Raw genomic sequence first — 123,335 nt, 5'->3', positions numbered from 1 at the left:
TAATTGAGTATCCTTTGGTCACAGGTGGCAAAAGCCCTAGGGCTTCATGTTCCTACTGAGGCAAGATAGAGAGGCCAGGAAAATCTTGGCCACATGAGAAAGGGAAAAGCATTCTCTCATCTTAGAACCTGGTTGAAGCATCTTGCCAGGAGAGAAGCAAGAATTCCTGCACACCGGCATATATATCACATATGTCCATACATACACATGCATATACACTGATAAAATATTTAAGGTTTTTCTGGGGGGGGGCGGTTTCAAGAAAGGGTTTCTCTGTGTAATCGCCCTGGCTGTCCGGGACTCGCTTTGTAGATCAGACTGGCCGCAAACTCACAGAGATCTGCCTGCCTCTGCCTCCCCAGTTCTGGGATCAAAGGCGTGTGCCACCATGCCCTGCAAAGATATTTTTAAAAAGAACGCTGGCATAGTTAACAACTGCTTAAGGCCTTTCTCCCTTCCCAGCTTTATTTTTATTTTTATTTTTATTTTATTTTTCCTTCCCAGCTTTAAATAGGTAGTTTTCTAAGATTCTCACTGGAACATCTATTTTCAGGAAAAACACATGTACTAAACCCTGTCTGAACACTTGTAGCTTCTGGTTTTAGTTTGTCATATTATAATCCCGTCCTAGGTCTGCCCTGTAATTCCATCCATAAAAGAGAATAGATGAGGGGTGCTTCTTAGTAACCTTTAGAAAAAAAGATTTAATTTAATTTTTATTTATGTGTGCTTGTGTCTGAGTGTATGCACACCTGAGGACAAGCATGCACAGAGGACAGAAGACGGTACTGGATCCTTTAGAAATGGAGTTACAGGAGTGAGGCTTGGTGGCGCACATCTGTTACCCCAGCACTCGGGAGGCAGAGGCAGGTGGATCTCTGTGAGTTTGAGGCCAGCCTAGTCTACAAAGCGAGTCCAGGACAGCCAATGCTACACAGAGAAACCCTGTCTCAAAAAAAAAAAAATAAAAATAAAAAAAAGAGGCTAAGTTTTGTTGGACAGTGGTGGTGTATGCCTTTAATCCCAGCATTTGGGAGGCAGAGGGCAGCCTGGTCTACAAAGCTAGTTCAAGATGGCCAGGGCCACACAAAGAAACCCTGTCTCAGGAAAAAAGAAAAGAAAAGGAGTTACAGGCAGTTGTGAGCAGGAATCCTGGGAAACAAACTCAGGTCCTCCGGAAGAGCAGCAAGGAAGTGCTCTTAGCAGTCAACTTGTTTCTCCAGCTCCTATGAGCAATCTTTTGCGATGAGAACCAGCAAAACAGTAGATACAGCTAATGCTCAGACAATGAATTGCTTACTCTCCCATGAGGCATCCATACCCACGCTTGCTTATACCCTACTTCCTATGGCTCTCCCTTAGAAAGCACATGCCCCCATTCAGATATTCATTTTTCTTCTCCTTCTTCTTCTTCTTCTAAGCATCTTTCTTTCTCTTGACCCTCCAGATGAAGCCTATATTAAAATATCTTTAACAAGGTGCCGGAGAGATGGCTCAGTGGTTAAGAGCATTGGCTGCTCTTCCAGAGGACGCAGGTTCAATTCCCAGCACCCACATGGTGGCTCACAACTGTCTGTAACTCCAGTTCCAGGGGGATCCCACATCCTCAAACAAACATATATACAGGCAAAACACCAATGCCATAAACACACACACACACACACACACACACACACCTTTAACAAAATCTCCAACTCAGGATAGCAAGACAGAACAGTGGGCAAAGGTTCCTATGGCTGAGTCTGACAACTAAATTCAATCTGCATGGCAGAAGGAAAGAAATTACTCCTTTCAAGTTATGGGGTCTTGCTGTGGTATCTCACCAGTCTGAAGAAACTGTTTGTCTGTTTTTGTTGTTGTTGTTTTCTGAGACAGAATTTCTCTGTGTAACAGCTCTGATTGTTCTGGACTCTCTTTGTGGACCAGGCTGGCTTTGAACTCACAGCGATCCACCTGCCTTTGCCTCCCCGCCTCCTCAGTGCTGGGATTAAAGGTGAGCGCCACCATGCCCGGGTCCTTCTACTTTTACATGCTGTCTTTTTTTTTTTTTTTTTTTTTTTTTTAAGATTTATTTATTATATATATATTGTTTCACTAGCATGTGCACCTGCCGGCCAGAAGAGGGCACCAGATCTCATTATAGATGGTTGTGAGCCACCATGGGAGTTGAATACAGTACCTTTGGAAGAGCAGCCAGTGCTCTTAACCTCTGAGCCATCTCTCCAGCCCCTACACGCTGTCTTAAATACCCCGCAACTCAAAGTCCCTTCTACTCTTTACTCCCTGTCAATTGGTTTCTTGCTCCTCCTCCTAGGGTTAACTTTATTAAATCCTGTGTAGAGAAAGCTTTTGCCTTGAAGGTGTGTGCTAGGGCTCAACTGTATCAAACCAAAAGACAGGTTTTTACAGTTCATAATCTCAGGGATCACAATGGGATCAAATGTCCCCCAACAGGAAATGAGGAGCAGAGGGCATATGGTGTGGTTCTAAATCCTCTGGTAAGTCGCAGGGGTCAAAATGGCTCCAGGCCTTCATGCTCACTCTGCCAGGGCAGCTTGACTTGTCAGACCTCAGCACACCAAGTCACCCCATTGAAACTCACCAGAGACATTGAGAGGACAAGCTGCTGGGATATTGATTTACTATAGTGGAAAGTTCATCACACGGAGGAAAACAAAACAGAAAACTCTCAGCTCAGCCTTAACCTGTAAACCAAAGGCCTGTGGAACAGGGACCCAAGCAGAGAAGGAAGGATGGCATCTTGGTGGCTTTCAAAAAGACAGTCTCGCACTGGGTACAGGGGCATGTCTGCTATTCTAGCACTGAGGAAGCTGAGGCAGGAGGATTGAGAATTGAAGGCCAACCTGGGCCACATGCTGGATCTTCTGTAAATTGGCTCAGCAGTGAGGAGTGTTCACTGATCTTTTAGAGGACCGCGGTTTGGTTAGCGGCATCTATCTTGAGCGGCTCACAGCCAGTAGCGACTCCAGCTCCAAACAGCCAACACTTTTTCTGGCTTCCACAAGCATCTGCACTTATGAGAATCTCTGTGTACGTACACTTCACTGCCCGTGCCTAAAGAGGCCAGAAGAGAGTGCCATATTTCCTGGCGCTGGAGTTACAGTTGCTTATAAGTCACTCAACTCAACGCGATGATTGGGAACTGAACTCGGCACCTCTGCAAGAGCAGCGAATGGTCCTAAGCGCTGCACCATCTCTGCAGTTGGTTGTCTCGGGTGTTTGTTACAGAGATGCAAAGCTGGGTGGCGAGCATTTTGTCACTTCTCATCCTCCCGCCATCCCGCCTTTTTATGCCGCACCAACCCTTTTTCCGATGCTCTGTAACTTATTTTATTTTTATATGTAAAAAATATTTTGTCCTCACATGTACCACTTGTGTGCCCAGTGCCCACATAGGATAGAAGAGGGCATTGGATCGCCTGGAACTGGAGTTACAGACAGTTGTAAGATGCTATGTGGCTGTGGGGTGAGTCGAACCTGACTCATCTGCCGCAACTCCACCTAAGCCCACTAGCGAACCAATGAGTTTATTTGACTTATTTACAGAGCAAGGCTGAGGGGTTACTTACAGGAGAGTGGATGACCCCCCGGGCCCCAAACAACTCCCACTGTTGGATGATGACTTCATGGAAGCTGCATCAGTCAACCTTCCAATTTCTATATATTCTAGAATATATATCCCAAGATCACTCGCAGCTGGGGATGTGCAGGAGCGAGAGGGTCTTGTAACCCTGCCTATCCATTAACATTACCACAAACCTATCTGTGGTAGTGGCAATCGCTGCGTTGTTCTTTCTGATTGCCAAGGCTACAAGGCCTCTGTAGTTTCTACTCCAAGGCAGCATCGGGGTAAACATGTTATGCCCCAAAGGGAAAGAACAAACTGCCTCACAGCATTTCACCTACCAAGTCCTGTTGTTACAGGCCACAGTAAGCTTGGGGTGAAACCCCCAGGCCTTCCTACGTGCTCTACGGCCATTCTACCTCCTGAGAGCAATACGCGATGTTTCAGATGAGCAAGACTTGGTGGCCTTGAGGGAAGGCGATTGCAAACAGGCAGATGAACTTTAAAGGACCTAAGACAGGAACCGTGTGGGTGGATGTCAGGCAGAGCAAGGCCCTGGAAGCTGAAAGGTGATCTGGCAGGGTTGTGTGACAAGGCAGACAGGCGGGGGGGGGGGGGGGGGGGGGGCAAGAAGCTATGGAGGAACTGCAAAGTCTTCAGTCTTCGTAGGATTCTTAGCAGGGAGACTTGAATCTAATTTACCTAATAGGGATGGGGTTGACCCTGTTCCTAACCTAACCTGGGCTTCAGGAGGCAAACAAGCAAACTCCTAACAGCGTGAGTGAGCCTCTGGCACCCGGCCCTGTGCAAGTCACAGGACAACTCTGTGGAGTCAGTTCTCTTCAGTAGTACTTAGTTTCTATCCCGCCCCACCTGCCCTCCGTGCCCCCCACCCCCAACAGTAATGGGGTAAACATGTTAAGCCTGGAGGGAAGTAACTGCGTTGGAACACATCATCTACCAAGTATTGAGATTATAGGCAGGAGCCAGTTCGGAGTGAAACCCAGGCCTTCCTATGTGCTAGACAGCAATCTACCCTCTGAACTACAAACCAGCCAGTGATCAATCTATTTAAGACCTCACCGGGCCTACCTTCTTTTTCTTCCAAATGTTACAAACAGCTCTCAGTGTTAGGATTCCGGTTCAGTCTGCCCACCTGTGATGTCACTACCTACCAGCCAGGGGGGCACATGGCCCTGCCCAGTATATAAAAGGACAGACCCACTCACCTGGCGTCTCTTAACTTTTTACTTCCCTTTCTCTCTCACCTCTCTCCCTCCTCCTCTCTCCCTTCCTCTCTTCTTCTGTCTCTGTCTCTCTCTGGGGTACCCCTCCTTCCTCTCCTTCTCTCCCCAAACTCATTTAATAATCATCTCCATATTTAATATTTGTTGACTGACTTCTTCTTCTTCTTCTTCTTCTTCTTCTTCTTCTTCTTCTTCTTCTTCTTCTTCTTCTTCTTATTGTTGTTTTTCAAGACAGGGTTTCTCTGTCTAACAGCTCTGGGTGTCCTGGAACTTGCTCTGTAGACCAGGCTGGCCTCAGACTCATGGAGATCCACTTGCCTCTGCCTCCCAAGTGCTGGGATTAAAGGCTTGCACCACCACCGCCCAGCTTTTTTTTTTTTTTTTTTTAAATTATAAAACCCAGGGCATTGATTTGATCCCTGTTTTAAGTCTTTCTCAGATTTTGGGGCTGCCACTTTTGGAGGTTCTGATAGTTGGGGGTTAGACTTTTATTTGTAAACAGACAATTTTTTTTTTCAGGAGGGAGAAAAAAGAAGTCATTAAAACATTCCAAGGTTTCAGCTACAGCTAGATCTTTTTTTTTTTTTTTTTTTTTTTTGGTTTTTCGAGACAGGGTTTCTCTGTGTAGCCTTGGCATCCTGGACTCACTTTGTAGACCAGGCTGGCCTCGAACTCACAGCGATCCGCCTGCCTCTGCCTCCCGAGTGCTGGGATTAAAGACGTGCGCCACCACGCCCGGTTTTTCCAGCTAGATCTTTTGTGGCAACAATAAACCAGTACAGGAGCATGTTTTCTTTGTTTCTTTCTTCCTTTCTTATTTATTTATTTTTGTTATTTTGAGATAGGGTTTCTCTGTGTATCTTTGGCTGTCCTAGACTTGCTATGTAGACCAAGCTGACCTCGAACTCACAGCGATCCTCCTACCTCGGCCTCCCGAGTGCTGAGACTAAAGGCACGCGCCGCGCCCAGCCCAGGAGCATGTTTTCAAAGGTCCATCTTTCCTCTGGTGTTCCATCACAGGCACAGCAAGATTTGTTTATTGCCAAGTGCGAAAATGTATCAATTTAGGATCAGAGCACGGCCTGGTGGTTCCAGGTCGTGTCCCCCCCTCCCCCCTCCGCCCCCAAGTAGGAACAGGAAGTTGCAGGATGTAAATTTAAGGAGACTAGAGGTAGTGGGGGTTTAGGCCATCATTTACCGTGTTGCTCATCAAAACCCGTAACTATGGTTACTGAGCTTGCCTCTCTGTTAGCGGCTGTCACAGAACCCAGTCGGAATTGATAGTTCTTGTCCCTTGCGAAGAAAGGCCTCTTGGTCCAGCTTGTGCTGTCTCGTCTGGGTATCACAGAATTCATTTCCCCTACTCCCCACAATATTTCTTTATTGTTCTGGCCTGGCTCCTTCTAATTTTGTCTTGGATGGAGGGCATCAGCTACAAGCAGGAAACTAGCTACACAGCACAGGAGCTTTCCTTTAAGCTAACAGGGAGTCAGTCTATCTGCCACTTTCCCCAAACCTTTCCTTGTCTTTTCCTACTTGCACGAACTACGACTCTCAAGCAGCTGAGACTATAGATCAACAGTAGAGCGCCGGCCTAGAGAACGTGGGGCCCTAAGTTCAACACCCAGCATTGCAGAAAGAGGAAAAAGGAAAAAAAAAAAAGAAGAAAAAAAAATCTCTCGGAAGGGAAGTCCAGCCCTGACGGCCACACACACACACACACACACACACACACACACACACACACACACACACATTCAGTCTAACTATGTGGACCAACTGCAGAGTTATTTCGGCTGTCCATCACCCTTCAGTTCGGCTCCTGAGAGGAAAAAGGACATAGGGGGAATCAGGAATTTTGAAGCTGCAGCAGCCCCCAGCCCCCATAGGCCTCGATGCTCAGCAGCTAGGTCACCCCAGGCGATGATTTAAAAGGACAAGGCGCCCACCCAGGCGGCTGACTGCCCCTCCCTGTCCCGCCGCCCGCTCAGGCCGCACCCACTTGGGGGCGGTGCGCCGGGGCTTAGTTCTCGGTGGGCGGACGCCGCGGCTTTAAGTAGGGGCGGGACTGAGTGCGGAGCAGCGGCGGCGTCGGTGGCGAGAGTTCTTGGGGACTCGGGGCCCGGATTCAGGAGGCTAGCTGGCAGGTCTCGGTAAGCGCGGGGAGAGCGGGCGAACGGCCCCGGGAAGATGCACGCGCGCGCCTATTGCGTGTAGGTCGGTGCAGCGAGACGGCTTCATGGAGAAGCGGAAAGGGCTGTCCAGGCTTGGCCGAGGTTCCTCAGCCTTTACGGGAGTCCTTCCTGGCTAGATGAGCCTTGCTGCAGCGTCTGGTCCTCCGCGGCGCCAGGCTGCACTGGAGCAGACGGTGGGACGCGCAGCGCTAGCGGCCGCGGGGATTGGCCTTCGGCGCTCGCCGTAGTTCAGCGGCCTGTTCGGGAGGGGGTGGGGTGGGGAGAGAGCTGTCGCTGAGAGTCCCGGGAAGGACCGGCGACAAAAGGAGGGAGCCCGAAGGCCGTTTGCGACGGGAAAGGATAGAGTGAGGAGTTGCGGGGGCTACGGCGCCCCACCAAAGCCATCCTGGCATCTGCGGGCCTCCACGCAGGCACCTGGCTCTCGGGGCCAGACGCTGAGAGTGAAGGTAGCGCTGGCTACAGCGCCCCCTGGCGACCTGGAGGCGCGGTGTCCAGCCAGCCGAGCGTCGTGGGCGGGGCGGACCCCACGGAGGACGGCGGGTTGTGGGGGCCGTTTGCCTTTTCCTTACCTGGGTGGGGGACAGCGTGCGCTCGCGGGCATCCAGGCCTGATTCCCCGTATCCTCCCGAAAGGCTCAGAACCTCCTTCCACACTCCACAGGCTGAATAGGGTCTTTTCCTGCTGTCAGGGTCATGGCCCAGGGAGAAGCGAGGCCAGGCCGCTGAGAGGTTTGGGTGGGGAGCTTGGAAGTGGCGTATTTAATGAGTGGCATCTACAAAGGAGATTAAGCGTCGCAAAAGTTTGCGCAGATATTTGGACTATAGCTCAGAGGGTAGAGCGGCCTCCTAGCACACCAAAAAAACCCCTGGGTTCGATTCCCCAGAACCTCCTAAACTTGGGGTGATGGTACACAGCCTTGTCAGGGATCGGGGGTGCGGGGGGGGGGCTGGAGGTTTAAGAATCAAAGCCATCTCTTCCTCAGCCCGCTCCTCCCTACACGAGCGACATAATACTACCTCTACAGCAAAGTTCGATTAAAAAAAAAAGTTTGGTCAAAGATTAGGGCTTCTGTGATGGCCGTGACCCTGATTCTTGTTATTTTAGCAGGCTGTATGAGGGGCCTCCAGTGTTTGGAGGAGGAACTGTGTGATAGGAAAAGGCAAGAGTTTGCCAAGTCACGGTAGCAAGGCTGATAGTATCCTTAGCTTTGGACTCTTTTTTTTTTTTTTTTTCTCCCTGCAAACAGGCTGTCTGGTACTATGTAGGCCTGGCTGTTGTGGAGCTCACAGAGATACCCCTCAGAGTTCCGGGATTAAAGGTGTGCATCACCACACTCAGATTTTTATTTTTATTTTACTTTTAGCATTGCTTTGTTGTTTGTGTGTGTGTGTGTGTGTGTGTGTGTGTGTGTGTGTGTGTGTGTGTGTGTGTGTGTGCGCGCGCGCACGTGTGTGTGCTGGGCATGCAGGTGGAGTTAAGAGGACAGCTTGTGTGGAGTCAGTTTTCTCCTTTCACCCTGTGGGCATAGGTACCAGGTCAGGCCTCCGGGATCGGCAGCAAGCACTTTCTATATGGTTTTGAGCTAGGGAGGGGGTCAACATCCTGTTTTCCAACTCACTGAGGTGCTTTTAAAGCAGGCTTTGGGGCCAGGTCCCCGTGTTGTTGGGTAAAAGTGCTTGCTGCTCAGCTAGGTGACCTGAGTTCAATCCCTGAGACCCCAAATGGTGGGCGGAAGGGATGGACTCCCCACAAGTTGGCCCCCCGACCTCCCCATGTGCACGCAGTATGGCACACACCTTCCTCCACCCCGATAAGTAAATGTATTCATAAAACTGAAGTGTTCTTTGAGTGTGTTCTGTGCCTCAACTGTCGATAAAATCCACAGCTTCCTGCTTTCTTTACAGTCTTTGAGCTAATGCTTAGGAGAATGGTTTACTTATTATGTACATAGTCTTGGGATAAAAACCCAGGACAGCCGGGCGTGGTGGCGCACGTCTTTAATCCCAGCACTCGGGAGGCAGAGGCAGGCGGATCGCTGTGAGTTCGAGGCCAGCCTGGTCTACAAAGTGAGTCCAGGATGGCCAAGGCTGCACAGAGAAACCCTGTCTCGAAAAACCAAAACAACAACAACAACAACAAAAAACCCCAGGACAAAGGCTCTACTACCACAGTGTGTCTGTATCTCTCTCTCTCTCTTTCATTCTTTTTTTTTTTTTTTTTGAGACGGGGTTTCTCTGGAACTCCCTTTGTACAACACCAGTCTGGCCTTGAACTCCGAGAGCTCCGCCTGCCCATGCTCCTGCATGCTGACAATAAAGGTGTTCACCACTGCACCCAACTCCTGCGTATTTTCTTTTGAGACAAGATCCCTGGCTGGCCTAGAACTTACTTTGTAGATCAGGCTGGCCTCTTGCCTTTGTGTGTGTGTGTGTGTGTGTGTGTGTTGTTGCAGTTTGAGACAGGGTTTCTCTGTGTATCCTTGGCTGTCCTGGACTCTCTCTTTGGAGACCAGGCTGGCCTCCAACTCCCAGAGATCTGCCTGCCTCTGCTTCCTGAGTGCTGGGATTAAGGGCGTTTGGCACCACTTTGCCGGCCTGGCCTCTGGCCTCTTGAGTGCTGGGGTTAAAAGTGTTTAATCACCATACTTAGCTGTTTTGATATTTTCTTAAAGTGGGGGAGGGGGAGGGGTATTGAAGAAGAATAGTGTTTCCTGATGAGTGCAAATTATCCAAAATTCATATTCAAGCATTCATGATTTTTTTTTTTTAAACACAGCTGCCGTTACTCATTTATAGATTTGTGACCCTTTTCTGACTACGGGAGAACTGGGCCACTATGGTAGACATTGCACAGCTACAAAGACTAAAATTATTACTGTCTGGCTCCCTACCCCACCCCTACACGCCTGCCATTCAGGCTTTTCTCTGTACTTCTCAAGTGCTGGCATTACAACCTGCTTTATGCAGTGTTGGGGATCAAACTCAGGGCCAGCCCTCTCTCCCTTGAGATACAGCCCCGGCTCTCCCTGCATGCTCAACAGCTCTTTTACAAAGTGTTTGCCACGTCCTGGCTTGTTGAAAGAAGGATATATAATGGGGAAAAAAACCTTCCCATGTTGAAATATGATTTTTAAAAAGAGATTTATTTGTTATTATGTATACAGTGTTCTGTCTGCATGTATACCTGCAGGTCAGAAGGGGGCATTAGATTACATTGTAGATGGTTGTGAGCCACCATGTGGTTGCTGGGACTTGAACTCAGGACCTTTGGAAGAGCAGGCGGTGCTCGAAATACAATGTTTAAACAATGGGTCTGGGTAAGCTTTATGCTGAAACATTATGTCCAAAACAAAAACAACCCACAAAGAACAGTGTTATGACCTGGATCCCTACAGAGTCATTTAGGGGATGGGCAGTAAGATGGCTCAGCAGGTAAAGGTTCCTGGCGCCAACCCTGAAGACCTGAGTTCGATTCCCTTGACTTCTGTGCAGTTCCTCTGACCTCCACCCATCTGTTGAGGCAGACACAGGGTTCTCTCCCCACGGGATGAATACACGGATGTAATTTTAGTAGGTACTTGGGTAAAATCTTTCCCAGGTTACCAGCCTGTATCCTTGAAAGCTGCTAATGGGATGTATCTTTTCACAGGCTGGGTGAACCCATGGACTTGGTACTTCAGTGTTGAGGAGGAAACAAACTCAGAAGAAAGATGGCGTTCGTCGCAACCCAGGGGGCCACGGTGGTTGACCAAACCACTCTGATGAAGAAGTACCTTCAGTTTGTGGCGGCTCTCACAGATGTAAATACACGTGAGTTGATCTTTTTTTTTTTTTTTTCTTTCTGCACATTGGGATAAATAGCGACTTTAATGTTTGTCCTTGTCTCCTCCCCACCACCCCCATTTGGGGAGAAGCAGAATGATGAGCAATACTGCTGGAGCCCCAAAGCGGCACAGGTGTGTGTGTGCGGGCGCCTGCGTGTGAGTGTGTACCCTTGTCCGTGCGTGCACATGGGAGGATGGGTGCGTGTGACTGGTGGTAGGGACCTAGCCATGTGCCATCTTCTGGGCGGTGACAGTCAAAACTGATAAGATCTGATTGCTTCTCTTCAACTCTAAATCCAGTGATTTGTGAAGCCTCCTTAAGGCGGTTTCAGTGTCCTGACCAGTCTGTTTGGCCTTTTACAGCTGACGAGACGAAGTTGAAAATGATGCAGGAAGTTAGTGAGAACTTTGAGGTATGAGTTTCATGCTTTGCTGCTTCTTTTTTTTTTTTTTTTTTTTTTTTTTTGTTTAAGTCACACTTACTTTGTGTGTGTGTCACGGTGCCGTATGCCTGTCACAGGACAGTCTGAGGGAGTGTGCTCTTTCCTTTCATGATGTGGGCCTGGGGGTTGAACGCTGAACATTTCGATGGATATATCTTTCTATCTATCTGTCTGTCTGTCTACAGATCTATCTATCTATCTATCTATCTATCTATCTATCTATCTCTCTATCTATGTTACACACACACACACACACACACACACACACACACATTTTTTGTTGTCGTTATCCGTGCTTTCTACTATTTTCACTCTGTCAATATTTTAAAACTTTTATTAATTATTATTGTGTATAAGATGTGTGTGGGAAGGGCGGTGTACATGCCACCACAGTGTTTACATGGAGCTCAGGGCAGCCTTGTGGAGTGGTTCTCTGCTGCCTTTACATGGGTTTTGGGTATTGAACTCAGGTTGTCAGGTGACCTGCCGAGTCATCTTGTCATCATTATTACACATTGATGTGCTGGGAAACGGGGAGTATGGACGCACTGTGGTGTCACATGAAGGTCGGAGCACAGCTTTGGGAATTGCCTTTCCCTTCCCCCTTCACCTCTACCCGGGCTCTAGTTTGTTTTCTGTTTTTTTGAGACAGGGTTTCTCTGTGTAGCCTTGAGTATCCTGGATTCACTTTGTAGACCAGGCTGGCCTTGAACTCACAGTGATCCGCCTGCCTCTGCCTCCTGAGTGCAGGGATTAAAGGCGTGTACCACCACCGCCCTGCTGGCTCTAGGTTTTGAACTCTAGGTCTTCAGGCTCCTGTGGCAAACACTTCTGCTGCCGAGCCGTCTCTCCAGCCCTGTCAGGTCCCCTCTTCCTTTTGGTTGCTGACTGGGTGGTAACTGCTGATGAAGGCCGCCCTGGCCTGGCCTACCCCTAATTCCAGCAGTAGGAAACCTGAAGCAGGAAGGTTACTGGGTTGTAGTACAGCGCGACCCAAGCCCGGGATAGAGGGATCAAATGTTTTGAAAGGGGACTTTGTTTTGTTATTATTTTTTTTTTTTCTGTATATTCACTTATTTTGTGTGTTTGTCTGTTTGGCACATGCGTGCCGTGAGGTGCAAGTAGCACTCAGTGAACAATATACCTTCCCCAGTGTGGGCTCTTCTCAGGTTTGGTGACAAGCAGTCTTTACTCTCTGAGCCAGTTACCACGCCCCATAGAGTCAGAACAGCTAATTGTATTGCAAATAAGAATTTTCAAGATGTCCTACAGAGTATTGCTCATCATCCTAGGGGTAGTTCCCAACATTGTGTTTAGGAATGTTGGCTTTTTTTTTTTTTGATTGCTATGGCATTTTGGTTTTTAAAAGGCGATCTCTCTTACCTGTTTTCTCTTGAATGCATTCAAATTTCTGTTGTGATTTCTTTTCTTCAAGTGGTAGCTCATCTGGCAATGGGTTGCCTGCCCTTTCTGGTTTTGGTACTTAAGGTATCAGTGACCTTGATAAAGCAGTTGCTCCCTTCTGAGTTTCTACTATTTCTGTGATTTTATATTATCCCTCAGACTCTGTCTGTAAATGGTCTTTGATTTGTTTTTAAACTGGAAAATAATTGATTGTTGAAAGGGAAAAAAAAAAGAATTTTCATCCTTATGTGTGTGCCTCCAAATGCCTGAGTGTGTGACCCTCCAAATGCCTGAGTGTGTGACCCTCCAAATGCCTGAGTGTGTGACCCTCCAAATGCCTGAGTGTGTGACTGTGCGGCACATGCATGCAGTGTGGAGAGCGGGTCAGCCCCCTGAAGGAAGTGGAGGTAAAGGTTGTGAGAAGCCATGTAGGTGCAGGGAAGTCGGGCCCGGTCTCCTGCAAGAATAGTAAGCCTTCCTACCCACTGCGCCATCTCCCGCTCTGTGGGAGGATCTATCTTTAGGGGTTCTAGTATCTCCAAACTTTTTTTTTCTTTCAGTATACTTCTCTATATGTTTTTAAAGTTACTTTTAGTTCTAGATTTTCCATTGGTTCTTTGAATTTCATTTCTCTGCCCATTCCTTATCTGTTCACACATTGTGTGTGTGTGTGTGTGTGTGTGTTTAATGAACAACCATGCATTTAACAATAGGGATACATTCTGAAAATTGTGTGTCGTTTGGCAGTTCTGTTATTTGGATAACAGTGAGTATACTTACACAGATATAGGTGGCCTAGGTCAGTTCGTCAACATCGGCTCTTAAAAAAATTTACAGTTTAGCCAGGCACGGTGGCGCACACCTGTAATCCCAGTACTCTGGGAGGCAGAGGCAGGCAGATTGCTGTGATTTTGAGGCCAGCCTGGTCTACAAAGTAAATTCAGGACAGCTAAGGCTACACAGGGAAACAAAGTAAAACAAAACAAAATTTACACTTTGCTTATGTGTGTGCATGCCAAAGTGTGTGCATGCCAAAGTGTGTGCATGCCAAAGTGTGTGCATGCCAAAGTGTGTGCATGCCAAAGTGTGTGCAGAGGCTAGAGGAGGATGCCAAGGAGTCGGTTCTTTTAGCGTGTGGGTCCCTGGGAGCTGCTGCTCAGTGGCTGGGACCTCTGCCTGCTGAGGCGTCTCACTAGCCTGCTCTTCATATAGTCAAGTTGTAGTGAACACAAAATGTTTGAGGCGACTGCCAGTGTGTAACACAGCAAACTATTTGACAGTAAGTGGCATTTAAGTATGTTTACACTCAAATAATAATGACAGGCCTGGTGACATGCGCCCATTTACCCCAGTGGGGCAACATTATCAGACTCTGTCTCACAAAGTTGAAAAACTCTGCAGTCATTTAAGCAGAAAGTCCCTTTCCTGGTGTGGATGTGGAGTGCAAGGGCTGCAAACGGCCACCTCCTTGAGTATAAGCAGCCTGTGGCTTATATGGGTCACCCTGAGGGACTCTGAAGACAGTTTTCTTGCAGATAACCCTGTCTCCGGTTCATTGCTGTCTCCAGCCCCGTCTCCAGGAAGGTGTGCAGCGTGCCTTTGGGAAGCCCCGGGGCACAGTGGCCAGAGTTGATGCTGGCCAGGGTCGGTTTATCTGCACCCAGCTGCCGAGTAAGGAATGTATGAAGGAGGCCTGCTGGGGAGGCAGGCTCCAGTGCTCTGGCCAGCAGAAAAAAAGTGGGCCTTCACCCTGCTTACTTCAGAGGAACTTGGTGACAGGGTGGCTGGGAAGTGGTGTGTCCCTTGGCCGCTGGCTCAGATACGTCCATAAGTGTCGCCTGGCCAATGGCAGGCCCTGCATTTCTGAGGGCATCCTCTCTCCTGAGTTCTGCACCCCACCAAAGCATGTGTACTAATGCATCTCATACCCATTGTTCCTTTAAAAAGAAAGTGCTAGAAAAGCATAGTGGAACTAGTACAGAGACCGTAAGGCGGCTGCCTGCTCTTGGATTTTAAACCCTGAACACAGAGGCGTGTGCAATACTTTTATCTGGGAGGCAGCATGGACGTGTTGACATCCTACCTGCACAGAGACAGTGCACACTGTACCTGATGCTGGGGCGTCACCAGGTGATAGATAGGACTCTTTGGCTCCTTTAGGATTTTTCAGGACCACTGTCACATGTGGTCCAATAGTATGTGGTATGTACTGACTTACTAATGGCTGCTTTCAAATCTTTCTTTTGAGACTGTAGCCCTGGTTGGTCTATAACTCAGTTTATAGCGGAGGCTGGCCTGAAACTCAGAGATGTACTTGCCTCTGCCTCCTCTGTGCTGGGACTGGAACATTGTACCACTGCTCCTGGCTAATACTTCAGGGTTTAGAAAAGATGAGTTCATGTTATGTGTATGAGCCTTTCTTCTAAGTGAACGCCTAAGTGATTCTTTTCCCCCCCCTTTTTGAGACAACGTCTGGCTTTGTAGCAAAGAGTGGACTCTAACTCATGGTCCTCCCACCTCGTCCTCCTCCGGTTCCATGCATACGTCACAGCACTCTGTGGAATGGCTCTTTGGAGGTCAGCCTTGAATGTTCGGTAGCTTACAGGATAATTTGCAGGAGTGACTTCTCCTACCATGTGGGTCCCAGGGATTGAACTTGGCTCCTTAACCCATTAGACCATCTTGCCAACCCTAAATGCATTTTTAAATGATGGACATATAGGGTGATGTGCCAGGTAGTATTCTGATCCATGTGCACATTGTACAGTGTTTATGTCAGGTTAAACATATCTTCTCAAAACACTTTTCTTATGGAGAAAATATTTAGAATCCTTCTAGCTCCTTTATTTACATATATAATATTATATGTATAATAAATTATATTATGTGTATATTTTTTGAGACAAGATTGCTCTATATAGCCCTAACTGTTCTGGAACTCACTACGTAGACTAGGCTGGCCTCATTACTTACAGAAATCCATTTGCCTCTGCCACCCAAGTGCTGAGATTAAAGGCCACGCTCTTTCAGAGGTACAGAGTGTTGTTGAGTCACCCCACCCTGTAGCAGTGTACCTTCAGAACTTGTCGTCTGCACTGAGCAGCCTTTCTCTATCCCCCACATTCTCCCCAGCCTCGGACATAATTTTTGGGTTTAACTTGTATGAGGTCAGCCTTTAAGGGTACCCATGAGTCCCTGTCTCAAAAAACAAAAGAAAACAAAAACAAAAACAAAAACAAAAACACCCAAAAAACCAAAAGAGTACCCATGAGTGAGGCTGTGGAGCTTAGCTTTCTCTGTGGCTCATTTCACTGAATGCCGTGATGATCCTTTTCCAGAGGACAGGACAGGGTCCCATTCTTTCTAATGGTTGAGGGTAGTATCCCACTGTGCTTATGTACCACATTTTGTTGAACCAATCATTTGGCGGACACTTGTGTTACTTCTGTGTCTTGGCTCTTGTGAATGGTTCTGTGTTGAACATGGGAGGAATGCAAGCAACTGTGTGTGTGTGTGTGTGTGTGTGTGTGTGTGTGTGTGTTGTCCTGGGAATCAAACCCAGAACCTCAGGCCTGCTAAGCAAATGTTTGATCACTGAGTTGTGTATCTAGCTTGCAATTTCCTCTCTCTCTCTGTGTGTGTGTGTGTGTGTGTGTGTGTGTGTGTATTTCCCATGTGTATGTGGATACCCATGGATTCCAGAAGAGGATATTGAATCCCCCTGAGCTGGAGTTACAGGGAGTTGTGAGCCACCTGTGTGGGTGCTAGGCTGGGGCCCAAAGGAAGAGATAGGCAGAAAGCTTAACTCTGTTACCCCTGCCATAGCCGATTTAAACAGTAAATTTTAGTACATGATTCTCTTTATTAGATTTCAAATTTTTTTTATTTTTTTTATTTTTAGTATTTAATTTTAATGTGCCTTAGTATGAGAGTGTCAGATCTTGGAGTTATCAACAGTTGTGAGCTGCTATGTGGTTGCTGAGAATTGAACCTGGGTCCTTTGGAAGAGCGGGGCAGCGCTCTTAACCACTGAGCCATCTCTCCAGCCCCTAGATTTCAAATCTTAATTTACTTAATCCTGTTAACTCAGAAACATCTGAAAGGATTGAGAATTACTGTCAGCTCTGGAAATGTTGAGATGCCATTATGAGTGTTGCCAGCCCTTATAGAGGACCTGGTTCCAGCTCACAGTGGCTTACAACTCCAGTCCCAAGGGATCCCATGCCTCCTCGGAAACTTGCATGCATGTGGCACACATAAAAACTCATGTAGGTGCCAGGTGTGGTGTAACCCCAGCACTCAGGAGGCAGAGGCAGGTGGATCTCTTGAATTTGAGGCCAGCCTGGTCTACAGAGTAAGTTCCAGGACAGCCAGGGCTACACAGAGAAATCCTCTCTTGAGGGAAAACATACACAAACAAAAACATGCAGGCAGATACAAGCACAAAATGAAAATAAAAACAAAACCCTTATTTTGTGGTTTCCTTTGAGATTGTTAGGTGAATTGTTTGTTTGCTTGTATTTCAAGGCAAGGTTTCCCTGTGTAGCCTTGGCTGTCTTGGGCTCACTTTGTAGACCAGGCTGGCCTTGAACTGACAATATATGAATTTAGAATGAAAATATGCCTATGACTTATTGTGCCTTTTCTTTTTTTAAATTGCCAACTAGAATGTCACGTCATCTCCTCAGTATTCTACGTTCCTGGAACACATCATCCCCCGATTTCTTACATTTCTTCAAGATGGAGAAGTCCAGTTTCTTCAGGAAAAGCCAGCCCAGGTAATGTGTTAACAGCAGCGGCGAAAAATAATGCCACAGTGGTGAACAGATAAATCAGAGCCATGTAATACAACCAAGGAATGAAAAAGGTGCTGCCAGTGAGGTAACCATCCAGGCCCATCGGCTCGTTGGCTTCATTCATCTTTTCTGTGTTATGTTGCTTGCATCTGCCAACCAGGGGTGTCTGTATCTGTGGACTAGTTCAACTGGGCGCAAAAGAGGGCTGGTGAGATGGCTCAGCAGGCAAAGGTGCACCTGAGGCCTGAGTTCTGGTGAGGCTCACATGCTAGAAGGCGAGCATTGACTCTACACCTGCTCCATGATACACATGTGCACACATGTAAAAAAATCAATTTAAAAAATTCATATTCAGTTGTACACAAAAGAGAATAGATAGTTTGACATAGTACTTCTAGTCACCTGAACATTATTTATCTCAGTTTTTTCCATTTCTGGCCAGTTTTGATTTTTCTCTCTATGTACTCCACACATCCTCTTTTCTATCTTGAATATTTTAAGGGAGATTCACTATCCTATTGTTTTCTCTCTGTCAGCTTTTCTTTCTTTCTTTCTTTCTTTCTTTCTTTCTTTCTTTCTTTCTTTCTTTCTTTCTTTTCTTTCTTCTTCTTTCTTTCTTTCTTTCTTTCTTTCTGGTTTTTCGAGATGGTTTCTCTGTGTGTCCTTGGCTGTCCTGGACTTACTTTGTAGATAGACCAGGTTGGCCTTGAACTCCCAGTGATCCGCCTGCCTCTGCCTCCCAAGTGCTGGGATTAAAGGCGTGCACCACCACTGGCAGCTTTTATTTCTTAAAAGAATTTGAAAAAAATTGTTGTAGTGCTGGTGAGATTTGTTGCTCCCTGGAGCATTTTTCGGTTGTACCATTTTTGTGAGCTTAAGTATGTGACCAGCCTCCTAGTTCTGAGCTGCCCTGCAGGATCATAGAGGCTTAGTGCATCTTGGCGGAGATGAGGAGTGTCAGGGGAGACTGCAAGTTAGTTATTTTGTATTTTCTGCTTTCTCCCCCATCCCCCACCCCCTTTCTCTTTTGAGACAAGGTTTCTCTGTCTTGCAACTTTCTTTGTATACCAGGCTGACCTTGAACTCAGGTCTGCCTACCTCTAACTCCAGGTGCTGGGATTAAAGGTGTGTGCTGCCACCACCAGGCTTCTCTTTTCTCTTTTAAGGATTTCCCCCCCATCCCCCCCCCCCCCAGTTAAAACTTAAAAAGAAAATTGTGTGTATCTGTGTTTTGCCTGATGGTGAATTTATATATGTTTCAAGCATGCCTGGTCCTTGCGGAGGCCGGAAGAGGGTGCTGGGTTCTCTGGCACTGGAGTTATAAATGGTCGTGAGCCACAGTGTGTCCTGGGAATAGAATCCAGGCACTCTGGAAGAGCAGCCGGTTTTCTTAACCATTAAGCAGTTTCTTTAGCCAAATGGTGTATTTAGTTTGTTTCTGAAGATTTTTTTATTTTATGTCTATGAGTATGCTATCTTCATATACACCAGAAGAGGGCACCAGATCCTGTTACAGATGGCTGTGAGCCACCATGTGGGTGCTGGGAATTGAACTCAGAACCCCTGGAAAAGCAGTCAGTGCTCTTAACTGCTGAGCCATCTCTTCAGCCTGATGTATTTTATTATGAATTATATGTCTCTGTGTGCATGTGCATAAGCACATGTGAGTTCAGGGTCCCTTGGAGGTCAGAAGAGAGTGTTGGATCCTTTGGAGCTAGAGTTGAAGGTGGCTGTGAGTCACATGACAAGGCTCACAAAGTTGTAAAAAGTGCTGGAGTTTATTTGTTAACTTGGTTTTGGGGATACTGAAGATTTGTGCACATGCTGTGGGTTACATGTAAATAATTGGCAGGTGTTCTTCTAAGGTCTTGTCAGATGGTGGTTGCTGACGCTGGATACAGGCATCCATGTGATGTGAGTGTAAGGTTAAGCAGTGAGATCTGAACTTTGGTGTCTTACTTTTACATTTGTCTTTCTCTGCCAGCAACTACGGAAGCTAGTACTTGAAATACTCCACAGGATACCAACCAATGAGCATCTTCGTCCCCATACGAAAAATGTTCTCTCTGTGATGTTTCGATTTTTAGAGGTAATCTTTGCGAATTCTCTTAAGAGCTGTATTTAAAACATCTTGTGATTTTTCTTATGATAATTATCCAGTAGCAGTCCATGCTCCACCAAAGATCTGCTTAAATGAGTGAACATTTTCTTAATGTTTTTTTTCTCTCCCATCTTTGTTTAATTCAGAAAGACTACTTAAGTGAAGATTTTTTTTTGTTTTGTTCTATTTCTCTCCTTTTCTTTAAAGTATTATTTATTTATTTTTATGTGCATTTGGTCTTTGGCCTACATGAATGTGTGAGGGAGTCAGATCCATTAGAACGTGAGTTACAGACAGCTGTGAACTGCCACATGGGTGCTGGGAATTGAACATTATAAAAAAACTTCACATTTAGGCTCCTCTGGAAGGGCAGCCAAATGCTCTGAACTGCTGAGCCATCTCTCCAGCCCCTTTTTTTTCTTTCTTTTTTTTCAGACAGGGTTTCACAGTGTAGCCCATGCTGGCCTGGAACTCCCTACGTAGACCAAATTGGCCTTCAGTTCACAGAGCTTCCCCAGCCTCTGCCTCCGGAGTACTGGGATTTAAAATTTTAAATGTATGCCCACCCACCTGGCTCTCTTTTTCTTTTGAGGCAAGGTCTGACTTTGTGACCCTGACTTGTCTGGAAGTTTCTGTGTAGACCAGCTTAGCCTGCCTCTGCCTCTCGAGTAGTGGGATTAAAGGTGTGTGCTCTGATGCCCATCAAGGCCTTAGCTTCATAGGTGATTGCATTTGTTAATCTTTTTGCTCTCTCCTGTCTTGACGTGCTCAGAATCCCACTGAGCCTCGGGCTCTTGGGAAGATAAGGGCGTTAGAGGATAGACTTGGGTTCTTACCTCAGCTCTGCTGTTCCTGGCTGACCGCATTAGCTGCGTCAGGTGTCTGAGGCTCCGTGCCCCTGAGAGTAGGATGCGTCTGGTCCATCCTCAAAGAGCATAGCGCGGGCTTAAACTTAGCACCCCATCCCGGCCACAGCAGGTGCCCAGTAGCTGCTGTGTCATTGTTGGCCTTTTGTCAACATGGCTTGAGCACCTCTTACCCCACATAACTCTTTGTTGTTGTTGTGTTCCAGACAGGGTCTCTCGGTGTAGCCTTGGCTGTCCTGGACTTTGTAGACCAGGCTGGCCTGTCTCTGCCTCCCCAAGTGCTGTGATTTCAGGTGTGCACCACCATGCCCGGCTTACCCCACATAACTGGGGAATGAGAGTGTTTGGAATTTTTATTTTATTTTGAGTTTTGGAATGTTTGCATATACATACTGGTGCTTTAGGGATATAGTCTGAGCCTAAATGTGAAGTATTTTAATAATGTCATTGGCACCTTCTGCAGATAGCCCGAAGGTCATTTTATGCAGTGTTTTTACCTTGTCTGTCTGTTTCGGCTTTCAGCCATTACGTGAAGTCAGGCGTAGACTTTGCAGGTGCTCACAAGGTTTAGGATTTTAGAGCAGTTCAGATTGTGGGCTTTTTGGATCAGGACTGGGCAGCCTGTATTTCTGAGCCTGAACTGTGTTCTTCTGTTGTTTGCTTCAGGTAGGATGCCATTTGGCCACCAAAGCATCAATTCAGGGTGTCATGGTGCACCTCTCTAATACCAACACTTGGGCGAAGGAGTTAGGCAGCTCTCAGTTTGAGGCCAGCCAGGATTACACAGTGAGACCCTGTTAAAGCTAAAACATTAGTTCAGGACTGGGGATGTATCTCAGCTGGTAGAGTGCTTTCCTAGCATGCCTGAAATCCTGGGTCTCCCATTCTGGGTACCACATAAGCCAGGCTAGGTGAAGCGCGCCTCTTACCGCACCAGCATGCAGGAGTTGAAGGTCGTCCTCAGACAAGTAGTGGGTTCCAGGCCAGGCCTGGGCTACATGACACGGTCTGTGAGAAGGAGGGAAGAGGCAGTGTAGTTCATGGCATGACTGTCCTCTGCCAACTGCCGTTCACCTGTCGGAGTTATTCTAACATGTTGGGATGCTGTTCACATGGTCTACAAAGACCTCGGCTCTTTCTGTCTAGACAGCTGTATCTTGCAACTGTGGTTTTCAGCTATTCAAATGTAAGCTGGTTGATGCAGGTGTGTGGAAGAGAAACTTGCAGAAAGTGTGTAGACTATTTGTTTTTTGAGATGGGGTCTCACTGTGTATTCTGCGTTGGCCCGGAGCTCACTGAACATAGGCTAACCTCAAACTTAAGGAAGCTGCCTGCCTCTGCCTCCCAAGCACGCCATTATGCTCATTGGCACTTTGTCTTTACCCTTGAGACTAAAATGTCTTCAGAAATATAACTTGATTTTTTTGTTTTGTTTTGTTTTTTTTAAAGACGGAAAATGAAGAAAATGTTCTTATTTGTCTAAGAATAATTATTGAACTGCACAAACAGTTCAGGCCACCAATCACGCAAGAAGTAAGTTGTTCATTACATTTATTTATTTGTTTGGTTTTTTGTTTGTGTGTGCACACATGTGACATGGCATATGCATGGTAGAGAAAAACTTGGCGGGGGGCATGTTGTTCTCTCCTTCTGTCATCTGGGTCCTAGGAATCAAATTCGGACTGTTAGGCTTGGTGGCAAGCACTGTCCCTTTCTGAGCCCTCTCTCTGGCCCTCACCCTTATTTGGGTTGAATGAACAAGTCCTGTGTGGAGAATAGAGCCTGAGGTGGGAGGAACTCTGTCTGCACTCATCCCTGCTCCTGTGCAGAGTTCTGTGAGGGCATTTTCGTGAAGTAGGTAACGCGCCTTGAGCACATTCCTGCTCTGCTCCACTGCTCTCCCTCTTCGAGCTGTCATGATGATTTGTGTTCGGATGAGTGCACAAAGGGCTTCCTGAATTTTCTCAGTAGTTGGAGGGCAGTCATTGACCAGGGTTGTGGGTCAGCACAAAGTCTGTGATGGACTGGAAGTTGCAGCCATTTTCTTTGGGATTAAAGGGAGTTCTGAAGTTGGAGCTAGGTTTGGATCTCAGTAGCCTAGTAGCAGAGCAACACTGGGTGAGCTGTAGGTTTTGGGAGCCGCATTGTAGCCGGCATATGTGTATGTAGGTCTCCATGCCACATCCCTTGGAGGTGGAGTTACAGATGGTTGTAAGCCAACCCACTGTGGGTGCTAGAAACTGATCCTCTGATAGAGCAAGAACTGCTCCTAATCCCTGAGCCACCTCTCCAGCCTGTGTGTGTGTGTGTGTGTGTGTGTGTGTGTGTGTGTGTGTGTGTGTATTTATTTTTTTAATGAGTATTTTTCTGGATACTTAAAATTTTATAAGCTTTTTTTCTTTTTTTCCCCTTGTTTTTGTTTTTGATTTTGTTTTTCAAGACAGGGTCTTTCTGTATAGTCCTGGCTGTTCTGGAACTCTGTAGACCAGGCTGGCCTTGAACTCACATAGCCTGCCTCTGCCTCCTGAGTGCTGGGATTAAAGGCATGTGCCACCATGCCCAGCTTCAATTTTTTTTTCCTTAATGGCTATTGCCAAGTATTTCTTGTATATGATTCAGGTTATTTAATTAACTGGGCTTGCAGAAGCCGAGCTCCTGAGTCAAAGTGCCGTTTCACTGCTTCACATAGGTGTCCCCAGGCTGGCTTCTGTAAAGGCTTGTTGCTTTGACTTCCTTGGTTGTATAAGAATCTATTCTTGCAGCATCTCAAGCTTTATGTGTTTTTTAATTTTATTTTTAAAATATGTGTGTGTCTTCTTGCCTGTATATGTTGTGTGTGTGTGTGTGTGTGTTTGTGTGCGCGTCATCTGAACTCAGATAAGGGTGCTGGATTTCCCAGAACTGGAGTTCCAGAAGGCAGCTCTGAGCTACCAGATATGCAGGTCCTGGGAATCTGATTTGGTCCTCCACAAGAGCAGCTGGTGCTCTCAATTGCAGGGCCATCTCTCCAACCCTCAATTCACTGTCTTCTGAAGAGCATAAAGGACTTTTCCTTAGCTTTCATCCTTTGCCTATTTCTTTTTCTCTTTTTAAAAATTTTAATTTATTATAATTTATCCAGATTACATCCTGATTGTTATCCCCTTGAAAGAAAACTCAGACTAAACAGTGAGGTCCCACTGAGAATTGAAGTTGGATCGCTGGATTCAGAGTCCAGAGTGCTAACCATTATACCATGGAACCTACTCCTTTGGCTGTTTCTAAAATAGAAAATTGGTTTCTGTTTGTCATGTCAGTGTCTGTCTTTTTTTCTTCTTCTTCTCCTCCTCCTTCTCTTCCTTCTCCTCCTCTTTCCCTCCTCCTCTTCCCTCCTCCTCCTCTTCCTCTTCTTCTTCCTTCTCCTCCTCCTCTGTGCCCACTGCTCATTTGTATTGTGCCTGATAGTTCCTTTTTAATATTCTTTAAAGAAATATTTAGGGGGTGGGGTGGGGGTGGTGAGTATGCCTAAGCTCATGTGTGGAGGTCAGAGTGCATCTCTGGCACATCTTCAGGGCTCAGTGAGGTTATCAGCCTTGAGTTGTCTTTACCAGCTGAACCGCACTGGTCCTATAAGTGTGTTCTTACACTCAAGTGTTTCTGTCTTGTTATTTTTTTAGATTCATCACTTTTTGGATTTTGTGAAGCAGATTTACAAAGAGCTTCCAAAAGTAGTGGTATGTTTTTGTTTGCGTTTGGGTTTGCTGCTTATATTTATTTGTTTACCACTTTTCCATAAGGGAATTTGGAGCAGTTTAGTTGACAAGTGATGGGGTGGCGTTCCTGGCTTTAGGATGGGAAATATAAACACCACAAGAGGCACTGTTTGCCATTGGTGTGTTCTTTCTGCGTAGAACCGATACTTTGAGAACCCCCAGGGCATCCCTGAGAACACAGTGCCTCCACCGGAAATGGTCGGCATGATCACGACACTTGCCGTGAAGGTCAATCCTGAACGCGAGGACAGCGAGACCCGGACGGTGGGTGTTCCTCCCCGCTTCCTGCTGACCGCTGCATCGAGCTTTGGGTTCTTCTTTCCCCAAATCTGTGGCTCCTCTATTTGGTAGAGAAGAAAATGAGATAACTTAGACCATTTGGGGTTTTTTTTTCTCCACTTTTCTTTTCTTTACCTGGAGGCCTAAGCCTAGGGGGTGAAGGTGAGCCGTCAGGGACAGGTGTTGCCAGGGACAGGTGTTGCCTGGCTGTAAAGACCATCCTGCTGAGGAAACCGGGGCCTCCGGCTGGCAAGAGCAGCAGCAGGCAAGGCACAGGGCGGAGAGGTTCTGCTCTGCTGGAAGTCCTTTGAAGCTGTAGGTAAAACTGAGGCTCTCTGGGCCAGAGTGAACTAATATGATGCTCCAGCATCACTCTGGTTTCCTGACTCTGTAAAAGTTCACGAATCTTCACCCTTACCTTGTTTTTCCTATTATTACCTGGAAATCAGGGACTTGTGCTTTGCAAAGGTAATGCAAGTGTTGCCTGTCACGTAGGGGATAAGTGGTGACTTTTTACCATGACTCACTCTTGGGGCTTAATTAAGGAAACAATGTTTTACTGGGGCTAGGGGCCTGTGTTCATTGGGAGAATGTTTGCCTGCATATAGAAAGACCCTGGGTTCTATCCGCAGCACTGGGTGGGCTGAGCGCTGTCTGTGGTCCATTCCTAATCCCAGCATGCGGGAGCTGTGGGATCAGTTGAAGGCTGCCTCAGCTACACAGCACAGTAGATGCCTGCTTGGGCTCCATGGGGCCCTCTTACCAGCCTAAAGGAAGAAACGGTAGCATTTGTACTTATCTGAGACAAGGCTTCAGCTTATGCTGAAGAGAACCAAACTGAATTTTAAGCAAAGCTTGCACCCTATGCTCTCTTTACTGTTTGCTTATCTTTTCAGTCCATTGCTTGCTGGTGGTTTGCACCTTCCCTCTTTCATCTTTTCGGAGCCCTTAATAACTCACTCAGCTCTCCTGTGTATAAATATTAAATAAAACCACTGGGCTGCATTGGACTCCGACGTTTTTCTTGTCCTTTTACATCACACAGTGGCTTAAAAGCTGGGTAGGGTGCTAGGCTGGGTGGCACACGCCTTTATTCCCAGCGCTCTCGAGGCAGAGGCACATGAGTTTCTCTGAGTTTCAAGTCATCCTGTCTTGAAAGAAAGAAGAAAAGAAAGAAAGAAAAGCCAGCTAGTTAGATGTTGTATTACATGGCTGAGGCAGGAGGATTGCTGTGAGTTACAAGTTCACCTTGGCTAAATAGTGATTTCAGAGCCAGCCTAGGTTACGCAGTGAGATAACTGGGCCTAGTGGTGCATGTTCCCAGCATTTGGGGTGCAGAGGCAGGAGGATCACTGCAAGTTTGAGGTCATCCAAGCATATATAGGGAGACCCTCTTGTTTCCAAACCAGGGTTCTTACCCTCACCAGAATATCCACAAACCCCAGATTTCTTAGGTGATGAATATTGGGTTTCCTCCCAAGATTTTTGTCTCCAAGTGTGTACTTAGTTTGAGCCCTCCACAGATACTTGTAAGGAACCAGTGTCTCTTCATTGTGGTACTCGGTGGGACTGGCTGGAAGCTTGTACCACAGAGCTGATGGCTGCCTCTTCTCTCTGCATCTCACAGCATTCCATCATCCCACGAGGATCTCTTTCACTGAAAGTCCTAGCTGAGCTGCCCATCATTGTTGTACTAATGTACCAGGTGCGTGTACCCCTTAATAATTTTTGTTTTTTTTTTATGTAAAAGTTTGTAACTGGTCTTTGCTACTTTATGGGTTCTTCTTTTTTCCACCCTTTATCCCCTCAGTTTCATCCCCTGTTGTTAGATAGGAGAGAAAGAAGGATTTCGGGTGTGGCGGGGGAGATCTTTCTTGTTTCTTCTTTGAGTATAACTATTAACAAACTACAATGAATGACCACCAACCCCTTCCTATTGGACCCTAATGTTTACATACCTATTAAAAAGTTCCCAGAGTTCCAAGTGTGACACATTCCCAGAAACTCTTTGCAGCTGTCAAAACCATGCCTCTGCCAGAGCACCAGGCAAATCATAGGCAGCTGCTGTGGGTAGTCCAAAGCAGCCCCACATCCCACACCTGGAATTAAAATAGAAAGTATATTCTTGTAATACTTCTGTGTTTTTTAGAGAGACCAAAATTCCAGAAGTGTCAGTACAGAAGTTCATGTCTATTTTCCTTCAGCGCTTAAGGTGTAGAGGAACCCCACCTGCTCTTGGGTGCAGAGCATGCTGCTGTCTCTGTGGTAGATGACTGTAAAAGCACTAATGTCTGTTTCTCTTCAGCTGTACAAACTGAACATCCACAATGTCGTTGCTGAGTTTGTGCCCTTGATCATGAATACCATCGCAATTCAGGTGTCTGCACAGGCCAGGTGAGCTTTCCTCAGAGCGACTGAGCGGATGGCACAGTGATGTGGTAATTGCTTATTACCCCCATTTTTGAGATGTGAGAATTACGCGTGTTACAACGCGTGCACGTTTTGGCTTCTTTTAAACTCCTGCTGAAGCAGTGGTGGCTATGATGACTCTAGTTCCTTTATACATTTCCTGTTAAGTTATATCCATTCTGTATGACTGCAGATGTGCATGTGCGTGGAGGTCAGAGGACAGCTTACAGGAGTCAGTTCTCGCCTTCTTGCTTGTGGGTCCTGGGGACTGAACTCAGGCTGTCAGTCTTGGCAGCAGCTGCCCTTGTCTGCTGAGCCATGTCATGGGCCTCTTAGTTCCATAGTTGAAAAGGTGCTGCAGCCATTCCCAGAGCTTGTATTAAGTGCTCAGGTGCTCTGAGGAATGCAGATCATGCAGCATGGGGAATAGGGGGTCCACACTGGGAACCTGTGGTATGGTTTGGTTTGGGCCTTTTAGAACTTTGATGCTATGTGATTTTATTTCATCTTTAAAAATTATGTGTACGTGTGCCTGTCTATGTGTGGGGATGTGTACATGAGTACAGTGCCCATGGAGGCCAAAAGATGGCTCCCGATTCCCCTGGAGCTGTTGTTCTGGAGGTTGTGAGCTGTCCACCATGGATTCTGGGAACTGAACCTGTGTCCTCTGTAAACAGGAAGTGCTCTTAATCAGGTCCTCTGAGCCTCTCCAGTCCTCTTTCATGTGATTTGAAACTGCTTTGCAGTAGATGCTTTTATGTTTCCATGGTGCTTCTGGTCTGTGTGTAAATGAGAGAACTTCAATGCTTAGTAGTTGTTGTAGGTGTTTAATTCCAAGTCACCTAAAGGACTAATATCGGGCTTATATTCACTTCCTGCCCAGGCAACATAAGCTTTACAACAAGGAGCTGTATGCTGATTTTATTGCTGCTCAGATCAAAACGTTATCATTTTTAGCCTATATCATCAGAATTTACCAGGTAAGTTTCCTGGCTTGTTTAGCGTCTTTTCCCCTGGGTGTGTGTGTGTGTGTGTGTGTGTGTGTTGTATTTGTGCTTATAAATGAATGCACATGTGTGCAGGTGTGTGTGCAGAGGCCAGAGGTTGATGTAGGGACTCTTCCTCCATCACTCCCCACCTCTTTTGTTTTGAGGCAGGGTATCTTAAGGTAAACCCAGAGCTCACTGCTGTGCTCAGTCTTGTCAGCAGCCTGCCCGGGATCCTGTCTGCCTTCCTAGGGTGCAGTTACTGCAGCCATGGCCACCCAGAGTTTATGTAGGTTCTGGAGATCTGGTCTCTGATTCTCTTACTTGCATGGCAAGCATCTTAGCCTGTGAGTTTATTTCCCCACCTTGTTTTTGCTATATTTTACATACAATAAAATCCATTTTCTATAAATGTGTCCTTGAATTGACCATTGCTTCCAGTCAGTCCATTAACATATAGAAGGTTTCTGTGTCCCATACCCCCACCCCCTCCCCTTAGCAAAGTTTCATGGCCATTTATAGTCTGTTTTGTCCTGGCCTTTCCAGGCCTTTTTTTTTTTTTTTTTTTTTTTTTTTGCTTTTTTGAGACAGGGTTTCTCTGTGTATCCCTGGCTCTCCTGGACTCACTTTGTAGACCAGGCTGGCCTGGAACTCACAGCGATCCACCTGCCTCTGCTTCCCCAGTGCTGGGATTAAAGGTGTGCGCCACCAGCCACCACTGCCCGGCCTCTCCAGGCCTTTTCTGTTTTGTAAGCGGAGTCCCCTGTGTCTCCCGTGTGGTGTCTGTAGCCCATGTCTGCTGCCTTTCACTAGGCAGGAGTGTGAAGACGTCAGCTGCGTTTCATCATTACTGAGCTACTTCTCTTAAATCAGAAGGAAAGGCAAAGGGGCCTCAGCTCCTGTCATTTAGGCTACATGTTTGTTTTTCTTTTAAACATTTTATTCTGTGTAGTTGGTTCTCTGCTTCCTCCTTTTTGGGGTTCTGGGGCTCTAATGCAGGTTGCTGGGGGGCTCCCTCCCCCACATCCCAGGGATCCTTGGCCACTGGTCCTGGAGGGCAAGAGGAGCAGAGGTTGGGGGGTGAGGAGGGGGCAGGGGGCAGGGGGCAGGGCTCAGACGTCTGTGAGTATGCCGGAAATGACCTTCCAGCATCAGCTTCAGCAAGATTGCTCCACTTTAGTCAGCTGCATAGTTCTTGGGGAGTGGGAGGAGGGTTCCTCGGGTAGGTGCACACGATTGGCTGGAGATAGCAGTGCCAGGATGCTTTCTTTGCATTTGGCGGTATGGTTCAGACAGATGAACGGGAACACAGTACCTAATTATCCTGTAGGCGCAGGGGAGAGTGCTAACAGGGAACTGGGCCAAAGGTCATATTCCACATATGCTTAGAGGTATCTGTGCCTAAGGACACTCTCCAGATGAGGTCAGACAGAGAACAAGAGGGCCTGCTGGCGCCATGCTCAGAGAGGCTTTCCGGACTTGGTGGACTGCAGCCTCAAACCACAGGGTCTCAACAGCAGGTCACCAGGCTTGCATGGCAGGTGCTGTTACCTACTGAGCTGTCTTACTGATGGACCCCATCCTTTTCTTTGCTTGGTGTGGTCTCACTACGGCCTGGTTGCCATGATTCACTATGGTAACTGGGCTGGTCTCCAGTGTGCAGTGATCCTCGGCTTCAACCACTCAACAACTGGAATTGCAGGCTTTTAGCATCAATACCTAGCTTGAGCTATGTAATTTTTAAATAAATTCTCATGTAAGCAGTTAAGGATTGTCCTAAATCGTGGAGTGAATATAATTCTCTGTAACTTTGTAAGAGTCTAACAGTTGTTTTAAAAATAAAAACCATTTTTGATTTTGTAAACATGTTTTATGAGACACAGTCTCATTATGTAGCCCAGGCTGGCCCTTAGCCCACGATCTTCAGTCTTCAGAGTGCTGGGCTATGGGCGTTTACCATCATGACCAGATAAATGGAGGGTCAGGAAGAGACTGTTCAGAGCTGTTAGAATTGTCAGAGTTAATCTCTGTTGTTACTCAACTCATGTTACTGGAATGACTAAGTAGAATATTAATTAATTAATTAACTAATTTATTCAGATTACAACTCAGTTGTTATCCCATCACTGTATCCTCCCATTCTTCCCTCCCTCCCACTTTCACCCTATTCCCCTCCCCCAGGTCTATGACCGAGGGCGACCTCCTCTCCCACTATATGGTCATAGGCTATCAAGTCTCATCTTGGTAGCCTGCTTATTCTTTCTTGAGTGCCACCAGGACTGTCACTATGCAGCCTTGGCTGGCCTGGAACTTGTCAGGTAGGCCAGGGTGGCCTCACAGACGTCTGTCTGCCTCTGTCTCCTGAGTGCTGGAATTAAAGGCGTGAGCTATCATGCCTAGCATTTACTTATTTTAAAAAGGTGTGTGTGCACTCACGCACATGAAAGCCAGAAGAGGGCATTGGGTCCTCTGGAGCTGGACGAACTGTCATGGGTGCTAGGAACTGAATGGGGGTCCTCTGGAAAAGCATCAAGTACCCTTAATGGCCAAGCTGTCTTTCTAGCCCAGAGTATTGTTTATTTTTATTTTATTTCATTTTTTTGGTTTTTCGAGACAGGGTTTCTCTTTGTAACTGCCCTGGCTATCCTGGACTCACTTTGTACAAGCAGGCTGCCCTCAAACTTGCAGAGATCCGCCTGCCTTTGCCTCTGGAGTGCTGCTGGGATTAAAGGTGTGAGCCACCACGCCCGGCTCTATTTTCACTTTTTAAATGAATCTAACTGCTAATTAAATAAAGATTTGAGTGTCCTGGACTCACTTTATAAACCAGGCTGATCTTGAACTCACAGCGATCCTCCTGCCTCTGCCTCCTCAAGTGCTGGGATTAATGGTGTGTGCCACCACGCCCAGCCAGAGTATTTTTAAAAACAGGCTTTTACTTCTTCTCTAACTAGGAAGTAATGCATATTCACTATTTAAATTTGTAAAACAATAAAACAATACAAATACTGCATCCTCTCTTATGCCACATGGAAGACCATCTGCTTATGTTGTGGTACTTTTCCCTCAGAATGACACTGGCTGCATGGTTGTGGGTACACACACACACTAAAACCTTTTGGGTGGTACGTTCTTGGCTTGACGCTTTGTGGTAGCACTTGGGTGTCTGTGAAGCCTCCCTCCCACAGTATGACTGTTGTCTTCTTTGCTGTGACAGGAGCTAGTGACCAAGTACGCTCAGCAGATGGTGAAAGGCATGCTGCAGTTGCTTTCCAATTGCCCAGCGGAGACCGCACACCTCAGGAAGGAGCTTCTCATCGCGGCCAAGCACATCCTCACCACAGAGCTGAGAAACCGTAAGGCTAGCTTTTCTTTCAAGGCCTGTGTAGCCTCTGCCATCTCTAGAGCAAGGCTTGCTGACTTCCTGGAGGTTCTACCTGGTCTTCGCATGTTCTTTCTTTATTGCTGTCCTGGGTCTTTAATTTTTTTTTTTTTTTTAATACTTACCTTTTTACTTTTATGTGCATGGATGTATGGGTGTTTCACTTGCATCTTTGTATGTCTATGCACTACAACTGTGTCTGTTGTCTGCAGAGACCAGAAGAGGGCTTCAGATCCCCTCAGACTGGAGTTCCAGGCAGTTTTGAGCTGCCATGTGGGTGCTAGGAATCATCTTCTACTGAACAAACTATCTAGTTCTCTTTTCTCTCTTCCCTTACGTTCTACCTTCCCTTCCCTCCCCTCCCTTCCCCTCCCCTCCCTTCCCCTCCCCTCCCCCTCCCTTCCCCTCCCCTCCCCTCCTCCTCCTCCTTCTTTCAAGTTTTTTTGAAACAGGGTTTCACTGTGTAGCTCTGGCTCAGACCATGATCTGTAGACCAGGCTGGTCTCGAATTCAGAGATCCACCCGCCTCTGTAAGTGCTGGTATTAAAGGTGTGTGTGTGTGTGTGTGTGTGTGTGTGTGTGTGTATTACCATGCCTGGTTAGCTCTCTTCTTACTAAAGATTTATTAATTGTTTCTGTGCATGCTAGGGTGGTGGGCTGTACATATGAGTGCAGGTGCCCGCAGGAGGCCTGAGGCATGAAATGTACTTAACTTTAGAACTAAGCTGGCTGTGTGCCAGGCTGTTCAGAGTCTAAATGTCCTGTGGGCTTGTCATTCGTATTCTTAAGAGATCAATTCTCTTATCTCTTTCGTCCGACTGCGCCATCTCTCCAGCTTGCCTTGGTCAGAACGACTGAGCCATCTCTCCAGCCTGTCAGCGTCTCACCATACAGGGCCTTTCTGGCCTTTTCTGTGCCCTTTTCTTTGCACAGGCCTCAGGCTGACCACTGTAGAAGGTTTGCGAAGTCTTTAATGTTCTCATGTGTTTCCTAGAGTTCATCCCCTGCATGGACAAGCTGTTTGATGAATCCATCCTGATTGGCTCTGGGTACACAGCACGGGAGACACTCAGGTACAGCATTATTAGACCCAGGGTATAGGCCTGCTGGGTGTGATTGCTAGGGACAGGATCACCTGCACTTAGCATTGGTAGGGCCTTAAGCAATGCAGGCCACTGTGCTCTACTCACCTATTGGCTTTAGAATGGGAGCAAGTATGGATGACCTTAGGTTGTTAAAAAACTCCTTTTAAAAACATTTTTGGGGGCTGAAGAATGGCTCAGTGGTTAAGAGCACCATCTGTTCTTCTAGAGGTCCTGAGTTCAATTCCAAGCAACCACATGGTGGCTCACAACCATCTGTAATGTGATATGATGCCCTCTTCTGACATGCAGACAGAGCATTTGTATATATAAAATAAATTTAAGAAAAATTTTTTTGGAATTTATTTGGTATGTGTGTGCACCTCATGCATTCATGCCAAGGTGTAGAGGTCAGTGAACAACCTGATTTAATAACCCAGTAATATTGCTGCATATGCATATAGTGGTCGTAACATACAGTGCATTAAAATATAGGGCATTAACCTGTTAACTAGGTAACATTTGGAGCCAGTCTCTCTTTGTAGCTGTGGCTGGCCTAGAACTCACAGAGATCCACCTGCCTCTGTCTCCTGAGTGCTGGGATTAAAGGTGTTCACCACCATGCCTGGCACATTGTTCATTTTTGAGCAGCAAACCCCACTCAGTGCTCGAACAAGCTGGTGATCATTTGCACTCTGGTTGGCATATCTGCCAGGATCTATTAGGTATTTTCTTGGTTAGTTATTATTGTTGGCTTGACATAATCTAGAGCAGTGCTTCTCAACCCCAAAGGGGGTCACAACCCACAGGCTGAGAACTGCTACTTTAAAGAACCCATTCTTGCCAAGAAGCCAACAACTGCCATAGCTGACAAGAAGGAACCTCACTGAAGAACTGTGAGACTGGCCTATGGCCATGTCTGTGGGGCATATTCTTTCTTGCTAATTAGCGGGAGAGCCTAGCCCACCATGGGTGGCACCATCCCTAGGTGGGTGATCTTGGGCAGTAGAAAATGGCTAGCTGAGTGAGCCAGTAGGCGGCGTTCCCCTATTGTTGCTGCTTCAAGCTCTTACTTGAATTCCTTCCCTGAGTTCCTGCAGTGATGGATGGAGGCCTGAACATGTAAGCCAAGTACACCTTCCCTCCCTTAACTTTCTTGGGTTGGAGTTCTATCACAGTAACAGAAAAGCCAGCAAGGACAGGAACTTTATGACATGCATGAATGTTAGCTTTTCATCGTGGGAAGTAAAGACTGGAGCATGATAAGAAAGGCCAGGCCTTTCAGGTGGCAGCTGGGAGAGCACCCAGGGTTACCTTAAGGCCATGCTGGACTCTGCCCGGTTAGTCCCAGCAGTGGCAGCAGAGAACACACTACTGGCATCTCTTCCTGCAGGCCCCTCGCCTACAGCACACTGGCCGACCTTGTGCATCACGTTCGCCAGCACCTGCCCCTCAGCGATCTTTCCCTCGCCGTCCAGCTCTTTGCCAAGAACATCGATGATGAGTCCCTGCCCAGCAGCATCCAAACCATGTCCTGCAAGCTCCTGCTGAACCTGGTGGACTGCATCCGCTCCAAGAGTGAGCAGGAGAGCGGCAACGGCAGGGATGTCTTGATGCGGATGCTGGAGGTACTGGCTGCTGTGACTTACCTTAAGCGTTGCGAAATGTAGGGGAGTGAAGTGGCCACATAAGAGTTAGGCTTCCAGAGTTGTTAGACCACGTTGTTCAAAGCCTGCCTCCTCCTGCTGCTGGCAGCCGTGAGTGGGAGCTGCTTATTTCTGTATGTTTCTTTGCAGTCTTCGGTCAGCATCAGAGCAGCTCCTTATGGCTCTCTGTGTACTTCCTGGTGACAGTTGGAAGAGCTCCCTTCTGGGCAGCTGTAGTCAAGGCATTTCTGTGTGCTGCAGGGACAGAAGGTTTCCCAAGACACTGGAGGGCCACTGGAGGGCAGTCCTGAGTCAAAGCTCACCAAGCTCAGAAAACAGCAGCTGTTGACCTTTGTGCACATGAGTGTGGGGCCACAATAGGGCCATCCACCTTAGGTTTTGGTTTTTCTAAAGATTCAAGTTTTAATGATGTATGTGTGTGTTGTGCATATGCTCATGTGTGCTGTCCCACGTGAGTGGTGGGAGTGGAAGAAAAGTATGAGCTCTCTTTAGCTGAGCATCTGTTCAGCATATATTTGTTTTATGAGACAGGGTTTCTCTGTGTATGTAGCTGTCCTAGAACTCACAGAGATCTGGCTGCCTCCGCCTCCCAAGTGCTGGGATTACAGGGGTGCACCACCATTGCCTGGCATATTTTTTATTTTTACAACACGGTCTTGTTGACCTGTAGTTCACCCTGTAGGCTCTGCTGGCTGGTTAGCCCGCCCCAGGGATCCCTGCTGGGTCTGCCTCCCCAGAGCTGGGATGACAAGAGCATGCTGCCTTTCCCTGCTCTTCTGTATGGGTTCTGTGAGCTGCACACAGAGCCTCATGCTTACAAGGCCAGCACTTTCCAGACTCAGCCTTTTGGCTTCGGGTGGTTTCAGATGTCTGGCTGGTAACTTTGGTCTCCTTCCCTCAACCCCGATTTCTTTTGCCATTAGGTTTTTGTTCTCAAGTTCCACACCATCGCCCGGTACCAACTCTCAGCCATTTTTAAAAAATGCAAGCCTCAATCTGAACTGGGAGCTGCAGAAGCTGCACTGCCCGGGGTGCCCACAGCTCCTGCTGCCCCTGGCCCAGCACCTTCCCCGGCCCCTGTGCCTGCCCCTGCTCCCCCTCCACCCCCAGCCCCCACACCAGCCACCCCGGTGACCCCCGCCCCGGTGCCCCCATTTGAGAAACAAGGAGAAAAGGACAAGGAGGATAAGCAGACGTTCCAGGTCACAGACTGCCGGAGTTTGGTGAAAACGTTGGTCTGCGGCGTCAAGACCATCACGTGGGGCATAACGTCATGTAAAGCACCTGGTGGTAATTACTCTCTTACACCGTCTACACTGGCATCGCTTTGAGCTGGTGTCTTTGCCAGGTTTTAATGTGTTCTGTCTCTTCTAGAAGCTCAGTTTATTCCTAACAAGCAGTTACAACCCAAAGAAACTCAGATTTACATTAAACTCGTGAAGTATGCGATGCAGGCCTTGGATATTTATCAGGTATGAAATGTCCACAGACCATACTGGATTGTGTGGAATGTGCCTTGAGAGCCAGCGGAGTGCTGGTGGCAGAGCAAGCCTTCAGCGCCCAGTGCCGTTTGCATGGCCCAGCTTTGAGTTTTGCTGGGATAACAAACACACGTCTTCATGCCAGTTTATGTGCTGCTGGAGATCAAGCCCAGGCTTCCTGTGTGTTGCTGTCTTAGCTCCCTTTCCTGTTACGGTAAAATAGTCATACAGAAGCAGTTTATGGGACAGGGGCTTGTCATTACCCTCTGAGCCTGCTCTTGGGCCTCCTAAGTTTACTTACTTTTTTTTTATTTTTCGTGTGAGCATCTAGTTTTTTGCAAGAACAGAGAGTTTAGAAGGAGGATAGCCTTCATTGAGTTTGGCACCCTGTTTTAAGTATATAACTTGTGATTTTGTTAAGAAATGTTCAGTAGAAGGTACTGCATTCTGATGGCCTGCTGGTTCCCATCCTAGGTCCAGATTGCAGGAAACGGACAGACATACATTCGAGTGGCCAATTGCCAGACTGTGAGGATGAAGGAAGAAAAGGAGGTGCTGGAGCACTTTGCGGGTGTCTTCACCATGATGAACCCCCTAACGTTCAAAGAGATCTTCCAGACTACAGTCCCCTATATGGTAGAAAGGATCTCAAAAAATTATGCTCTTCAGGTATAAAATCACTTTTTATAGTTAAAGAAGGTAGGGGTGTAGTAAGTGTGGGTATGGGTTGGGGGTCACAGGACAATTTGTGGGGTTCTCTCCTTCCACCACATGGGGTTAGGGGATTGAACTCAGGTCTTATGGTATGTGCCAGTCCTTTTTATATTCTTTCAATATTGACTTAAATCGGGTGTTTTATATTTACTCATCTACTTTGAGGATGCTGCCCCTCAGCTTGCTTGTAGAGAAATAACGCACGATATGTTCGAAAAAAATTTCAACCCCTCAGATACCTTGGGCCAGCTCCTTTAAAGAGTAGAAGCTAACGAGTGTTAAATGCAGGCTGTCAGGGAATGGCCAGTCAAGTGCACGTCCTCTGGTAGTGGCCTGCAGCTTGTTTGGTGGTCTTCTAAGCATGTTCGTAGCCAGTGGGTTTTGTCTGAGAAGCTCTACTTTGCTTTTTACAGCTGCTTTGAGGAAGGGGATTATTTTTGTCATGGACATTTCTTTAAAAACATTTCTCCCCTCTCCGGAGCTGAGGCTGGAACCCAGGGCCTTGTGTGTGCTAGGCAGTCCCTCTACCACTGAGCTGATCCCCAGCTCGTCACAGGCGTTTCTTGTTTTGACAGATTGTTGCCAACTCTTTCTTGGCAAATCCTACTACCTCTGCTCTGTTTGCCACAATCCTGGTGGAGTACCTTCTGGACCGGCTGCCAGAAATGGGCTCCAACGTGGAACTCTCCAACTTGTACCTCAAACTGTTCAAGTTGGTCTTTGGCTCAGTGTCCCTGTTTGCAGCTGAAAATGAGCAGATGCTGAAGGTAACGTGCACTGCGAGCTGAGGGCCACCAGGGGGTGTTTACTGTTTCCATTTTTGAATAGAAAGTACAGTGACTCCGTATTATGTGTGTAAAACACTCCTTAGGTTTGTTGGGCCACAAGTAAGGGCCCACGTGCTAACAACAATTCAGATGCTACTGTGTAATGCTTAATTGCTCTGCCAGGTGGCAGTAGGTGATTGCGAATCACGGCCTCGTCTGCAGGCTTGCAATCCTACCTCTTGAGAGGTCAGGCAGTAGGATCAAGGCAGCCACAGCCACTTAGCAAATTTGAGGCCAGCTTGGTCTATGTGAGCCCCCATCTCAAAAGCTTTAAAAAACATGCCACCCTCAGGGAACTGCATACTAACCTGGGAACCAACTCAGAACACGTTTCATAGCCAGAGGGCAGAAGCCTCTGTACACCCACTTGCTGCAGTTTTTTGTTTCCTTTTGATGGAGTAACCCTCTTCCTGCCTGCCGCTCATGGCAGGGTTGGGGCGCCTGTGAGCTCCAGCCTGGACGGCGTGGCCACTCCTCGCCAGTGCTCACCCTACATGTCTGCCTCCCCTCTGCCCAGCCTCACCTGCACAAGATCGTGAACAGCTCCATGGAGCTGGCGCAGACTGCCAAGGAGCCTTACAACTACTTTCTTCTGCTGCGTGCCCTCTTCCGCTCCATAGGAGGCGGCAGCCATGACCTCCTGTATCAGGAGTTTCTGCCTCTCCTCCCGAACCTCCTCCAAGGTAAGCGCGTGCATGCTTCCGTCACAGAGCTCATGGGAGGTGGGTGGGTGCTGGGAAACCCCTCTTCCCCAAACTTAGTTAGAAAGTAACTATTAGTTTCTATAATCAAACCACACAGGACTTTTTCACTTAAAGGTCTTATCTGTGTTTGCTGCAGCTTTACCTCCATACAAATGGTGTGGAGTGTAAAAATACTTTGGATTTCCCACAGTATGCCCTTGTCCCCGCTCAGCCTCGCGCCCAGTCCTTGCTCTGGTGTCAGTTCTGTTCTTAGGCTGATTTCCTCCTTCTGCCAGGTCTGCCTCCTTCCTCTTTCCCTGGCTTTTGCAGCTGATACTTAGATACATCACAAAAAGCATAACATGATATTTGTAAAAACCTAGGGTTTTTATACATGCAGGAACTGCCCACAGCTTGTGTTGTCATTGTGAAAGGGGCTGTAATTGCAGTTGCTTAACAGTGGTGAGCAGTGGCCTGTGGCTTTTCCAGCTTACTGCCATGCACCAGGGAAGTAACACGCCCCTCCAACCCTGTTTCTAGGACTGAACATGTTGCAGAGCGGCCTGCATAAGCAGCACATGAAGGACCTCTTTGTAGAGCTGTGTCTCACGGTGCCAGTGCGGCTGAGCTCTCTCCTACCCTATCTGCCCATGTTGATGGATCCCTTGGTGTCCGCCCTCAATGGGTCTCAGACGTTGGTCAGCCAAGGCCTGAGGACCTTGGAGTTGTGTGTGGACAATTTGCAACCGGATTTCCTCTATGACCACATTCAGCCTGTGCGCGCAGAGCTCATGCAGGTACATGCACTTTCACCTCTGCACCAGCAGGGGGCATCAGCTCTTCATGCCTCCGGTTTGTCCTAAGGATTCACTGTAGCCAATCAGAGGCAGACTGGGTCGTGCTTGCTTGCCGAGCCTTGGGATGTACTAAACACATTTAGCACTGCTGTAGGGGGTGAGCAGCTGCATGGCAGTGTTGCGTCTTGTTTAGAACTTTCCCAAGCATCCTAGTCTCCCTAAGCCAGTGTGAAGGCAAATGTTACAGTTGCTGTATAGATGCTGGTGCTTCCAGGAAAAAACTTTCTGTATCCACAGAGACTTTCTGCTTTATAGTAAAAAGATGCAACTCTTCCCTGAAGCTTATGGGCACCTTGCCTGCCCCAGCTCACTCCAAGAGAAAAGAACAGATAATAAAAGGTTGTTTTGAAGCCTTAGGTTTTTTTGTTTTTTGTTTTGTTTTGTTCATTAGAAATCAGGCATTATAAGTATCCCCTTTTCACTGTGCTTTGTGCTGTGATTAAGAATGGATTGGTAGTCATTGGGGGTAGGGAGGCTCTTTAGTCCTCTGCCTCTTTAGCATAGCCCCCTGTGGAGGCTCAGCAGCTCTACGTTGGATTAGAGGGCTGCTCCGTGCCCTCTTCCACTCGTGGGAGACGGCAGCCATGACCTCTTGTAACAGGAGTTTCTGTCTCTCCTCCCGAACCTCCTCCAAGGTAAGAGCATGCATGCTTCTGTGTGACTTGGACTGACCACAGGACGAACAGACCTTTCCTGCCTATCCTGAAATTATTTCTTGGTCTCTGTCCTGGAAGAAGATGGCATGGGGTCCACTTGTCACTGGAAGCCTGCAGAGCCTGCCTTGAGAGCCACACTGTCAGTTCTAGACAGCAGAGCTTGTCTAGTGTGGATGGGGCAGCACAGGGGGAGTAGGGCAAGGGTGGCTGCTGGGGCTGAGGCAGTGTTGGGCCCCAGTTTGCTTTAGCACGAAAACCTTCAGGGATACAGGTTAAAGGTCCCTTTTGGTTTCTGGAGGCCAGGAACCCCCCAAGACAGAATGGCAGTATTGGTCTCTCCTGATCTACCCACTGAGCCTCAGGGCTGCCCTCACATGGTTAAGAGGCAGACCTCTTCCTAAAGGAGAAGAGGATGTTGAGGCAGAGAAGAGTCTTACAGGGCATCCTCAGTGGTTAAGACCTGCAAGAACATGAGAGAAACGGGTTTTTCTTGGTGGGGGGAAGTGACCCAGGATTTATGTTAAGCTTGAGTATTGTTGGAATCTAATATTGAGTATTGTGATGCAAGAAAGTAGGCTTAAAACAAGGATAGCAGTAATTTTGAGATGTAGTTAATTCAGGTGAGGGAACACATGGGCAGTGGATGTGGCAGGTGGTACAGGTGTTTGCCATGCGGGGCATAGCCGGGCTTAGCTAATCCTGCAGTCCTGCCTCAAGTGCTGTCATGAACAAAGAGACAGCATACTGAGGCTTCAAAGCAGCGAGTGCTGAGCACAGCAAAGCTGGACTTTTATGTGACCTTGCTTGGTTGTCTCCCACATGTGCTAACATTTTATTGGTTGTTAAAACCCAGAGATAGGGTTCTAAAGATGGCCCAGATGTGGAGGAAGGGTCACTCTGGAGATGTTATTGCAAGGTCTCACCTAAGTATTTTGGAGACTAAACCAACCCCATGGAGGCCTCCCTGTTTGTATGGAAGGTTTACTGAACAAGGAGGGGTTGCAGGAGGCTTATGTATATTCAAGGACATTGCTTGGTCCTTGTGGTTATTTTCTGCTTTTCTTTTTCCTTACTCTCCTTTAATGGGGATTTAAAATACATGAAGTCATTTATTTGTCATGTTTCTAAGTAGAAGAAAAAAGTCCAGGATAAGACTGTCCAGCCAGTCAGCCTGTGCCTCATCCCACTTCATGCCTGAGGATTGTAGCTTTTCACTCAGCTCTTGAAGCCTTTTATTTATTTAAAGAAGTATGTACTTTAGTGTATGGATGCTTGCATGTGTGTATATACATCACATCTGTGCAGCACCTGAAGAGGTCAAAGGAGGGACTGGAGTTACAGAGTAAGGAGCCACCTGTAAGTGCTGGGGACTAAACCCGGGAACCCCGGAAGAGCAGCCGCTGAGCCAGCGCTCCAGCCCCAACCCTTGGCTTTTTATTCTGCCCCGCCTTTTGTATAAAAGACAACCAAAGTGTTTATTTATTTGTTTGCTTAATAAAGACAGTGAACTTCCTTGGGGGAGGAGAAGCAAGACTATTAACATTGTTTCTTTGTTTGTTTGTTTTTCCCCCAAAAGGGGAAACTATGTTTAGGGGAACTGAAGCAGGAGGCAGAGTCCTCACATCTAACAGATTGGAATTGTGGTCATAGACTGTGTGCACTTGTTGCCTGGCCAAGCCTTCAATGAAAGCTTGTGTCCTCCCCCCCCCCCCCCCCCCCCCCAAGGTGTAGCCTTGGCTGTCTTGGACTAGATCAGGCTGGCCTCCAACTCACAGCGACCCACCTGCCTCTGCCTCCCATTGATTTTTTTTTTTTTTTAATTAGGCTTTATGGCGCACGCTTCGCAACCCCGCAGACAGCATCTCCCATGTGGCCTACCGTGTGCTTGGGAAGTTTGGCGGCAGCAACAGGAAGATGCTGAAGGAGTCGCAGAAGCTGCACTATGTCGTAACTGAAGTTCAAGGCCCCAGCATTACGGTGGAGTTCTCTGACTGCAAAGCTTCTCTCCAGCTTCCAATGGAGAAGGTAAAGTCGGGAGCTCCCGGGGAGACCCTGTATGTGAGTCAACTTTGAGGAAAGGACTCTCACTCAGCACGGGAGTTAATGGCGATCTGCTTGGCTGGGGAGCTGGCTTGCATACCGCTTGTAGGCCAGTGGGAGGGTGTCTGTCATTCAGGAGTTTAGGGCTCTTGAAAGTAAGAGTCCTTCCTTCCCAGTGACCAGCTCACCTGAACTCGTCCTGGTCTGTTATGATCTTGCCAGATCTTATTTCCTGGAGTGTGGAGAGTGGAGGTGGAGCTGTAATTGCCTCCGGCTCCTGGGATGCCAGGAGCTAGCTTTCTCCCCCCCTTTTTTTTTTTTTTTCATTCTAACCCTCCTGTTCTCTCTCCCTTCTGGCTCTGCCTCTTTGGAAATGAATTAGTATAAAATTGTTCCTCTGTGTTTCTCTCTGTATCTGTCTTGTTTTCTGTGTGTACATATGTACGCAAACAGATGTGCAGGTTTGGGGGAGCTTTCAAAGAGATGTAAATCTTAAAGCTAGAGTTAATGTGCACTGTTAATTTTACCTGGAGCCATGCAGCTCACTTTCCTCGCTGTTTCCATTTTCAGAACTCTTGCTTGTGGGTGCCTGTTAGACTGTTGCCCTGCTTGGGTTTCACCAGCAAACACAAAGACTGTGTGTGTGTGTGTATGTATGTACGTGTGTATGCGTGTATGTGTGTGTGTGTGTGTTTGTATGACTGCGGGGGGCTGCCATTCATTGCACACTGTACATTCTGTGCTTTTTGTCCTAGGCCATTGAGACCGCCCTGGACTGTCTGAAAAGTGCCAACACGGAGCCCTACTACCGGAGGCAGGCTTGGGAGGTGATCAGGTGCTTCCTGGTGGCCATGATGAGCCTGGAGGACAATAAGCATGCACTCTACCAGCTGCTGGCACACCCCAAGTACGTGTTTGGCCTATTCTTTGGGACCGGTGCAGCTTGCTGAGAAATTAGGAACATAAGTGACTCCCCAGGAGTCTGTTAGGAGTGTGCCCCTTCAAGTGGCCCAGGTAGTGTGCAACTTAACAGCAAGAGCTCTTATGCTGTGGGTCGTGACCCCTTTGGGAGCAAATGACTCTTTTGTAGGGGTCTCCTAAGACCATCGAAAACACATTACATTACAACTCATAACAGTAGCAAAATTACAGTTATGAAGTATCAATGAAATGATTTTTGTGGTTGGGGTCACCATAACATCAGGAACTATATTAAAGGGCCACAGCATTAGGAAGATGGAGAGAAAACATGGGCGCCCACAGTAGGAGTTGGTCTCGGATTCAGGCCACTATATGCCTTGCCAGCAAGGTCATGTTTCTGTGTTTGGCATTTTTTTTTTCTTTTCTTGTCTTTTTTAAAAATTTATTTATTATTATGTATACAGAGCTCTGCCTGCCTGCATGTACACCCACAGGCCAGAACAGGGCATCAGATCACATTATAGATGGTTGTGAGCCACCATGTGGTTGCTGGGAATTGAACTCAGGACCTCTGGAAGAGCAGGCAATGAGTGCTCTTAGCCACTGAGCCATCTCTCCAGCCCTGTGTTAGGCATTTTTAACATTTAAACATTGCTTCTTTTTTAGCTTAGAGATAGGGTCTCATGTACCCCAGGCTGGCCCCAAACTCAGTGTGTAGCTGAGGATTGCTTGAACTTTGGGCCCTCCTGCCTCTACCTCATGGATGCTCAGAGACAGGTCTCTGCTGACAGAGCCATGTCTCAGACTGTGACAGCCCTATTCTCATTCTCACTTCATCAGCGATTTAATTCTTACAGTTTGGCTTTATTTTGGAGACAGGGTTTCTCTGCGTGTCCCTGATAGACCAGGAGCTTGTTATGTAGGCCTCTGCCTCCACAGTGCTGAGATTAAGGTGTGTGCCACCATTCCTGCTCACTCCCATGCACACGAGCTTTAAGCTTTATTTTTTAAAAATTGATACTCTTTTTCCTACTTGTATGTGCAAGTCAGTGGCTGTCTATTCAGGGAGGCCAGAGGACTTTTGATGTGTGGCTGGCAACCAACAAGCCCTAGTGTCCTCTTGCATTGCCCCTCCTACCTCGTGCTGCTGTGATAGGCGCATGTGGGTCCGTGCCTCTCTGAGTTCTAGATTGAACACGATGTCCTCTTGGTTTCTAAACAAACATTCTTAGCCACTGCTGAGCCGTCCTTCCAGCCACCTATACTTTTTTTAGCCCATGATTTTAAAATTTGTTCATTAGACTCTTGGATGACATCTTGCCCTGAGATCTTTGCTGTCATCTTTAACCGCTGTACAACTGCAACCAGCCACTTCATAGAGTTTCTCCTTTAAAAACAACAACAGATTTATTATTTACACAGTATTCTGCCTGCATGAGTGCCTGTAGGCCAGAAGAAGGCACCAGATCTCATTATTGATGGTTGTGTGGCTGCTGGGAATTGAACTCAGGACTTCTGGAAGAGCAGCCAGTGCTCTTAACCTCTGAGCCGTCCCTCCAGCCCTGGCTTTCTCCTTCTGATCAGCGCTGTGCAACCTCTCTAGCCCTCTGATTCTTGTTGTAATCATTACAAAGGGCCTCCTCGAGTTTAGCATATACAGGCTCATCACAGTTGGATGCAAGCACACAAAGATGGGCCTGGGCTTAAGGCTCAGGAAGCTTTGGAAATTTCACATGCCAGGTCTTGGAGGGCGAAGGTGGTCTCGAGCACCTCTGTGAAGCAACACTGCTATCCATTATACCCGCAGTAGCCGTGCTTTCCTCAGATGTGACAGTGACGGTACCCGAAGCATGCACATTGTAGCAGCAGAGAAAAGCAAACAAACAAAAACTCCTTTATTTCTCTTTTTAAAAATAATTTTTAAAAACAATTTTTATTTTGTGTGTATGCATTCTTGTCTGTGTGCATGTGTGTGCTCCATGGGCATGCCTGGTGCCCTCAGAGGCCAGAAGAGCCATAAGATTCCCTGGGACTAGAGTTTTTGGGTGGTTGTAAGCTGCCAAGTGGATGCTAGGAATTGAACTCAGATCCTTTGCTGAAATATGGCTCAGTGGCTGAGAGCACGTGCTGCCCTTACTGCAGACCTGGGTACCGCTTTTGGAATCCACATAGCGGCTCACAGTGTCTTATGACTCCAGTTCTAAGGATCCGCTGCCCTCTTCTAAAATACACTGGCAACAGACATGTGCATGGTGCACTTTCATACATACATGTAGGCAAAACATAAGAACACTCAGCCATTACAGTAAATGTAGAAAACAGTGACAAAATACCGACTACCACCATTTCTTAATTTACTTCTAAGTCTGTGTTTGTGTTAGGCAGAATATAATTTGCTATCTTGAAACACTGTTGAAAAATGAAGTCCGTGTCTGGTACCAAATGCTGCTGGAATTGGAGCAGAGGTGAACTCAGGCCACTGTACGTGAGAGCTTGTTGTGACTCCAGACTCTGCTTAGACTCTGAGTGTGGTGACAGCTGTAATTTTATCTTCCAGCTTTACTGAAAAGACCATTCCCAATGTCATCATTTCACACCGCTACAAAGCCCAGGACACTCCAGCCCGGAAGACATTTGAGCAGGCTCTGACTGGGGCGTTCATGTCGGCAGTCATTAAAGACCTGCGACCCAGTGCCCTGCCCTTTGTAGCCAGCTTGATCCGTCACTACACCATGGTAGCGGTGGCCCAGCAGTGTGGTGAGTTTGGGGCCTGTGGGAGCAAAGCCTGTCAGGACAAGTTGTCATTTGAGAGAAGCTGAGGCAGAGGTTTTTTCTTTAATGGTCTTCATCAATAAAGTGTTATTTTGGGTGGTGAGCACTGTTGAAGTTACTACCAAGTTTTATCTTGTGAGAAGTGGGTCTGGGTATACTGGGCAAATGGTAAGTAAAACAGAAAGAGATGGGCTGGCGAGACGGCTCAGTGGCAAAGGTACTACTGGTCACAGAGCCTGAATTCAGTCCCCAGGGGCCCAGATGATAGGAGACAACTGACTCCCACTGCCCTCTGACCTCTATATGTAGGCATCCATGTGTATACCCTCACACGTGCGTGTGTGCACACACGCAAAAGAAAGAAACATAGTTCAAGTTAAAACAGGATGGTTTCTGAACTTCCCCTCTCTAGTAGGTTACCCAAGGCTAGCCTTCTGACTGTTTTGCCCACTCTGCCCCTCCGCCAGCTCCTTACATCCTTTTGCAATGTTCCTGTTTGCTCCCTGGCTGTTACCCATACTGTTTTTGTGCTCCCCCACCCCCAAACCGTGCTTCTGTAGAACACAGTAGCAATGCCCTTGGCCCTGACAGTTACCCCTGACTTTCTAAAAAGTTACCCTCAGATTTTTGTGTCTAATTCCAGAAGCAGTAATAATTGTAGAGGACACTTGACCAGTACTTACCTGCTTGGTTCACCTCAGAGCCAGAAAGCCCTGTGCTCATCAGCAATGTTGATGAACTCTGACCCCTCTACGTTCTCCTTGGCTGGCCCAGTCAGAACTGGACAGCTGAACACAAGTTGTTTCCTAGTGTTTATTTGTGGTAACCTTAAAGTTAATCTTGGTAACTTCTATATGGTCTCTGGCTAGGGACCCAAGAGATACTTCTTTGAAGTAGCTGTGCCCAACTGTCCTGTGACCACCTGTGTTCTGGGGTAGAGCTGTCCCTTGTGTTTTTTGTTACTGTTTGGCTGGATTAAGTCCCATCATTATAGCTGATCAGTGGTATTTGGTGTTCTCACTTTAACCTAGCACATCTTTGAGCTATTAAACATTTATTAGTTCTGTGTGTATGTGTGGATGAGTGCAAGCATGTTAGTGCCACAGCAAGCTTGTAGAGGTCAGAGGTCAGTTCTGTCTTTCCACCGAGCCCTGGGGACTGAATTCAAGTCAGAAAGCTTGTGTGGTTGGTGCTTCTACCTGCACAGCCATCTAACCTGCCCACACCCCTTTTTTCTCCGTTAAAAGAACTAACACATGATTTTAGCCATGTGTAGCTTTGAACTTCTCATTCTCCTACTTCTGGGCATACAGATGTGTATCGCCAAGTCTGGCTTCTCAGTGTGAGGGCTCTGTGTGTGCTGTACATGCTCCTAAGTTAGCTATGTGCCCGGCTTCAGATTTGAATTTCAATTGGAATAATTGGAATACAACATGTTGTTGGAAACAGTCAGAAAAATGGCCTTAATGTGAATTAGACTACTTGGTTTTCAAACAACTGCAGTTGTTGTTGTTTTGTTTTTTGTTTTTTAATCAATTGCAGTTTTTTTTTTAAAGACTATTTATTATGTATACAGTATGCATCAGATCACATTATAGGTGGTTGTGAGCCACCATGTGGTTGCTGGGAATTGAACTCAGGACCTCTGGAAGCACAGTCAGTGCCCTTAACCTCTGAGCTGTCTCTCCAGCGCCAATTGCAGTTTAATGGAGGCTGGTTTGGAGTACTGTCTCTGGGGCTAGTAAGATGGCTCAGCTACTAAGGATGCTTGTAGATAAGCTTGGGGCTCCGAGTTCAATCCTTAGATCCACACAGTGGAAGAAAGAACCAACTCTTACAATTTGTCCTCTCACCTCTGCACGTGTGCCGAGGTCCATGGACCATGCCATAGACATGGGCACGTACAATCTATACATGGAGAGAATAGTAAACTCTAATTAGAATATTAGTGCTGGCTTCTGAGTTATTAACCCCAGGGGAAAATTAAGCAGATTTGTAGTTGGAGGTCATGTGTGTCCCCTCGAATGAACACGGTTTTGTGTGCCTGCTCCCTTTCTTTCCAGGTCCTTTCTTGCTACCTTGCTACCAGGTGGGCAGCCAGCCCAGCACAGCCATGTTCCACAGTGAAGAAAACGGGTCCAAAGGGATGGATCCCTTGGTCCTTATTGATGCAATAGCTATCTGTATGGCTTATGAAGAAAAGGAACTGTGCAAAATCGGGGAGGTGGCCCTAGCTGTGATATTTGATGTGGCAAGCATCATCTTGGGCTCAAAGGAGAGGGTGAGGCCATCTGGACGATTGGAAGGGTCTTTCTTGGTCTAGAAGCTGGTGGCCCCAGAAGGGTAGCACTGCCTTATCCTTGGCTTGTGTCTCTGCAGGCGTGCCAGCTGCCCCTCTTCTCCTACATTGTGGAGCGCCTGTGTGCCTGCTGCTACGAGCAGGCCTGGTACGCAAAGCTGGGGGGCGTGGTGTCCATCAAGTTTCTCATGGAGCGGCTTCCACTCACATGGGTTCTCCAGAACCAGCAGACTTTCCTCAAAGCTCTGCTCTTTGTTATGATGGACCTGACTGGAGAGGTAGGTCATGGGTGGCCCTGAGACTCAATAATGACACTGCTTGTGAAGCGCTGATCAGCCTGCAGAGCTCTTGGTCTCACACACTCTTCCCAGCTAAGGAGCTTTGATACTTGCTTTCCGGGGTAGCATCTTTAATACAGGGACAGCTCCTAACCCCACATGTTATCTCCAGGTGCCTTCCCTGTTACCTTGGTTCAGAGTGGCTCTGAAGGGAGTGCTGCTTTCTGGGAACTGCAGAGGTCCCTGCAAGCGTGACATTGTTTTTCTTGTTTCTTAGTTTTTGCTTACCTACTTTCTTGGATTGGGACCTGCCATAAGTGTGGAGGGCAGAGGTCAGCGTGTGGGAGTTAGCTCTGTACCACGTGGGAGCGGTCAGCATGGGCAGCAGATCCTTTGCCCTCTGAGCCGTGTGGCCAGCCCCAGGCTTGTCATTATTTATGAACCCATGTGCAGCTCTGACTCATCCTGGTAGAATCTGGTGGGCTTACCAGGGTCTCTGGTTAATGCTAAGGTCATGTCTAGATGACCTTTTCTGAAGAGCAAACAGGAAATACCTTACTGTGCCGAATGGATGCTGTGTAGTAGTCTTTCTCCTTGAAGCTGGCACGGTAGCCACGAGCTCCCGCCTCCCTGAACATACAGAGACTTGGGAGGCTGGTGGGTGTCAACAACCTGCATTTCTTCTAAGGCTTCCCCCAACCACTAGGTTTCTAATGGGGCAGTCGCCATGGCGAAGACCACCCTGGAACAGCTCCTGATGAGGTGTGCGACACCCCTGAAAGATGAGGAGCGAGCTGAAGAGATTGTGGTGGCTCAGGAGAAGTCTTTTCACCACGTGACCCATGATTTGGTTCGTGAAGTCACCTCTCCAAACTCGACTGTGAGAAAGCAAGCCATGCATTCGCTGCAGGTCTTGGCCCAGGTCACCGGAAAAAGTGTGACAGTGATTATGGAGCCACACAAAGAGGTAAGATTCTGAAATGGACAGCCGGGCTCCGTGCGCTTCAAATCTGAGGTACCAGTACTACTCAATTCACGAGTCTGTGTCAGAAGGGCAGCCTTCACTGTACCGATAGCAGTGCGTGTCCACAGCTGTTCACAAAACTAGAACGAAGGCTGGTCTCCTGGGTGTGTATCGGCGAGTTGGACTTTTGTGGTGGTGGTTTGTGAGGTCACTTTGAAGTGCTAGGAGCTAAGTGTATCTGATATGGTCTACAGGGCGTCCTAACATGTGATATGTCCTCCTCCTAATGAAAGCTTAGGCCTCTGTAATGACTTCATGTCACATTTTTCAATTTGGCTCCTGTGGAATATGGTGAGGTCATTGCTTTTTGTGGGTCATCTGATGGGTAGCACCCCTCCTTGTTTTTTTCCAGGTCCTTCAGGACATGGTCCCACCGAAGAAGCACCTGCTGCGTCACCAGCCTGCCAATGCACAGATCGGTCTGATGGAGGGCAACACGTTCTGTACCACGCTGCAGCCTCGGCTCTTCACAATGGATCTCAATGTGGTGGAGCACAAGGTGTTCTACACAGAGGTATAGTGTGTGAGGGTGTGGGTGTTGATGGCTGCTAGAGTGTGCTTGAGGTCAGGCAGCTTTTGGAACAGGCTTGGGCAGCTGCAGAGATAACCAGCTGTTGCCTGGCACGGCACTTGGAGCAGGCATGCCCCTCCTGGGATCCAAGGAGACGTGGGACCCAGAGTTAGCAACGCAGTGTTGCCTTGCTCTGGTTTAGCACCTGCAGGTTATATTCCAGTGTGCTTTTAAATAGATTTTATGTACTTGCTGTTGTGTATATGTGCATGCATGCCACATGGCAGCTCACAAGTGTCTGTAACTCTACCTTCAGGGGATGATACAGCTCTGTATTAGTCTCCTCAGGCACCAGGCAAAAACACATACATGTGGAAAAGTAGAAATAAGTAAATCTTTAAAAGAAATGATAAAGCTTAAAAGCTTGCCCTAGATTTCCAAGCTGTGAGTAGGGAGGAGGGGAAGTGTTAGCAGAAAAGCGTGTGGTGTTTTAGGAGCTGGACATACAGGTGCCTGTGTGCCACTGTGTGCACTTGTGGCTGGTGCCTCCCGGTGGCCATCAGTGTCCCTTGTTATCCTTTCCTGTAGTGTTGTTGTGATTAAAGTAACACTGGCAAAAAGATAGCGTAAGGGGAAAAGGGTTTCTGCTCACAGATCCAGGCTGTCATTTGTCACTGCAAGGGGGTCAGGGCAGGAGGTTAGAACAGAGAGAAGCAAGCACCCCGAGAATGGTGCTGACTCGTTGAGGCAGCTTCTCACATTAATTAACACAGTCAAGCGATGCCCCAAAGACATACACACAGCCTGCCTGATCTAGACTGTGCCCCACTGAGACTCCGTCCAAGTTGATAATTAAAACTAATCGTCACAGGACTACGTGGGATGTGGCCTGTCTGCCCGTTCATCCCGGGGGAAGCTCTGAACAGAGCAGAGCACACTGGCTAGTATGGGATTGTCAGAAAACTTGCTATCACAGCGAGTCGGGTAAAATCTTGGGTTTACTTCACCCCTAAGGCTTTAACTGAGCTTCACTTTAGGATGAGGAAGCAGGGGCTCAGTTGATGGTTGGCGTTCTTTAGGCTTTGAGTTGAGTTGCTGGATTAATTTTGTTGCACTGTTTGTGACAAACAGATGTGGTGTGGAACGTGTAATCTTTCTGTTCCCCCAGGAGAAGTGGGATATACTTAAACCTTCATTTTTTTTTCTCTCCCCAGCTCCTGAATTTGTGTGAGGCTGAGGATTCGGCTCTGACCAAGCTGCCCTGCTATAAAAGCCTTCCCTCGCTTGTGCCTTTACGGATCGCAGCATTAAGTAAGTACATGCCAGTGTGAATCCAGCCGTAGAGCACAGGATGGTCATACAAAGGAGGTGGTGGGCCTTCGTGCTAGTTAGTCTAAAATGTCTAGTTTTGAATGGTCTTTTAAAGGTAGACTCAGAAACTGTCTTGGTTGTCAAGTTGTACTGGCACTGGTAGGATTTAAGTAGTTTGGTCTTCATGCTGTACACTTCTTCAATCAGATGCTCTGGTTTCAGAGAACTGCCATAGCCTGACATGGTGGCGCACGCCTTTAATCCCAGCACTCTGGGAGGCAGAGGCAGGCGGGTCTCTGTGAGTTCGAGGCCAGCCTGGCCTACAGAGGAGTCCTGTCTCAGATTCAGAGGCTCCCCCTTATTTATTTTAGTTTTTTGAAACAAGGATTCTCTGTGTAGCTCCGTCTGTCTTAGGACTGGCTCTGTTGATCAGGCTGGTCTTGAACTCAGAGAGTGCTGGGGTTAAAGGTGTGTGCTCTTTTTGTCTTTCTTGAGGCAGCTAACAGGAGGGCAGCTTAGTGGTTTGTGATTGGAAAAGGATCCTTTAAAGAAGAAAATTACTATGGTGTTTCTCTGGGGAATAGTAAAAACTGTACTCCTTTTTCTCTCCAAAGATGCCCTCGCTGCCTGCAATTACCTACCTCAGTCCAGGGAGAAAATCATTGCTGCTCTCTTCAAAGCCCTCAACTCCACCAACAGTGAGCTGCAGGAGGCTGGAGAAGCCTGCATGAGGAAGGTGAGCCCTGCACCTGGGATCCTTGGGCTTGTCTGGTCAGGACTCACAGACCTGCAGGGACGCTGTCTGTGTCCTACCGAGTCTTGAAACTCTGTCAGGCTGAGCTCCAAACTCAACAGCACTTTCTGGGAACCCTGAAGTCAAATGCCTTCCCCAGGCAGGCTGACAGTGGAGTTGATTGTGAGCTGTTGCTTTGTCTGCTGCCTGCTTCTCTGGGTAACTCGCCCTTCTCACTAGTTTTTGGAAGGTGCCACCATAGAAGTAGATCAGATTCATACGCACATGCGGCCTTTGCTGATGATGCTGGGAGATTACCGGAGCTTGACCCTGAATGTCGTGAATCGGCTGACCTCCGTTACTCGCCTCTTCCCAAATTCCTTCAATGACAAGTTTTGCGATCAGATGATGGTAAGCTAAGTGGGTTTAAACTTACTCCGTAATGCAATGAACAAATGAGAGGGCTTTAGAAATAAACAACATTTATACCGTTTAAATGCAAGAGGTGGCCAGGCGTGGTGGTGCACGCCTTTAATCCCAGCACTTGGGAGGCAGAGGCCGGCAGATCTCTGTGAGTTCAAGGCCAGCCTGGACTACAAAGTGAGTCCAGGACAGCTGAGGCTACACAGAGAAACCCTGTCTCGAAAAAACAAAAACAAAAACAACAAAAAAGAAAACAAACAAATAAAACAAAATAACAATAAATGTAAAAGGTGGCTGGGTGCACTCCTTGTTGGTGCACTCCTTTATTTACTCCCTACTCTTGGGAGACAGAGGCAGGTAGATTGCTGTGAGCTTGAGGCCAGCCTGGTCTATACATGGAGTTGCAGGCCAGCCTGGGCTACATACAATAAAACAACAACAACAAATTGTAAAAGGTGCAAAAGTAGTTAGTTTCCTTCCCGTCCCTGGTCCCCCTTCCTGAAGGCAGCCTGTGTGCCCTTCCGGATCTTATGCCTTTATTACAGGGCATGTGACTTGTTTCAAAGGAACACAGCAGTCCTTGTCTGCATGCTTGGCCTGTTAGCACACCGTCGCTCCCTGTGGTTGGTGAGAGGCTTCTGCGTGGTACTGGGCTTCATGACCCCTCCCACACGGAGCAAAAGGAATCAGTGTTGCTCTCCCCAGCCCTAGCCCTCTCCTCTCGGTTCCCTTCAGGCACAGGAGCTGGGCTCTTCTTCCGAGAGCACACTGGGCCCTTCTCCTTCCAGTCCCTTCTTAGACATCCCAGTTTCTGCAAGAGCGCTTCATCCCATCTGCCACTCGCCACTCCTCATAAATGCGCTTTGTCTTATGCATAGCATGCACCTTGGGGTTCACTTGGTTTCCTCTCTGGCCCGGAAGCGCCTGGCCCAGATGGAGTCTCTGTTCACCTTCCTGTTTCTGCCACAGTAGCCAGAGAACAGTGATGGTAACTGGAAAGGAAGATTCTGGGCCTGGAGCTGTGCTGCCTCGTACTTCAGGTGTTTATTAAAAATGAAACTGTGAGCCAGGCTCTGTGATGCACGCCTTTCATCCCAGCACTTGGGAGGCAGAGGCAGGTGGATCTCTGTGAGTTCAAGGCCAGCCTGGTCTACAAAGCGAGTCCAGGGCAGCCAAGGCTACACAGAGAAACCCTGTCTCAAAAAAAGGATAATAAAATTGTGTTGCCTCCTGCTGAAGCCTGGCCTTTTTGTTCATAACACCAGATACCACACCTGCCACTCATCGCTTGCTGGATGATTGGACAGTTTTACTGTAATAGGAACGCTGGTCCCATCACGTACAAGGGAAACCAAATGATTGCAGATTTCTGTCTGCCGAAGGGCAGTGTTTCTCATGGAGTTATGTCTGAGGATGTATTGTTGTTTTTTCCTTTTTCAACAGCAACATCTGCGCAAGTGGATGGAAGTGGTGGTCATTACCCACAAAGGCGGCCAGAGGAGTGACGGAAACGTGAGTGACTAGCTTGGTTCTGGGAGGGTGCCCGTGCTGCACAGCGGCTACTGACAGCCAACTGTGGTGCACGCCGGTAGCAGAGATCACAGTTTATGTGCCGTGTGCTTTATTGCTCCTAATGGCTGACCAGTCCTCTTTATGTTTCCTTACAAGCTCCCTTTTGCTCACCTTAATGTGACTTTTCTGTTGATAGCATTCCAGAAGTATGTGATGTGTTTCCATCTTACTAGTCTTTTTTTTTTTTTAAGCGGCGTATCTTTTGTGGTGGTGTTTACGTGGTGGTGCTCCCTTCCGTCTCACAGCTTTTCTTCACTCAGTGCTTGGTAACCACTTTCGTGTCTAACCAATTACAAGCGCCCAGTAAAACCAAGAGATTTGTTGGGACTTTAAAAAGCATCCCATAAATACCAGCATTGCTGTGGCCGAGGGACAGTCTCCTCCTCGCACCTCTGTTGTTTATTAAAAATTAAATGGCTGGCATATGCAGCAACTTTACATCGTTTTTTAGGGGAACCGAATATAACTTCAGTCTCCTGAAGTATCTGATGTCTGTCCTTAAAGCCTCTTGTCTCTTTAAAAATGCAAGCTTCTTGCTGTTTGACTCTAAAATCGCACATGCTAATTTTTACAATGTTTTCTGTAAGTTTGATACCTGGTGGGACCTTTTATAGTGGCGACCCCCTTCAGGAACCCCACATAGCGTGCCTCTTGCCCCTTGTGCCTCCCTGTTGGATGCTTTGCCCCATTCCAACTTGGAATCCTTTTCTGGCTTTACTGTGTCATTTGTTTTGGACATCCTGTCTTCAAGGTGTTTTGTTTCTGTGTCCTGTTTCTTCTGCTTCTAAAGTGCCAGCTAAGCAGATGTCAACAAGGACTTTAAACCTCTTTCTTGTAAGGCCCGTTGGAAGGTTTCTCACTTGTATGTTAGAGGGCAGCCAGCCCTCTGCCTGTTCTCCCATCTCCTCTCTTAGATGCCCACACACACCTTGAAAAAATAAAATAGGTCTTTAAAACACACAGTTGGTTCGAGAATCGAGAATAAACATTTAAATGAACTCTTAAACAATTAGAGGGCCTATGAGATGGTTCAGCCTTTCAGTGGCTGCATTCAGTCCCTGGTACCCACATAATGGAAAGAGAGGACTAATGGCCTGGAAGTTGTCCTCTCACACCCCCCAGTGTGCTCTGCCACGTGCCTGCATCCAGTAAATCAATGTACTAAGAAAAGTGTTTTAAGAACAACAAAAGCCAGAAATCTAGTGTAAGTAAATGACTTCTATTAAATTAAAACAATACTGTGAGCTTTTATAGAATGTGATTTGGAGGTGTGGGTTGAGAAGGCGTGAGTGCAGGTGTGTCCCCAAGCACGAGACATTGTCCTTGTGCGGTGAGTGCCCCACTGAACAACAGGGCAGAGCAGGCTCTGCTTTGATGGCCACGTCTGAAGTTCAGGCCACGACATTGGGTTTCATAGCAGAGCGGGTAGCCTGACTTTATCATTTTCACCCAGGGCCAAGGCCACTGCTCAGCTCTTGAGCTCTTAGTTGAGACCCCATATTTGAATGCATACTAAGTAGTTAATTGAAAGAGAAACACAGACTCCTCTGTAATTTGATTTCTCTGGGCATTGAGCTTTGGGCAGACTCCATGTCTGGGCAGCCTTTTCTTTTTGATGATGAGAGCTTATACAGAATTGTGTGTGACACCTGTACACACTGCACAATGCTGGTTGTGCAGAGACTGCTTAACCACATAGCGTAAGGTACTCTGGGGACATTCTAGTTGTCTCTGTTGCTGTGATAAGACACTTTGAACTAAAGCAGGTCAGAGAGGAAAGAGTTATTTAGTTTACAGGCTACAGAGCATCACCGAGGGCAGTTGGCAGGGACTTGAAGCAGAAACCCAGAAACTGCGGAGGAACACTGCTTGCTGCCTCTTTCCCAGACTTGTGCCTAGAAATGCTACCACCCACCCTGAGCTGGGCCTGCCTTCATCAGTTAATCAAAGCAATCCCCACAGATACGCCCACAGGCCAGGCTGATGTGGGCAGTCCCTCAGTTGAGACACTGATAGGTACCACTGGCTGGGGTGGGGGTCGTTGCACTAACAGCCAAGTGCTCTTCATGGGTTGGGGGGCTTGCACATGCCTAGTGAGTGAGGCTGTTCCATCTGGCCCTCTCCTGACTAACTGGAGAAGAGTTTTGTCCTTGTTTTAAAAACCATTTCAGCACTTGACATAAAATTGTGAATTATTCACTCTGAGAAGAAGTCTTTTCGAAGCGCGTTTTGCGTTCAACAAAGTCTTACCGTTTCTCTCCTTGCACAAGAATTGTGAAACTGATTTGAACATTTGACCTAGGAAAGAAGCCCAGTCTGTTAGACCCCGTACGAGGGCCGTTGACATGTGAGCGTGGAAGGCGTGCTTTCTGCTGCAGAGTGTCTAACTACCGTGTGCTTTCTGATTTCGTGCCTGTCCTGTCTTGTTAACCCCAATAACCTTGCCTGTGTTGGAGTGTGTGGGAAGTTTCTCTGTCAATGACGTCAATAGACAAAGACGATTTTCCTCCCCATCCTCAGGAGAGCATTTCAGAGTGCGGGAGGTGCTCCTTGTCTCCATTCTGTCAGTTTGAGGTGAGAGCAACCTTCTCGAAGTCACTTATGGCTTGCAATGTGAAGAACACTTTTGATTTTTTTCCTTTGTCTTTCTTTTCTCCGTACCGTTTGGTTGCCCGTTTTTTCACGCTGTGACTTTTGTTTTGGTTCAGCCTGCCATGGAAGGGGTAGAGGTGAGAACTGCAGTGCAGCTGCCGGACGGGGTCGTTGTCGCATTTGGTTTTGCTGTGACTTCGTTAGCTGTGTTGTGATTCTGTAGTGGACAGAGTGCCTTGTGCCCTTGAGTGCGGTGACCTGTACTGTCTTGTCTGTGGCGGAGCTGTCGTAGTATCATTGCTGTGACCTGTCGGGATGCCAAGCATGTTCTTCTCTATTGGGACGTCTAAGCCAGATCCTAAGTTCTTGTGTTTCCTGTGTGTGAGAATTGCAGTCTCTCAGTGCTAGCTAAGGCTGAACCGACTCCCCTGGCCTAGCATTCATGATAAGCGCAAGCCTCCGGCAGTGTCCTGAGAAAGAAGTCCACCCAGGATAGCCATGCCTGCTACAAGCTGGGAGTGATTGCATCCTCTGTCACACTGACTCACCAATCCCCTCAACCTAGATAGAGCCTGTCTGCCCTGCACGTGTGTGCGCACGCGCACACACACACTCCTCTACCCCTTGTGTTCTCATGAATAATGCCCGCACACACTGACTGATGCAGGTAGAGCACCGTGTCTTTGGACAGCCGAGCGGAGGTCTCCCTCTGTAAAATGGGGATGATGACATTTTCCGGCACTCCTTACAGAAAACAAAGGAGACTGTTTTCACTATTTCTGCTTTGAAAAAGAATCTGTAGCATAAATTACCATTGTGCTCTCTGTAAAGACTTAAATGTGAAGCTGGGTGAGGTGATTCTGAGCAGTTTGTTGGCTGACAGCTGAGTTCCTGCTTTGGTGTTTGAGCACCGTCTCATCCTGGGGTCAGGCTCCTGCTGGCCAGTGTCTGTCATCCCCATTTTACCTCCAGAGCCACAGACACAGTTCACACACGGTGGAGGGTAGCACCTCTGGGCTCTTCTTTCCCAGGAGCCAGGGAGAGAGGCCCCTTAGCAGCAGCAGAAGACTGACCAGAGAACGGGGTGTTGGGATGACCCTTTTACTGGAGCCGCCCAGCACCAAGCACAGTGCCATGCTCAGGTGTCCCCACACTAACAGGACCCAACACAGCCATGTCAGCTTTACCTCCAGCCTGGCTGACACCTTCTTAGCACCGTTCCCAGTCATTGCTCACACTGGTATGTGAACTTTTTTTTTGAGGGCAGAAAGATTCTGTCCTCTCAGAACTTGATGTCTTAGACATTCACGTGATGCACTGGCCTCACTCTCACCTCAGGTGTGACTGATGGTCGCTGCCTGTATGGAGAAGGCTAGCGTAGGTGACACAGGGTCCAGAGGGCATAGTAAACACGTCAGGCACACTGAGCCCTGTCCCCCAGAGACTGATGAATGAAGGGTAAGAGCAGAGAGTTTCCTCAGGACAAGATAGAATTGTGCAGTAAGTCCGGTAAGTGGCTTTTCCGTGTTAACTCTGCTTCGGTGGCCAACCTTGTGAATGTAGCTAGGCAGTAGTGAGGTCTGTAGTGATTACTCCCCATTCACAAAGCTCATTGACCTATTTACGGCTTCTGGTTCTCTTTACCAGGAAATGAAGATTTGCTCGGCAATTATAAACCTTTTCCATCTGATCCCAGCTGCACCTCAAACTCTAGTCAAACCTTTGTTGGAGGTTGTAATGAAGACAGAGCGTGCCATGCTGATTGAGGTATGGCCAGACTAAGGGTTAATTCTGATGTGCCTTCCATCTATTGCTTGGGATATTTTTAAAATGTGTTCACTTGACAATTTTATACACCTATATAGTACATTCTGATGATATGTATCCCATCCTGTCTCCTCCAGTTTTCGTGTGTGTGTGTGTGTGTGTGTGTGTGTGTCTGTCTGTCTGTGTGTGTGTGTCTGTGTGTGTGTTGTTTTGTGACTCATTAAATTTGACCAGGGCCACTTTCCTAAACTTGTTAACATCTTCCTGTTTGAACTTGGGAATGTTTCCACTAGAGCATGGGCAAACACACCAGTGGCCATGCTGCCGAAAACTATGTTATCTAGTTTTGGTGTTTGCCTATTTAGTTTTTTTCTTTAGTTTATCTTTGTTAGTATTTGACAACTTCATACATGCATGTGCAGTGCATTATGATTAATTTCACCCGCATCTGTCAATCCTTCCTCATACCTATAGTCCCTTTTCTGTGTGTGCGTTTTGTGTGTGTGTATGTGTCTGTGTGTGTTGTTTTGTGACCCAATGAGTTTTACTAGGAACAATCTAACGACCATAGGCATATAATGACCCAGTGGAGCCTCTTAGGCTCACCAGTCATTTCAGACATCCACTTCTCCCAGAATCCATCAGAGAGGGGTGGGGCCTCCACCAGCTACAGCTGCATCCCTGACTGGCGGTGACAGGCCCAGGCTTAGTGCAGGCAGCCGTGGCTGCTGGGAGATCCCTTCATTGACCATGCCACATCCATCTCCCTGTTTGTGGCTTTTAGGTTCTTTTTCTCGTTCCTTCTTTCAACAGAGAGGGTGGTGGAAATGTCCTAGTTAGGACTGAGCCCTCTCATAGTCTTATTCTTCAGCATCTGTAGCAGCCTAAGTCTCTACATCTACTGTTGTTAATTACCAAGAGAAGCTTCTCTGATTAAGGCTGAGAGTAGCATGCAAATGGCATTGTGGTCAACATGGGATCTTTACCAAAACGAAACAAAACAATTACTGGAAAGCATCACTTTCCCCCCTTGCCTGTTTGTGTGTTGTGTGAGCACACACATGCTAACAGTGCACTGTGGAAGTCAGAGGGCAGCCTGTAGATCTTGCTAAGCATCCCAGGCTGGTCTTAAACATGTAGCCATCTTCTGCATTTCGCCTCCCAAACGCTGGCCCCACAGGAGTGTTCCGCTGTGCCTGGTTCACTTTGTTAAAACGCTTTAAATGAGAACATCTGACAGTATAAGGATGTTGGTATTAATACTTGACTATGGAGCAGGTGGAGGAGGTTGCCCTGGTATCCTGGTGGCAGCTGGCAGGCCTTTGAGAAGGATGGTGTGGGCTGCATCTCTGCCTAATGTTTTGTAGGCTGGCAGTCCATTCCGAGAGCCTCTTATCAAGTTCCTCACGCGCCATCCCTCGCAGACAGTGGAGCTGTTCATGATGGAGGCAACGCTGAACGACCCCCAGTGGAGCCGGATGTTCATGGTAGGAGCCTGTGTGACTGTAGTGGGCCCTTGCCAGGCGCTGCCAGCCAGTGTGCTCGGCCTGGGACAAACCCACGCTTCACCACTGAGTGTCCTGGCTCCTGTTTCTCAGAGGTCTGCAGGTCAGGAACGTCATTGCTGTTTGGTCATGTTTGGCAAAGCTACAGCCCAAGAGTTAGCTGGGAGCATTTTGGTGGATATAGCAGATGAATACAATTAGGATTATAAATTCACAAGCAAAAAATTTTTTTCATTTTTTTCATACTATACTTGTTTGTGTGTGCGGGTGTGCATGTGCCACAGTGCATGTGTAGAGGTCAGAAGGCAGCTTTCAGGAATTGGCTATCTCCATCCACCACGTGGGTCGCAGGAATCTAACTCAGGACTTTGGGCTCACTGGCAGCATCTTTACCCACTGAGTTGACTTGTTGGTCCTGAAAGATTTATTGATGTGCGTTTTTATGTGTATGGGAGTTTTGTCTGCATGTACATCTGCACACTAGAAGAGGGCCTTGGATCTCATGGGATTGTAGTTGTGAGCCACCCTTGTGGGTGCTAGGATTTAAACTCAGGACCTCTGGAAGAGCAGCATTGCTTTTAGCTGCTGAGCCATCTTTCCAGCCTGGCATCTTTATTTTTTAACTTTTTGGAGGAGGAGTTCTCTGTGGAACCCTGGCTGGCCTGGGACTAGCTGCTCTCTGCCTCCCGAGTGCTGGGATGAAAGGCAAGCGCCACCATTCCCAGGCAGCTACAGCTTTTTTAGGTGGTTGCCATTTTGTTTTTTATTTGTTGTTGATTTTGCTTGTTTGCCACCCTTAAGAAATGACCAGGAATCTTAGGAATTGTGTCTTCCCATCTTTGCGAGTTTGATCTGATCCAAGCAGCCTTCTTCATTCTTTTGCTTTCAGAGTTTCTTAAAACACAAAGACGCCAGACCTCTGAGGGATGTGTTGGCAGCAAACCCCAACAGGTTCATCACCCTGCTACTTCCCGGTGGTGCACAGACAGCGGTCCGCCCCGGCTCACCCAGCACCAGCAACATGCGCCTGGACCTCCAGTTCCAGGCCATCAAGGTAGCACATCTTCATTAGAACCCAAAACCCCTGTGGTCAGGCTGAGCTGCAGGTCCCTGATGCATGCCTCTTTTCTTACAGATCATAAGCATCATAGTTAAAAATGACGACGCCTGGCTGGCCAATCAGCACTCTTTGGTGAGCCAGCTGAGGCGGGTGTGGGTAAGCGAGACCTTTCAAGAAAGACACCGCAAAGAGAACATGGCCGCCACCAACTGGAAGGAGCCCAAGCTTCTGGCCTTCTGTCTGCTGAACTATTGCAAGTGGGTGCATTGGCTTCATCCGTGTAAAACCTAGATTGTGGGCTTGTTCCTCATGTGCCTAATTTTCAGGTCCTTGGATATTTGTGGTCAGATTTGTTATAGAGGGTGGATGGTAACTCAGGTCTTCAAAATGAGTCAGGGGTCTGAGGAGGTGATTCGATGCTTTGCACCCATGAAGACCTGAGTTAGGATCCCCAGAAACCCACAGAAATGGCAGGAGGGTGTAGCAGTCGGCCTGTAATTTCAGCCTTAGAAGGCAGAGATGGGGTTCCCCAGGGAAAGCTGGCTAGCAAAACTATCCCTTATCAGTGAGTTTTGTGTTTGATTAAGAGAGACTTCTCTCCATCAATAAAGTGAAAGAGCAACTTAAGATGATTCCAGACATCAGCCTTGGGCCTCCCACACATATGCAAAATCACACATGTGAATACACAGATAAAAATGGAAAAAGAAAGAAAGAAGGAACAAGTCTGGATTTTCTATTGTTAAACAATCTGCCTTAAGCTAACCAACCTCTCCCTCGTTCTGGCCCTTCAGAAGGAACTATGGCGACATAGAGCTGCTGTTCCAGCTACTCCGCGCCTTCACCGGTCGCTTCCTGTGTAACATGACCTTCTTGAAAGAGTACATGGAAGAAGAGATCCCCAAAAATTACAGCATCGCTCAAAAGCGTGCACTCTTTTTCCGCTTTGTAGAGTTTAATGACCCCAACTTTGGAGATGAACTGAAAGCAAAGGTGAGTCCTGTTGTTAGCAGGAGGTGGCAGTGGGTGCTGGGGCCGTTTCCTAGGGAACCTGAGTTCTAATCCTGATGAGCCGCATCTCTGTGGATGCTTATGCAGCGGGCCTGACCGTGAGTGGTCTTAACACAGGGCAGATCACGCTGTGAACCAGTGTAAGGGAGGGCAGAAAGCCAGGCTGAGGTTGGAGCTCTCTTCCTGAAGTTTTTGGCTGCCTCTGGCAGTTGCCATTTGGCTGGAAGTGAAGATGAGCAGTTGCTCTCTTGGTCAAGTCCGACCTTGATGGTGTAGGATGTGAAAAGGCCTTACATTTCTGCCTTACTCCCCACATGTGTGATCTTTCCCCAGGTTCTGCAGCACATCCTGAATCCTGCCTTCTTGTACAGCTTTGAGAAGGGGGAGGGAGAACAGCTCCTAGGGCCACCGAATCCAGAAGGGGACAACCCAGAGAGCATCACCAGTGTGTTCATAACCAAGGTGGTGTCCCCAGAAGCACTTCTACATGGCGAGCCCTTTCAGATGGGTGAATGTGTATGCTTGTGGTCTGGGTTTGTAGAAATAAGACTTTCCTTTGGGCTCCCCCACGGTTTGTGTGTGTCTGTGTCTGTGTGTGTGTGTGTCTGTGTCTTTGTGTGTGTCTGTGTTTGTGTGTATCTGTGTGGTTTATGGGAATTAAACCCAGGTTGTAAGCCTTGGTAGCTTGGGGTGGTCTTTATCCACCGAGCCGTCTCCTCAGCTCCCAAAAGCATGTTTTTAAGGGTCAGACTTACGTGATAATGAAAATCCAAAGTGAGTTCGTGTTCCTTTCAGGTCCTGGACCCTGAGAAACAAGCAGACATGCTGGATTCCCTGCGGATCTACCTCCTGCAGTATGCCACATTGCTGGTCGAGCATGCCCCCCACCACATCCATGACAACAACAAGAACCGCAACAGCAAGCTGCGCCGTCTGATGACCTTCGCATGGCCCTGTCTGCTCTCCAAGGCTTGTGTGGATCCTGCGTGCAAGTACAGTGGACACCTGCTGCTGGCGCACATCATTGCCAAGTTTGCCATACATAAGAAAATCGTCCTCCAGGTGCCTCCTAGGGCTCCCTCCTTCTCCCGTGTTCTTACCTGTTCCCCCAAGGGTACTCCTTGCTCTCTGGACAACCTCATCTGCTCTCTCATCTTTCCTCAAAGTCACTAGAAAAGTATGTGTGGGGGCTCATTCCTGCTTTACAGAAACTAAAGAAGCAATCACTATTGGACTCTCAAAATTGTAGAGAAAAGTAATGAGGTTGACAGAGACTGTGGATGGTGACCAGAGAGCTCATGAGATAGGCTCTTACTCTAGCCCAGGCTGTCCTGGGACTTGCAGTGATGCCCCTGCTTCAGCCCCTGAAGTTGAAGCCAGTATTGGGCTGGGTCAGATTCTCAGCCTGAGAGAAGAAAGTACTGTGGATTTGCAGGGTGGTAGGATGGTCTGCTGGAGCATCACTAGTGTGTTTATAACCAAGGTAGCGTCCTTGCAGAGTGCAGTTATCTGAGCATCTGTGTCAGTGTTTTTCTTAGTAAAAATCTTGAGAGGATGGTAAAGCCAAACTTGATGGCTAGAGTGTACACTCCACCTGTGGTGATTACTCCTCCCTCGTTGCTGCTCTGTCCTGGCTTCCTTTCCAGCCTTTCTCCCGGTCTTCCCTAGGCACCCCCACTCAGTGCGTTTGCCTTTCTAATTCTTGGGAACAGTTTATTGTACCTTGTTGTGTGTGTGTTGGGGAGAGGGGGAGAGGGATGTTTGTGGGAATGCTCACATGCCAGAGGTGATTCCTTTTTATCTGTGTGGGTTCCAGGGGTTAAACCCAGGTCAGCAGGTTTGTGTGGCAGGCTTCTAATTCTGACCTTCCTATGAAAAAACTTAAAAACATGAGAGTTCGGTGTGCATGGTACATGTATATATGCATATGTACACATGTGTGCTGTGTGTGTGCATGCATTGACATACATACACACATGTTTTACATGTGTGACAGGGAACGAAAAAGGGCATCAGATCTCCTGAAACTGGCATTTCTTCTTCTAGGTTTTCCACAGTCTTCTCAAGGCTCATGCCATGGAAGCCCGAGCGATTGTAAGACAAGCAATGGCCATTTTGACCCCAGCAGTGCCAGCCCGAATGGAGGACGGACACCAGATGCTGACGCACTGGACCAGGAAGATCATCGTGGAGGAGGGGCACACGGTCCCACAGCTGGTCCATATTCTTCACCTCATCGTGCAGCACTTTAAGGTATGTAAAGCAACAGCAGCCGAGTGCGCGCGCGCACGTGTGTGTGGGGTGTGTGTGTGTGTGTGGGGTGTGTGTGTGTGTGGGGTGTGTGTGTGTGTGTGTGTGGTGTGTGTGTGTGTGTGTGTGTGTGTGGTGTGTGTGTGTGTGTGTGGGGGGGGTGTGTGTGGGGGGGGGTGTGGGGTGTGTGTGTGTGTGTGTGTGTGTGTGTGTGTGTGTGTGTGTGTGTTGCAGTCTCAGATGCTGCCCTCGAGCCCCTACTCTTTCTATAACAAGGGTAGCCACTGACCTTTAGTAAAAGCTAGTGTGATGTTGGCCGTGCCTGCAGGTGTACTACCCGGTGCGGCACCACTTGGTACAGCACATGGTCAGTGCCATGCAGAGGCTGGGCTTCACACCCAGTGTCACCATTGAGCAGCGGAGGCTGGCTGTGGACCTCTCGGAAGTTGTCATCAAGTGGGAGCTGCAGAGGATCAAGGACCAGCAGGTAGGACTGTCACCTCTGCTCGCGCTCTCTCTCCTCGGGCTCCTTAGGCTTCCCCTGGGACTCAGTCACTGAAACATGGTGTGTATATGTGCTTTTCAAGCCGGATTCTGACATGGACCCAAATTCTGGTGGAGAGGGCGTCAACTCCGTGTCCATTAAGAGAGGTCTGTCTGTAGACTCTGCGCAGGATGTGAAACGCTTCAGGGCAGCCACTGGAGCCATCAGTGCAGTAAGAACCTGTGCTTCCCTTCTCTGTGCCTGCTCGCCTCCTGGGACTCTGCATGTCATGTGATCCATGCATTTGGAGCGTTCTTGAGCCAACTGCCCAAGAGTTAGCTGGTGACTGGGAATGGCTCCAGGGCACAGCACCCACTGGAGGTGTTTTCCATTTCCGTCATTCCTCTTCTCTGGCTTAGGACCATCAGGGGTCTGTTGGTTATTTGCAGAAAAGGCCACAAGAAGAAGCTGGGGTGTGGCACAACAGCCTGGGTTCCACCAGTGAGAAGCCAAGACTATGGCCTGGCGATGGGGTTCCTGCTTAGACTCTAGTAGTGAGAGGCTACGGTCAGCTCAGCAGTAGAGCACCTGCCTAGAATGCCCCAGTGAGGGGCTGGGGTGTGGCTGGCAGGAGAGAGCTTGCCCAGTACGTGTAAGGCCCTGGGGCCCATTCATAGCAAACCCATTTCCTTTTAAAGAAAGGAAACAGACAAACAAAAACACTCTCTTAACTAAAAAGATTGAGAATGTGTGTCTACTTTATTGGTTTTTTAAAAGATACCTCACCTAGAGGGTCTTGGGCGTTGGCTCCTCACTCATAGCTTGGTGCTAGCTCTGGGAACCTTGAGCTCTCTTCTTGCTTGGCATTGGGCTTGTTGGCACTGGCTTGGCTGACACCACTTCTAGATTCTTGCCCAACTCTTGCTGGTCTCCACAGCTGCTCAGGGCACCAAGTGGAAACCTGGACCCATCTCTGCCTTGTCCGCATCTTTCTCCCCACCAGCATCCATCACGCACATCACCAATTAGTATCTGTAGCCCCTTCCTCCTTTTGTGGCTGCTTCCATCTCTGTCACTGCTGATAATGCCTTCACAAAGCAGGATCCAGAATCCTTCCTTTTCTGCCTTAGAGGCATGTGGGATCTCTGCACTGCTTTTATAACTATGTCATGAATGGATGTTTAGATCATTTAAAGTTAAAAGTGAAGTCAGAGTGCCTTGCTGGTCCTTGACAGAGGCCTGCTGGTGGCACACGTCTCCTTCTCTGTGCCTTACACAGCTCTTCCTGCAGTGCAGAAGCTCCAAGCCTCCCCTCCACTTTGTTACTTGGCTCTTGCATTTCTACCAACGTCAGTTTTTTCCCCCTTGCCATTGGCTTCTTCTCAGGCTCACCCATCTTTTCACTGCCACATTCCCTCTGGTTATCTGTCCCATGAGCCATCATTCCTCACTGCCAGTTTGTGCATTAAGTCATGTGCCCCCTGCCAGCTCTGTATGCTTCACAAGGAGGGCTCTCCTGCCCCTGCAACCTTTCCTGCCTGTAACCTGGGGGCTGCCAGCACTTATCAGCTGGCAGGATGAGTCAGCACCCCCTGGGATCAACTTGCTGTGGAGTCCCTTCCCACTCTAAAGGACAGTCCTTTTGTAGGTGTTTGGGAGGAGCCAGTCACTGCCGGGAGCCGACTCTCTTCTTGCCAAGCCCATTGAGAAGCAGCACACGGACACCGTGGTGAACTTCCTCATCCGAGTGGCCTGCCAGGTACGGGGATGCATCACAGCTGCTGCCCAGTGACCCTGGAGCATGGTGTCTGTGACCGGGCCGAGAACAGGCCTCCTACTTCGATGCCCGATTGCTCTGATAGTATGCCTGGCTTATGTTTTCTGGAACATGGTGTGTAGCTTGGTCTGGCCTCTAATTTGCAGTCCTACTTGAACCTTCTGAGTTACAGGTGTGGCCACTGCACTTGGCTGCCTCTGTCTTTTTATTGATAGGCATGTCTGCCTCTTAGTTTCTCCTTTCAGTGTTAATGAAACAATGCCATGACTTGGTGGGAAATTTAACATCTACTTAATATGTTACATAGAAGTCACAGGACAGCTTGTGGGAATCAGTTCTCTTACTGCAATGGGAGCTCAGGTTGTCAGGCATGGCGGGAAGTACCCTTACCACCTGCCGTCCCAGCCCAGCATAGCTCATGGCAGTGAGTTGCCCAGCCTGCAGGGATCTGTGCAGCCTGCATTTATTTGTAGCACTGCTTGTAGCTTGGGCTCACAAATCATTAATATTTATGTTCTCATAGAGTTGCTGGGAATCTATTTCTAAAACCTGTCATTTTTGTTTTCCAAAACACAAAATTAATGAAAAAAAAGTTTTTTTAAGGAAACATTGTGTGTGTGGAGGGGCAAGGGTGGTGCTGCAGAGATGCCTCAACAATTAAGAACACTGTCTACACCGTGGGACCTGGGTTTGAGTCCCAGCACCTACATTGTGCTCACACCCTCTGTAGCTCCAGTCCCAGAAGGCTCAACCCCCTCCTCTGGCCTTGGGAGGCAGCAGGCATGTACGTGGTAGATCAGCACACATGCAGGCAAAACACCCAGGCACATAAAACAAATAAATCTGGGGGAGGGGAATCAATTTTTCATTTTATTTTGGGTGTGGGTTCTTCAATCCTTAAAGCTATCAAACAAAATACTGTGTTTTGTGAAATGCTGAAGATCACGAAGTATTTTGAAGAATCCTCTGAGTCTTCCAACAAGAAGATCCCTTGTTTCTTTGCTGTGTGTATGTGTGTTTGGGGGGATGACTTGGGAGGCGGGTTTCCCTGTTGGGGAGTACAGGCCCTGCTCTCAGCTACTGCAGGCACCTGCTGCAGGGGAGCGTGTAGGTGAAGAGAAGCGCAGGGAGAAGGAACCCGCAAGAGACGCGGGTGTGGGGGAGGATGCACGGGAGGCAGAGTGCTGGGATGTGCAGGTGTGCGGGGACATTGGGGAAATGCCTCTGTTCTTCTGTACCTGTAAACTGGTGTTCAGTGACCAGCTGGTTGGCATTTTTCTAGGTAAACGACAACACCAACACCGCAGGGTCACCCGGGGAGGTGCTCTCCCGCCGCTGTGTGAATCTTCTCAAGACCGCTCTGCGGCCAGATATGTGGTGCAAGTCTGAGCTCAAACTGCAGTGGTTTGACAAGCTGCTGATGACTGTGGTAGGTGTGCAGGGTGTTAGTTCATGCTGTCCCCTGCCTCTGGTGTGGACACAGGAGTGTACCTCTCTTCCGGGCCTGAATCTAAACCTCAAGCTTTGCTCACTTGTGCCCACTCCGCGGCCTCTTCACTTTAACTTCCGGCTTGCTGAACGTGACTTTGAACCTCAGTTCTCCGTCAACCCAGAGAGCTTAGACTAGAGCAGCAGTGTCTTCCCTATTTCAGATGCATTTCTTCTTTCTGGAAAGTGCATGTTTTACCTTAGCTGGCATGGTATAAACTGCTCCGATTGACTGATACGGTAAGATAGGATTTGTAAAGAATTTCTTCAGTGGACCATTACTCAGCCCTGCAGGACACTCAGCACAGGCAGGTGGCGTGCACTTGGTGCCATTCCTGGTTGTGACTGTCTTGTTTCCCTGAAGACCTCTATCTTTGGGTTTTCTGATGGCAGCAAAGGCCTGGCCTCCAGTTGCCACCTCAGGCTCCCCCTGTCTGGTTGTTGATGGACTTTGAAAGCTTTCACTCTTGGCCTTCAGGAAGCCTAGTGTAGATGTTGACTGATTGGGACTGCAAAAAGAGTCAACACGGCTGTCAGAGGTTAAAAGAAGGTTACGAGGGCTATGTGGGGGCTCGTGCTGCAAACCAAACTGGTTGTCCGATTTCCTCACTGCCCCTTTGAAATAGTGACTAGCTTTCCTGTCAGATGGCTGGCTGTAACAGCTCACATCCCAGACACCATTGCTGCTGTGCTCCCGAGTAACTGCCGGGACCTGACCTCACAGCTGTATACATCATGCATGTAAACCACAGGACTGGAAGTTTCTGGAAGCCGTGCCCGTGTTTCCTACAAACAGTTTTTATTTTTAATGACACCATCATTTAGTACATTGATTAAATGATGCAATTTGAAAAGCATTTCTCTTGGTATGGATTTTTGTATTATAAGTAAGTAGCCAAGAGAAGCATCTTGCATTATAATAACTTTCCATCTTGGTCCAACTTTTAGTAATACTCTAGAGGATGCAGTCTTATAAAAGTCCTACTGTGTGTGGTAGCCACCTGCTGTGCCAGCTGTACTGTGTTCATTCTTCAGTGGCTTTTCACCTAGTTCCAAATACTCGTTGGCATCTGGTTTCAGAACTCTCTGGCCTTGCGTCTCCACTTACTTTACCTGAGAGTGGCCTGTTTTCCCTTCCCAGGAGCAGCCTAACCAGGTGAATTATGGGAATATCTGCACAGGATTGGAAGTGCTGAACTTCCTGCTAACTGTGCTGCAGTCGCCGGCCATCCTCAGTAGCTTCAAGCCGCTGCAGCGGGGCATCGCAGCCTGTATGACGTGTGGAAACACCAAGGTGCTGCGAGCTGTCCATAGTCTCCTCTCTCGCCTGATGAGCATTTTCCCTACAGAGCCAAGTAAGTGGCCCGTCCCCCTTGCCCCTCCTTTGCAGGGACGGAGGGGCCCTGGGGACTGTTCCCTGAGAGTACTCTTCCTGTAGCAGTTAGTGTACATGTTGTCCCATTTCGTTTTACTTCCAACACTACTTTTTTATTTTGTTTTGTTAATTATATGTATTATTAGTATTATCAGTATGCCCAGCTAACAATCAATTAAGACACTGACACTGGCTATATTTTAAAATAGCCTTAGTTAACCCGGGGCAGGGCAGACATTAATCCTCTAAACTACTTCCCATAGTGGGGCAGGTATGGGATCCCTGTCTCAATCCCGTGCCTTCTGCTTCTAATAACTTCTGTCAAGCTACCTCCCATCCATAATCCCAAATACTTGCTAATATTCTTCATCTGGGCGGAATCACCATCCATGTCTGTCACACGTTTCTCTTCCATCTAACCCATGGTGGCCTTCTTCTTTCTCCTCTCGGGACCTTCTCCTTATCTTCTTTCTCCTTCTTCCTCTTCTCTCCCGAATTCCTCTCTCTCCTCTCTCTCCTGTCTCTCTAAGCCCAGGTATCTTAGCCACACCTCTTTCTCCTCTGCCCTGCCCAGGTGGGATGGCTGTTTATTAATTAGCATCAAAATACATCAGACCATCCCCCAACAATTTCCCTTTTCTGTCTAAATAAAAAAAGGCCATTAAAAATATATATACATTAAGTATAATTATAAAAAAACTATAAAAACCAATAGGTAAGGCTAACACACATAATGTCTAATCAGCATCTATCAAAGATTATATCTATCAACCTAAAAAGATTTATTTAGACCTAAAAGTATCTTAACTCCTAAACAACTAAGTTTCATTTTAAAACTATCTGGTCTTCAACCCCATCAGAGACTTGAGAAGGAATAAATTTAACTACCAGAGTAAAAGGGAAGTGCAGATTAGCAGCTTCCAAAATGAAAAAATGACCGACAGTTTGCTGCCTGAACAGTCACCCAAAACTCTAACGCTGGAGCACCATCTTCAGCCTTCTGGCCTAGTATATCTGACAGGCATTTTTGTGAAGCAGGGACCATTGAGGACTTGCTTACCCTGTCTTGGCAGAGTCTGGCTGTTAACTCTGCCTGCATCCATGTTTGCCCATTTTAGGCAGAACTTTGTGGAAGAAACGAGGACATTTTTGTCCAGTGGCTGTTTTGCCACACTTGAAGCCATCTCCACATGGAGGTTCTTCAATGCTCATCATCTTCTTTGTGCTAGGCTGAGTGCTACCAGGAATTAACCTGTCTTATTGTCAAAAAAAAATCCTTAAAACAATAAAAACCATTTTTAAATGTCATATTCTGTAGGTCTCTGAGGTTTTTGAAGGTTTTGAAGACCTTACCTAACTATATCCATCTATACAATCATATCTGTTAAACCCAGCATGTAAGTCCTTATACTTGACATGACTATGAATTGGTCGACAATTGACTTGTATTACTTAATCATCCTAAATAGCCTACGATAACACCATCAGAGCATTGGAAGTAAACCACGTATTAGTTGAATTGTATGTGTGCAATACCTCAGAGTAGAAATACAATGTGTGAAAAATAATATTAAATTTGAATTCTGTTTCAATGTATCAAAATTAAACTTATTTTGTATCAATATACGAAATTCTGTATCAATGAATTAAAATTAACTTTATTTGTGAGTAACAATTAAGGCCTTAAGTTGAGAAGTAGATTCAATAATCTACTTTTTGTCCTATCATCCCTACATATCTCTATACTCGCCTTTCTTTCTTTATAATCCCTATCTCTATGCCTTTTAATGACAATATATATCTATAGCCCGAGAAAGCAACCAAAAACCTACCCAACCCCCTTAAGAAGTGGGGCATCTTTCTCTTAAAGTTTCCTCAAGCTGATTTGGGGTGGGGAATACCTGTAGGGGGCCCAAACTTTTTTTTTAAAAAAATGGTTAAACAAGCTGGGAACAGTATTTGTGGTCCAGTCTCTAAATGTTGAGAAATTTCAGGCTTAATATTAGTCCTGTGTGGGACAGTGAAATGCTGGACCAATTGGGATCAGGAGCCTTCTTTGAAGCTGTCCTGTTCTGATGAGGAACCAGAACCGAAACACTTGGGCTGTAACATGAAGGATGCAGGATGTCAGCGTCTCAGCATGCTGGAGGAATGAATCCTGTCAGGTCTGATCCAGCGTCAGTGTTCTGTTTTTTTATTCTGAAAGCATATAATTTCTCACAAGTATTATACGGTTCTAAAACTATGAGTGTATTAGGGGTGCAGGATGCACATGTCTCAGCCAGTCTCAGAGCTATTTCCAGGTAGTGGAATTAGCAAGATAAATTAACTGCTTGTTCTGTAGTTTGAATTGGTATAAACGTAGACTCACTTAAGGTAGCAGACTCGTTTTTATCTAGGTCTGTTTCATTTTGACCTCTTTTAAAGACAAAATATAACATCACCATTAACAATGAACATACAATTATCGTCATATTAAAATCAAAACAAGATTGTATAGTTCTAAATGTCCTTCTCTAGGCTCTGTGGCACCTGGTCCGTCTACCTGTTCAACCTTAGTCTTTACTTTGACCAAGAAAACACATTTCTTAGGCTGATTGACCCTTTGGCACCATATCTCTCCCGGAAGTTTTACTTTTAAGGAGATTGGCTGGCCTTTTTAAATGTATTTTTATTGCCTTTTTTTTTTTTTTTTAAATATATACATAAACCTCAGATTGATGTGTATTTATCTTTTAGATCAATAAGCACATATAATTCATTGTTAAAAGAATGTGTCAAAAATTTTGTCAGTTTAAATCTTAAGTAATTTATCAGCTGGGGGTCAAGCTGTGGAGGCCAGGTTGGAACTCAGGAGTTCCTGGCTTTTGTCTCTATTGTGTTGGGATTAAGGGCTGGTGTCATTACCACCTTGTTTAAGTATTTCATCTCAATTTAGTCAAAATCTTTAGGAATCTCAGCAAAAAATCAAGCAAGGAAACAAGAAGAGTCTAAGCCTTGGGCCATTTGTGCCAATTTCGGCTTCAGTTAGTGAAATCCTGTCCTCCATTCCTTGGAATTTAGTTTTTGTTCTATCTTTCTGGTGGACTTTTTCCAGAAAGCCCTGATAAACACCTTGTAGCTAAGGAGCTTTGAATCCCAGGCATTAGCAACTCTATAAAGAGTTCAGTTCCTTTCCCCTTTATGGTTGCTAGTAACTTAGTCTCACATTTCTCGGCTCTCTGCCTTTCTCCCTGAACTCTTTTAGAGAGGGTAAGGAGAAGTGTGACTGTGACTAAGCCCGTTGCAAACAAATTCATAAACTCCAAAACAAAGCCAAAAAAGATGCAGGTGCCTTGGAAAGGGACCATAGTAGTTTTAATTTTATTATTATTTTAGGGTGTTAATTCTATTTCCTAGGCCAGTTTATAAGACTGCCAGCCTCCTAGTTCTGCATCTCCAACTGGCCACATGTCTGTGGCCATCTTTTCTCTGGCTCATGGTCGCTCTCTGGGAGCTATTAACCCCTTTCAGACTATGATAAAATATGGCTTTTAAGAGTGTGGATACCTGGGCCCCATGTTGGGCACCACTTATTGTTTTTAATTATATATATATGTTCAGTATGCCCAGCTAGCAATCAATTAAGACACTGACACTGGTTATATTTTAAAATAGCCTTAGTTAACCCGGGGCAGGGCAGACATTAATCCTCTAAACTACTTCCCATAGTGGGGCAGGTATGGGATCCCTGTCTCAATCCCATGCCTTCTGCTTCTAATAACTTCTGTCAAGCTACCTCCCATCCATAATCTCAAATACTTGCTAATGTTCTTCATCTGGGCGGAATCTCCATCCATGTCTGTCACACGTTTCTCTTCCATCTAACCCATGGTGGCCTTCTTCTTTCTCCTCTCGGGACCCTCTCCTTGTCTTCTTTCTCCTTCCTCCCCCCTCCCCCTCCCCCATTCCTCTTTCTCCTCTCTCTCCTCTCTCTCCTGTCTCTCTAAGCCCAGGTATCTTAGCCACACCTCTTTCTCCTCTGCCCTGCCCAGGTGAGATGGCTGTTTATTAATTAGCATCAAAATACATCAGATCATCCCCCCAACAGTCTTATACGTGGGTCAGGCTGGTCTTGAGCTCTCAAAGATCAGCCTGCTCACGCCTCCTGAATGCTGGGAATAAAGGCATGTGCCACCAAGACCAGTCTCTCTGTCTCTCTTTTGACTTGAAAACTTAATGGTAGTGCATTACTTGTGTCTCTTTGGAAATTCATGATTCTCTTTTTCTTCAAGTATTTAAAGGAGGTTAGGTTAAAGTACCATAACAAACATTGCAATTGCTCATGTTCTGATTAAGCACACTTAGAGCTGTCAGGATAAGAGTTGTCCTTAACGCTGGGAAACAGTCACTCCCAGATCATTCGCAGACTGTCCTGTGGTGGAAGGAAGGACACTGTGCTGCACACACCAGAGCTAGAGCTTGCTCTCTGCGGCTGTGCTGCCTAAAAGCCTAACCCCTGCTCCCTGCCCCACTGCTGTTTCAGGCACGTCAAGCGTGGCCTCCAAGTATGAGGAGCTGGAGTGCCTCTACGCAGCCGTGGGGAAGGTCATCTATGAGGGACTCACGAACTACGAGAAGGCTACCAATGCGAACCCCTCCCAGCTCTTCGGTGAGCGCCTATGCGGTTTCCCAGAAGTGGTGCACGTGGGCTGTGCTCCCTGCTCACTGGACAGCTGTCTAGGGAGAGGCTGGGGGGGCCCCTTCAGGCTGATGTGCTGGTCCATCACTTATGCAAAAAGAATTCTCTTGAGCCTTTTGCTCAGCCGCGGTGTAGACATGGTTTGAAGCGAGTTGCCTGTGCGCTGGCATGGGAATCACTGCCTCCTGCGCTGTGCCCGCTCATCAGTTGACAGCTGTTTACAGGGCGTGTCTCTGCCCGAGTAACACAGACAGCTGGATAACTGCCCCAGATACCCAGAAGTCTAAGCTAGACGTACTCCTTTCCCCTTATCACATTAGTTCACATTTAGAGTTGGAATTGGGTTGGTACCATATTTTTTTTCCTCCCATGTTACATTGTCATTGTGTAAAACTTGAGAAATCAATATTTTTATTTACACTAAATGAAAGTTACCTGGAAGCCTCTCTATTAGCCATAATTAGTAATAAGTTGACGTACACCATTTTCTTTTCTTTTTTAAAAAAAATTTAAGTGGGTTTCTTGTTATCATCATCATTTCCCCCCAGGCCCCCCCCCCCACCCCCATGGTTTCTGTGTGCAGCCCTGGCTCTCCTGGACTCACTCTGTAGACCAGGCTGGCCTCATACTCACAGAGATCCACCTGCCTCTGCCCTCTGAGTGCTGGGATTAAAGGCGTGCGCTGCCACCATCCAGCTAAATGTTTTATTTTTATGTGTGTGCATGTGCATACAGAGTGCCTGTGGAGGACCCGATTCCCCTAGAGGTGGAGGGAATAGTGGCTGCCAGCTGCTCAGCAGTAGTTTTGGGAACCAAACCAGGTCATCTGCAAGAGCAGAATGTGCTCTAAACCACTGAGCTCTCTCTCTATCCCTTATGTGTTGTTATCTGTATGTAATAACATATATATAAATCGCCCTTTTATGAAAATGCTAGTGTCAGAACCTGAATTCTGGATAATTTTAATTACTAATTTCACAAAAAACCCTTGTTTTCCAAAACTGGCTGATTGCTCTCTGAAATTCAGGGCCCAAGTGCGTTTGGTTTAGTCTGTTTTCCTGTTTACACCTGGCTGCTCTAGAGCCAGCTGACTGGCTTTTGTGATGTCAAGGAGGCCATCTTGGTTGTTTCGGCTTCCATCACAGGGTAAAGGAACATCTCTGCCTGTTCATTCTCCAAGGTGCTCAGAGGAGAGCTGGCCTCCTTCCTCTGTAGGGGGGACCTCCATGGGCCCTGCCTCCCTCCTCTGTAGGTGACTGCAGCCTAGGGGAGCTGGCTGTGCCAAGCTCCTTGTCTGGTGGACTTAGCTCTGTCACTGTTAGAGGAGAGCACAGCAGGACACATCCCATTTTTATCATGGACTCAGTTACCTGCCTTAAAATCAGGCTGGCTGTACGATGGCTGCTATGCAACCAGAGCAGCCAGAGTTGTCCACAGCGGAGATGCTGGCACATTTATGGCGAATGCCCTCTGACAGGTCTGTCTGTGACCCAGGAATGGCGTTCGTGTTCTGTCAGGGTCAAGATGGTGTTGAAGATCGATTCTTGGCAGACACTCAGACACTGTGTGCCATCCCCTCTGACTTTTGGGGATCAAACTTGGGTCCTTGGGTTTGCTAGGCAAGCCCCATACTGATGGAACACAGCTCAGTTGTAAGATAGCCGCTGTTCCTCCACAGGGACACTTATGATCCTGAAGTCAGCCTGCTGCAACAACCCGAGCTACATCGACAGGCTCATCTCTGTGTTCATGCGCTCCCTACAGAAGATGGTCCGAGAGCATTTAAATCCACAGGCAGCATCTGGGAGCCCCGAAGCCACCGCAGGTGACAGGCTGTTCTTTCTCCATGGACTCTGTGGGTCGTCTTGTCATTGCAGGCTGTGTGCTTGAACATTGCCGTATACATGGGTTAACGTGAAGTTCTGTTGATATGCTCTTGTAGCAGGCTTAAAGTCAGAACATGGCTCAGGCTAAGAGTTTAGTTTAAAAACTCTGAGTATAAGAATGAGAAGCAGTTGAAAACGGAGAGATTATGAACCCTCAGCACTGCCACCCGAGTTATCCCAGTGCTGTATGGCAGAATGCCTGATCAGGGTTATGTTAAGTTCCAGAACAGAGCCAAGGCTCCCACCGACTGTGTGTTTGTGGTGGGGGTGGGAGGATGCTGGGGGTGGGAGGGGGAGAGAGATGAGGGGTAGCAGGTTGCTGTGCTGTCATCCCTTTCTTGTGGCTGACGCTGCTAGAGGGCACCTTGCAAGGTACAGCCATAAAGAAATGGCATTGTTTCAGATCCCAGCATGCCAGTTGCTGGAGAAGAGGCTTAGAGTGAGAGCATTTGTAAATGTTTTCTACAGACAGTGGTTCCGTTAAGTACGCTGTAGGGTTGGGCCCACATATTTGTTCTTCGCCTGCACAGCTGGAACAAGTGAGCTGGTGATGCTGAGCCTGGATCTTGTGAAGACTCGTCTGGCGGTGATGAGCATGGAGATGCGGAAAAACTTCATCCAGACCATCCTGACCTCCCTCATCGAGAAGTCCCCAGATGCCAAGATCCTCCGAGCCGTTGTGAAGATCGTGGAAGAGTGGGTTAAGAATAATTCCCCAATGGCAGCCAATCAGGTGAGCTGACAGGAGGGCGCCACACTCTGCCACGTTGGTCCTGTCTGGAACCCGAGAGCTCTGCAGCATTCAGAGCAGGGGGCTTGTTGGTCTATCGGCCCCACAGTGACTTTGCTTGATGAAGGCGGGGTCACTGGGCCACTGTGTGAGCCAAGCAGACTTCTCACAGTGGCTTTTCTTTTGTTAAAGGGTTACGTGAATCTTGTAAGTTTATTCTTTAATGGCGGTAGCAGTGAGCTGTAAGATACTGTTGCAGGTGAGGACTGTCGTGTAGGAGGAGGGTGCTTGGGAGCTGACTTGTTCCCAGTGAGTCAGGTTATTGTAACTTGACTCTGCACCCAATGATAATCACAATCACATTTAATTTTTTTTTTTCCTCTTTAAAAATGAGCTGGTGTGATTGCCGTGAATAATCCTGTTATTGGTAAAGTAGCAGGAGCCCGGGGAGCCGGGCAGGCGGCTGTGAAATGCTTGCAGATTTGTGGGTTTTTTTTTTTTTTTTTTTTTTTTTTTCAAGTAGAAGTAATTGGCTCTTTCTTTTGGGAAACCAATTTTGTAGACACCTACACTCCGGGAGAAGTCAGTCTTGCTGGTGAAGATGATGACTTACATAGAGAAACGCTTTCCAGAGGACCTTGAACTAAATGCCCAGTTTCTGGACCTTGTCAACTATGTCTACAGGTAATTCAGCACTGGTCACGTTGCCTGTGGGTCCGTGATGTGCTCCCCACTCAGCGTGACTTTAATCTTCTACTTCCAACTAACTTGAATACTCACTGACAGTAAGGCAACATACCTTTATGGCATTTCTTTGTCTTTAAGATTTATTTTATGTGTACGGGTGTTTTTATCTGCATGTGTATATGTGCAGTATCCATGGAGGCCAGAAGAGGGTGTCAGATCTACTGGAACTGTAGTAATGGAGGGTTTGTGAGTGGCCATGTGGGTTCTGGGACTCGAACCCAGGTTCTCTGGAAGCACTGCTCTCTCGACTGTTGACCCATCTCTCTAGCACCTTGCAGAAATGCTGCTTGCAGGGTTGTTGGCTTGGGGCTGGTTTACATTACCGTGAACATTGATGCAGGTGGTCACGTGGCTCTTCTCTTGCATCGTCTCATTACAGGGATGAGGCACTTTCTGGCAGTGAGCTGACTGCAAAGCTTGAACCTGCCTTTCTCTCTGGTCTGCGTTGTGCCCAGCCATTGATCAGGGCCAAGTTTTTCGAGGTTTTTGACAACTCTATGAAACGCCGTGTCTATGAGCGCCTGCTCTATGTCACCTGTTCCCAGAATTGGGAAGCCATGGGGAGCCACTTCTGGATCAAGCAGTGCATTGAGGTAGGGCGGGTGAACTCACCTCTGTGGCTGAGAGAGCCTGGGGGCTTTCTGAGAGGGGACAGAAGGCAGCAGGTAATCTGAATTGGTCACTTTTCTGTTGCTGTGATAATACCATGGCCTTGGCAACTTAAGAAAGAAAGTGTGTGAATGGGCATATGGTTCCAGAGGATTTCAGTCCACAGCGTGCAGCTAAGACATGGCAGCAGGGACAGCTGTGCCTGGGGCGGCACAGGCAGTGGCTGTGTAGTGATCGCACAGGGACTGCTGCAGGTGGACATGTCTCAGGGAAGTGCTGAGAACACACAGATTTCATAGGCAGTCAAGGGCTGATGCCCCGTCACAGGAGGGCTCATGTGTCCTCATGCCCCTGCCCCTTGAGGAGTATGGGCTGTTTCTCCCAGGCTGTGAAAAGTCCTGAGGGGGTTCAGGAAGTGAGGAGACTCATGGGGCTAGCTGTGTGGAAAGAGATGATTTTGAGAGAGTGGGTCTAATGCTGGCCTAGGAGGCTCCCTGGGCTGGCCCTGGGGCTGTGCCGCATGTGGGAAGAGAAAAGAATAGAGGGAAGTGAAGCAGAGGTCTCTGCCTGGATAATGCCCCTGGGGCAGACAGAGGATGCTAAGCCAGAGGAAGTTGTGTTAAGGTTAGTTGGAAAGCCAGTTCTGGGCCGCAGTTAGCCTGGGGTGGAGGTGGGGGCCACTGTGACCTGAGCTGTGGGCCTGGGATTGTCTGTGTGGCAGCTGCTGTTCTGCTGTTCTAGTGTTCTCACATTCCCAGTGCCAGGCACTGCCTTTTACCTGGTGTTTTCTCCCATGATCCTCTAGCTCCTCCTGGCCGTGTGTGAGAAGAGCACGCCCATTGGTACCAGCTGCCAGGGAGCTGTGCTCCCATCCATTACCAATGTCATCAACCTGGCCGACAGCCATGACCGAGCTGCCTTCGCCATGGTCACTCACGTCAAGCAGGAGCCTCGGGAGCGAGAGAACAGTGAGTCTAAAGAAGAGGTGAGGCTCTGGCTGCCTGGACAAAGTTGCCACTAGTTTTGCGTTGGCAAGAACAGTGCATCAGAACTTGTTTCTGCCCGAAAGCTGAGTGTGGTGCCTGAGTTTAGACTTCCTTGCCATAAAAAATGAAAAGCATCTTAGTTGCGTGCCCTGGTGGCATCGCTCTGAGCCAGTTCTGCTTAAAGCAGAGGAGTTTATTTTGAGACATTTCCTCTCATGAATGTGATGCTTTGATGCTGTGCTTGGACTAGAAGCGATGCCCATCACTCAGGAGCCCAGTGCTGAGCCGAGCCTTCTGGGAGCCCTGTGTCTCACCAGCTGCCTGGGTGACTGCATGGAGCTGAAAGTGCATCTAGAAAGATGCTGGTGCCTTAGTCTCATGGGAGTGCATATGCTGGCACTCTTTAGGCTACTGGCTTTGTGAAGCACACCCCGCTGGGGGTGTGGATTTTAGAAGAAAGTCACTTAGCAACAAGATAGAACACTTGTTTCCTTTGCTCTAAAAAGGGGAGTTTGGGGCTGGGGTTGTAGCTTGGTTGGCAGAGTACCACTTGCCTAGCCTGTGTGAAGCCCCTGGCCTTGATCCCTACACAGTTCAGTTAAGTGAGGAGTGTAGCTGCTCAGGTCATTTGACATGGTCTGAGTGACATCAGTAGCCACCTCGGTGACTCTTCAATGTCATGAAGGATAGTTGGCCTGTTGTTGACTTTCAGGGATCGTCTCCTTTTTCCTTGCTGACTGTGACTTTCTTTCTTTTCTTTTTTCTTTCTTTCTTTTTCTTTTTCTTTTTTTTTTTTTTTTTTTTTTTTTTTTTTTTTTTTTGGTTTTTCGAGACAGGGTTTCTCTGTGTAGCCTTGGCTGTCCTGGACTCACTTTGTAGACCAGGCTGGCCTCGAACTCACAGCGATCCGCCTGCCTCTGCCTCCCGAGTGCTGGGATTAAAGGCGTGCGCCACCACGCCTGGCTCAACTGTGACTTTCTAGAAGCTCAAGACAGGAAGTTCATTCCTGTTAGTGGCATAGCAAACAGTGTCCCAGACATGTCCTGTTCAGTGACTCAACAGCGTTAATGTGACAGAGTGAGGCTGCTAGGGAGCCATGCTGCTTCTCAGAACCAACGATACACTTCTCTGATCCCACTGAAGTTTGTACTATTTATTTTGCTTCCTATAATTCAAACACAAAAAGAAATGATTATCTAAAATGCTTAGAAACACATAAATTGAACATTTTGAGTATTTCTTTCCCCTGTAGTTTTACATCTGAGACCCCAGATTCTAAAGTGTGAATGTTCGACAACTCCAAAATTTGAACATCTTACGGGGGCTTAAGAAGCCTAGCGTTTGAAGCCCTTCACATTTGGTGGCTTTCAGATTAGGTAGGAGTACCCAGCCCATACTCTGGGAAAAGCTTCTAGAAAACTAAGAAAAATATCACTCGTCAAAAATGGAGAGGTGGGGGCTGGAGAGATGGCTCAGAGGTTAAGAGCACAGATTGCTCTTCCAGAGTTCCTGAGTTCAATTCCCAGCAAGCCACATGATGGCTCACAACCATCTGTAATGTGATCTGATGCCCTCTTCTGGCCTGCAGGTGTACATGCAGGCAGAGCACTTGTATACATAATAATAAATACATCTTTAAAAAAAAAAATTGAGAGGTAGAGACCTGGCTCAGTGACTAAGGTATTGGCCGCCCTCGCAGAGGTCACACCATGTTCAGGTGTCAGCACAGCACTGGCTACTCCAGCTCCAGGGGACCTGAGGCCCTCTTCTAGCTTCTGTGGGGCACCTGCACTCAGATGCACATTCCCCACAGACACATGGACACAGAGTTAAACACCTTTTGAAAGTTTCTAGGTGGTTGATGGGAGCTACCTATGTGGAGTTCTTGCGAACCCCTTGACCGGCTGCGTTTCTGTGTGTGCGTGTTCTGTCCAGGACGTAGAGATTGACATTGAGTTGGCTCCTGGCGACCAGACCAGCACGCCCAAAACCAAAGAGCTTTCTGAGAAGGACATTGGCAACCAGCTGCACATGCTCACCAACCGACACGACAAATTCCTCGATACGCTCCGGGAAGTGAAGGTCTGTGGGCGAGTCTGGAAGTGAATGTCTTCTGTCCCCATCTTTGTTTTCTTGTTTCTGAACAGGGTCTTTCCGCACCAGTACACATCCTCTTACCAGTTTCTCGTGCTCTCCCTCCTACCCCAGCTGAAGCCATATAGCTTCTGGCTATGGTTCTGTTAGCGTCTGGAGTCAACGTTTAGTGTAATCAAGGAAGTAGGTGCAGGGCTGTAGAAGGAACACAGGGGAGCTGGTGTCTCCACTCCTTACTGTCCTGTGGAAATGGTAAAATGACTTAGGGATGCCAGTAGCAAGCGGGAACTCTGGGTTAACGTTGACGTGCCTCCAGTCAGGAATGTCGTGAACTGGGAAGACAGGCTGGCTCTGTCGTCTGGAGAGAGCCTCCCCACACCCCTGCTGTCGGCAGTCTCCTCAGTTTCCTCAGATAGATGCTGGTTAATCCTGGGTGTGGGCACTGTTGCCTTTTTTTTTTTTTTTTTTAAGATTTATTTATTTATTGTGTATATAGTGCTCTGCCTGCATATACACCTACACACCAGAAGAGGGCATCAGATCACATTATAGCCGGTTGTGAGCCACCACCATGTAGTTGCTGGGAATTGAACTCAGGACCTCTGGAAGAGCAGACAGTGCTCTTAACCACTGAGCCATCTCTCCAGCCCGGAACTATTGCTTTTTTTTTTTTTTTTTTGGTTTTTGGTTTTTGGTTTTTTCAAGACAAGGTTTCTCTGTGTAGCCTTGGCTGTCCTAGACTCACTTTGTAGACCAGGCTGGCCTCGAATTCACAGCAATCCACCTGCCCCTGCCTCCCGAGTGCTGGAATTAAAGGCGTGCGCCACCACACCTGGCTCTGCTATTGCTTTTTGACTCTGTGATCAGTTAAGGCTTTGTGCACCCGATCACTTTTGAGGAGTTTCACACAGAAATAATGGCGGTGCTGTTTATGTGGGCCTCGAAGGAAGAAAAATCAGTTACTTATCAGTTGATAATTTCTGTATTACGTTTTCTTGGTAACCAGTCAGTATTTGAACTTCTATCTGTTGCTGTCCTGGGTCGTCATAGCATGCTGAGGGAGCAGGCATAGAATACCCTCATGCACCATCTTTCATGCTGCCGTTGCTGCTAGGAAGCAAGGAGGCTGTGGCTCTGCTCCCACACTTGACGCCTCTGTAGGTGGCGCTGACGCAGCAGTGGCCTTGGTGACCTTCGGAGTGGGGGTGCAGGAAACACGTCTAAGCGTGGCCTCTTCTGCCCACAGACCGGAGCACTCCTCAGTGCCTTCGTTCAGCTGTGCCACATTTCCACCACGCTGGCCGAGAAGACCTGGGTCCAGCTTTTCCCGAGGCTGTGGAAAATCCTCTCTGACAGGCAGCAGCATGTGAGTCACATCCTAAAACCCGCTTTTGATAAAGAACGCTAAATGAGCACAGTGCTAAATTCCAGAGCGTGATAAAAATACAGGTTCTCACCCAGGGACCAGTTTTCATGGTGCTGCCAGGTGTTGAGTGAAGACCTGTCTTCGTATTTGTGTTTGAGACAAGTCTCAGTACATACCCCAGGTTGGCCACAAGCTCAGCTCATAGCCCAGGCTGGCCTTACACTCACCATCCCCTGCCTCAGCCTCTCAAGTACTGGGATTTATATGTGTGCAATAGCTTACTTGCCTCAGGCTTGTCATGTTTTGAATGAAGACTGGAAACAGCTCACTCTTTGGTTCTAGGCCCTGGCGGGGGAGATCAGCCCGTTCCTGTGCAGTGGCAGTCATCAGGTGCAGCGAGACTGTCAGCCAAGTGCACTGAACTGCTTTGTGGAAGCCATGTCCCAGTGTGTCCCCCCAATCCCCATGAGACCCTGTGTGCTGAAGTACCTTGGGAAGACTCACAACCTCTGGTTCCGGTCTACCTTGATGCTGGAGCACCAGGCCTTTGAGAAGGGGCTGAGCCTGCAGATCAAGCCGAAACAAACAGCTGAGTTCTACGAGCAGGAGAGCATAACGCCACCTCAGCAGGTGACTCTTCTCATCCCATCAATGACGTCTCAATGAGTACATCTCCCCAGAGTTTCTAAATTACGCTTCAGGGAGTTGCTTTGTTGATTAAGTCTGTGTCTGACCCAAGCACTCAGAAACAATGGTGTCTTTCAGGAGATACTGGATTCCCTCGCGGAGCTTTACTCCCTGTTACAAGAAGAGGACATGTGGGCAGGCCTGTGGCAGAAGCGATGCAAGTTCTCGGAGACTGCCACCGCCATTGCTTATGAGCAGCACGGCTTCTTTGAGCAGGTGATGCCTCCGGGTGACAGCTGGTGGCTTTCCCTCCTGTTACAATAAGTTTACACGTGGGAAGATTGCCGTCTCACTGAGTATTGTCGTCATTTCTTGAGGTACTCAGAACCCAGAACGTCAGTAGGCTCAGCAAGCCTTCTGGACCCCAGCTACACTGTTTTATCTGCTCATGAAGACCCTTTGAAGTCTTGTTACATGCCTTACATGGTTTAAACTTTAAATTTTTTCCTTGCATATGTAAGTGCGTGTACGAACACATGTGACATGGCACACGTATGGAGGTCGGGGGCAGCTTTGTGTAGTCTTTTCTCTCCTGCCACCTTTACTCCAGGCTCAGACCCGGCTTGTCAAACCCTCACCCGCTGAGACAGTGGGTAGATGCGTTCAGGGCTTAGGCTCCAGTCCTCAGCCTCGTGCTTCCTGTGTGGCACAGGCGCTGCTTACAGGGTGACGCTTGGGCCTAGAGCCGAACGCATTTATGTGTCCTCTTTGTGAGGGCTATCCTTTCCTTCTGGGCTTTGTCTCTAAAGGGTGAGTTGTGAGTATCAGGTAGCCTTGGGCAAGAAGGCTATAACTGCTCCCAGGTTTGTGTTTAGCTTGCCCTAAACAGATGAGAGAAGACAAGGAAAACACTATTTCTTGTAGTCTGATGGCATCGTTACCTTTTTAGGCCCAAGAATCCTATGAAAAGGCAATGGACAAAGCTAAAAAGGAACATGAGCGGAGCAATGCCTCCCCTGCCATTTTCCCTGAGTACCAGCTGTGGGAGGACCACTGGATTAGGTGAGCTGACCCAGGACTTGGTGGGGCTTTTTTGATATATTTTTTAAAAGATTCAAATAACACCTATGTATTTGCATGTGTCTCAGGCTTGCTGGCAAGCACCTTTACCACATAGACATCTTGCCAGCCCATCAAACACCCATCTTTTGTTTGTTTGTTTGTTTGTTTGTTTGTTTGTTGTGGTTTTTCAAGACAGGGTTTCTCTGTGAAGCCTGGAACTCTATAGACCAGGCTGGCTTCAAACTCACAGAGATCTGCCTGTTTCTGCCTCCCTATTGCTGGGATTAAAGGTGTGTGTTGCCACCGCCTGCCCAAATACCAGTTTTTTTTTTTTCAATCTAGCCCTTTAACACAATATAGTTTAGAGAGATACATTAACTTGATATATATGGGCTGAGGAATAATAGAAAAACACCCACTAAAGTCTTTGTTTTTCGTTACTAGGCTATTTTCTCTTAGACCAGAAAACTGTATGAGCAGTAAAGCACTGCAGTCCTAGCACACGGCTGTTTGCCTGGAATCTGAACCAAGGTGTTTCCAGCATCATTGACTGGTATCTCGTAGCCTGTGGGCGTGGGCATCCTGAAAGTGGCCACAAGGCTGTGTGTGGGAAAGTAGTGTAATTCAACATGGCAAGTGCTGCCAGGAGCATCTCGGATTAGTCATATGTTTGATTTTTAAGCTGCTGTGCTTATTGTAAATCCAGAGCCCTTTAGTTCTCACTACCCTTAGATTCCATTACTGACTCCCCTGTGGAGCCGCAGCCGCTGGTTTAGAAGGTCATGGATGGGCTGCACACACCTTTAATCCCAGCACACTAGAGGCAGAAGCAGGTGGACCTCTGAGTTTGAGACCCCATCAGGGGTTTAATTAATTATGAGTGAATTAAAGAACCAAGGGAACGTGTCTGTGAATTCTTCCTGAGTGCTTCTCAAAAGGGTTGCTTGGTACAAAATCTGAGAAATGCATTACGTGTTTTGTGTAATTAAATGTGCTGGTGAGGAAACAAACCGTTCCTGCCTCCCCTCGGGGTCTGGAGCTCTGCTCTGCGTCTGTGTGGTCATAGGGCAGGCAGGCAGGAAGCCTGCGAGTGCCCCCCAGCAGCCTGCGCCCCAGCGTTCTTTTCTTCTGCGTTGACGCTGTCTTAGAACCCTTCTTTGCCTTGCTCAGTCTGTCAGTGTGTTGTCCCGGTTGAGCGTCTACTCATAACCCTGGTCTCCTAGGTGTTCCAAGGAGCTGAACCAGTGGGAAGCCCTGACTGAGTTTGGCCAGTCCAAAGGCCACATAAATCCCTACCTTGTCCTGGAGTGTGCATGGAGGGTGTCCAACTGGACCGCCATGAAGGAGGCACTGGTGCAGGTAAGACCTCTGTCATGTCGTTACTGAGATCTTTCCTGAAAGGTTTGTTTTATTTTGTTTTGTTTTGTTGAAACAGGGTTTCCCTGTGTGTAGCCTTGGCTGTCCTGGACTCACTGTGTAGACCAGGCTGGCCTCAACTCATAGACATCCACCTGCCTCTGCCTCCCGAGTGCTGGGATTGCAGGTGTATGCTACCATGCCTGGCTGATCTTTACTGAATTTGAGTTAAGTTTGGTATTAGGTGAGCATTCTGTTAGAGTGTGTGTGTGTGTGTGTGTGTGTATGTGTGTACATGTGTGTACACGTACAATGGTGCAGTGCCTGCAGAGACCAGAAGGCATTAGATCTCCTACAGCTGGTTACAGGTGTACAGGTAAGCTGTCCTTTGTGGATATTCAGACAAAACTACAAGAACAGCAAGTGTTCCTGACCTGCTAAGCCAGTGTTTCTCGACCTATGGGTCATGACGGTCGTGACCCTTTGGGGGTCAAAAGACCCTTCCACGGGGGTTGCCTAAGACCGTCAGAAAACAAAAATGTTTCATTATGATTCATAACTGTAGCACAGTTATAAAGTAGCAATAAAAATAAATTTATGGCTGGGGGGGGGCTCGCCACTCCACGAGGAACTGTATTAAAGCATTAGGAAGGTTGAGAGCCACAGCGCTAGCCATCTCTCCATCCTGGCATTCAGTTTTCCTTGAAAATTAGTATTAGGTATGGACACCTGAACCTCTGAGGACAAAAGTAACACCATGAAGATGCTGGGAAGAATTGTAGTTAGCAGACTTTGTTAGAATAATCATCAGAAATAACACAAAAGCCTGGAGCCAGAGAGGCCAGCGTGTTCTCTGCTATCTGAAGAGCATGGATGGGACAGGCTCCAGTGGGCAGGCATGGGTATGAGTGTGAATGACATGTTTAAAGATGACTGGATCCTGAGGGGTCGGTGCATATGGCGCCATGACAGGAGTCCAGTCTCTGTCTTCTCTCTGGGAGTTTTTGTGGTGTGCTCCACAACCCAGGAGATTGGCTGCTCACTGGAGTTTAGGAGAGAAACTCAGAAGAGCAGTGTAAACAGCTGGCTTCTCTGTTGGGAAGAGTGGGGAGAGAGCCGTCACCACTCGCCTGTCCTCCCTCACTGCAGGTGGAGGTCAGCTGTCCAAAGGAGATGGCTTGGAAGGTTAACATGTACCGAGGATACCTGGCCATCTGCCACCCCGAGGAGCAGCAGCTCAGCTTCATCGAGCGCCTGGTGGAGATGGCCAGCAGCCTGGCCATCCGCGAGTGGCGGCGACTGCCCCATGTGGTGTCCCATGTGCACACTCCGCTTCTGCAGGTAGGTGCTTTCCTCTTCTCTTCTGGAGCTCCTCAGCCTGGAGTCCTTAGGGCGGCCAAGCAGCTGAGGGCCATGGATGAGCCAGGTGGTGGTGGTGGGGCGGGGCAGGGCAGCTCTTAGGCCCGGGCCTTGTCCTCCTTTCCCATGGGAAGTCAGCCTCGGAGAAAGGAGCACCAGAGTCAGAACCATGTGGCTTTTCATTTCGGAATTTCAGGGTCTGAAACATTCTCCCGAGTGGTCTTGCTGTTCTCATAGGGTCTTCTTTGGCACACAGCAGTGTGAGGCTCCCGTTCAGGTGGCCTTATCCAGCTTTGAAAGACTGAAGTGCCTTGTGCCCTGTTGTCTTTGTTTGGGCATCAGTAGCAATGTTTCTGGTGATTTGTGAATGAATAAGTACTCTGGCACTGGAGTTTGTCATGGTGTGTACATTAGTCTGTTTTATGTTGTTAACAGCACAGTGTTAGCTGTAGTGTGGGCTTCCGTGTGAACCGTTGCAGATGGTTCATTTGACGTTACTTTCTAGCAGTATAAAGGTTGGAGGACCACATCTTGTGACGAGTTTTCTTTCTGGGAAGAGTTGTGTGGGACATCAGACAGAAAGGGGGGGTGGGGGGTCTTTTGCTGTTTCCTACCAGGGCTACTAGTATTTTATCTGGGGCTTCCCTGCTGCTGATCCAGTCCCGAGCGTCCCCTAAACCCTGTAGCTTGTTTCAGGAGATTAAATCCCAGAGAATTTTAGGAGCAGGGATTCAGGGCAGAGCAGCGCATCTTCTCAGAAGCATGTGGACTTCCTGCCTGAGCCTGAGGAGCCACGGCTTAACTGACCAGCATCTTGTTGTCATTTTGGTGCTTTTCTATGTGTCTATTGCCTTTGCTTTTTCGGAAAGTGCCCTAAAATGACAGTTATTTTACACATATACGATCGTCCAAATTTAGGTTACTGAGATCTTCTCAAGCTTTTAGTTGCGAGCAGACCTTTCCTCTGTAGTGTAAAACAGGGTCACTGCTGCTGTGGCTGCTGGAGTTCCAGGGTTTTCTCACTTCCTTTTATTCCTTACACACACACACACACACACACACACACACACACTCACACTCACACTCTTGGACCCAGGGCCTTAATGCTAGGCAAGCAGCCCCCTCTTGTGACTACTGAGATAGTTTCTTTGCCTAGAAATGGTTAATGGCTGCATTTATGAATTATTTGATAAAAGTAGCAGCCATGAGTGACAGTTAATTATAAAACATAGGAATTATTATGCAGTTACATATTCAAAGCATAGAGTTTAAACTGCGGTGTGTCACATGATCCTGATGTCTGAATGTCTTGGAAACTGAGTGAAAAGCAGTTTGATCGATTGATTGCCTTACTGTTTCTCTCATGGTTTGTAATAGAAGTATTTTTTGGTTGTCTGTCTATGGACTGCATTTAAAGAGATAATTACTAGGGCTGGAAAGATAGCTCAGTCGTTAAGAGCATTGACTGCTATTCCAGAGGACCCAGGTTCAATTCCTAGCACCCACATGATGGCTCATAGCCAGCCATCTGTAATGGCAGTTCTAGGGGACCTAACATAAGTGATAGTTGCCTCCATACAGCTAAGAAATGGTTTTTTTTTGTTGTTGTTTTTGTTTTTCAAGACAGGATTCCTTGTGTAGCCCGACTATCCTGGAACCTGCTCTATAGATCAGACTGGCCTCAGACTCAAAGATCTGAGTGCTGAGATAAATGGCGTGTGCCCCCATACAGCTGTTTAGTTTTCTGAGACACGGTAGAGTCTCTCTGTGTAGCCTTGGTTGGCCTAGAACTTAGGCTGGCTTCAAACTCATGCATAGAGATCCACTTGCTTCTTCCTTCCAAATGCTCAAACACAGACACCACCACATCTAGTGTCTTATTTTTCCTTCTGTATGTATGTGTGTGGGAGTCTAAGGACGTCTTGGGATCATTGGCTCTTTCCTTCCACTGACCAGTTCAGTTCCTCAGTCTTGCAGTCAGCACCTTTACCACTGAGACCCATCTCTCAGCCCCCAACTAGGAAATCTTAGGGAAAACCCAGGCAACCCCCATAAAAATACTTTTGGGAAGCCTTTCATTGGTTTGGATCGTTGGCTTTGTATTTGTGTGTGCGTCTTGGCCTGGCTTATGAAGGTCAGAGGACAATTTTCTAGAATCAGTTCTGTCCTTCCGCCTTGTGGGTTCTGGGGATCAAACTCGGGTTGTCAGGCTTACCCTCTGAGCTCTCGGCCCAGCCCTCAGCTGTGGACTCTGCCGTGCTCCCCTCAGGCTGCCCAGCAGATCATCGAGCTCCAGGAAGCTGCACAGATAAATGCAGGCCTGCAGCCGACCAACCTAGGCAGGAACAACAGCCTCCATGACATGAAGACAGTGGTGAAGACCTGGCGGAATCGGCTGCCCATCGTGTCTGACGACTTGTCCCACTGGAGCAGCGTCTTCATGTGGCGGCAGCACCATTACCAGGGTAAACCGACCTGGTCCAGCATGCATTCATCATGTAATTTTCCAGACGCCCTGCTGTGCTGGTTTCATGTCTTTGTTTTGTTTTGTTTTTTGTTTCCTCCCCACAGACGTTAAGGTAGTGGTAGTAATGGTGAGGGCCAAAGATGAAGGTGGGAAGATTTTGTGCTCTGCCCTGTGCCCACTTGATAATGTTTCCAGTTAGCCAGGAAGTCCTCCTGCTAGACCTCGGCGGTGCAGGCCCCTGCCTAGAAAATGCCTGTGCTCAGGTGGCTTGTGTCCAGTCCTCGTTTCCTGCCCGAAACCCACCAGGAATCCTTCCACTGAGGACCCACCTTTGTGATTCTGTGACCTCAGGGAAGACAGACACACTGTACTCTTTCTCCCCTTTTTTGGAGGCAGGGCCTCATACAGTCTACACTGGTCCCGTTCACTGTGTGGCTGAGGGCTGAGGGTAACCTGGGCTTCTGATCCTTCCTCAGTCTCCCAAGTACTGGGGCTACAGATGTGCTTCGCTGTGGCCCATCTTGGTTGTGTTAGGGAGCAAACCCAGGTTTCGTGCACCTTAGACAGCTATCTACTAACTAAGCCTTATTCCCGGCTCAAGTCTGTGATGCAGGATTCCAGGGAAAGAGGCAGGGGGATCCTGTTTTCATGAGCCATGTTATGTGTGTTCTTCATTTTTTCTTTAAGCCCGATTATAGCACACTTAGGAGAAAGCATGTGGCATGCCTAACAGCGACTTCCTTTGCTCTTTAGCTATTGTAACTGCATATGAAAATAGCTCTCACCATGACCCAAGTTCCAATAACGCCATGCTTGGAGTTCATGCCTCAGCCTCTGCCATCATCCAGTATGGGAAAATTGCCCGGAAACAAGGTCTAGTTAATGTGGCGCTGGATATACTGAGCCGTATTCATACCATCCCTACCGTTCCCATCGTGGATTGCTTCCAGAAGATTCGACAGCAAGTGAAATGCTACCTCCAGCTGGCAGGAGTGATGGGCAAGAACGAGTGCATGCAGGTAGGGCCCTAGCGGGGTGTTCGTGTCGGGGCTCCTGGGCCACGCAGAGAGGAAGGAGGAGGAGAGAGGGAAACTGTTCATCGAGGAAGAAAGGAGAGGAAACCATTTAGTATTAGATCTGCATCTGTGGTCACGATTGCACCGAGGGTTTAGCTGATGTGTTTAAGGAAGAGAAACTCTTATAAAGGAGGAGGCAAGGCTGGTTCTGGCCTTGCCTGTGCCCAGACGACCATGTGGAAGAGACAGTGAGTGTGGCTGGACATGGTCTTCAGAAGAAGGGCTTTCAGAGCAATAAGACAACGAAAGGAGATTAAGGGGACCCAAATGGGAAAGGAGGAAGTCAAATTATCCCTATTTGCAGATGATATGATAGTGTACATAAGTGAATCCCAAAGTTCCACCAGAGAACTCCTACAGCTGATAAACACCTTCAGCAAATGGGCTGGATACAAAATTAACTAAAAAAAAGTCAGTAGCCTTCCTATATACAAATGACAATCATGCAGAGGAAGAAATTAGGAAAACTACACCCTTCATGATAGCCACAAGCAATATACAATATCTAGGAGTTACTCTAACCAAGCAAATCAAGGACTTGTTTGAAAAAAACTTTAAGTCTCTGAAGAAAGAGATTGAAGATGACATGAAAAGATGGAAGGATCTCCCTTGTTCGTGGATTGGGAGAATTAACATAGTAAAAATGGCCATCCTACCAAAAGCAATTTACAGATTCAATGCAATCCCTATCAACATACCTACACAATTTTTTAAAGACACCGAAAGGTCAATTCTTAACTTCATATGGAAAACCAAAAAACCAAAATAGCTAAAACAATCCTATACAATAAAAGATCCTCCAGAGGACTCTCCATACCTAATCTCAAACTATACTATAGAGCAACAGTAATTAAAACAGCATGGTACTGGCACAGTAATAGGCTGGTTGACCAATGGAATTGAATCTAAGACCCAGAAATAACCCACACACATATGGTCCCTTGATTTTTGACAAAGAAGCCAAATCTATTCAATGGAAAAAGGATAGCATCTTCAACAAATAGTGCTGGTCGAACTGGATGTCTACATGTAGAAAAATGCAATTAGACCTATATTTGTCACCATGCACAAAACTCAAGTCCAAGTGGATTAAGACCTCAACATAAAACCAGAGACACTAAATCGGTTAGAAGAAAAAGTGGGGAAGAGCCTGGAACATATTGGCACAGGAGACAACTTCCTGAACAGAACACCAACAGCCCAGGCCTTAAGGTCAACAGTTAACAAATGGGACCTCATGAGGCTGAGAAACTTCTGTAAGGCTAGAGACACTGTCAAGAGAACAAAGCGACAGCCTACAGACTGGGAAAAGATCTTCACCAACCCTTCATTTGACAAAGGTCTAATATCTAAAATATATAAAGAACTCAAGAAATTAAACACCAGATAACCAGATAACCCAATTAAGAAATGGGGCTCAGAACTAAACAGAGAATTCTCAACAGAGGAATATAGAATGGCTGAGAAACACTTAAAGAAATACTCAACATCTTTAGTCATCAGAGAAATGCAAATCAAAATGACTCGGAGATTCCATCTTACACCCGTCAGAATGGCTAAGATCAAAAATTCAAGTGACACCACATGCTGGTGAGGATGTGGGGAGAGAGGAACCATTTCTCCCACCTTCATTGTTGGTGGGAATGCAACCTTGTACAGCCACTTTGGAAATCTATCTGGCGCTTTCTCAGAAAACTGGAAATAGGGCTTCCTCAAGACCCAGCTATTCTACTCCTTGGAATAGACCCAGAAAATGTTCCAGCCCACAACAGGGACATATGGTCAACCATGTTCATAGCAGCCTTATTCATAATAGCCAGAACCTGGAAACAGCCTAAATGTCCCTCAGTGGAAGAATGGATAAAGAAATTGTGTTACATTTACACTATGGAATACCACTCAGCTATTAAAAACAAGGAAATCCTGAAATTTGTGGACAAATGGATAGAACTAGAAACAATCATACTGAGTGAGTTAACCCAGAAGCAGAAAGACTCACATAGTATATACTCATTTATAATTGGGCACTAGCCCAAAAGGCGTGTCCCGTGAAAGTCTTCACTTACCAGGAGATTGGGATAGATGTGAGGACATCCTACTGGGACTGTAGGTGAGAGAAATATGGGAGATGGGGAAATAGAAGGATCCAGAGGGTCCTAGAAACCTACAAGAAGAACATTGTAATGGGTGGATCAGGGCCCAGGGTGTCTGCTCAAACTATTGCACTAACCAAGGACAATACAAGTAGGAAACATCAAACCCCTACTCTGATCTAGCCAATGGACAGGACATTCTCCACAGTTATGTGGAGAGCGGGGACTGACTCTGACATGAACTCTGGTGCCCCATATTTGATGACCTCCCCTTGGTGGGGAGCCCTGGTGCCACTCAAAGAACAGGCAGGCTATCAAGACGAGACTTGATAGCCTGTGACCATAAAGCGGGGGAGGAAATTCCTCTCGGTCGTGGGCCTAGGGTAGAGGAATAGGGTGGGGGTGCGAGGGAGGGAGGAACAGGAGGATACAAGTGATGGGAGAACAGTTGAGTTGTAATATGAATAAATTAATAAAAAAGAAAGAAAGAAGGCCTTTGTAAGTACTCGGTGAATTATGTAGAAATTTCAAGAGCCTTTGTCCCCTCTCCATTTCTGAACAGGGCCTTGAAGTTATCGAGTCCACAAACCTAAAATACTTCACAAAGGAGATGACAGCTGAGTTTTACGCTCTGAAGGGAATGTTCCTGGCTCAGATCAACAAGTACGCATGGGGCGTTGATGGGGGCGTTGGTGTGTGGCGGGAGCAAGTACGCACGCGGCGTTGATGGGGGTGGTGTGTGGCGGGAGCAAGCAGGGCAGGCTCCCTTAACTGGCTTCACAGTGACCAGTGAGACGGTCTGTGTGTGGTCCTCACTGTGGCGAGGAGCTCCCAGCAGAGCCACGTGTAACCCTGCACAGCGTCTCAGAGGAGAGCGGCAGGAGCACAGATGTGCTGGGGACAAGGGCCCTGCTCTCAGCCTCTGCCGGGAGCACAGTTTCTTTTGTGTCTTCTGTCCTAGGTGGACTTGTTGCGTTACCCAGTCAGGGCTCAAGCTCCGATCCTCAGTCATCCTGTATCCCTGCCTGACTTAGGAGAGTGGTTTTTGTTTTAGAGCCAAAGATCCACCATCTCTGACTGTGGGCCAAATCTATCCATGATCCAATTTCAAGGATGAAGTTATATTGAACCCCACCCATGTCTCGCTACACAAGTTCTACTGGGTCACAGCCTTTCCTATGCTTCTGGAATTGGCTGCTAGTTTGTCTGGGGATTGAGCCTTTATATTCATAAAGGACAGAGGCCTATGATTTCTTGATTCATCTTATATACAACAGTAGCGTGGTAGGAAAATGGTATCTGGTATCAGTGTCCTGGAACAGTTTGACAAGAGGCAGTTGCACACTAAACATTAATACTGAGTTGCCGTAGGCCCCAGAGATTTGTTCCTTGGTCTAAAACAGTGTTTTCTAGCCTGTGGGTCACAACTCCCAAGAAGGACACCTTTCACAGGTGTTACGTAACAGATATCCTGCGTATCAGATATTTGCACAACAATTCATAACAGAAGCAAAATTATAGTTATGAAATAGCAATGAGATAATTTTATGGCTGGGGGTCACCACAACATGAGGAACTGAATTAAAGGGTCACAGCATTAGGAAGGTTGAGAAGCACTGGTCTAAAAAGACCTAAGCAGTCAAGTCCTTGTTCTGGACAGTGTGTGTGTGTAACAGCACTAGTCACTACAGGCAGGATGTGTAAATAGCATCAGTGTTAAGTGACAGCCAGCTCTGCACATACAATGGAAATTGCAGCTACAAGACAAAATGCTGTCTGCCGCGTGCTTCATTGTGGATTTGCACTAGGTGAGGTCTGACTGAAAAGATCGTAGGCTGAATAGCTTGATTTACAAGAAGTGTGTTGAGTTCCTCAGAACCCAGAGATAGAGAGCAGATTGGTGGCCAGGGGCATGGCATTGCCGGGAATCAGTGGCGCTTTAGGGAAGGCCACATAACAGTTCCACCAAATGTTAACTATTCCACAATGTTCAGTTTGTTTGGTTAGCTGGTTATGAATTTTTGAAATAGTACGTGACAGCACAGCTGAGGCTGACCTGTAGCTTGCTATGTGTCCTAGGCTAAGATCCTCCTGCCTGCCTTCGCCTCCCAAGTGCTAGTGTTAAACTCAGGTCATCTGAGTTTATTCCTGGAAGCCCATTTGAGAGACAGAGTCCAAAGTCAATGCAAAAGCAAAGGAATTTATTAGCTAACACGTCGGGGTCCACCAAGCTCCGTAGAGATGGGAGACCCCGTTCTGTAATGGTAGAGGGTTTAAATACTCTCTCACAGAAACAGAACGTAACAACCATGATTAGTTATTAGGTGATAAGCTAACAATAGGTGACCTCTTAGGTGAATGGGGTCTGAGGTAGTAAATTCTAAGTGGGGGAGATAGATAGCTTTCAGGTACGTGGGGGTCTGAGGTAGTAAAATCTGGGGGCAGGGTTGAGGTAGAGGCTGGTGGAGAATCTTTAACTCGTTCTCCTCAATTTGTTCTTGTTGTCAGCCCGCAGTTCTCAACCTGTTCGCTCAGCTGGCAAACGCTAGGTCTGAGCCTCCTGGAATCTCATGTTTCTTTAGCTAACAATATCACCGCTGAGCCCAGGCCATCTAGCTAATAATGTCCCTGCTGAACTCATGCCATCTAGAGTCTCACACTAGATGACAGATAGGTGCCACCATCAGTTGAAATCCTGCCTCTGAAACAGTGTGGTGTCTTATGCTATGTGTTTTGGTTCCACACAGATCTGAGGAAGCCAATAAGGCGTTCTCAGCTGCCGTGCAGATGCATGACGTGCTGGTGAAGGCCTGGGCCATGTGGGGTGACTACCTGGAGAGCATCTTCGTGAAGGAGCGGCAGCTGCATCTGGGCGTGTCTGCCATCACCTGCTACCTGCACGCCTGCCGGCATCAGAACGAGAGCAAGTCAAGGAAGTACCTGGCCAAGGTGAGATTGAGAGGTTCCTCTTTGCCACGGAGCAGCTGGTTGCCTTTGAGCGTGGGTCCAGATCCAGATTCAGATCTGAGGTCAGCTTTCCTGCCTCACTCACTTCCTGTCTCCCTGCAGAGTAACTTAGAGAGGTCTGAACATCCTGGCCTTTATGTCTGGTGCTCTGGGGTCACGCCCTAGACAAAGCCTTCTAGGCCACCCACTTCTGCACTCTCCATGCAGTACTTTAGCATGGCTGGATCAGTGTTTGCAGCAGACATAGGAATAAACTCCCTGGCGTCTTGTGAATCCCTGGTTGAACATGAGCTTTGGAGTATGCATCAGCACACATGGTGCTTAAGCCAGCTGCCGACCCTACCCTGTCGTGGCATCGCCACCCTCATGCACTTGACAGTCACAAGCTTTTGGAGGCCCATCTGTCAACACTGAAGGATGCCGGGCACCAGCCCATAGTCTGCCTGGTGCTGGTTGCTGGTAATCAGATTCTCTCAAAAATTCATTTTGTTTGGGTGAGAGCACATCTGTGAACAAGCAGGTTATGTGCCTGTTGTCTCGGTGCAATTGCTGCTGGACTTCAGCTTGACCCAAGTAGCAGATGTCATTCAGATTAACTCAAAAGAAAAGCTAGATTCAAATCATAGAATCTACTCAACTGCGACGGTTGCACTTTAGCTCTGTTTTGATTCTCCCTCGTGCTTGGTAACACCGCTTCATGTAAGGTTGGAGAAAGCCTCTTGAGACTCTCAGAATTCTCATGTAGTTAAAACTTGTCCTCTGCCTTAGGTGCTGTGGCTCCTGAGTTTCGATGATGACAAAAACACGCTGGCGGATGCTGTGGACAAGTACTGCATCGGTGTGCCCCCCATCCAGTGGCTGGCGTGGATCCCACAGCTGCTCACCTGCCTGGTGGGCTCTGAGGGCAAGCTGCTGCTGAACCTCATCAGCCAGGTGGAGCTGGGCTGGCCTGGGCCCCATAGACCATCCGCTTGTGTGTCTGTAGGGGGCCTGAGCCGTGATGACTTAAGTAGTAGTAGTGTAGACAGTTAGATTGGGATGCATGGAGCCTCTGTTACCTGAAAATCACAGCTCCTCCTGAACAAGCAGCCACCAGCTGTGCCCGGCAGACCAGGCAGCTGCAGCTCCTCTCCAGTTCGTTCCCTCTGCGTGGAGATTGTCCTGTAATTCCTGGAGAAGGCTTTCCTTTTGCTTGCGAACACCTGGGCGATACTCCTGAACCCTGGCGTCTGGCCTACAGCTTAGCTGCCAGGTTACTGCCTCGGTCCCTCCTGTATTGTTATCTATTCAGCGGCTGCACACACAGAAGCCAGGTGCCCTGAGGCCTTGGCAGTTTCTCTGTGGCACATTTGGAAAGGTCTGAGTGACAGGGTGTCTTCTTCTTGGTCACAAGCTGGTATGGTAGAGCTGGCGCCCACCACCTTGAATCCATGTTTCTTTGACTCCTGTAGTTACGCAGCCAGAAGCTGCCCCTGGTGGGCTTGTCCTTTAACTGAGCCCTTTATGACAGGAATGGTTGCGCCCGGTACCACGACTAACAGGTGCACAGGCATCTTTCATTGGCTAAGGACTGACGTCAGTGTTCCTTGCTGTCCTAAGATTTACTGACAGGAATGGAGCGTGGTATCTGCCATGAATGGTGACCAGGTGGCATTTGTGAGACCCACGTGGTCTGGTGGGGTTTTAAACAACTGAGCAAGCTATTTCATGTGTTGGTCAACAGCTTTATATATTACACTTGTTGCTTGCTGTTGGTCTCTTTGGCCCAAATGCACAACAAAACCCCATTCACTGCGTGTATTGGGGAGCAAGGCCTCTGACTCTTTGCTGTCCCCGAGCAGGTTGGACGGGTGTATCCACAAGCGGTCTACTTTCCCATCCGGACTCTGTACCTGACCCTGAAGATAGAGCAGAGGGAGCGCTACAAGAGTGGTGCGTCTTGCCTGGGGTGGCGCCTCAGAGGGCTCAATCTGTGGGGTACCCTACATCACTACCCACTACAGGCACATCCGTGCCCACAGCTCCCCTTCTACATGTGGTCAGTCTGTTCAGTCAGGACCAGAGGACCAAGCCTAACAGCTGAGAGAGTTTGAGGTTCTTCCCTGCCGCGGTGGGACAGGCGTTCATGGGGCCGACGTACTGGAGGTAGAACAGAGTCCATGAGGTCCCAGCCATAGGAGATTAGAGCGCTCTTTCTCCTCCTCAACAACACAGCTGTCAGTGTGTAGATGTGCTGCACGCCTGACGAAGACTGTCTTGAGCTACTGGCAGTCTGGTCTCTTGTTCCTAAGAACAGACAGCGAGCATGACTTTAAGTCTGCCTTGGCTAGCCTTAGTGAGGAAAGAGCTGACTTAACAGTGGCGGGACTTGGTTAGCATGGTGCTTCATAAGCCAGCTGGCCTCCTCACATGGCACAGAGCTTCCCAAAGGGAGTAAGACTGAGTGGGGCATATGGGGCACAGTGCCTTCATTGCTCTGGCTTGGTCATTTGAAAAATTGAGGTTATTTTTCTTAGTTCTTGACTAAATACAGTGAGCTTGAGCCAGAACTGCAACATATTTCTCAGAGAATGACTATTTTTCAAGAATGTCATTTTGCAAGTGGGGGTTGGCCTTCCTGGATGAAGTGTGTAGGCCAATTTTTTTTTTAACTGCTTTTAGGTTCTTTGACCTTTAGTGGCAGGTGGTCTGTGGGCACACACTAGTGTTTCCCTGGACTACCCGTAGTCAGGGCAGAGACTCGCTCTCTGCTCCCCAATCTAGCAAGACCGCTGTTGTTAGAACCAGGGCATCTTTACCCTGTCCCTGGGGAGGAAAGATCTTGTCCCACAATGGCAGGAACTGCTGGCCTTGTGGCCAGTAGGGCCTGTAGCACTCTGAGCTTGGCATCAGTGGGCCTTGCGCTGACATTGGCCTTGTGTGTGTTGCTCTCAGATTCTGGACAGCAGCAGCCCAGTTCAGTGGGTAACCAGTCCCATTCTGCATCAGATCCAGGGCCCATAAGAGCAACAGCGCCCATGTGGCGCTGCAGCCGAATCATGCACATGCAGCGGGAGCTTCACCCCACCCTCCTGTCTTCCCTGGAAGGCATCGTCGACCAGATGGTCTGGTTCAGAGAGAACTGGCATGAAGAGGTAGGTGAGCCAGCCTCTGCCGCTGCTGCCGCCTCCTCGCGGAGGAGGATGGTACCGGAAGTGTCTACAGACATGCTGTGTTCAGACTGGGGCGTCTGGTCAGCCCAGCTGTTTACAGTTGAGTGTAACCATGGACCAGGTGAACAGTTGTTCTCTGGACAGCAAGCAGTACAGCTTCAAGTCACTGAAGGATAGGGACGAGGCTGTTAGCTCAGTAGGTAGAGTGGTTGCCTGGAATATCCAGAGCCCTGGACTTCATCCCAGCACCATGTAAGCCATGGTGGTCTAGTCCTGCCATCCCGGAACTCAGGAGATAGGGCAGGAAGATCAGGAGTTCAAGGCCAGCCTGGGCTGCATGTGATATTGCAAAGGAAATGAAGTTAAGGCAGCCTGCGTTCACACCTCCATGGCCTCAGTTACAGTTTGGCTGGCTGCTGGTGGCTCCTGTGTGACGGAAGGGCTGTGGTTGTGGTATAGATTGCTACTTTCAGCCTATTTTCAACTCCGTTATCTCCTTAAGGGCAGTCACTTCCGCTGGGGAGAAAACACAGCACGCTTTCCTGCCCAGTAGTGTATCTTACTATGCTCTGGGCCAGCTCCTTGTTGCTGTGGGAGTCTGTAGGTAACACTGGATGCTGGTAAAGGCGGAAGTGACCTGTGGTGAGTGGGCCCAACGTGGCATGGGCTCCCTCACTGCTCTCTGGCTGATGGTCTTTGTCCCTTCTGCCAGGTGCTCAGGCAACTCCAGCAGGGCCTTGCAAAATGTTACTCTGTCGCCTTTGAGAAGAGCGGTGCCGTATCGGACGCCAAGATCACCCCTCACACTCTTAACTTCGTTAAGAAGCTAGTGAGCACTTTCGGAGTAGGCCTGGAGAACGTATCCAATGTCTCAACCATGTTCTCCAGCGCAGCCTCCGAGTCTCTGGCCCGCCGTGCACAAGCCACAGCCCAGGACCCCGTCTTCCAGAAGCTGAAGGGCCAGTTCACCACAGGTGAGCCTTGCACTGAGCGTGTGCCTGTTAGACTTTCTTAAAACATAAACTCAGGCCAGATGTGGTGGTGTGTGCACCTTTGATCCCAGCACTCAGGAGTTCCAGGACATCCAGCGCTACATAGTGAGACCCTGTCCCAGTGGAGTTTAGCCTTCTGAAACGGGATAGGAAAGGATAGGTTTTTTAGACCAAACTATTGCCTTTCCTCGCTTGGCTTTAGGGGAAAGCTATAAGTTGAGGTGGAAGGTTTGTTTCTTTGTTTTGTTTTTTGAGACAGGGTTTCTCTGTGTAGCCTTGACTGTCCTGGACTGACTTTGTAGATCAGGCTGGCCTCCAACTCACAGCAGTCCGCCTGCCTCTCCCTCCCAAGTGCTGGGATTAAAGGCATGTGCCACCACCGCTCGGCGAGGTGGAGGGTTTTAAAGGTTAAGGTGCAGTCCAGCGTGGTGGCGCACACCTTTAATCCCAGCACTCAGGGACGCAGAAGCAGGTGGATCACTGTGAGTTCCAGGACAGCCAGGCCTGTGACACAGAGAACCTTGTCTTGAAAAACTGGGGTGGCGGGGGAACAGGTTAAAGTGCAGAGTTCAAAGCAACAGATGGGGTGCAAACTTGCCAAGTAGGAAGTGGGATGACAGGGGGACTATTTCCATTATTTGTCTGTGGTTCAGGTGAAGACATTTTCTTTCCTAGGAAAGCCTCCTTAGCTCACATGTATGTGTGTTTACATGGCACAGTGCCTCCCATACTGTTCAGAGCAACTTGCCCCAAACAGATTTCTTCAGCCATCTGAATCAACTGTAGGCGTGGAAACAAGATTTGCCTCAGCTTCTCAAAATTAAGTGAACCATTTTTGCTTACAGTTTTTGTGATTGTGTAAAATCATCCTTTATTCACTGGTACCACAGGGGACATGTGGCGCATCGCCCTCTTTCTCTCAAGCTGGCTAAGTCCTCAGCCACTAAGCCACACCTACACCCAAAAACTTCAGTCATTTTTCAAGCCTTACTGACCTTAAAGAGTGCCACTAAAACTGTGTGTTTTGTCTGTATGGTAGATACCTGTTAATTATGCAGCCTCCTGTGATTCCACCTGGCATACAGAATATGACCCTGTCACCTCACAGGTGGTCTGGGAACTCCTGGGCTCCTGCTTGTGAATATAAGGTGCTTGAGGGTAACATAATCTGCCTCTGCCTGCGGCTTCCACATGGTAGCCCTATGTTAGGTCACACCTGGGGATGCCCATGCATGTTGGTAACCCCTGCACTCAGTGTGGTGTATTCACACACACAGACATCACACACCCACAGAGATACACATGATAAGAAAAGAAAAAGAATTTGGGTTCTGCCCCCTTTTTCTTTTAAGACTCTTGCCTCTGAAGTCTGCAGTGCCATTGCCCTAATAAAGAGGGAAGTGTGTGAGATAAGCATTTTACCATCACACTTTTCTTTGTTTCATTTATCAATTTAATGTCTTTATAGCCTGATCCTAGCCCCTCTCTTCTCTCCTCCCAGTCCCACCCTCCTGCTCCCCCCCCCCCCCCCCCCCCCTTCCTTTTTCCCAGAGGAGAGACCCCCAAAGGGTATCAGTCAACCCACCCAGGTACCTCAAGTCATAGCAGGACTAAGCATGTCCTTTCTCACTGTGGCCTGGCGAGGCATCCCAGCTAGGGGGAAGTGAGTCAGCCATCACATTTTTCTTAAAGACACTGAGGACCAGCCCACTTTTATCTGAAGGCTCGGTGTCTTTATCTAAAATGTCAGATCCTTCCATCAAATGTAGTCTGAAATAGAACCAGACATGGGCCGGAGTGCTTGGATCTTAATGTAAAAGCTACAAAACCCAAAAACTCAAAAGAGTTAAAATCACAAGGTTTCTTCAGATCACAGCCAAAGTTGAACGAAAACAGTCTGACTGGCTGCTGACCTGCTCCCACAAGGCCGCTTGTGACGTGCCTGTGTGTGTGATGAGCTTGTCTCCACCAGCAGCCCTAAAGAGAAGGGAGAGCACTCAGACTTTTCATGTAGCAAGATGTGCGTGACTGTTCACTGCTGGTCCACAAACTAGAAACCACCGGGTTCCTTTCAGGAGGAGGAGTATAGAATAGCTGAGTGTCACTCATCCTGGAAGGGAGCCACTGGTGCACACCTGAGCTGGGGTGAGCCTCAGAGAGCCCATGCTAGCGGTGCCAGGACTGGATCCAGGACTTGAGTGAGCTACTGTCGAGCCACATCCCCAGCCCCTTTTATCTGAGCAATGACAGGGCATAAAGTGCAACTCAGTGTGTGTGTGTCCCTCAGTCATCTTGTAAAGGCCAGTAGTAAACCAGAGAGATGTCATCAAAAGAAAGCCTGAAACAGACTGCTTACATGCAGTGGAGGTCATGCGGGGGCTGCTAGCTGGGACAGCCAAAGGCCTGGAGCTCTGTCTCCCTCTCCCTCTCAGCCCTGTTCCTGGATGGCACTTCCTACATGCTCAACCCAGCTTATGCGATACTTAGCCCCTGCAGCTGGTTCTAATTGTGTTTATTTTATTGCGCAGATTTTGACTTCAGTGTCCCAGGATCCATGAAGCTTCATAATCTGATTTCTAAATTGAAAAAGTGGATCAAAATCCTTGAGGCTAAAACCAAGCAGCTTCCCAAATTCTTCCTCATTGAAGAAAAGTGTCGGTTCCTGAGCAACTTCTCAGCTCAGACAGCTGAAGTGGAGATCCCTGGGGAGTTTTTGATGCCTAAGCCAACCCATTACTACATCAAGATTGCTCGGTGAGCAGACGGGGCTGGGGTGGGGCCCAGCACACAGAGGGGCTTCAGGCTGGCTGTGGGCTGCTACCTTGCTGGTTCCTTGGCATGGGGTGTATAGTTCCGTTGTTGGTTTCTTCCAGGACCTGAGCTGACTGTAGGATTAATGTCCTGAGAAAAGACCAGGTTTACTTGTAGAAACCTTTTCTGAATCACCATAGAACTTGGCAAACTGAATGTGCCAGATGTTTTATTAACTCTTAACATGCAATATTAAAAGCATAACTAGACCCAGGTATGGTGGTGCACGTCTGCAAGTCCTCGACTCAGGATGCTAAGGCAGGAACATGGTTCTGAGTTAGAGCCACTCTGGGTTCCACAGCAAGTACTAGGCCAGGCAGGTCTGCTTAAGACTCTATCTAGAACACCAGAAAAAGGGCCAACAAATGGCTCAGTAAGTAAAGAGGGCTGCTACCAAGTCTGATGATCCAAGTTCGATACCTGGAATCCACTCTGACTGACATAAACACACCATGTATGCAAGATGAAAATAGAAATGTAATTGGGAAAAAGTCAAGATAAGTAACTAAAAGCAAAAGCAGAGTTGGCAGCTGTAGCATTGCCTGGTGTTGAGTCCCCCTTGAGATGCGAGCAGCACTTGGGAGAAGCCGCCTCCAGCAACCAACGTGCACCTTGTTTCTTATTTCTGACTTGGCTCTGCCTTTCCACACACCCACACCTGCTCTTCCCTGTCTTCCATCAGTCCTAGATTACTGTAGCATCTCTCTGGCCATTGAGCCACCCAGCCTGCGTGTATGTGACAGGTCTCGACTTTGTTTTCCCCACGGAAGGGTCTGCTTCATGCTCTCCTTACTGCCCCTGTAGCTTTATGCCCCGCGTGGAGATTGTGCAGAAGCATAACACAGCTGCCCGGAGGCTGTACATCCGCGGACACAATGGCAAGATCTACCCGTACCTCGTCATGAACGATGCCTGCCTCACTGAGTCACGGCGGGAGGAGCGTGTGCTGCAGCTGCTCCGCCTGCTGAACCCTTGCCTGGAGAAGAGGAAGGAGACCACCAAGAGGCACTTGTTCTTCACAGGTACGAGAGCCGCACCTTGGGGACAGGCAGCTCAGGCCACCTTCTCATGGGAGGCTTGAAGGAGCAGCAGCCTGCATGCCCTGTCCCACTGGCCTCTCACTGTGGAGTAAGAGCGCACACTCAGGCCCTCTCTCCTGTGGCCAGCTCTGCAGTCTTGTGTGGGTGCTGTAGCCCTGCGTGGGCTTGCTTTATCTCAGAGCTAACCCGCGAGCAGCAAGTGATGCTGCACTGAGTGCCATCGCTCCACACCTGGGTCGCTGGCAGTTTGGTGTGTGCTCTCTAAAGCTGGGAGCTCCTGCAGGGCCTGTGCTCAAATCCTATATGGAACAAGCTTGTGACAGTAACAGTGTAACCAGCCCTCCCCACCTGACCCTACCTTTTTTTTTTTTTTTTTTTTTTTTTTTTTGAGATAGTCTCTTTTGCCTGGAACTTACTATGGAGACAAGACTGGCCTCAAACTCAGAGATCAGCCTTCCTACCTCCCAGGTGCTATGATTAAAGGCATCCCCCTGCCTAGCTTAACCTAGAACATTGTGATGAGAGGCGCCTGGCATTTAACTTTTAATATCTCAAAATCAGTAGATTCGGGAGCTGGAGAAGCCCTCATGCTGCTCTTGCAAGCATTTGGTTTCCAGCACCCATATTACATTACTGCCTGTCACTCCAGTTACAAGGATATGACTCCCTCTTCGGCCTCCATGGGCGAGTGCACTCACATGCACTATATACATAAAATAAAAAATAAAAATAAGGGACTAGAGAAATGGCTCAGCGTTTAAGAGTGCTGGTTGCTCTTACAGAGGACTGGGTTTTGTTTCCCAGCCATCCCATGGTGGCTCACAACCATTTGTAACACTCTTCTGGTCTCTGTGTGTACCCAGGCATTCTCATGGTGCACATACGTACATTTAGGCAAAACATACTCACATTAGAAGTAAATCTTTTTAAAAGTTAAAAAATGAATGCGTAGATAGACGTGAATCTTTTTAGGTTTTGGGAGGTGTTTTGTTTGTTAAATATTTTTTAGGTTGTTTTGAGATAGGGGCTTACGGTGAAGCCTTGGCTGTTCTGAAACTCACAGTGTAGGCCAAGGTGGCCCAAGAGATCTTTTGAAAAAATTAAAAAAGGCATCTGAAGAAATTTGTCATGTGTCAGAAAGCTGTGTGCACTGTGACATGTACGTGTCATGATTTGTGCTAAATTCCCATCACTGGGCTAGTGGTTAGTAACAGTTCAACTTGGTATCTTGGAATCATGGGAATTTCTCATGGATGGAAGCCAGAGCAGCTGTGGTTTAGCTGCAGTCTGTCTCCTCAGCTTACTCTGTTCATTAGAAAACACAGGCAGCTGTGATGCACCCCTCAGCACTACCCCATGCTTAGGACTCAGCAGCCAGAACAGGGTGCACCAGGTTTTGCAGCCCAAGGAAGTCAGTCTTGGCTCCCTCCCACTGATTTCAACAGAATCTCTTTATTCCTTAAAATGGCATCTTAATTATTACCCTGTTTTATCAATGACCTGCCCCCACGGGGGTTAAGAACCCGAAGTCAAGTGACTCTGACAGCTGTCATCACAGACAGCTGTGTGCAAAGGTGGCAGATGGCACACACCTGCCTGCTGGGGCCTGCTGGGTGACTCTCAGCTGGAGCTCAGGAGTTTGCCCATGACAAATGCCATCCCAGAATACACACTGCTCAAGAAGCCACCCCTCAACGAGGTAGTAGTCATGGGAACAGAGCGGTGGAACGTGTGTCATGCGTGGAGTCCATCCCTGACTGTAAGGTTACAGAGGAATGTCAGTTACCTGACTATGCCAAGCCGGAGCCGGCCCTTCTAGTTGCAGGGAGACAGGTGTGACAGGTGCCTTAGGCCGGAGCTGGGGTCCAGCTAGGGAAGGCCTCCAAGGAGTGAGTGTGGGTGGAGTCCCTGCTGACAGATGCCTGGGGCCCCCAGGGAGGATTTACCCTACAGCTGGTGCTGTCTGCCGTCTGCTGAGTAAATGAGGCGGCTGGCCGGGGCTCTCCCAGCTTTGCCTGTACAGTTACCTGTGCTCTGGGCTGGTGGCAGGAAGGGGAGGCTGAGCGCTAACCTGCTCACTGTCCCTCACCCCTGCTCACTGTCCCTCACTTTGCCTCCTTTGCTTCCTCAGTTCCTCGGGTTGTGGCCGTGTCCCCGCAGATGCGCCTCGTGGAAGACAACCCGTCTTCGCTTTCCCTCGTGGAGATCTACAAGCAGCGCTGTGCCAGGAAAGGCATTGAACACGACACCCCCATCTCCCGTTACTATGACAGGCTGGCCACCGTGCAGGCGCGGGGGACACAGGCCAGCCACCAGGTACCAGGCAGCAGGCCAGCCGCTGCCCAGGGCCCCCACCCGTTCTGCTTGCTTGCAGAGGTCACTTCTCACCAGATGGCTGGTGGCCATCTGCTGCAGGGGGTTTGTGGTGAGGTTCCTGACCTCAGAGAGTCCATTGCCCCCATCCCGCGCTTACAGAAAAGCTCAGAAATTAGACTGTGAACACCAGTGGATGGCATGCTCACCTGGCAGCCGGTGATTGGGTAACACGCCTCTAGACCCTGTGGGTTGAAACCTTGGGGACCCAGCTGTTTGGGTTGCCTGGGGCAGGAGCACGGAGCCACAGGAGTCCCAGGCAGCTTGTGCTCCCTGGGTGACAGAGGGTCCTCTCCTTATTTGCAGATTCTTGCCCCTGGCTGGGAAGATTTTGTCCAGGGTTGTATGGAGCGGCAAGAGGCAGCTGTTTTGGCCCCTCCCCAGGTGCCATGGGGTCCTTCTGTGCATTACCAGGAGAGGCCACGGGGTGGAAGCCATGACCTCCCCTGTATTGCCTGGAGCTCATTGTAGTTTCTCTGGGTCCTGCAGCTTTGAGTTTTATTTAGGCTACGGCCCTGGCTTCCTTCCCACCCCGAGAGCAGGGCAAGCCTAAAGTGGTCCTGGCCGCAGGGCCTGAGGCAGCTCCTGCTCGTCAGGCACAGGGAGTGAACCCCTGCTTCTTCACAGGCTTCTGGACAGAACTGGGGCCTCCTTTGAGAATTGGATTTGTTATAGCACAGGTCACGGCTTGGTCACTCTGTGTCCCCTTGGGCAGATGTGAGTTATTCATTCTTGTCTGACAGAAGAAGCCATAGCTACAGCTGTGTGCTCCACCAGTGACCCAAGGAGTGGTGGGGTCCCGCTTACAAGCACTGCCTGAGTAGGGACACAAGCCCACTGCGTGACTCCCAGCCTCTTAGGCTCCTCTCTGCACTTGGGTGGTTTGTGTTGACTGATCCAGTTCTGTGGTTTTAATAACACTTTTACTGAGGTAGAATTCACATGCTCTGAAAGCTGTCCTTGAAGGCACTGTGTGTGTGTAGCTGACTCCCCCTGTAGGGCCATCACCAACCACTCCCCGTCTCGCTCCAGCCCCAGCCCCAGGTGGACCACAGGTCTTTCTGTCTCTGCGTTTGCCTGTTCTTGGCACAGCATGAAGAAAATTAGACTTTGGTGCCTGCATTCTCACTGCGATGGTTTCTAAGCCACTCTGTTGGCCTGTGTCTGCACTCTGTTCCTTATTCATTGTCACATTGTATTCTAGTGGATGAACACAGTGCTATTGGTTTGTCTGTTGATGGGCTTCTTGTCATGTAGTGAGAACTACCGTGGACATTGTCACACTTGTCTGTGTGAATATGTGTTCATTTCTTCCTATCTTTACACCTGGGTGTAGAATTCCTGGGTTGATTGATGACTCCATGTTTAAAATTTTAGTGAGCTATATTTTAGGGTACCTACAGTGCGTGTCCTAATTCCTCTCTGTCCTTCCCAACACTTACTGCCTGCTTTTTTTACACACACACACACACACACACACACACACCCTTTCTTTTTACTGTAGCCACCCTGGAAAGCATGAAGAGCTAGTCCTGACTTCATCACTGTATTTGCTCCCTGGTGATGACAAGAGTGTTTTCTGTGTTGCTGGCTATTTGTCTTTTTTCCTTGCAAGATACCTGTTCAAATTCTCTGCCCGTTTTTCAGTTGGGCAGTTTGTCTTTTTTAAATATCCATTCTTACGTATGTGGGTGTTTGGCCCGAATGCACGTGTGTGTATCCTCTGCACGCCTGGTGCCTGTGAAGGTCAGAAGAGGGCAGTGGACCCCCTGGAATTGGGGTTACATAAGCTTGTGAGCAGCCAAGTGGTTGCTGGCAACCCAACCCAGGTCCTCTGCGAGAGTCCCTTACTGTTGAGCCATCTTCCCAGCTCCTGACTTGTCTTTTTATAGTGAGTTCTAGCCATTCTTATATGACATAGTGACTCCTCTGGGCTCACTTTGTGCAGTCTGTTCTTCTGTCACATGTAGCCATTGAAATCAATTCCATTTGGTCGTCAGTAGATGCTGTGACAAGATAGATCTGTGAGTGTGCATGCGAGTGTGCATGCCTGCACGCGTACTGGCGGTACCGGGGATTGAGCCGTGGGCCTCACCTATGGTAGGCAAGCACTCTACCACTAAACTACCAGCCCAGCTCTTGCTTTGACAGCTTTTCTTTGATGTTTGAACTGACACACCTCATGTCTGTTGTGACGGTGTCTGGGGACATGCCAGCAGCATGAGCCGGTGGTTCGTAGCTTTGCCTTTGCCCTCACTTCTGCTGTGGCAGAGCTTCAGGGTCACATCCACTCAAGCACACTTGGCCTTCTAGGTTCTGGAATGTGCTGAAGACCCCATCTCCTGTACCCGCTGTTCTGTTTGGCGCGGCTCCTGAGGGCTCCATCTGTTGATGTGGTCTCCGGCTCCTGCAGTGTTAAATACAGACAGACCTTGTCAGTGGGATTTTCTATAGGATGCTGACAGATAAGCAGACAGGGGCAGCTCCAGGGTTGCGGGTTAGCAGTCCTGGCTACTGTGGCGGCAGAAAGACACAGGGAGTTGTCACCAGGCTCGCTGCTCTTGCCAGGACTTAGCCTGCTGTTGGCCTTTTTCAGTTGGGCTGAAGCTGCCTCTAAGTTCCTGAGATTCGGTGACTTACAGGACAGAACTGAGTTCATACAAATGTCTGTTCCTCTCTTTTTTTGGTTAGCTCTTGGGTTTATGACACTTGTCTGTACGTGATCTAAAGAGGATATTGCTACCCAGCTAGCCTTTGCCCCTTTCGTTAGCTGGCTCTTGCGTTTGGTGGCCGTGAGGTGAAAGTAGGTTGTGTATTGCCCTTGAGAGGCATGTTCTGCACAGCCGTCGCTTCCATTCAGACAGTTGCACTGGCGCTGGGTACATGAAGCTCTGAGGGGAGTGCGGTGTGCCGTGTTCAGGCAATACGAGAGCTTTCCACCTGTTGGGACATAATGGGCAAAGAGTCACACAGTGGTGTGTTTCAGGTCCTCCGAGACATTCTCAAAGAGGTCCAGAGCAACATGGTGCCTCGTAGCATGCTGAAGGAGTGGGCCCTGCACACGTTCCCCAACGCTACCGACTACTGGACCTTCCGGAAGATGTTCACCATCCAGTTGGCACTCATCGGCTTTGCAGAGTTCGTCCTGCATCTCAATAGGCTCAACCCTGAGATGTTACAGATTGCTCAGGTAACTTGCTGTCATCAGCCAGACACTGCTCTCACGCCTCTGTCCTGCTGATGTGGACCTTAAAAGTGTCTCCTTCTGAAATGTAGGACACAGGCAAGCTGAATGTTGCTTACTTCCGATTTGACATAAATGATGCGACTGGGGACTTGGATGCCAACCGTCCAGTTCCTTTCCGCCTCACACCCAACATATCTGAGTTCCTGACCACCATTGGTGTCTCTGGCCCGCTGACTGCCTCCATGATCGCTGTTGCACGGTGCTTTGCCCAGCCAAACTTCAAGGTGGGTCCAGACATCTTCTCGGTGGTGCTGGAGGCCTGTGAACCAGGAGGGAGCTGATAGGGTGGAGTGTTTGGAGAAGGGTTGGAGTGCTCATTGCCTAAAAATGCAGGAAGGAGGCCACTTTGCCAAAAGCAGACTACAGCCCTTGGTCTGCTGCTTGCTGCTTCCCTGTAGACACTTCCAGCTCCCGTCTTAGACGTCTTCCTCGCAGGAAAGGCAGAAGTATGTTCTGGCTCGCTGCCTCCCTTCCACAGGGCTGGAGTGAGGCCCAAGCAGACACAGACACCTAGGGAAAATGCAAGGCTCTGGTAGTACCAATGGTTGCTGCTATAGATAAGGAAGGAGTTTTGAGGCTCTTGTTTTTAAAAAAAAAATGATGATGGAAGCTGGAGACAGGACTCAGTGGTTAAGGGCACTCGTTGCTTTTGCTGAGGACCCTGGTTCAATTCCCAACACCCACACGCTGGCTCACGACCATCTGTAACTCCATTTCTAGAGAATCCAATGCCCTTTTCTGACTTATGCGGGTACCAGGCACACATGTCATACACATAAATGTTGCAGGCAAAAATATTCCTATGCATAAGATAAAGTTAGTCTAAAATATTTAAAAAATAAATAATTGACAAGTAGGCAAATAACAAGGGATGTTCAGAGATAAAGTGCCCGTGTGGAGCAGATGCTGGGAGCAGCAGGAGGAGAAGAGTTGGTTCCTAAGGGTGTGAAGTAGGTGGGTTTTTTGTTTTGATTGACAGCCTTGAGCTATGTCCGCCTCGGTTGAGAGCTCATGAATGCTGTTATTCATGGGTATAAAATGGTAGCTAGGGTATTTTTCTCCCTAGGAGGTCATTTAGAGGACAGTTTGTCTTTCTGTGCATGCACCTAAAACAAGCCAGACCAGATCAGCCCAGTGTCCCTAATTTCCCAGGACCTGTTTACCACAAAATGGGAAGTTACTAAGGGTCACTAGGGAGCTATAGGTAAATGACGCAATGGCCTTGTTCAGAGAGCTTGTGTGTGCAACTCAAGCCAAGTGGTGACGGATTTATCTGTCCTCTGCTTGCCTGCCTCACCAACATGCCGTCAGCACCTTGGCCAGCGCAGGGCTTTCTGCTCTGAACACAGACCGAGGCAGGACACAACATTCAAGTCTACCAGTTTTGGTGTCCTCCCCGGTGCCCAGGACACTGACTACATTTCAATGGATTCTCATCAGATTATCCCAGCATTATGTGAGAGAACAAGTGCTTTGTTCAGTCCCTAGGTGGCAGCCTGGCCTTGGCCACTCATGTTAGATGGGTCACCCCTGGTGGGACACAAGCCATCTCCTCATCTCCTTTGCACAGGTGGATGGCATTCTGAAAACTGTGCTCCGGGACGAGATCATTGCTTGGCACAAAAAGACCCAGGAAGACACTTCGTCGCCGCTGTCGGCCGCCGGGCAGCCTGAGAACATGGACAGCCAGCAGCTGGTCTCCTTGGTTCAGAAAGCTGTCACTGCCATCATGACCCGCCTGCACAACCTGGCCCAGTTCGATGGTGGGGAAAGCAAGGTGAACACCCTAGTGGCCGCTGCCAATAGCCTGGACAACCTATGTCGCATGGACCCTGCCTGGCACCCATGGCTGTGACCTCAGCTGTTACCCAACCCGGAATGTGAAATGTGCCTCTCAGCCTCTGAGCCCCTGGCTGTTGAGACCTCTGTCTGCCTTGTTGCCCACTTTTTTTAGTTTCTTTCCCAGTAGTTTGTGTGTGAAAGAGTATGAGATTAGTCCCAGAGGGGGCCCTGCACACAAGGGTGGCCAGGCCATTAGAGATGGCAGAGCCGAGCTAAGTAGCTTCTGAGATGCTTTTTAACCTAAGGGCTCCCAGGCTGGGGTTACCTCTTGTGGTACTCCTGCCTCAGTGTGAAGGGCAGACTGAGAATGCCCCCCATGTCCCCTAGCTCCCAGAAACCATACCTCAGAGCAGCTGTGCTCTGTGCAGAGACCTTCAGCGGGGTCCAGGAAAGAAATCCACAGTGTTAGAGAAACAGGAATCAGGAACAGACAGACAGGCGTTCTTCTCTGAGCACAGGCTTTCACACTCTCCATCACTGCTTTGGAAATCTCGCTAAGTCTGACAGTACGGCTCAGTGAGCCCGCGTTGCCCACAGGGGGAAGCTGCCCTGGGCCTCATCAGATTCCGTTTCAGCTGGGCGGAAACAGAACTGTGGAGGCCAGCAGGCCAACCTTGTACTTTTTACTGCTGGCTTGTCGGATATCTTTTAGAAATTTACTATCATTGTACCAGGAAAAAAAAAAAAAAAGACAAAATCATTTTGTTTTTCCTTCAGAAAGCAGTGAAAGTTTGTCCCTTTTAGTCTCTGTTATGTTGACATTTTTATAAATCTGAGCATTGAGAACGTTCTAGCTAAATTTGTACAGTGTGATTTTTTTTTTTTTTTAGAATAAATATTTTATAAAAGTATTTGCTGTCCCCTATTTTTGCGTTAGCATCGGTTTCTCTGTGGTGTCTCCTCTACCCCAGCATCTGCTGGCCCCTCCTAGACACCGTGGGGCATGGATACTAGATGATGGGGCATGCTGCCTGTGGGGACACCGTGTCCCTGGTCACAGGTGGGTGAGGTCTTGGCTCCAATGGTCAGAAGCTAACCAGTGTGTTTAAAGGCATGGTGACAGGACTGCCAGTCCTGACTTTGGCAGTGTACCTGGACTGCCCATCTTCATTCTACTGCCTCTAACCGTGTATGGGAACCCTGTCGCTTCTCCATTATCTGTCGCGTCTCAACCCTGGCCAGATTTCCATTTGGGGAAAACAGTGTGAATCAAAGTACAGATGGACGCGAGATAGTCCTAAGCATGTGGCCGTGACATCAGCGTGACACAGGATGTGTGTAGCTCCCGCTTGAATCCAGGCTCCATCCAAGCCTAACAGAGTTAGTCTTCACAGGTGTCAGCTTTCTACAAGGACTCTGCACAGCTGCGTATGACACATGGCATGGATCACCACAACGCCTTGTTAGCCCTGGACTCTCTGCCTTCCCTTTGTCCCCAGCTCACATAGACCCGTTTCCTGAAGCTAAGCTTACCCTAGTCTGAGAAGTCAAGTCTGAGAGTTGCAGCCTCCTGGCTTCTTCCTAAGAGGAAACTAGCTCTACATCCCAGCATATGGCTGGAACGTGACCTGGCTACAAGCTCCCTCGTGGCTGGTTGGCACCAGTAGTCTTTGTCTACCCCCAGTCCTTGAACTGTATGGGCCCTCAGTTGAGAGGGATGGCTCTACACGTTACAGAAAGGGACCTGCCTGCTCAAAAGAAGGTGAGGAGCCTCCCAAGGTCCCAGAGCCAAGCCTGGAGCAAGTGAAATTGTACTTCAACCAGCTCAGTGCCATCCTGCTAACCTGCACCCTGGATTACAGACTGGTTGAGGCTGAGGGGCTGGACGGAGTCCATCTCATGGACCTATCGGCTGGCGCCTCTGGTTATCTTAGTGTCCTGAGAATTGCTCCCTCTGTGAGAAAAATGTCTTGGATGCTGGAATGGCAGGAGTTGATGGCTGATGGTGACATGGAGGTCATTGTGTCACACAAGGTCGAGCAGGAAAGCAAAGGAAAGTTGATTCTCTCTGCAAGCTAGTCTGGAGTCAGCACTACCTGGGGAAGAGGCCTGAGGTTCCCTTCCAGGCTCAGCCTCTGGAACTGCCTCCGCTTTCTGCTAGCAACCAACCTCATCGCAGTAGCGAGGACAAGAAGGAGGCTTCCTCAGTGAAAGACTGGGAAAGATTAGGGCCCCAGGAGGCTGTGGTGACATGAGCCGAGGTGTTCTGAGCCCAGTGTGGTAGTGATGGCTACTGCTGTGCTCAAGGCTGCCTAGTCAGAAGGTAGGCACTTATCTACAGAGGGCACATTTATAGATGATTACCATTTTGAGGTAAGTTAAAATCCTTAGGCTTGTGTGTGCATGCGTGTGTGTGTGTGTGTGTGTGTGTGTGTGTGTGTGTGTGTGTGTGTTAAGAATTCTGTTCTTAGCTGGGCGGTGGTGGCGCACACCTTTAATCCCAGCACTCGGGAGGCAGAGGCAGGTGGAGCTCTGTGAGTTCGAGGCCAGGCTGGTCTATAAATTAGCACGTCCAGGACAGCCAAGGCTACACAAAGAGACCCTGTCTGGAAAAAAGAAAAAGAGAAAAAGAAAAACAAAACAAAACAAAACAACCCCCCCCCCAAACAAACAAGCAAACTGTTCTTTTAAGAGACAGGGTCCTATATAGCCCAGGCTGGTCTCTCGTGGCTGCCTCCACCTCCCTCATGCATGTACCACCATGCCCTGTTTATGATGCTCTGGGAATCGAAACCCGGGCAGTGTGCATACTAAGGAAGTACTCTACTCCAGTCCTGCCCAGGCCCTCTTGGGTTGTTTAGACAGGGATTTATCTAGCTTGGCTGGCCTGAAACTTACTGTGTGGCCACCCGAGCTGATTTTGAAGCAATCATCCTGCCTCAGCCTCCACATTCTGAGAACAAGTATTTAATTTTGATGTGTTTCATATTTATATTTATGGCCCCTCTTAAGTTAACATATCTGGTGTAAGGTAATTGTGCAGCTTAATTCTTTTGTATGTTTGTATTATTTTCCCAACACCATTTGCTGATGACTGTTTTGTTTAAGAAGGTGTTGGCAGCTGACAGGCAACTGATGGTGTGTTTGTATGTGCGTGCACTGGGTCTATTGTATGAACTTCCGGTTGATTTAAACCTGTTCCATTTTCTCACATTTGAGCCATTAGTCACTCAGTGTGTATTTTTCACAGTCTTGTGAGTTTTCTGGTTTTTCTTTTCTGATTGGCTTCTAGATTTTTCCCATTTATGATTGGGAAACTTGCCAGGACTTAAGCATGTGGGGGTGTGCAGCACTTGTGGAAGTCAAAGGACAACTTTGAGGAAGTGGTTCTCTCCTTCATCCATGTGTGACCTGGGACTGGAACTCAAGTTGTCAGACATGGTGGGAAGTGTTGATCCACCTTGCCTGCCCATGCCTTCAGGCTTGGAAGAATTTAGACTTTTTTTTTTTTTTTTTTTTTTTTTTTTGTGGCCAAACATTTGGTTAACCCTAAGTGGCATTTCAGGCGCCCTTAGAAAAGATATCTTGTGGCCCAGGGTGGTGCCTTGGTGGTAGAGCCCTTGCCTAGCATGCATGAAGCCTGGAGTTAAGTTTCCAGTTCTTATATATACACACAACTGTTCTGTTCTTCAGTAGAGCCTCTGCAGTGGAAGTTTTGGTTTCTTAAAAAACTTCAGTTATAGCCGAGTGGTGGTGGTGCACGCCTTTAATCCCAGTACTCAGGCAGAGGCAGGCGGATCGCTGTGAGTTGGAGGCCAGCCTGGTCTACAAAGCGAGTCTAGGACAGTCAAGGCTACACAGAGAAACCCTGTCTGGAAACAAACAAACACAAAAAACCAAAAAACCCAAAACTCATTTATAACATGTTTTTGTTTTAATGCCAGGTGTAGACTATGGGACTGTTTTAGTTTGTCCACAGCTGTTAACTGTGATTTTTTTCATGCTATGAGAGTGCGTGATCTTTGCCAGTTGAGCATAGTTTAATTCTGAGAAGATATAAATGCCAGAGCCCAGAGAGGGATGGGGGCACTCGGAGGAAGAAGGCGACTGCTGCCTGCTGCTGCTGCTGGGCCATCCTGCTGGTACATTTGTTGTTTTGCTGGATATCCTGACTACAAATATTAGGACATACCCCAAAGAACCTGATGCCCCTAACCATCAGGAAATAGTTAAGAGACCTACACCCCTTCTCCCCTCTAACTTTGTCTTTCTCCTACCTAGTGTTGGGGTTGGAAGGTAAGTAGAGGCATAAGAACTGAAATAAAGTAGTTAAAAGCTCGCCAACAAACCTCTGTTCTGTGTTAGGCCTGATTGGCCTATATAGTGTGCAAGTCTTCTCTTCTCTCCTCTCAACCCCTCCTTCTCCTTGCTGTATCTGCTGAAAACAGCCTGTGTGGCGGAATTGTTTCTCCTTCCATTCTACTATGTTTGCTTCAGATATTTAAGAGTTCATGACGGTGCAAGCTTGTAAAGGACTCTGTTGGTTAAGTGTCCTGATGTCTGGTTCTTGTTGGTTTTGGCATATCTCCCCCCCCCACTTGTTTCCCATTTAAATACAATAATTTTCTTTCAGCCTAACTGTCATTGGATCTAATGTGATTCTCTTGTAAACAGACTGCCCTTGGATCCTGGCTTCTGTTTTAGTTTCTAATGCATTCTGTTACTGTTTTAGTTTCTAATGCATTCTGTTAGTTTGTATCTTTTGATTGGGGTTTAACCCATTTACATTTAAAGTAGTTACTAACAGAAAGGCTCCGGCTTGTGGTTTGTCATCTGTCGTCCAGTTGCTGCTTCATGTCCTGTCTCTTTCATTGCTGCCCCCTGTGTGCTTGAGTGATTGTGTTTTGTAATGACACTTTTTGGGATCCCTCCTATTCTTTATAAAACGTCTATCAAGCCTGGCACAATGGCACACACTTTTAATCCCAGCACTCGGGAGGTAGAGGCTGGTGGGCTGCTGTGAGTTCAGGGCCAGCCTGGTCTACAAAGTGAGTCCAGGGCAGCCAAGGCTACACAGAGAAACCCTGTCTCAAAAAAGCAAAAACAAACAGACCTGAAAAAACTTATATCAGTAATTTTTTTTATAAATACTTAGTATAATTTGTTGTCTCTTAATGTCCTAAAATTAGGACAGTTTGATTTGACTCTCTGCCAGTTTTAACCCCATATAAGAACTTGATGCTATACAAACAGCTCTGCTCCATCTCATTTTGTAAAGGTCAGGTTGCAGCTTCGTGGGGCTGGAGAGAGATGGTTCAGTGGTTAAGAGCACCTGCTGCTCTTGTAAAGGACCAGAGTTCCATTCCTCGCACCAGCATCAGGAAGCTCACAGCCACCTGTAACTAGCTCCAAAGGGTCAGACTCCCTCTCTTGGCCCCCACAGGCTGCCACACAGATGTATAAATAAAATACCACTCCCCCCCCCCTTAAAATTACACCTTTTATCTTCCATGTCATGTAGAGAAATGTGGTCCATTACCAAACCATTCATATAATCATGCAGGATTTGTTTGAGCGCATACTTGCCTTCACTGGAGAGCTGCGTTTTCACACAGCTTCCCACTTCTGCTTTCCCACCTCAAGCTTGTCCCGTCTTGTAAGGTAGTACCACTGGCCGTGAACTGCTTGTTTTCCAGGCTTCATTGTTGTTTTTAATTGTGGGATGTCTTAGTTTTCCCTTCATTTTGTTGACTAGAGTTCACAGTTGGCAGACCTGTAGTGTAGCACTTTATTTTTTTCATTTTTTTTTATTTGTGTGTGTGTGTGTGGTTGTGTGTGTGTGTGTTTGTGTGTGTGTGTGGTTTTGTGTGTGTGTGTGTGTGTTTGTGTGTGTGGTTTTGTGTGTGTGTGGTTGTGTGTGTGTGGTTGTGTGTGTGTGTGATTGTGTGTGTGTGTGGTTGTGTGTGTGTGTGTGTGGTTGTGTGTGTGTGTGGTTGTGTGTGTGTGTGGTTGTGTGTGTGTGTGTGGTTGTGTGTGTGTGTGGTTGTGTGTGTGTGTGTGGTTGTGTGTGTGTGTGGTTGTGTGTGTGTGGTTGTGTGTGTGTGTAGCACTTTAAAGCCACCTCTCATCTTACCAAGCATCCCTTGTTCATAACAGCTCGCTCTTATTCTGCTCCCAAAGTTTTGTTTGCCTGTGGTGCCTGTCAGTTATCCCAACATCTGGGAGGCAGAGGCAGGAGGTCCGTAAGTTCACAGCTAACCCGTTGCAGCAAGAACCTTCTCGTCTCTTTTGATACATACGCGCGCGCGCACACACACACACACACACACACACACACACACACACACACAACTGTTATGTGACAAAACTTTTCCTGGGAAGATGCAGCATACACGTCTACTCACCCCCAGATAGGAAATACATGACAGACCAAAGTACGGATACCACCAAAGGCCATTTTGGATGAGTGGATGGGCTTGACACAAAGACAGCTGCCTCACCAAAGCCCACCCCAGCATGGCTGACAGCTCACAAAACCTGGGAACCGAGAGCAAACTGCACAACCTGCAGGCAGTTCACCTGGTGGGAGAATGCCTTTTCCAAGCGACTCGGCTGCTCTAAGTGTTTTCCAGTGGCCTCAGCTGATTTCTGTGTCTTGGAGGCAGATGGTCTGGTCTCAAGAGTCTCCTTTGCAGCTTGCATTGTCAGCAAGTTTTCCTCACAGCTCAGCTTCGCTTCCTCTGAGAGGTGCTCTCAGCTTTTACTGTTTTCTCTGGCAGGGAGGGGCCTAGTGGGTCTCATTCGCTTCAGGGACTTCTGGAAGCTATTTTGATTTGTTTACCTTCCTGCTTAAGGAACTTCCCTACTGGACGGAAAGCTTTCATCTTGGAGGAAACTCACACAACACTAGCACATGCATGCATCCTCCTTTTACGTCTTGTCATGTGCTCATGCCTACTTGTCTGTATGGGTACTTCATGCCTGCAGGACATGCCAGGGGATGCTGGATGTCATGCTGGCTGTCAGATCCCCTGGAACTGGAGCTACAGGCAGTTGTGGCCTGATTGAGGGTGCTAGGTACAGATCTAGAGTTCTCTTAACTGCTCCTATACTTCTGCTTTGACTTTGCCCCTCAACCAACTGATGGTGGGACATGGTGTGGGGCTTTTGGGATTAATCCTTCTTGATGGTGTCCTTTCAGTCCCTTCCGTTGAATTCTATTTTATTGGGGGGGGGATCATTCTTTTCTCTCTTGCTCCCACTTAATAATTTCAGATGAACTGCCTTGAAACTCACGGGTTTGGCGGATGGTGGTGGTGCACACCTTCAATCCCAGCACTTGGGAGGCAGAGGCAGGCGGATTTCCATGAGTTCGAGGCCAGCCTGGAATACAAAGCAAGTTCCAGGACAGCCAGAGCTGTTACACAGAAAAACCCTGTCTCAAAAAACCAAAAGAAAGAAACTGGTTCTGCTTTCCGCTGGCTTAAGACTGCAGTTGAACCCCTTGAGTTGATGGTTCAGTTCCCAGCAGTCATGTTTTTCATGTGTCTATGTGGGTCCCCTCTCTCTCCCTCTTCCTCTCTTCTCTCTCTCTCCCCCTCCCTCCCCCTCCCTCTCTCTCCCCTCTCTTCCCCCTCTCTCTCCTCTCTCCCTCTGTCTACTCCTCTCTCCTTCTCTCCCTCTCTCTCTCCTTCTCTGTCTCTCTCTGTGTCTGTCTCGCTCTCTCTGTCTCCTCCCCCTTGCCCCCGTCTCTCTCTCCCTCTCCGTCTCCCCCCCACCCACACACTTTGAGCTCCTTTGTTTTGTTTTGTTTTTTTCAAGGCAGGGTCTCTCTGTGTAGCCTTGGCTGTCCTGGAACTCACTCTGTAGACCAGGCTGGCCTGGAACTCAGAGATGCGCCTGCCTCTGCCTCCCAGTGTGCTGGATTTAAAGGTGTGCGCCATCACTGCCCAGCTCACTTTGAGCATCTTAAATACCTTTTGGGTTTAGATTTTTGTGTCTGTGCGCAGGTGTCCATGGAGGCAGAGTATCCCTCTGGAGCTGGAGTTACAGGTGGTTATGAGCCACTAAAGTGGGTGCTGGGATCAGAACTCAGCTTCTCTAGAAGACTGGGGAGTGCTGTTCATCACCAGGCCATCACTCCAGCTTTATCATAAAGATTTGTAAAAACTGTTATTTTTTAAAAAGATTTATTTATTTATTACATATACAGTGTTCTGCTTGCATGTACACCTGCTCACCAGAAGAGGGCACCAGATCTCATTGTGGATGGTTGTGCGCCACCATGTGGTTACTGAGAATTGAACTGAGGACCTCTGGAAGAGCAGACAGTGCTCTTAACTGCTGTGCCATCTCTCCAGCCCCAAAATTGTTATTTTTTAACTGGCATAAAGTTGTATGTGTTTTAGGCTGGAGAGATGGCTCAATGGTTAAGAGCATTTACTGCTGTTGGGGGAGTTAGGCAACCACATTAGTGACCACTTGTAGCTCTAGCTCTGGGAGATCTGACACTACAGGCCTCTGAGGGCACTGACGTTCATATGTATATACCCACATGCAGACACACGCATAGGCATGGTGGCTTTAAATAATGAAAGTAAATCTTTGAAAATATATCTATTTCTGCAACAATGCGACATTTGAAGTACAGTCATTACTGGATGGCTAATGTCTTTCTTCTTTTTTTTCTTTTCTTCTTTTTTCCCCTGTTTTTGGTTTTTCGAGACTCTGTGTAGCCTTGGCTGTCCTGGATGCACTTTGTAGACCAGGCTGGCCTCGAACTCACAGCAATCTGCCTGCCTCTGCCTCCCAAGTGCTGGGATTAAAGGTGTGCGCCACCACTGCCCGGCTAATGTCTTTTTCTAATAACTTCTATATTGTTATTCTTCAATAATTCTCTCTCTCTCTCTCTCTCTCTCTCTCTCTCTCTCTCTCTCTCTCTCTGTGTGTGTGTGTGTGTGTGTGTGTGTGTGTGTGTGTGTGTGTGTGTGTGTTTAGGCTAGAGGGCTGGCTCAATGAAGATATGTCTTCACTCCAGAAATGGTCTTTTTTTCTTGTTTATTTGTATGTCTTTTGATTCTCTGCCAGGAAAACGGGACCTGGAAGAAGTAGCCACTTCTCACCTTGTCTGCAGCCGTGCAGCTGCCCTGGCCTGCGTGAACGCGTCGCTGGTGTTATAATCTTTGATACGCATCGTTTGATTTAACTGCTCATGGCGGGAGGGCTTGTACAGGTACAGCTGTGTGCAGAGGCCACAGGAACGAGTTGGATGGCCTGCTCTGTCATTTACTGTGAGACAGGGCTGCTACAACTGAAACTAGGCCTGGAGCCAGCAAGACCCAATAATCCTTCTGTCTCCACCTCCTTGTACACTGGGGTTATAGGTACCTGGCTTCGTCCACGGGAGCTGGGGATTTGAACTCAGGTCCTCATGCTTGCACACCAAGTGCTCTTACTTACTGAGCCCCGTAACTGCTTTTAAATGTTATATATATGTATTTTTTCACTCTCACCCCAGCCTCTCCACAGGGTCTTAGCTTCTCTCTTCAACCAGCAGTCTCTTGTGTGTTCACATCCCTCACCCCCTACCCCAGCGTTCACAGTCCTCAGCAATTGTTAGCAAGCCGTGCTTGCTTGTGCTAAACAGCTGAGCTGTGTGCCTCAGGCTGGCCTGTTACGGCTTAGATATGTATCTGGTTTCCTTTGTTCTCCTGTCACAGCAGGAAACCAGGACTAGACTGTGACTTCCTGCAGTCTACACCAGGCCAGGGAGGGCTGGGGACAATGACATGTAAAATGAGAGGTGGGAACGGAGCGCTCGCCCAGGTATGTGTGTGTGATCAGATGACACCGTGTGGTAATCAAGGTTTTCTCTGCCAGGTGGGACCTAAGATCCAACTCTAACCATGAGCCTTAGGGGCAAGTGCCTTTCCCTGCCAATCCGTTCCTCGGCCCCTTCCTGCTGCGTGTGTGTTCAGCTGCTCTACACAGGGGAGGTATTTGAGCCTGCTCTAGTTGGCCATTGGAGTGCCCGTCTGAGCCACTGGAGCCTAAAATGTTGCAGTCCACCACACTGCCGATGTGTCGATGTGCCAGTGTGTCTTTGTGGAGCAGGCATGGAGGTGGATGTGCACATGTAGGCCAGAAGACAGTGTTGGGCACCATCCTCTGTTGTAATCTTCTGCAACGTCACCACCTTCCACACGGGGACCCTCCTTGGCTTGGGGTTCACCAAGTGGGCTAGGCTGCCTGGCCAGTGAGTCCCAGAGATCTGCCTGTCCCAGCCTCCTCCGTGCCTGCTTTTTATGTTGCCTGTAGGGATTGAATTCAGATCCTCATGCATGGGAAGCAACCATGTTAGAGACTACGCTGTCACCTCACATGTTTTGTTGTTGTTATTTTAATGTACTATTCTTTTCATGAAGCTATAATTTGCAAAAGCGTAAATTTGTTGTTTTGTTTTCAAGACAGGGTTTCTCTGTGTAGCCCTGGCTGTCCTGGACTCACTCTGTAGACCAGTCTGGCCTCGAATGCACAGAAATCTGCCTGCCTCTGTCTCCTAAGTGCTGGGATTACTGGCGTGCTTCACCGTGCCTGGCTAAAAGCATAAACTTTTTAAAAATTGGATTTATTTTATGTATGTTACTGTTCTGCCTGCGTGTATGTATGCTCACCATATGTGTGCCTGATACCTGCAGAGGTCAGATGTAGTTGGAGGCTCTGGAACTGGAGTTAAATATGGTTGTGAAACCATGTGGGTGCTGGGAACTGAACCCCAAAGTGTAAGGTTTTATTTTATTTTTACTTATTTCATTTCATGTGCATTCCTGTTTTCCCTGCATGTGTGCCTGTGTGAGGGTGTCGGATCCCCTGGAGCTGGAGTTACAGACAGTTGTGAGCTGCCATGTGGGTGCTGGGAATTGAACTTGGGTCCCTCTGGAAGAGCAGCTGAGCCATTTCTCCAGTATAAATTTTTTAAATGACAAACTTTTAAGTAAGTGTACTTTCCATAAAAGTAGACTGAGTCCAGCCTTGGGCTCACAAAGATGCTCCGTGAGGAAACTGTAGAGTTTAGCTGGAGGGAAAGGCACCAGGGACGGCCAGCCCCCATCCTTCTAGGCAAGAAAAAAGAAAGACAAAACAAAACAAAAACCAAAAAAACAACAAAAAGCCCACGACACCTTATAAAATTCCCTTTTAAGTAAAGTGAGCCCGAAAGAATTGTAATTGGTGCTCAATTTCCATTTGAGCCGTTGGATACGGACGTAGCTGCCATCATTAAACTATGTGAGGAAAATAATCACAATCACCAAGAGGAGAGACAGGAAACGGCTGTTTCCAGGCTAAGAGAAAGACCGCATTAAGTTAGGAAACCCCAAATGCTCTTCTTACCACTGCCACAGTTGGGGAGGATGGGAATAGTTTCCCAGTCATTAAACTTACTCTAAGCTTGAGAGCTACAGTACTGCCAGTAACACTGGAAAAACCCAGAGGGCAACAGCCAGGCAGTTGTCAAGTATAAAAGTTATGAGTGGGGGGGTGGGGCGGGGCTGGTGAGGTGGCTCAGTGTGGAAAGGTGCCAGCTGCACAAGCATACCAACCCGAGTTCAATTCCCAGAATCCCAGCGGAAGGAGAGAACTGACTGCAAAAAGTTACTCTGACCTCCCACCATACACACACAATAGTAATATTTTTTTTTTTTTTTTTTTTTTTTTGGTTTTTTGAGACAGGGTTTCTCTGTGTAGCCTTGGCTGTCCTGGACTCACTTTGTAGACCAGGCTGACCTCGAACTCACAGCGATCTGCCTGCCTCTGCCTCCCGAGTGCTGGGATTAAAGGCGTGCGCCACCACGCCCGGCAATAGTAATAATTTTTAAAGGAACTTGTTAGTGGGCTGGGGAGACGGCTCAGAGGTTAAGAGCACTTGTAATGCTTACAGAGGACCTGGGCTTGGTTCCCAGCACCCACATAATGGCTTACAACCATCTGTAACCCCAATTCCAGGAGCGACAATGCCTTACGGCTTCTGAGTGCACATACATACTTGCAGGCAAAGCCGTCCTGCCCACAAAGTAAATAAATGTGTATTTTTAAATGGCAGCTATTAGGGTAGTAGTAGTAGGCTTGCCTGGCATGCATGAAGCCCTGGTTCCCTCTCCACACCAACCCCGCAAATATATATGTGGTGGCATATGCCTATAACCCCAACACTAAGGCAGAGGCAGGAGGACCAGAGGTTTAAGGACATCCCTGGTGAAACAAGTTTGAGGCCAGCCTCAGCTGGATGAGAAACTTTCCCAAGGAAATCATTGCTGTATATATGGGTTATTTTACTTTTCCGTGTATATATAAGTATATGCCATGCATCCACTCATGCAGTACCTGCTTTGGCCAGCAGGGGGCACTGGACCCCTGGAACTGGAGTTCGGGTAGTTGTTTATGGGACAGCTATTTCTGTGGCCAGGACAGGGTATCCTGGGCCAGCAAAGAGCCTTGGAGGAGAGAGTCCTCCAGGGGCAGTAGAGTATGAGCCAGGGCTGGGACTGTCAGGATGGCCCGGTGTCCTCACAGTGACCACACACCCTTCCTGCTCTAGGAAGCGGGCCTTGAGAATGGCAGTGAAGCTGCTCATCTGGCTCTTTGTGGGCATGGCTGACCTTTGACCTCTTTCCAGATGGCCTACTTTTTTCACAGGACATTTGCTCCAACTGTTTAGCAGAGATCCCTTTCTTGTGTGTGTGTGTGTGCACGCACACGCACGTACACTTGCTTACTCATGTGGAGGCCAGAGCTTAAAGTCAGGTGTCTTTCTCAATTGTGCAACACACTTGCTGTTGTTGTTGTTTTGAGACAGGGTTTCTCTGTGTAGCCCTGGCTGTCCTAGACTCACTTTGTAGACCAGGCTGGCCTTGAACTCGCAGAGATCTACCTGTTTCTGCTTCCCTAGTTCTGGGACGACAGGTGTGCACTACTGCGCCTGCCTCACTCACCACACTTTTTGTGGCAAGGTCTCTTGCTGAACCTGGAAGCTCACTGATTTGGTTAGTGAGCCCCTAAGGATGCTACCATCTTTGCGGGCACACACACCCCTGCGCCTGGCCTGTCACATGGGTTCTAGGGACCAACCTCAGCAAGCACGTGACCAACTGAGCCGTCTCCGCCATCTGACAGGTGGTGTGTGTGTGTGTGTGTGTGTGTGTGATTGCAGACATTTGTGCATCAGGGTGTACCTGTGTAGTTAGACAATCTTAAGTATTGGTGGTCACCTCGTTCCAGGTGAGCTAGCCCAGGCATTTTCCAGCAGTTTCCTGTCTCCCCCTCTTCTGTCTCCACAGGAGCAGCTTGAACACTGGCATGTGCCACACCATGGCTAACTTTTACTTGGGTCCCAAGGATTTGGACTC

General features: G+C 48.1%; 1 protein-coding gene and 2 non-coding genes across 3 annotated transcripts; all 3 read left to right on the top strand.

The window, feature by feature from the left end:
* The first annotated feature begins 7,291 nt into the window (after positions 1–7,291).
* On the top strand, positions 7,292–110,705 carry Trrap (transformation/transcription domain associated protein). The gene is made up of 73 exons (XM_051162974.1): positions 7,292–7,474; positions 10,677–10,837; positions 11,215–11,264; positions 17,366–17,476; positions 19,479–19,583; positions 21,911–21,994; positions 24,118–24,174; positions 24,352–24,477; positions 26,120–26,197; positions 26,798–26,886; positions 27,785–27,881; positions 31,105–31,243; positions 32,264–32,342; positions 33,745–33,979; positions 34,942–35,308; positions 35,393–35,490; positions 35,974–36,168; positions 36,789–36,980; positions 37,558–37,723; positions 38,264–38,520; positions 41,061–41,261; positions 42,032–42,183; positions 44,755–44,954; positions 47,033–47,250; positions 47,349–47,546; positions 48,253–48,513; positions 48,923–49,084; positions 50,296–50,392; positions 51,007–51,128; positions 51,366–51,536; positions 52,992–53,060; positions 55,641–55,694; positions 55,829–55,849; positions 57,360–57,479; positions 58,847–58,966; positions 59,874–60,038; positions 60,120–60,301; positions 60,839–61,037; positions 61,389–61,517; positions 61,851–62,117; positions 63,102–63,308; positions 63,634–63,792; positions 63,893–64,021; positions 65,438–65,548; positions 66,849–66,995; positions 68,196–68,409; positions 72,955–73,080; positions 74,789–74,935; positions 75,527–75,729; positions 76,289–76,410; positions 76,853–77,066; positions 77,888–78,067; positions 80,004–80,150; positions 81,409–81,528; positions 81,871–82,158; positions 82,294–82,431; positions 83,105–83,217; positions 84,441–84,576; positions 85,723–85,914; positions 88,202–88,397; positions 89,153–89,418; positions 92,131–92,231; positions 94,316–94,517; positions 95,304–95,468; positions 96,377–96,467; positions 97,470–97,669; positions 98,400–98,661; positions 101,208–101,433; positions 102,295–102,512; positions 104,662–104,846; positions 107,890–108,093; positions 108,180–108,374; positions 109,721–110,705. The coding sequence occupies exons 2-73, from the start codon at positions 10,738–10,740 to the stop codon at positions 110,003–110,005; spliced, it is 11,622 nt and encodes a 3,873-aa protein (XP_051018931.1). The 5' UTR covers positions 7,292–7,474; positions 10,677–10,737; the 3' UTR covers positions 110,006–110,705.
* Positions 10,935–11,132, top strand: LOC127204054 (small nucleolar RNA ZL1). Its single transcript, XR_007832410.1, has one exon. It is a non-coding gene; the product is annotated as a small nucleolar RNA ZL1 (small nucleolar RNA).
* Positions 14,094–14,224, top strand: LOC127204091 (small nucleolar RNA SNORA70). The gene has a single exon (XR_007832443.1). It is a non-coding gene; the product is annotated as a small nucleolar RNA SNORA70 (small nucleolar RNA).
* Positions 110,706–123,335: the final 12,630 nt, after the last annotated feature.

This window comes from Acomys russatus, chromosome 19, assembly GCF_903995435.1.
Source record: "Acomys russatus chromosome 19, mAcoRus1.1, whole genome shotgun sequence".
Lineage (NCBI taxonomy): Eukaryota > Metazoa > Chordata > Mammalia > Rodentia > Muridae > Acomys > Acomys russatus.
Note: the sequence above shows the minus strand (reverse complement) of the source record. Positions and strands in the feature narration are given on the sequence as shown.

Excerpts from the sequence above, each read along its gene's own strand:
- Trrap (XM_051162974.1), top strand. The coding sequence starts at position 10,738 with ATGGCGTTCGTCGCAACCCAGGGGGCCACGGTGGTTGACCAAACCACT. Across the intron at positions 47,251-47,348 it reads TCTTGGGCTCAAAGGAGAGG|GCGTGCCAGCTGCCCCTCTT; the intron begins GTGAGGCCATCT and ends GTGTCTCTGCAG. Across the intron at positions 82,159-82,293 it reads GCATAACGCCACCTCAGCAG|GAGATACTGGATTCCCTCGC; the intron begins GTGACTCTTCTC and ends GGTGTCTTTCAG.